General features: G+C 48.7%; 2 protein-coding genes across 8 annotated transcripts; one reads left to right on the top strand and one right to left on the bottom strand.

Moving 5' to 3' along the window:
• Positions 1-12,205: 12,205 nt before the first annotated feature.
• LOC122440284 (general transcription factor IIF subunit 1-like) lies at positions 12,206-14,867 on the bottom strand. The gene is given in 6 exon segments (XM_043466348.1): positions 12,206-12,707; positions 12,794-12,867; positions 12,963-13,144; positions 13,230-13,434; positions 13,437-13,564; positions 14,022-14,867. Coding segments are annotated over 6 exon segments (1,551 nt in total). The 5' UTR covers positions 14,522-14,867; the 3' UTR covers positions 12,206-12,245.
• An 11,019-nt stretch (positions 14,868-25,886) lies between these two features.
• RFX2 (regulatory factor X2) lies at positions 25,887-116,026 on the top strand. 7 transcript variants are annotated; one of them, XM_043466332.1, is made up of 18 exons: positions 25,892-26,018; positions 74,919-75,031; positions 77,540-77,629; positions 79,836-79,915; positions 81,305-81,566; positions 94,862-94,936; positions 99,812-99,993; positions 101,127-101,246; positions 103,368-103,483; positions 104,370-104,488; positions 104,778-104,887; positions 105,152-105,306; positions 106,260-106,357; positions 107,337-107,486; positions 108,282-108,490; positions 112,702-112,822; positions 113,891-113,933; positions 114,377-116,026. In XM_043466332.1, the coding sequence occupies exons 2-18, from the start codon at positions 74,927-74,929 to the stop codon at positions 114,472-114,474; spliced, it is 2,133 nt and encodes a 710-aa protein (XP_043322267.1). In that variant the 5' UTR covers positions 25,892-26,018; positions 74,919-74,926; the 3' UTR covers positions 114,475-116,026. The 7 variants fall into 7 exon arrangements, with proteins under 7 accessions (XP_043322271.1, XP_043322267.1, XP_043322266.1 ...); XM_043466331.1 differs by having other exon boundaries at positions 112,669-112,822; XM_043466334.1 differs by lacking the exon at positions 77,540-77,629 and having other exon boundaries at positions 112,669-112,822.
• Positions 116,027-122,425: the final 6,399 nt, after the last annotated feature.

The following is a 122,425-nucleotide window of genomic DNA, read 5'->3' as shown; positions in this document are numbered from 1 at the left end:
AGTCTGCCTCCGCCTCCTCTCGCAGTTGCATCCCACTGCCTAAAACAGCTCCTGGCCAGGCACGCAGCAAGTGTGTTCAGTCAGTAAAGACTTATTGCCCAACCCTCAACATTCATAGGAAAGACTTACGCTAAAGTTGAAGCTCTAGTACTTGGGCCACCTGACGTGAACAGCCAGCTCATTGAAAAGACCCTGACGCTGGGAAAGATTGAGGGCAGGAGGAGAAGAGGGCGACAGAGGATGAGATGGTTGGATGGCATCATTGACTCAATGGACATGAGTTTGAGCAAACTCCAGGAAATGGTGAAGGGGAGCCTGGCATGCTGTAGTCCTTGGGGTCACAAAGAATTAGATGTGACAAGCGACTGAACAACCACCACCCAAACACCCTGCTCTGTCAAGAGACAAGAACAGGAGTGTTCTACTGTCTCTGGAGCCTTCTGGGTGGTTCCCATCCATGTCTGAGCAGTGTCACCCTGCAGAGTACCGAGTCACCTGAAGCTGGAGAGCCAGTGTCCACCAGGAGCCATTCTGACTCACTTCTTCCAGCCCCTCAGCCAAAAATCATCTCCCAGGTCCCCTTGTTGCAACATGTGGCCATCTGGCTACATCCTGACCTGTGGAATGTGGATACAGGTAATGCGGGGGTCACTGTAGAGTCATGCCCCTAACGGAAAGGAGATTGGGACCCCCTTTCCCTAGTGGGAGGCTGAGATCTGAAGCAATCACCTTGGATAGGAAGGGAGCTGAACAGTGAGGAGGCAACGCAATAAGAGGGAAGGAGCCTGGGTCCCTAATGACTGTGCAGCCACCTTGCTAGTCCTGGACAGATAGAGTTTCGTGCACACACACACACACACACGCACCTTCACATGTACACACTCACATGTATACTCATCTGCGCTCACACACATGCACACATTCTCCCACAATCATACCCATTCACCCCCTCAAACACACCCTCCTACAGACCCACAATTGGGTCACACACTCAAGTCACATACACCCTCTTATAGATACACAATTATAGTCACACAGATGCACTCACGCACAAATTTCTATACAGACACATAATTATATACACATGTGCTCAGCACGGGTATACACAACAACCTCACATTCTTGTGCGTCCTCATTGGACGCAGGATTGCATACACATGTGCTCACACACATGCACTCACACACCTTCTCACAGATATTCTCACACACGTGCACACACAACTGTCTCACCACAGAAAGGTAAGTCATTCAGGAAAAGCCCATCCAGAAATACCTCAGCGGACGTCCACCCTGATCCCGTTCAGGGTTGATGGGCACACTGACAGCTTCCGGAAATGCTGCTGGAAGCAGACCTCTGCTCCTGGTGGCTTGGGATCTGCCTCCCCTGAATAGCCCCCCGCATCTAGGGTCACCCTCCCTTCCCAGGACCACCCACACTCACGTGGGGGCATCAAGCCGCCCGCCCATCACCCCATCTCAGGGCAATACTGAGAGGGGTCCCAGCCACCGAGCCTCCATGGGGGAAGGGCATCCTCTCTGCCTTGGAGACCGGGTTCTGACTCCTCCCCTCCCCCAGGGTCACCCCTGAGTGCTCCCCAAATAAACCTTCCACAAGCTCCATTCGTCTGCCCTGCTTCCCAGTGAGCTCCACACGTAGCAAGAGCAGTCAGCGCTCCCCCTAGAATCCCTGTATTGACCTCGTCTCACCTTTCTCCTACCTGCCCTAGATAAGCTCGAAACGGGGACCTTTCATCCCCCACCAGTCGTAGCCATCAGCAGTGACCACGCCCTCCGGGTGGTGGACGAACCCCTTCTCCGAGCAGAGGGACAGAGTCGATTCCAGGCGACTGCACACATTTTAATTGAGAAAAGTCTGACAGTAGAAAACAGGATTGCACGGAGGCAGCGGCTGCAGAAAGAAAAGCCCTGATTTGGCAAAATCTGTCCACCCCAACCCTGCTGACCCCGGAAGACTCCCCCCCCCCACCTCCAGAGCCAAGGGCAAAATGAAAGTCGCCTCAAAAAAGCTAAAAATAGAGCTACTATATGATCCAGCAATCCACTTTTGGTTATATATCTGAAGGAAATGAAAACACTGTCTTGAAGAGCTGTCTGTACTCCTGTGTCCACTGCAGCACTCTTTATAATAGCCAAGAAGACCTGGAGACAACCTGTGTCCAATGACAAGTGAATGGATAAAGAAGATATGGGGTGTGTGTGTATACATATGATATATATTAAGCTAGAATCAGGATTGCTGGGAGAAATATCAACAATGTCACATATGCAGATGATATCACTCTAATGGCAGAAAGTGAAGAGGAATTAAAGAGCCTCTTGATGAGGATGAAAGAGGAGAGTAAAAAAACTGACTTGAGACTCAACATTAAAAAACTTAAGATCATGACATCTGGTCTCATCATTTCACGGCAAACAGAAAGGGAAAAAGTGGAAACTGACAGATTTTATTTTCTTGGGCTCCAAAATCACTGGTCAGTGACTGCAGCCTTGAAATTAAAAGACGCTTGCTCCTTGGAAGGAAAGCTATGACAGACCTAGCATATTAAAAAGCAGAGACATCACTTTGCCAACAAAGGTCCATATAGTCAAAGCAGTGGTTTTTCCAGTAGTCATGTATGGATGTGAGAGTTGGACCATAAAGAAGGCTGACTGCTGAAGAATTGAGGCTTTTAAATTGTGGTGCTGGAGAAGGCTCTTGAGAGTCCCTTGGACAGCAAGGAGATCAAACCATTCAACCCTAAAGGAAATCAACCCTGAATATTCACTGGAAAGACTGATGCTGAAGCTGAAGCTCCAATGCTTTGGCCACTTAATGTGAAGAGCCAACTCATTGGAAAAGACTCTGATGCTAATAAAGATTGCAGGCAAAAGGGAAAGGGGTAGCAGAGGATGAGATGGTCAGATAGCATCATCGACTCAATGGACATGAATTTAAGCAAACTGAAGGAGATGGTGGAGGACAGAGGAGCCTGGCAAGCTATAGTTTGTGGGTCACAGAGAGTTGGACATGATGTAGCATCTGAACAACAAAATGATACATATTTATGTGTATATCAAGAATGCTATACTTCGCAATCATTAAAAAGAAGGAAATTCTGGCAATAGAGACTACATGGATGGATCTTACAGACATCATGCTTACTGAAATGTCAGACAGGAAGACAAATACTGTATGATCTCACTTATACATAGAATCAAAACAAAACACAGCAGATGGTTGGTTTTCAGAGGTGGGGAATGGGGAGACGGGTGAGGTGGTCAAAAGGCGCAAACTTCCAGTTATAAAATCTGTAAGGATGTAACACACAGCATGTGACTTCAGTTAATAGTATTCTATTACAGACTTGAAAGCTGCTTGGACTTACCTGGTTTTCTAGTGGTTGAGAATGCGCATTCACAATGCAGGGGACACGAGTTCAGTCCCTGGTCCGGGAAGATTCCACACACTGCAGGCAGCTAAGCCCGTGTGCCTCAACTACTGAAGCCCCAGCCCTCAAGCCTGTGCTTTATGACAAGAGAAGCCACTGCGATGAGAAGCCCGTGCACTGAAAGACCCAGCGCAGCCAATAAATAAATAAATATTTTTTTTAAAAAGCTGCTAAGAAAGTCGATCTTAAAAAGCCTCCTCACAAGAAAAAAAATTATAGCTATGTAAAGTGATGATTAACTAGACATTGTGGTGGCCATTTTGCAGTATATTCTGATATGGGATTGTTATGTTGTACACCTGAAACATATTATGTCAATCGCATGCGTGCTAAGTCACTTCAATTTGCGTCTGATTCTTTGCTAGCCTATGAACCTTAGCTTGCCAGGCTTCTCTGTCCATGGAATTCTCCAGGCAAGAATACTGGAGTGGGTTACCATGACAATTATACCTCAATAAAACAAAGTTCAAAAGAAGATGGCAAAGCAAAAAAACTCCACAAATTCAGGTAGAGGCTGGATTGGATACAAGGGGTGGTAGTTCGGAGATCCCTACTATATATGCCCCAGGGTGATTCTCATTTGTTTTTCCAGAGGAAAACTGTAACTTTCCTCCCAGCTCCCCTTCGTGGGAGTGCGCGTCTCTCGCACCCAGCCAGAGTGAATATAACACGGCATCTGGGGTGTCTATGGCATGCAGCACAGATGGAGTGCCCTGACATTTGTCTGCTGTGTTTTAAAGTCTTTACTTTTTTTTCTTTGGCTGGGCCAGGTGGCATGTGGGATCTTAGTTCCCCAACCAGGGATCAAACCTGGGCCCCTTGCGTTGGGAGCACAGAGTCTTAACCCGTGGACCAACAAGGAAGTCCTAAGTTTTTACTTTTCGATTAAGGTAATTCATACCCCTCGTTTTGTTGTTGTTTGAGTATCAGAAAGGTTTGTAACAAAGCAAAAAAAAATGCCCTGTTCCACCTCTGCCTCCTCAAATTCCACAGGTGTCCCTTCCCCAGGAGCCAACAATTATCAACACTTTGACTCTTTCCTTTGATATTAGCCTCAGATTTTTTAATTTAATTTTTCATTTCATATTGGAATATAGTTGATTTGCAGTAGTGTGTTAGTTTCAGGTGTCCAGCCACGTGATTCAGTTTTATATATATATATATATATATATATATATATAACCGTATGCTTGCAAGACCTGTAAGATTGTTCTCTATGTCTGTGACTATTTCTGTTTTGTAAATAAGTTCATTTGTGTAATTTTTTTAGATTCTACATATAAGCAATATTATATGATACTTCTCTTTCTCTGACTGACTTCACTTAGTATGACAATCTCTAGGCCCATCCATGTTGCTGCAAATGGCATCCTTTCTTTTTTTTTTTTCCTTTTTACAGCTGAATAATATTCCATCCTATATATGTACTATATCTTCTTTATCCATTCCTCTGTCAATGGACACTTAGGTTGCTTTTGTGTTCTGGTATTGTAAACAGTGCTGCTGTGAACTTTGGGGTGTATGTATCCTTCTAATCTCAGTTTTAGATTTTATGCTCTGACTTCCTGTTATGGCCTTGCTCTCTGATGATTTTCATCTGTATCATTACATGAATTACATGAATTAATATTTCACTATCTATCCTCATAACAGCATAAAAAAATACATCCTGATATGAACTGACCACTTCATAAATTGGAAATCTAGGAGAAAACCAGAATCCTCCATGATTTTAAGAACTTCAGGAATTTTATTACGTCTTTGTTTTTAATCTCAGGGTGGACTTCCCTGAGCATGAAAAGTGTATATTCTGAAACAGTCATTGTCTGGGAAAAAAGAAACACAGTCGCGTCCTCTCCAAAACACAGTTCAATTCAGTCGCTCAGTTGTGTCCGACTCTTTGTGACCCCATGGACTGCAGCACCCCCGGCTTCTCTGTTCATCACCAACTCCCGGAGCTTGCTCAAATTCATGTCCATCGAGTTGGTAATACCATCCAACCATCTCATCCTCTGTCGTCCCCTTCTCCTCCCACCTTCAGTCTTTCTCAGCATCAGGGTATTTTCCAATGCGTCAGTTCTTTGCATCAGGTGGCCAAAGTATTGGAGTTTCAGCTTCAGCATCAGTCCTTCCAATGAATATTCAGGACTGATTTCCTTTAGGATGGACTGGTTATATCTCCTTGCAGTCCAGGGAACTCTCAAGAGTCTTCTCAAACACCACAGTTCAAAAGTATCAATTCTTTGGTGCTCAGCTTTCTTTATAGCCCAACTCTCACATCCATACATGACTACTGGAAAAACCATAGCTTTGACTAGATGGACCTTTGTTGGCAAAGTAATGTCTCTGCTTTTTAATACGCTATCTAGGTTGATCATAGCATTTCTTCCAAGTAGCGAGCGTCTTTTAATTTCATGGCTGCAGTCACCATCTGCAGTGATTTTGGAGCCAAAAAAAAATAAAGTCTTTCACTGTTTCCCCGTTTATTTGCCATGAAGTGATGGGACTGGATGCCATGATCTTAGTTTTCTGAATGTCAAGTTTGAAGCCAACTTTTTCACTCTCCTCTTTCACTTTCATCAAGAGGCTCTTTAGTTCTTTGCTTTCTGCCATAAGTGTGGTGTCATCTGCATATCTGAGGTTATTGATATTTCTCTTGACAATCTTGATTCCATCTTGAACTTCATCTAGCCTGGTATTTCTCATGATGTACTCTGCATATAAGTTAAATAAGCAGGGTGAAAGTATACACCCTTGATGTACTCAGTTCCTGATTTGGAACCAGTCTGTTGTTCCAAGTCTAGTTCTAACTGTTTCTTCTTGACCTGCATACAAATTTCTCAGGAGGCAGTAAGGTGGGCCAAAACACAGAGGGAAGCCAAATCCATACATACGAATAGCTCCTTCCATAAACCCATTCGCGTAATTTATGCTATTCCATACTTTTTTTCCTATTCATGATTTCCTCCAGTTAATGATGAACACGGAAGAGTTGTATTGGTTGGGCGATATTCCCTGAATAATGTGGATAATTGGTGTCTTTCATGAAGATGTGAAGGAACTGCCAAGTCCCTTGCTCCCACCCGCATCAGACTGTCCTTCCAAAATCTTATGCAGACCTTGTATCAATATAATTTCCTCAAAGACACATATAAATTCACAAGTGGAGTTCTGATTCATCAACCCACATTACCTTTACAACTAGTACAATTGCGATCAAGCTAAGAATGTTTTTTTAAATTTTTATTTATTTATTTATGGCTGCACTGGGTCTGTTGCTTCGAGGTCTTTCCGCATTGCAGGAAGGGATGGTTACTCTCCAGTCACGATGCACAGGCTTCCTGTTGCGGTGGCTTCTATTGTTGAGCGCAAGCTCTAGGAAACACGAGCTTCAGTAGTTGCAGGCGTGGACTCAGTACTTGCAGCTCCCAGGCTCAGTAGTTGTGATGCACATACTTAGTTGCCCCGCAGCATGTGGGATCTCTCTGGACCAGGAATCCAACCCATGTCCCCAGCATTGACAGGTGGATGCTTAACCACTGGACCAAGGGAAGTGTAAGCTAAGAATATTTAGGTCTTAGGTTCATTTTCATAAAGTGGACAGTAAGAGTGCTTGACAGTTTGTGTCATTGAACTGTCTCTCTTCCGATTTTTTTTTTTCCTCTTCCGATTTTTTAAAAAAATTCTTTCGCTTTCATTCCTTTCCCCTTTCATTTTCCTCTAGTTCATCTTTTTTTCTTTTCGTCCCCCTTTTCTTTCCTTCTTCCATCCACTGGCAGTCACTGTGGAACATAGGTACAGCCATTCTATTGCCCTGCTTCCCGGTTGCCTGGAAGTGGTTAATGCAGTTGGCTGAAAACGCAGGGTTATTTTTAAAAAATGTTGTTTCATGTGTATTCAGCCTGCCCCTTCCAAGGCTGTTCGAGGTCACAACAGTTTGCCATGGAAATGACTTGGTGTCTTGGAGAAATGTGACAGACATCGGAGAAAGCCAGAGGAAAATGAAGATCTTTGTGGCACGCAGGTGCCTTGTACACAAAATTCACCAATCAGACACCCCGTCATTATGGAAATTGCCCTTTTATGCTACCTTTGAAAGGATCAGATGCTCACACTCAGGTCTGCGCCCAATCAGTGGCTCTCAAAACCATCCACCAGAGCTTCAACAGCCTTGAAAGTTCTAACAGTACTGGTTAATTAACAGTTATTAGCTAAATAAAAACAGTCAATTAGGAAGAATTCCATCTGGGAGGGGAGGAGAAAAGTTTTAACAACGACGTAGGCTAAATGCTCTCCAGGAGATGTGGAAAGCTCCCAGGAGGATGTATTTTCGTACCATTCTTGGATGCATCTAGTTTTTAGTGGTTTTGTGGTTTTACTGGCTAATTCTTTTCTTGTAAACATGTGGTTGACCTTTTTTTTTTTTGTTTCTTTTTCTTTTTGGTTCAATTTTTGTTTTATATTTGGGCAGAAAATATCCTTTCATTTTATTATGCCTCTGGGTTTTTTTTTTTTTTTTGCCTCTGGGGTTTTTTGACCAAAAAAGAAAATAGATTGGAAAAGTAATACTTGCGTTTTTGGTAAACACATACAAAGACAGACAGCCTCAATAGGGTGAAAGGATCTGCAGAGAAGAGCTAGTCTTCCCTTTTCCTGTTATGTGTATTTTTTCTTACTGTTCATTTGCTCAGTCATGTCCAACTCTTTGCGACCCCATGGACTGTAGCTCACCAGGCTTCCCTGTCCCTTACCATCTCCCAGAATTTGCTCAAACTCATGTCCACTGAGTCGATGATGCCATCCAACCATCTTACCCTGTCACCCCCTTCTCCTCCTGCCCTCAATATTTCCCAGGATTAGAGTCTTTTCCAAAGAGTCGGCTTTTCACATCAGGTGGCCCAAGTATTAGAGCTTCAGCTTCAGCATCAGTCCTTCCAGTGAGTATTCAGGGTTGGTTTCCTTTAGGATTGACTGGTTGGATCTCCTTGCAGTCCAAGGGACTCTGGAGAGTCTTCTCCAACACCACAGTTCAAAAGCATCCATTATTCGGCACTCAGCCTTCTTTATGGTCCAGCTCTCACATCTGTACATGACTACTGGAAAAACCATAGCTTTGACAGTTTTGACTACATGGACCTTTGTTGGCAAAGTGATATCTCTGCTTTTTAATATGCTGCCTAGGTTTGTCATAGCTTTTCTTCCAAGTAGCAAGCATCTTTTAATTTCATTTCATGTGTATTCTTAGTTTATATTGATTGTTTGTTTTTTTTTCAGGAATATTCTCTGCGTATACAAGCATGCTGCCCCAGAGCATGGACGAGATATAGAAAAGGTTGGAGGTCAAGCACATGGGTGTCAAAGCCAGACCTCCTGGGTTCAGATCCCAACTCTACAGTTTATTAGCTGGCTCTATGAGTTTGACTGAACGCTTCTGGACCCTACCCCCAGAGTGGTTGTCAGCTTCTAAAATGCACCCCCGAGAAGACAGCCCTCAACAATCCCCACTTCATCATATCTACTTCCTTATGTAATCATCTCCCCACAAGTATGGGCTGGACTTACTGACACCCTTCTTTCAATGACATCAGAGCTGATGAGGGACTTCCCTGGTGGTCCAGTGCCTAGGACTCCACGCTCCCAGTGCAGGGGGACCAGGTTCAAGCCCCGGTCAGGGAACTAGATTCCACATGCTGCAACTAAGATCAAAGATCCCACATCCACAATGAAGGTCAAAGATCCTCTGTGCTGCAGCTAAGACCTGCAGCAGCCAAATAAATTTTAAAAAAATTTAAGCTAAAAAAAAGAAGAATTGATGAGATGTTGTCACTGCTGAGCTTAAGTGACAAAAGACAGTGGCTTCTGTCTCAAGTGCATGGGGGTGGCCAACTGCCTGGTCCCTCATGTCACGTCGAAAGGACACACAAGCTGCTTGTTAAACAGTCCATGGGGTGAAGAACAGAAGTCTCCAGCCAGTAGCCCTCGAGGAGCTGAGACCTGCTAATGACTACATGAGTGAGCTTAGAGGCGCTGTCTGATGGGTGTAGTTTCAGTGTTTCAAAATGAATAAGTTCCAGAGATCTACTGAACAATGTGGTACCTGCAGTTAACAATTCTCTGTCATAAGCTTGAAATTTTGTCAGGAGGATATATCTCATATTAAGTGTTTTTACCACAAGTTTAGAAAGAAAAGGAAGAGAGAAAGGAAGGAAGAAGGAAAAGAAGAAGAAAGAAAGGAAGAACAAAGTGGGTGGGAGGAAGGAAAGAAAGAGGGGGGAGGGAAGCAAGGAAGGGAAAAAGAGAGTAAGACTCTTTCTCCACTCGAGTCTTCAGATAAGAGCAGCCAACAACTTGCCCACAACCTTCTGAGAGACTGTGAACTAGAACCACCCAGCGAAGCTGCATCCAGGTTCCTGACCTACAGTAACTATCTGAGATCATGAATGTTTGTCATTTTAGGCTGCTAAATATGGGGATGATTTGCTGTGCAGCAAGAGATAACTCATATGTAACATGTTGGACCAATAATACGAGTTATGGTGAAGAGGAATTGAGAATATATTGACAAATGGTAGGGAATTACCTGGCACATCATAAGCACTCAGTAAATGTTTATGTATTTACTTTAAAAGGTAATACGTGTGTAAGTTTATCCCCCTTTGAAACAAATATCCCCCTTTAAAAACACTGTCAACAGAGTTCAATGTTCTGTGTTTACGTTTTTGTCATTTAATGTGTAGATCACAGCCATTCTCCAACATCTGCCCATACTGCTGCATCTCATCCTTTTTCATGGCTGTATAATGGTCTACTGCTTAGCTGAATGCTACTTCAAGACTTGTCTTTGGAATCATTCAGTGCTGAGGTTTTAAACTCTGGTTCTAGGAGACCAAGTGTTCTCTGGTGCCCCCTGCCTTGAATTAAAATTGCTCCCCTTTCACCAGTCTAACCCCAGACCCAGACACCTAATCCTGCGTTTACGCCACACTTCACCAAGTCTTCCGTGAGAACAGATCTGCAGCTTCATTGTGGAATTGTTTGTGGCAAAGAAGTTCATTTCAGAGCCACCTCCTTGGAAATGCTGTACTGTGCCCACTCAGTTGTGTCTGACTTTACAACCCTACGGACCAAAGCCCCCAGGCTCCTCTGTTCATGGGATTCTCCAGGCAAGAATACTGCAGTGGGTTGCCATTTCCTCCTCTGAGGGATCTTCCTGACCCAAGGATTGAACCCATGTCTCTTGCATCTCCTGCATTAGCAGGCAAAATTTTTTACCACTGCACAACCTGGGAAGCCCTCCTTGGCAATATACCAGAACAGTTCTTTTTTCCCTTTCTTTTGATTTTACTTTTTTAATTGAAGTATTAATATAATTTATTTACAATTAGTGTGTTCAGCGGAACAGCAAAGTGATTCAGCTATACATTTGTGTATTTCCAGATTCTTTTCCCTTAGAGTAGGTTATTGTAAAATATTGTGTAGTTCTCTGTGCTATACAGTAGGTCCTTATTGGTCATCCATTTTAAATGTAGTAATGTATATATGATGGGCTTCCTTGGTGGCTTAATAGTAAAGAATCCGCCTGCAATGCAGAAGACACAGGAGATGCAGGTTTGATCTCTGGGTCGGGAAGATCCCCTGGAGGAGGTCATGGCAACCCACTCTAGCATTCTCGCCGGGGTAATCGCATGGACAGAGGAGCCCGATGAGCTGCAGTCCATGGGGTCGCAAAGAGTCAGACATGACTGAAGCAACTGAGCATGCATGTACACAGTGTGTGTATGTTAATAGCAGCCTGTTAATTTATCTCTCCCCTCACCAGGACAATTCCTAATAGTAAATTGCATTTCCCAAGGTGAGGGGTGTTAGTCGATATTATGAGGGGAAAATAGGTCACTTGGTTTAATAGGTTTGGAAAATACCAGTTAGATAGAATTAACCTTTTTACTAATGTTTCTGTTTGTTTTGTGTGGTTTTTTTGTTGTTTTCTTTTTTTTCTAATAATAATGAAAGCTCTTGTGCACATTCAGGATCCCTAGCACTTTCCAGAGCTCATCCCACTGAATCCTCATGACACTCTCACGACGTAGGTCTTCATTGGAAATCTTTCTCTACAAAAGAGCAAACTAGGGTTTACAGAGCTATGTGATTTGCCCTCGAGCATGCAGCTAATGTCCAGAACTTTGAATGGTTCCAAAGATTGGAATCATAACTAGGATGCAGTTGCAGGACTTCTCAGGGCCTTTAGTAAGCTGCTGGACCCTGGGCTCTTTTGACCACAGAGCCCGTTCTTCACAGCAGATATGTCTATAGCAAGACTCCTTCAGGACAGGGTAGCGGGCACTCAATATCAGCCCATCTGCACCCCAGCCTACACCTACAACAGCTAGAGTGACCAACCGTCCAATTTGTTCAGGGTCGAGGTGGTCCTTGCCATGTAGAACTTTCAGGTTTAAAAAGTTGTTTTTTAATTATTATTCAGATGTAATTCACATGTCATGAAATTCATCATAGTAAAATGGATAACTCACTGATTTCCAGCATATTCAAAATGTGGTGCAAGCATCCCCTTTGTTTAATTCAAGAACGTTTCTGCCTGCCACCATGAAACCCGCACGGGGGGTGGGGGAGTGGGGGGGGTCTCAAGAGGGAGGGGATATGTGTATACATATAGTTGATGCATGATGTTCAGCAGAAACTCACAACATTGTAAAACAATTATACTCCAATAATTAAAAAATTAAACTTATTTTATTTTATTTTTTTGTGGAAAACAGAGCCTGTTTATTGGGGGCAGCATCACTCCTTGAGGGAGAAATGCATCTTGTCGTTGATCATCTTGCCCTCAGGGTTCAGGCGCTTCAGGATCTGAGCCAGCACATTCACTGTCTGCTCGCTGCTCAGCCCCGTCTTCTTGGTCTGGAACTTTTTCCGCAGGTCCTTGGTGGTCATGGGCTTCCGAGTCAGGTAGCGGCGCACAGCGTTTTCGGTCACTTGAACGTCGATGCTGCTGGGGGTTGACTTCCCAGACTGGGGCTGAGGAGTGGATTTCCCGGACAAGCTCTGGGGCCCAGTGTCCAGTCGTAGCCGCTTGGCTGCTGGTGTTTCGCTGGGGCGCTTCCCCTGCTCCAGCTTGCTGGCAGCTGCCCGGAGGGTGGAAGAAGCACTGCCCGCCTCAGTGCTGGGCGTGCCTGGTCGGCTGTTACCCCGGGAACTGCCCCCTGATGGCTTCCGCTCCCTTTTGGGGGGCGTCTTCTTTTTCTGTGGAGATTGGGGCTGAGCACGCATGTCGGGAGAGGGCCCCCCCACCGTCCGCCCTGGCCGGCCCTGCCGTGGCGGGGCCTTACCGCCATGAAGAGTGCCGAGGAGGCTTCGCTGTCAATGTCACTCTCCTCCGAGCTGTCGGACTCCTCGCTGCTGTCTGCAAGGGGCCAGAGGAGGGGGCGTCAGGACTGGAGACCCCTGAGCCAGCCCTCGGCCCTGTCCCAGACCAGGGGCTCAGAGGGGCCAACCCACCTTTCCTCCGCTTCTTCTCCTGCGGCGTGGGCGCCTTCTTCTCCTCCTCCTCCTCCTTGTCCTCCTCGGGCGGCTTTTCCTCCTCGCTCTCTTCACTGCTCTCACTCTGCTCGTCCACGCCCTTGGGACCCTCCTCCTGCTGGGTGACCTTGGGCTTGCCCTCCAGCTCATCCTGGGAGCTGCTGTAAGACAGAGAGCGGGCAGAGGGTGAGTGAGCGCGTCCGCAGGCCGGCCCAGGGTCTCACACCCGCCTCCCGCCTGCCTCACCTGGAGCCGTCGGACATGTAGTCCACCTCCTGGCCCTCGAAGTCCCCGTCATCACTGTCCTCAAAGGCCTCATCATCTGAGCCCTTCTTCTTCTTTTTCCGGCCCCCCTTGCTGGGCGGTGCCTTCTTCTTGGCCTTGGGGGCTCTGCCACCCTCCTCGCCGCTGGCCTCGCTGTCATCGGACGACATCTCCAGGTCGTCCTCAGGTCGTGGATGCGCAGCTCGCTGGCCTTCTTGCGGCTGCGCTTCTCCTTCTCCTCATCCTCCTCGTCCTGGTCCTGGTCTTTCAGTCGCCGCTGCTGCATGATGCTGAAGTGGTTCAGGACCTTGTTTCTCCTGTGGGGCGGGGGGCAGTGTTACAGCAGGGGCTGGCAGCGGGCCTGGCTCGGGAGACCCCCTCTGGGAGTGGGCCTCATCCACTGGTGCCTCCCTGCACTTCCACCACGTGTGCCCCGGAGGAGAGCCACAGACACAACTTAGGTGATGAGAGGGACGACCTGACCCTACACGTGGGGACACAGGCACGTGGCAGAAAGACCCTGAGCTCACACAGGGAGAGCTGGCCCTCCTTTGGTTCCCTGTCTTCCCAGAGTCCCTCAGGAGAAGGTCTCATGTGATGCTGACGCCCTAGCACTGGATCCACCTCCCTGCTGTCTCCAGTCCATCTGCCCCCTGGACTGGGTGCTCCTGAGCGGTGGAGAGATCTGGCTTGCTCACCGCTGAGTCCCCAGCTCCCAGCCAGGCACAACGTCAGGGGTTGCAGCCCTTTTCCAGGCATGGCCCCGTCACTCACCTCTCCCACTCCTCCTCGGCCTCCTCGGCCGTGAGCGTGCGGTGCTTGGCCAGCGGCGTGAAGTTATACCAGTTGTGCACAGGGAAGGCCTCGAAAGCCCCATCAGGGCACTGGGTAAAGATGTAGTAGGAGGTGTTTTCTGTCACGCCGCCCTTCTTTATGCCCTTGAACCTGCGGCCCGATTTGCCGTTGACCCGCAGCAGCCAGGGCTGGTCCTCTGGCCGGAACTCCTTGAGGACGATGCCATACTTCTTCCTCCGCGCCTCCTCCCGGAGCTTGCTGTTGAACTCGCTGCCGGCGCCCGACTCAGGCATCTCCTCCTCTTGGTAAATCTTCTTGTTGCTCAGGTCTCGTTCCAGCCGGGCCTGATTCCAAGTAGAAAAGAGGTTGACTTTATCGGCTGCATTGAAAGCCATGATATTGTATTTTTTGGTGGTATTTTTGGGAACTCGGACGACATACTCAGTGACATTCTGGCTGCTGGGGCCGAGGGCCGCCATGGGCGATGGGCGATGGGCGATTGACCCGGGTCCGGCCAGAGCCTCTTTCTTTACGCCTCCCACGGGGTGCGCGTCCCTTGGTCCCGCGGAGGCTGCCCTCGAAGTGTCGGGTCTCTGGCCTCGATCGCGGATCCTAAGCCCGGGATACAATCGATCCTGGGAAAAGCTATCCCGAGGCCGAGCTGGGTCGGCGATCAGCTTGAGACCGCCTGTGCCAAGTCTGCGCCTGCGCAGCCGCCTAAACCGGAATCGAAATCCTCCTGCAGGCCTAGTCGAAGTAACCTACTCCGAACTGAAGGCAGCGCCTTCTCATATATAGTGCCTGCTAGATATATATATATGGCACGATAATCCCATCAAGCCGATAACCCCATCATGTGGATAACCCAATCGGGTGGTGTGGGGACGCCCCCAGTGACCAAACTTAATTTATTTTAAAGGCTACGCATGAATCCTAGAGGAACCCTTCCAGGTTCATTGTTCAGTTGCTAAGTTGTGTCTGAGTCTTTGAGACCCCATGGACTGCAGCATGCAATGCTTCCCTGTCCTTCACCATCTCCCGACGTTTGTTCAAACTCATGTCCATTGAGTCAGTGATGCCATCCAACCATTTCATCCTCTGTGGCCCCCTTCTCCTCTTGCCCTCAATCTTTCCCAGCAACGGGGTCTTTTCCAATGAGTTGGTTCTTCGCAACAGGTGACCGAAGTATTGGAGCTTCAGCTTCAGCATCAGTCCTTCCAGTGAATATTCAAAGTTGATTTCCTTTAGGATTGACTGGTTTAATCTCCCTTCTATATCTTTCCTGGATTAGAATCAGAGGCTTAAACGCCTTCATACATGCACAGAATTGCATTCTTTTTTTCACCTGCGTTTTCCTAATGGAAGCATTCTGTGAGGTTTCTGCCCATCTTGCCTCAAGAGATTTCAGGCAACAAAGGAATTGAAAGCAGGGTCTTGATGAGATATTTGCACATCCTTGCTCATTAGCAGGCCTGAGTCATAGGTGGAAGACACTCAAGTGTTTGTTGATGGATGAAAGGATAAAATGTTCCACACAATGGAACATTATTCAGCCTTTAAAAGGAAGGAGATTCTGACACACACTGCAGCATGGATAAACCTCAAGGACATGATGCTCAGTGAAATGAGCCAGTTACCAAACGAGATATACTGTCTGATTCCACTTATGCGAGGTCCCTGAGGGAGTCAGATCCACAGAGACAGGAAGTAGATGAAGGTTCTTAAAGTTATGGAGATGGGTGGTGGAGAATTGCATAAAAATATGAACTTCATTCTTACAAGTGGTTTATGTATATTTTTTCTCAAACTAAAAAAAGAAAAATTTGAGATAGATTGGGCAAGAAATTGTCACCTATAGGCCTGGTATTCCACCATCCATGTATTCAACAGTGATTTACTGAGGAACAGCTGTGTTCCAAGCCCAATTCTAGACCAAGGTTTCTCAACCTCGGCGCTGCTGCCTTTGGGACCAGATCATTCTCTGTGGTGCCACCCTGCGCATTGTAGGGGTGCAGCTTGCCCTGCTTCTACCCGCCAAATGCCGGTCGCGCTCCCTCCCCCAGTTGTGACATCGTAAATGTCTCCAGTGTCCCATGGGGGGCAGAATCATCCCAGATGAGGACCCCTGGGTTAGGGAGTTCCATGGACCTTCCCCCACAAGATAATCTGTGTTCTGTGACCATCTGACCTCTGGATGTCCTAGAATGCTGCACGCATTTCAGTACACAAACTGAATGGAGAGGGAGAGAGGAGGTAATTCACAGATGCTGGGAGTGGGTGGTGGGTGGCACCCAGGTTTACAGGGTTTAACCCATTGAGAGTTCATTCTGCTGCACGGTGCAGACCAGGATCAGACTCAGTCCTTTCCCCTCGTACTTAATGGCAGGTTTCTTAGTCGGGCCGTTGATGGCATCTGAGGCCAGATAAATTCTCTCTCGTGGGGGCCTTTCTGCGCACTGTTTGGGTTGTTGAGCCGCCTTCCTCCTCTCTTCTCTATATACTCGATGCCAACGGCACCCCCTAGCGGTGACCGCCAAAATGTCCCCGGACATTGCCAAAAGTCCCCTGTGGGGCAGTCACTGTTGATTAAAAAAAAATCTATGCTTTAAAAAAAATATATATATATATATGTTTATTTATTTATTTACTTATCGGGTCTTATCTGAAGCACGCAGGATCTTTCATATTTTGGGGGGTGTGCCGGATCTTCGTTGCTGTGCACGAGCTTCCTCTAGTTGGAGCGAGCGGGCGCCACTCTCTAGCTGTGGAGTGCAGGCTTCTCCTGTTGCAGAGCACGGGCTCTAGGCGTGCGGGCTTCAGTAGTTGTGGCGCACCCAGTCGGTTACTCCGGGTCATGTGTTAGTTCATCGACCAGGGATGGAACCTGGGCCCCCTGCATTGGGAGCTCGTAGTCTTAGCCACTGGACCGCCAGGAAAGAGCCCCCACCCCCACCCCACCCCCCAAAGCTCTGATTTAGAGGACAGGATTGAGAGTAGATAGAAGAGGTCCCTGATCTAAGGGAATTCATTTAGACTAGAGGACACAGGGAGAGGCAACACATGGACAAGCAAATCAAACAGGGCTGGAAACTGCAGTTTCAGCTGCAGCCCGAAGACACGAAGGTTCTGGAATTCTCCAGGGAGGCGCCAGCCCAACGGGCATGTTTTCAGAGGAAATAACTGAGAAAGAGGATCCCAACTCTACAGGCTGGTCACCAACCCAGAGGGTACAGAAGGGCAAGAGCAGACGCTGGAAGAGAACTTTTATTTATTTTTAATTTCTATTTTATATTGGAGATCCCCTGGAGGAGGAAATGGCAGCCCGCTCCAGTATTCTTGCCTGAAAATTTCCATAGACAGAGGAGCCTGGCGGGCCACAGCCCATAGGGTCGCAAAGAATCAGACACAACCGGGGGGCTGCGCACACACATACACAGAGGAGATTAACAATGTGATGACCGCTTCAGGGGTACAGCAAAGTGAGTCAGTGATACATACACATGCATCTATTCTTTTTCAAATTATTCTCCTATTTAGGTTATTACAGGATGTTGAGCAGAGTTCGCTGTGCTATACAGTAGGTGGCAGAGGATAAGATGGTTAGGTAGCATCACTGATTCAATGGACGTGAATTTGAGCAAACTCGGGGAGATAGTGGAGGGCAGAGAAGCAGTCCCTGGAGTTGCAAAGAGTTGGACAAGGCTTAGCAACGGAACAACAGCCACAACAATAAGTCCTTGTTGGCTATTATTTCAAACGCAGTAGTGTGTACTTGACATCTGAAACTCCCAATCTGTCCCTCTCCCGCTTCACCCTTGGTAAGCATAAGTTCATTCTCTAAGTCTGAGTCTCTTTTTGTTTTGTAAATGAATTCATTTTTATCATTATTTTTAGATTCCACATATAAGGGATATCATACAATATTTGACTTGATTCCCTTAGTTTGACTCTTTCCAGGTCCATTGATGTTGCTGCAAATGGCATTACTTAACTTTTTAAAAGGATGTCTTGGGCAAAAAATATCCAGGTGCCGAGGGCTGGGTGCGCAGAGGGCTCTGGTTACCCCTCTCTGGCATGGAGAATGGTGGTCAGTGGGCGTGCTTGAAGGGCATGTCTGGGCTCCAGGGAGAACCCCTGGGAGCAGGGAGTGGGTGATGCTGCTCTGCCAGGGAGGCGTGCTGGACCGGTGTCCGCTTCCTGGCAGAAGCTGCAGGGCAAGAGGTGGGCTGGTTATTTTGGCAGCTGAGCCAAGGCAACTTGCTGCTAAATCAGGATGGGCTAGCAAACAGCGGGTTTGTTTGGGAAGAGGTGTGCATTTCTCAGGAACTAGATGAGCTCAAAGAGCTGGCATGGGGGAACGTTAGATCTTGTCCCGGAGGCTTCCCTCCACGGAGTTTCAGCAGGCTATGGGGCCTGAATTCCTAGGGACCAGGGAAAGAGGAAGGGGAGGTCAGTGTTGCGAGTTTGGTGGGGTAAAGGGAAAGATAGGTGGTAGCCCACCCACCAAGATGGGGCAGGGTCGGTGGCTTGTATCCAGGGGAACTTGACGAGATCTCTTGTACCTGATTTATTGCTGTGCTGTTGCCATCTTGAAGTTCGTAGTAACTTTCGAACAAGCAGCCTTTTACAGGCTGACAGGGGCTGGTGGAGCTCAGTTATTTTATCTCCAGAGACTTTAGACTTCTCCCAGGAGCTAATAAGCCAACCAGTGCCATTTGTTGGTGAGACCTATTCTTTCCCTATTAATCTTGGCATGCTTGTCAAAAGATCAATTGATCATAAGTGTGCAAGTTTATTTCTGGACTCTCAGTACAGTTCCACTTATCTACATGTTTAGCTTTATGCCAATACCACAACTGTAGCTTTGTAGTAAGTTTTAAAATTTGGAAGTGTAAGTCTTCTGACTTTGTTCTTCTTTTTCAAGACTGTTTGGGTTATTCTGGGTTTCTTGCATTGCTTTATGAAATTTAGATGAGCTTCTAAATTTCTACAACAACAACAAAACCCAGCTGGATTTTGAGAGAGATTACATTCAGTGTGTAGATCAGTTTGGAGCATGGTACCATCTTAACATGAAATCTTCTGATCCATGAACATGGGATATCCTTTATGTGGTTCTTTAATTTCTTTCAATGCTGTTGTGTTTTTTGGATTTTGGTTTTTGTTTTGTTTTTAGTTATCATTGTATAAGTCTTGGCTTCTTTGGTTAAATTCATTCCTAAGTCTTTTGTTCTTTTTGGTGTTATTATAAATCAAATTCTTATGCAGGAGATGCGAATTCGATCCCTGGGTCAGAAAGATCCCCTGGAGGAGGGCACAGCAACCCACTCTAGTATTCTTGCTGGGAAATCCTATGGACGGAGGGGCCTGGCAGGCTACAGTCTGTAGGGTCACCAAGAGTCGGACAAACTGAAGCGACTGAGCATGCACACACAATGGGCTCCTGGGGATTTCTGCACACAAGATTGTGTCATCTGCAAAAAGGGATAGTTTTCTTGCTTTGTTTCCAATCTGGGTGCCTTTTATATTTTTTTTTTCTTGCCTAATTTACCCTGGCTATCTCATCCAGCACAATGTTGAATAGAAATGTTGAGAGAAGATATCCTTGTCTTGTTCCTGATGTTATGGGGAAAGCATTTGACTTTTCACCATTAAGTATTATTATCTGTGGCATTTTTTGCATGTCTTTTATCAGCTTGAGGGTCTCCTCTATTTCTAGTTTGTCATGAAAAAGTGTTGGATTTTGTGAAATGCTTTTTCTGAAGCTGTTGGGATGATCATATCATTTTTGTCCTTTATTCTACTAAAATGAATGGTGTTTTTTTTTTTTTTTTAATATTAGGCCAACCAAGCTTGCATTCTTGGGGCAGATTCCACTTGATCATGGTGTATAAATCTTTTTAATATGTTGCCAGATTTGGTTTGCCAGTAGTTTGTTGGGGATTTTTGCATCTGTGTTCATAAGAAATCTTGGTCATGAGTTTTCTTTTCTTGTGGTGTCTTTGTCTGGTTTTGGTATCAGGATAATACTGGCCTCAGAGAATGTTAGAATGGCCTCATGGAGTTTTCTCTCCTCTCATAGTTTTAAGAAAAGTCTGTGAAGGCTAAATGTTTAAATCTTTAGACATTTCGTAGAATTCATCAGTGGAGCCATTGGGCCTGGGTTTTTCTTTGTTTTTGTTTTTTTATTACTAATTCAATTTCTTTACTTGTTCAAGATTCGTTCAGTCTTCTGTTTCTTCTTGAATCAGTTTGGGTAATTTGCATCTTTCTAAGAATATCCCCCATTTCATCCAGGGTATCTATAATTTGTTGACATGCAATTTTTTCATTTTTGTATTTCTGTAATGTTGCTTGTAATGTCCCCTTTTTCATTCCTGATTTTAGTAATTTGAATCTTCTTTTTATCTTGATCAGTCTAGTTAAAGTTTTATCAACCTATTTGATCTTTTCCAAGAAGCTACTTGTGGTTTTAATAATTCTGTCTTGATTTTCTATTCTCAACTTCATTTACTCCCACTCTAATCTTTATTATTTCATTCTTTTGGCTAGCTTTAGTTTCAATTTACTCTTATTTTCCAGTTTCTTAGGGTGGATAGCTAGATTATTGACTGAGGTCCTTCTCTCTCTCTTTTTTTTCTTTAGCATAGATGATTACAGCTATCAATTTTCCTCTACTTTAACTGGATCTCATAAATTTTTGTATGTTGTGTTTCATTTTCAGTCATCTCAAAGTATTTTCTAAGTTCCCTTATGATTTCTTCTTTGAGATAGCAGAGTTTTGCAGCTATTAATTGGGGGAAGAAATACATAAACAGTGCTATAAATATGGCGCCATGTTGAGACAAGTTCAAATTCCCAAAACAAGAGTTATAGCAGAATGAACTGTACAGTGTGTCTCCAGAGCACTGCTGTCCCACTCTAAAACCTTTCCCCTAACCTCCTCACATCCATCAGAATGTTCTCCAAAATGTACACTGAATCCACTGACCCATCTCCACCTCTGCTACCAGGTTCCTAATCCAAGCCACCATGCTTTTAAGTCCAGGGGGACGGTAACAGACCCCCAGGTTCTGTGTCTGTCTTGTCTCCTACAGTCTATTCCCCATGCAGTGAGGTTTTAAAATCACAAACCACAAATTGGAGTAGAGTTAAGTGCCCTGCATACAAACGCAGTCCATTCCAAAAGCGCATTTGCAAGTCCAGTTGTTTCCTATATCCAACAAAGTTAGCCTAGGTACCCAGCTAACACAATTGGCTACATAGTACTGTGCTGTCATAGATTTATAACACGTTTCACACAAATACATAAAAACAAACACAAAAAGTAAAGAAAATATTTTAAATCTTATGGTACAGTACCTTGAAAAGTACAGTCGTACAGTTCAACAGGCATTGAGTGAACAGGCAAGAAGAGTTACTGACTGGAGGAGGTGGGAGATGGGAGAGCTGAAGGATCGTCGTCAATAGGAGATGGAGGGCAGGCTGCGATTTCACGCTTGCCTGATGTTGATGACACAGGTTTTGGTTCCTTGTTGGTTCCACGTTTGCATCTCTGAAAGTTCACAATTTGAATGTTTGTATGTAGAGAACTGACTGTACATCTGCCCCACCCCCACTTAAAACCCTCTGATGGCTTCCAAGTCTGACGAGGGCCATTTTCCATATTCAAAGGTCCGTATAGTCAAAGTTCTGATTTTCCAGTCATGTACTGATGTGAGAGTTGAACCATAAAGAAGGCTGAGCACCGAAGAACTGATATTTTCAAATTGTGGTGCTGGAGAAGACTCTTGAGAGTCCCTTGGACAAAGGAGATCAAACCAGCCAATTGTAAAGGAAATCAACCCTGAATATTCAGTGGAAGGACTAAAGCTGAAGCTCCAGTACTTTGGCTACCTGATGCAAAGAGCCGACTCATTGGAAAAGACCCTGATGCTGGGAAAGATGAAGGCAGGAGAATAAGGGACTGGCAGAGGATAAGATGGTTGGATGGCATCACTGACTTAATGGACATGAGTTTGAGCAAACTCTGGGAGATAGTGAAGCACAGGGAAGCCTGGTGTGCTACAGTCCATGGGGTGGCAAAGAGTAGGACACGACTTAGCAACTCAACAACAAAATGAAATCTTAAGTGAGGTGACCCCCTCCATCCCCTGACTCACCACTCCCACCCACTCGCACCCTCCCCATTTACCCTGCTCCAGCCACACCCAGGGACCTGCTTTTTGTTTCTTCCACCCAAGTTTCCATCCCAGGGATCTTGAATTCCTGAAATGTTCCTTTACTCTTCCTCATTATTCTGACCTGGGCCGAAATGTCACCCCCTCAGAGAGGCTGAGAGTGGCCAACTCTTTCCGCTTTGTCTGGGAATTCCCAAAATTTAGCACTGAAAGCCCCATGTTGTGGGAAACCCCGTAATCATACTATCCTGGTTTGGCCACACTTGAGAGGCCATCCCTGGCTGTTCCATCCAAAACAAGCCCCACCTACTCACCCTGCAAGCTACTACCCTATTGTTTTTTCTGTAAGTGTGGGACTTGTGTCCTTAGAACCTGCAGCCATGCCTGGCAAATAGTAAGCACTTAAGAAATATTTTTGATTAATCATTGAAGGACAGAAATTGATTCCTACAGTCTTAGGTTTAAAATTCCATCACATGGGCTTCCCTGGTGGTCCAGTGGTTAAGAATCTGCTTTGTAATGAAAGGGACACCAGTTTGATCTCTGGTCCGAGACAATCCCACATGCCTCAGAACAACTAAGCCGGTGCACCACAACTGCTGAGCCTGCGCTCTAGAGCCCACGAGCCACAACTACTGTGCTCACGTGCTGCAACTACTGAAGCCTGCGGACCTAGAGCCCATACTTCCCAACAAGAGAGGCCACCACAATGAGAAGCCTCTGCACTGCAAGTAGAGAAAGCCTGAATACAGCAATGAAGATGCAGCATAGCCAAAAAAAAAAAAAAATTCCATCATATGAAACACTGCAAAGAGCAACCCATTAGAACTTGGCGAAATCATCTTATCAAGTCCCCACCAGCATTTTCATTAAAACAAAGTAGAAAAAAAATCAGCATTAACTAAAGCATCATGTCATGAAAATGTTGTTTTCATGATATATGTGTTGGTGTGGACTTGGCCTCTGAGTAAAATATATTTCCTGCTATGCTTTGTGGTCAAAAATGTTTGAAAACTACTCATCTAGTGGTCAAGACTGTGGGATTGGGCATCAGACTGCTGGCGTTGGAAGCTCTTACAAGCTGCTTCATGCAAATTTACTCATTTTTCCCCCGGCCTGTGTTCTCTGATCTGTAAAATGAAGACAGTGCAGTCTCTCTCTCAGGATGAGATTGTGAGTTTTAACTGATGATTGTTTTGTTGATTAGTCATGTCTTACTCTTTTCGACCCCACGGACTGCAGCACCCTAGGCCTCCCTGTCTTTCACTGTCTCCCAAAGTTTGTTCAAATTCATGTCCATTGAGTCAGTGATGCAATGCAACCACCTCATCCTCTGCCACCCTCTTCTCCTTTTGCCTTCAATCTTTCCTAGCATTAGGGTCTTTTCCAATGAGTCGACTCTTCATATCAGATGGCCAAAGTAGTGGAGCTTCAGCTTCAGCTTCAGCATCAGTCCTGCCAATGAATATTCAGGGTTGATTTCCTTTAAGGTTCACTGGTTTGATCTCCTTGCAGTCCAACAGACTCTCAAGATTCTTCTCCAGCACCACAACTTGAAAGCATTGATTTTTCTTTGTGGTCAAACTGTCACATCCATACATGACTCCTGGAAAAACCATAGCTTTGACTGTAGACTTTTGTTGGCAAAATGATGTCTCTGCTTTTTAATACACTGTCTTAACTGAGTTAGTATATGAACAATGCTTAAGGGTACTTTCTGGCATATAAGGACAGTTTAGTCAGTATTGACTAATATGATTGTCCAATGAATGAATGAAATCTAACCTTCCCTTAAATTGCCCTGCCTGCCTTTTCTCAAAACAAGCTTTTTCTCCTAGAATTCCAGCCCCTTCTTCCAAATAACTATTTATGTTTACCTTTTTTTAGTGTCAATCACCCCCCCAAAAAAAAACCGAAACTCTACCAGGGTGTCTTGTTTGTCCCATTCAAAAGTTGAACCTCCTGGGACTTCCTAGCAGTCCAGTGGTTAAGTTTTCGCACTCCCAAGGCGGGTGGGGGGCATGGGTTCAATCTGTGGTTGCGGATCTAGTATCTCTTATGCCAAGCAGCGATGCCAAAAAAAATTGAACCTACTACCTGGGGGTAGGGAGAAGGGGGAAAGGTTGGCAAACATTTTCTGTGAAGTTATCAAATAGTAAATATTTTAGACTTTGCTTATGTCATCCCATCTTAGTGCAAATACTCAAGTGTCTGGTACCCAACTCTGTGGGACAACTTTCCGTGTCCTGAGGACAGGTTTCATGGAAGACAATTTTTTCCTCAGACTGGGAGGGGAGGGATGGTTTCCGGATGATTCAAGCGCACTACATTCATGGTGCACTTTATTTCTATTATTATTAGGCCAGCTCCACCTCAGATCATCAGGGGATAGATCCCCAAGGTTGGGGACCCCTCGCTTAAGCAAATAGGGAAGCTGTGTACTGATAAAACTTTATAGACACGGGGCTGGTGGAGTTTGCCCTACAGGTCTTAATCTGTTAACCCTTAAAGGAGTTGAAAATACTGGATTCAGTAAAATAAAATAGACTTTCATATAGTTTCCACGTGCTACCAAAGATCCTTTTAATTTTTTTTACCACTTCAGTTCAGTTCAGTCACTCAGTTGTGTCCGACTCTTTGCGACCCCATGAATCGCAGCACGCCAGGCCTCCCTGTCCATCACAAACTCCGGAGTTTACTCAAACTCATGCCCATCGAGTCGGTGATGCCATCCAGCCATCTCATCCTCTGTCGTCCCCTTCACCTCCTGCCCCCAATCCCTCCCAGCATCAGGGTCTTTTCCAATGAGTCAACTCTTCGCATGAGGTGGCCAAAGTATTGGGAGTTTCAGCTTCAGCATCAGTCCTTCCAATGAACACCCAGGACTGATCTCCTTCAGGATGGACTGGTTGAATCTCCTTGCAGTCCAAGGGACTCTCAACAGTCTTCTCCAACACCATTAGTTCAAAAGCATCAATTTTTCGGCGCTCAGCTTTCTTCACAGCCCAACTCTCACATCCATACATGACCACTGGAAAAACCATAGTCTTGACCAGACGGACCTTTGTTGGCAAAGTAATGTCTCTGCTTTTTAATATGCTATCTAGGTTGGTCATAACTTTCCTTCCAAGGAGTAAGCGTCTTTTAATTTCATGGCTGCAGTCATCATCTGCAGTGATTTTTACCACTTAAATGTATATTAAAATTCCCAGCTCGTGGGCCATGAATATAAGTCATCTGGCTTGCGGATCGGATTCTGCTGACAGACTGTACCAGGACGCCCGGCAGTAGGCGTCTGGGTCCCCAAAATTCGGCCTTCCGGGAGCTGCGCCACCAGCACCGCGCCCGCGCGCGCCTCCGGCTTTCCAACCCTCCTTCGGAGCGCGCGCCTCCCGCCAAGCCCCGCCCCTCTTCTCGGCGGTTGGTCGAGCTGCGCCCTCTTCATGCCCGCTGACAGGCACTGCACACAGCCAATGGTGAGCCTCAAAGTCTTGCGCCCCGCCCTCATTGCGCCCGTTGGAGGCGGCCGTGGGCGGGCCGTTGAGGGGGTGGGGCGCGGAGCCTGGTAACCGTTGCCGATAACAACGCCCCGCCCCGTCGCGGCAGGAGGGCAGGCGGCGCGAGGCAGGCAGGCGGGCGGGCGCCGGGAGCCGGAGGAGGAGCGGCCGCCGCCGCCACCGCCGCCGCCATAGAGACTGTAGCCGTGGAGACTGTTACTTACCAACGGGGACCAACACGCAGCAGCCGCCACCGCCGCCGCGGGAGCCGTTGCCCGAACTCCCGGCCCGAACTCCAGGTGACCGATGCGACCGCCCCGGGCTCTGCCCGGCCAGAGAGTGCGGGGGGCGGCGGGGATCCCGATCGGGGGTAGAGGGGCGGGCAGCGCAGTCCCTGCCGTTCACCCCAAACGTCCGAGATGGCGCGCCCGCGGGACCTCCCTCCTCACCCCCAATCCCGAAGTCGCAGCTGAGTTTGGGGTGCCTGGGGGGGTCCCCTTTTTCCTTTTAACCAAAGTCAGGGAGAGGTGAGGACCCATCGTCTCACTTTTTTCAAAACTTTCTGAGTTGGGGGCTCCAGGGGAGCTGTCTTTGACTGTCACCCTCAAACTCCCCGAGTTGGGGGCGCCCTGAGAACCCCTCTCAAACTTTTACCTTCAAACCCCCTGAATGTGGGACTCGTGGGGAACTCCTTCTCACTCTGACTCCCCAAATCTTTAAGCTGGGGAGGACCCTTGTCTCACTCTTTCCCTCAAACCCCGAATTGGGGGACGCCTCGGCAACGCCTGTCGAACTCTGACATTTAAACTCCTTGAACTGAAGGCGCCTGGGAGCTCTTCCTGTTAATTCCCCAAATTTTTGAAATTGGGGCGCCCGGAGTCACTTCTCTCACTCCTAAACTCAAATCGCTGAATTGAGAAGGTCTAAAGCATTCGTTCTCACCTCGTTTCGACCTCGCCTCCAAATTCTGAATTTGAGGGTTCTCTGTAACCCTATCCTCACTTTTAAAACCCGAAGTCGGTGCACTGGTCTAGAGGAAGGACCGCTCCCCTCTTCGCTTTTTGACCACAAACTCCCGAGAATCGGGCTTCCCGGAGACCCGTTTCTCACCTTTTCACCAGAAAGTTTCTCGGGTTTAGGGCTCCTCGGACACTTCTCGGCTCTCTCTCCTGGTAACCCCGCATTCCACAGTTTGGGGGATCCTGGATCCGCTGGTCCCTCCTCGCCCCTCAGGACACCCCTGTGCACAGCCGCAGCTCCCATGTTAGGACTGATCGAGAAGCAAGAAAAGTTTCACCGAAAGGATTGTTTTTTAAATAATTATTTTGTAAAGGGTTTGTGGCCCAAACTGCTCGGTGGCATTTTCTCCGGGGGTTGTTCGAGTGCTTGGGTGTGTGTGTGTGTCTGTGATAATCCATCCCCCACCCCGACCCCCCTCCCCCGAGTCTCTTCCCCAATCCCGACCTCCCAACCCCCGCCGCCAAATGCTCTTTGATTCTTTTTTCCTCCCCTCCGGGACATGCCAGCGGCGCTCCCTCCAGCTTCGTCCCCGTTGGTTTTTCTAGCTGCCGTGCTCGGAAAAGTTGGGTTTCCGATCCTAGTGGCTATTTACAGGGCCCCCGGGGCCCAACAGCCCCTGCCATTCTGGCGGCGGCGGCGGCGGCGGGGGTGGTTCATCGTCCTAATTTTAACCTCCTGGTTGCCCCGCAGGAATGAGGGAGAAGGGCAGCGTGCCGCACGCAAGTCCAGGGCTGCCTTTCCGCAGAGAGCTCATTCCTCGGCTTCTGGGTGTTTTAATTATGCGCCGCCCTCCGCCTCCCCGATCCCCCCCACCCCCACCCCGCAGTCCCCACCATACAGTTATTTTCTTACTCTGTGCCTCTGTGCATTTAACTGTCAGTGCAGGCTGTCATGAGATTCCCCCCCTCCCAATCAGCTTTATCTCTGCAGATCCAAAATATCAAACCTTATGCAAGGCTCTCCATGTCAACGAAGACTTATCCAACATTATAGTCCAATAATAATAGTAATAACAACAACAGAAAACATTAGCAATAACAATTTTCTTTGTTGCCCACAGGTATTGGCAACACATTTTTATCTTGTTGCTTCATAATCTGAAACATTTATTTATTTGCTTATATGAAGACCCTTACCCTCTGTGCTTGGGAGTACCAGGGGCTGGTTACCTGTTCTCTCTCCCACTCCAGTTTAAAGTCTTGGACTGACTCTAAAATAATCTTAGAAATGGCTACTCATCTACTCTGGCCAGAGAAAAAGTGCATATGGGACCCCCACCCCAGGAAAGGAATTTGATTTCCTTAATTACTGCTGCTAATTTTGCCAACAGGCTAAGTAGAGTATGGGAGGGGACTGGGTAGTCTTTTTTTTTTTTTTTAATTTTCATAATATATGATGGAAAAGATAACTGATTCCCAGATCCTGTGATATTGCAACTGATTTGGGTCAGGAAATGAGTTCAGAAACACTTTGCCCCTGTGATCCAAGCCATGACTTATTTAACCCTGAAGGTATGTTCCTTTCATCTCAGATAAACCTCTGAGATGCTGAGAAGGAGAGTTCAGGAGGAGAGGGACAGAGTTACTGGTGACACCCAGTAAGAGAACAATTCCTTTGAAATTCAGCTGATACGTGCTTTCTGAGGGCTGGATACATATCACCTTAATATTTTTCTTTTAACCATGTTGATCACTGAAGCACTGCCAGGATGGAGCTAGTCACCAGAAATAACACACGCCAGGGTCTTATCTGGCTCTCATTCTTTAGATCTAATTTGTAAATTCAGATTTGAATTAAAATTAATTAATATGAATTTATATTTGATGAATTGAACTTTCATTAATCATAGAATTGAGTCAACATTTTGAATGTACAGTTTTGGTAGTCGCATGTGGTGGTTTTGCTCATAAAATTCCAGGGCCAGGAGGAACCATATCTTATGGTACATTTGGCTCTTTTTAGTTAATGCAGGTTGTTCACTGATTTATTTATTTTTAAAATATTTATTTATTTTTCTGGCTGTGTCAGGTCTTGGTTGTGGCATGCGGGATCTTAGTTCCCTGACCAGGGATCGAACCCAGGTGCCCTGCATTGGGAGTGTGAAGTCTTAGCCACCAGACTGCCAGGGAAGTCCCAACCACTTATTTAATCCCAACCACTTATTTAAATGACGTGCTGCCCGCTACACACCTACATATTTGTAAAATGTAAATGTTTTTTCAAAGCATGGGATGTTCTCAGAGAAACTCTCCCTCATCAGATCCTCACTGAACCCAAGATGAGCCAAGGAATTCTTATCAGAAAAGGCAAACAAAGAGGGAGAATTTGAGAGGAAGACCCAGAATTAAGGGGATAAGGAGTGGGGGCAGAGGATGACGGGAAGGGCTGGGGAGAGCCCACCAAGTGGGTTGGCTGCTAGGGCTGGTAAAATTGGCGACCCTGAGAGGCAGTTTAAGGGCAAGGGCTTATAGTCCCCCAATCTGTTCCTCTGAAGACTCCCAGCTCCCTTAGTGAGTATCAGCCAGCTTCTCCCGGCTGCTCAGGCTAATACTTAGAAGTCATCCTCCAGCCCTCTGTGTGTGTGTGTGTGTCTCTGTCTTTCTATCTCTCTCTCCCTCAAGCCATCAGCAAAAGACCTAAAATCTGACCCCGCCTTGCTACCTCCACCATCAGCCCCTGGTCTAAGCCTCCAGCACCTCATGCCCAGATGCTTCCAGCCGTTCACCAAGGGTTGTAACATGTCCTGTTGTGTATTCCTCAGCTCAGAACCCACCCACGGCTCCAATCTCACTTGGAGCAAAAACAGAAGTCCATCCCCCAACTGGGGCCCCCAGCCCAGTCCCCCTTTAGACTAATCTCCAATCCCATGTGCCTGCCTTCAACGTCACTGGCCTTCCCAGAGTACCTCAAACCCTTTGCCTGGAAAGTTCTTGGTCCAGGCATCTGTGGACTTCCTCCCTCACAGCCTTCAAGCCTTTTCTCAAACTCACCTTCCTAGGCCATTGACTTGCAAGTGATGGTATCCTTGTCCCCTCCCTCCCGGACTTTCTCTCTCCTTCACATTTATCACTAACACCCCATATATTACATAGATTGATTTTATGATTGCTGTTCCCTCGTTAGAACGTCAGCTCCATGCCAAGATGCTCTGGGTGTTTTATGAACTTCTGTATCTCCCGGGCTGAGAATCATTCTGGCACTGAGTGGGCGCTTGATAAATATTTGTTAAGTGAATAAGTAAATGATCTCCCATGCACCTAATGGGAAAGCTGATGTGAAAATGAAGAGCTGCTCTGTAACTACTGTGTCTTGCCTTCTATGTGACTCAGTACAGCTCAGACTGGATGAATGAAGTTGGTGGGAAGAGGGAAGGAAAAGTATGAGTCCCAACCCTGGGTGCTGCACATGTGGGCTCTGGGCCTGGCAGAGAAGGGGGTTAGCATTTATTAGCTGAGTGACTTCAGGTAAGGTTTGGCATAGGTGAAAGAGGTAATCACTTACATATTTTTTAAAAATATTTTTGTAATGTAGACTGTTTTTAAAGTCTTTGTTGAATTTGTTACAAAATTGCTTCTGTTTTATGTTTTGGTCTTTTGACCCCGTGCAGCGTGTGGGATCTTAGCTCCCCAACCAGGAATCGAACCCACACCCCCTGTATTGCAAGGCAAAATCTCAACCACTGGTCCACCAGGGAAGTCCCCACTTTATGGTTTTGATATTAGAAATAATATAACTGTGTAGCCCAAGGCCTGGCACAGAATAGTGTATGACAGAGTAGCTATTATTATTGCTGTTGTTATTTTTATTATTAGAACAAAACAAAGAAGCAGTGTGGCCTGCCTGGGATGGATTTTTCAGTTTGGTTTCCTGACCACCAAGTGCTGAGGAGACATTCAGTAAATACATCTTGCTCTATTGAGTGGGTGAGCTTTACACGGTCTGTTTTAAGTTGGGAAATACCCTTCAATTGCGTAGAAATTCTCTGGTACAGATATGGCGTCTGCAAGCGTGAAGCTCTAGGCAAAACTAAATGTCACCAGAAAAGTAGCTCACATCTTGGTTGGGGTATCGGTTCATCTGAAATTACTCCCCAAACATCACACTTTTGGATGGGTTTTGCCAAGCAGCCAGCTCAGCCGGCAGAACCTCCAGATGAGAATGTTTAAAAACTGGTTTCCCCTCTCTGTTATCGCTGGCGCTTAGGTGCCAATCAGGTCGAAATCTGGAAATCAGCTGCTCAGTGGTAAGAACCGGCCTGGTGTTTGTGCCAGGACTTGAGTTGGGCCCTCAGGAGCAGACTGCCTGGCCTTACTCCTTGTTACGCCTTGCTTCTTTTTTTCCTGAAATGCATTCCTATTTTATGATACATAGGTTTTGTATGTTTCAAAGCAGGGTTTTGTGCCCTGGCAACCTCATTTTTAATTCTGGTCAATTCTATGACTTTCCAAGAAATATAGTTGACTTCCCAAGCCTATCGATGATATATATAGCAACTGGATTTCAGACCCTGTGAATTAGATTATACCTGCCACATGCCGTGTTTAAAAATGGAAAGAAAAAAAAAAAAAACCTTATAAAGCCATTAAAAGCCTAGAACTTACTTGTTATGGCCAAATATAGTGATGATTTGTCATTTACTGTGTAATGAAGCCCAAAATATGCTATATAATGTGAGCCTGTTTCTACTAAGATCTCTGCAGTTACTTTGAGTAACTGAGTGAGTGAGTGTGTGTGTGTGTGTGTGCATGTGCATGTATGTGTGTGTGTGTGTGTGTGTGTAAGAACTGGGCTATGGTATCCAGGGAAGCTCTTCAGGAGATGATGGTTGAGCTGAGACTGAACTATAAGAGGGAGCAGCCCTGTGCAGTTCACAGGGAGAGCCTTTGGGGGGGGGAGCAGCAGGTGCAAAGGTCCTGTGGCAGGGGGAACGTGAGGGCAGAGAAACGTGGCTGTGTGGCTAATGACTGGTGAGCAAAAGGAGGAGACACAGAGGGCTTCAGGGGCCATAGGGAGCAGTCTGGCTGCTATTCTAAGTATAAATTAGGTCTCAGGAGATTTAACCTCCTCCTGTAGCTGTCAGAGCCTTGGTGTCTAGTCGTTCACTGGAAGACCTCCTTTCTAGACCTCTGCCATTTCTTCATCTCTCATTCATTTGTTGCATTTGTTCATTGCTCTCTGAGTCAAACACTATCCTGTGAGGTTACAGAGACTAAGACCAACTAGGAGAGGGCAACAGCTTCAGAGCAAGGATGGGCTGGAGGTCTCTCCAGGGCCCAGCAGGTACACAGAGGAGGCAGTCACTCACTTGGAGGGGCCACAAAAGGTGTCCAGGAGAAGGTGGGCTGGAGTGGAGCTTTAATGTGCAGGCAGACAGGTGGGGAGAGCTGTGGCGCAACTGTGTTTTCTGGAAGCTGAACACAGGGAATGGGGGAGACCAGGCTGGAGAGGAAAGCAGGTGTCGGCAACCATGGCCTGTTTCTGGAAGTGAAGGCTCGCTGCGACACGGCCACACTCATCCACCTACGTAGTCTCTGGTTGCCCTTTAGAGGCCACGGCGGGTTGGACTATTTGCAATGGGCACAGAATGTGAAACTCAAAGCCTAACATATTTACTGTCTGGGCTTTTACGGGACAATTTGCCTACTTCTGACTGGATGAGTGGGACTTGTCTGATGCCAGGCCGAGAGGTTTACTGGGGAAGCTCTTTGCAATCCATTGGGATTTTGGCAGGTGGAGTGGAAGGTGTGGCCTCTGGAGGCTGGTGATGGAGAATTATGGCTGGTGTGGTCCAAGCCCGGGGTGACAGGGGCCTGGCCGACTATACCAGCCAGGGATGCTTGGGGAGACAGGGGTGCAGGGTTCTGGGGGCTCCGAGGGCCCAGTGACTTCTTGTGGGACAAAGAACTGGGAGAAGTCCAGTCTGACTTTGGGGATCAGACAGAACAGCCCACTTCAGTGAGTCAGGGGTCCCAGGAAATGCTAGTGGGGAGGAGGGTAAGGAGTTGAGGCATGGGCGTGGCTGGCTTGAGACTCATGGGGCCATTGGAAAGCAGGCAGTTTTCCACCAGGCTACTGGATTTTGGGGTCCAGAGATGGAGAGGGAGGCAGTCCAGGCTGGAGGTCAGGATCTGGGTGCTGTCAGCACGTCATTGGTCATTTCAGTCATGAAAACAGATGTGCTCACTCAGGGAGAAGCCAGAGAGTGAGAAGAGAAGGCCAGAGGCAGAACCATCCAAATTCCAGGAGCAGGAAACCAACCAAGAGTCAGAGGAAAGCAGTTTTTAAAAAATGATAGGAAAACACAATGACATAAAATTGATCATTTTAACCCATGTTATGTGCACAGCTCAGTGGCACTAGGCACATTCACATTGTTGGGCAACCATCCCCGCCACCCATCCCCAGAACTTTCTCATCTGCCAAACTGAAACTCCCCATGGAACACTGACTTCCCACCCCGTCCCCCAGCCCCAAGCCCCAGCATCTACTTCCTGTCTCTATGGCTTTGACTGCTTGAGAGACCTTCTATGGGTGGAATCAGACAGCATTTGTCCTTTTGTGTTGGTTTCTCTCTCAGAGTTTTATGTCCTCATGGTTCATCCAAGGTGTAGCAGGTGTCAGAGTCTCCTTCATCTTCAGGGCTGAATAATATTCCACTGTGTGGATGGACCACAATTTGTATATCCATTCGTCTGTCGATGGACACTTGGGCTGCTTCCACATTTGGCTCCTTGAATCATGCTGGACAGAGGAGGTTTGGCAGGCACAGGGGGAACCAGGCAAAGAGCTCTGAAGACAGAGGAGGAAGCAACTCAAGGTCTGAGCACCAGAGGGTGAGATTTGACAGAAACCAGAGAGATGATCCAACGGGGATAGCCCCCCAGCAAAAGGGGGAAGGATATGTCTCCAGAGAAGGACAAGAGGTTTGGCTCACGCGTGCCTGTCTCCTCGGCAAACTGTTGAAATCACACTAATGATATAGAAGCAGCCCATTCCTAAAGTCACAGCAACACTTAATTATGCTTGTATTTTTAAAATGTGAACTGTTTATCTTTTGGAGACAGCGCCATGTTTCCAGGATACATTTCTGTCCAAAGGGTGACCTGCAGGGTAAGGCCTGGGAAGCAATTTCCCCCCAAAATCAACAGCCCACAAAAATGTGTTCCAGCTCCACCCGTCTAGGAAGCACCCAAAGAAAACACCACGCGGAGGTTCCCCACCTCGCCTGTCCTTCTCAGAATACGCACAGATGGAGCCTGCTAGAGAAAAAATAAATTCGGAATTCCAGACCCACAGAAAAGAGCCTGAAGCATGTGCTTGGATTTTTAAAAGAATTATTCATCTTCTGGAAGAGTTCACCTTCCTGGGGACTTCTCTGTGTTTAGTGCTCTCTAGGGTCTCTACCTGTTCAGCCAGTACTATGGACCCCAAACATCAAACATCTGAGTCACTTATAGTCAAACACTTAAGTGTATTCACATATCATCATGTGGGGAGTTATAAGGGGGGAAGGTGATAGAGAAATTTTAAATTGCTAGCAGCCATTTGCCATTGACATTCTGACTAGAAGTTAAAACGTGAAGTGGGTATAATTCCAGAGCTCCTCAATTGTGTAAATCAAGGCATGGTGATAAGGCCGACTCTTAAAATGACAGGCAGGCATGAATAGGAGTTATTTCTGGAGACTTCCCTGGTAGTCCAGGGGCTAAGACTCTGAGCTCCCAATGAAGGGGTCCCAGGTTCCATCCCTGGTCAGGGAACTAGACCCCACAGGGCGCAGTAAGATCCCACCTGCATTCTGCAGCTAAGACCTGGGGCAGCCAAATAGAGTTTTTTGTTTTTTTTTTTTAAAGAAGAAGGTATTTCTGGAAGCCCTGTAAAAAACAAATTCATCGCTGGCCTTGGTCCATGCCTGACCGAGCCTTTATCACTGGAACTGGACCGTGCTCCTTGGGGAAACTGCAGGGACCGAAGGAGACTCACCAATGAGCGATTTTCTAGCTGAACAAACCGCAGGATGGCAAAGTAAGACGTGGAGACCCCGCCTAGATTCTGATTGGGAAGCTTCTCCCTCCCTCCAGCGTGTGGGGTCTGCAAGGCCTCGCTTCTCCGGGCCTTGTAGCTCTAATGACCACAGGAGCCCCACCTTCCTCTCCCCTCCTGTTCTGGAAGGAGGGTTTTTGTGGTCTTAGCTCTGCAGCAGTGAGCACACTCAGAATCACTCCCACATCCTGCACGTAGACTGCGTGCCTTGGGCTCCCAGGCCTCACCTACCTCCATCCCCTCGCAGTCCACCGCGCCGTGGCTCTCCTGGGCTCCGTCAGCAGGAGGGGTTGGGCACATTCTCTCTGCTTTCTGTAACCAAACAGATGGACTGGCCCCTCCCCGTCATTGTAACCACGTGGCACTTAGCTCGGTGTTCAAGGTTTGCCTCCATCCAATCCCGCTTCTCTTCATCACCTATCTTTCACGACTTCTCTGGATGGGCTTGCGATGCCTTAAAACAGGTCTTATACTTGGGTCTCCCCTGTCTCTGAAATGTCATTTCTGCTGATGAAAACTTACCTCTTCTCTGATGCGCTCTCGCCTGGGACCCTTGAGATGGTCATTGGTGAATTAAGTGGGAAAACAGAAGAGTAGGCCAGGTTTCTCCAACAGGTTTCTCACCATTGACTTTGGGGTCCGATTGTTCTTGGTGGGACAGTGGGGAGGCCATTCTGGGCCTCGTAGGATGTTGAAGAGCATTCCTGGCCTCCAGCTGACAAGAGCGCCCACCCCAGTCCCCAAATCCTGATGACAACTTTGTCCTCGGTACGTGGCAAATGCCTCCTGGGGGGTAGAACCAGTCCCTAGCTAGGTACCCCTGGATCGATCAGTCAGAAGTACCAGGGCATGTAGATTTCACATCCTGTGCTACATGAACGTGCCATCATGGCTTATGTGTCTCATTTCCTGTTCTCAGTTGTGAGCCCCCAGGGACAGGGACAGCTGTCCCTGCCACACTTCCCACACATCTTTGTACTTCACACGTGAGTGACTCAAACACTTGAGGCAGAGAGCTCTTCAGGCCTACATTGAGTAGCGAGCAAAAATCCTGAAATCCTTGCCTGCGATTTGGTAACCCTCAAAACTCCGTGTTTTTCAGTTTGGCAATTCCTCAGAAAGTTAAACATAGAGCTACCATATGGCTCGGCATTTCCATTCCAAGTGTGTACCCCAAACAATCTATGTCTACACCAAAACGTGTACACAATGTTCATAACAACATTACTCATTATGGCCAAATGTGAAAATGACCCAAACATCTGTTTGTAGAAGAATGGATACACAAATGGCATGTACCCACATACTTGAATGCTAGTTGCCAATTGAAGCAAATGAAATACTGATAATACTACAATATGAATGACTCTTGAAAACACTATGCTAATTGAAAGAGGCCAGACCCAAAAAAAGGTCACATATTATATGATTCCATTTATATGAACCATCCAGCATAGCAAATCCACAGAGACAAAAAGTCAGTTAGTGGTCACTGGAGGTTTTGAAGGTGGGGATGTGGAATGGGGAGTGATTTGTAATATATAAAAGGTTTCTTTGGGAGATGATAAAAATATTCAGGAATTAAATAATAGTGACGGTTTTACACATTTGAGAATCAGTAAACTTTATATTTAAAGAAATAACAACAACCTGTGTTTTAGATTCAGCTTAGATTGACATTCCAGCCCCTTCAGTATGTAGTTTTTTGTTTTGTTTTGTTTTGTTTTGTACCAAATCCCCAGAGAAATTTTAATCAAAGACCCCTGCTGCTAACTGACTCTCCTTTTGGCCCAGCCAAAATCGCAGGTCCCGTTCTTTTCCAGAAAGCAGGGCTCTTCCTGGAGACACGAAGGCTTACCACCCAACTGCTGCTGGGTCCTAAAGCCGGGAGCCACGTACACAGTTGCTGCTGTTGTTGTTTAGTCGCTCAGCCGTGTCCGACTCTTTTGCGACCTTGTGGACTGTAGCCCACCAGGCTCCTCTGTCCATGGGATTCTCCAGGCAAGAACACTGGAGTGGGGTGCCATTTCCTCCCCCAGGGGATCTTCCCAACAGGAAATGAACCCGTGTCTCCTGCATTGCAGGCAGATTCTTCACCGCTGAGCCACCACGGAAGCCCATGCCATACACCATGGAGGATGTTTAAATGCCTAATTTTACATCAAGCCTACTGCAATGGCTTGATTCATATTTGTTTGCTTTGGAGCTTTTCAAAGATTTCACTCCGATTTGAAAAAAAAAAAAAAAAGTCGATTTGAAACAAACATACTTACATCAGTTAGATTTATTTCCTCCACAAGACATGGCACTCAAAATTTGTGAAAGAACTCTTCTTTCTGCAGTGGGATAGGGCCATTCATCACTGTTTGGAACCAGATTTTATTTATGGCGGTTCTGGTCATTTTCGAAGGATGCCAAGTGCCAATAAAACTTCACTTATGGGCGCTGAAATGTAAATTTCACGTCATTTCCATATGCCACAAAATATTTTGACTCTGACCTTTTTTTAAATTTTTTGGACCATTAAATAATGTAAAGGGACTTTACTCATGGTCCAGTGGTTAAGATTCTGGGCTCCCATTGCAGGGGTGACACAGGTTCAATCCTTGGTTGGAAAACTAAGATCCCACATCTCTCGATGCAGCCAAAAAGTAAACAATAAATTTAAAAAAATTTTTTTAAGTAAAAATCATTCTTAGTTTGTGGACTGTACAAAACTAGGCAGCCAACTGGACTGGACTTGGCCTTGGGCGTGAGCCATGGTTTTCTGACCTCTGCCCTGTGATAAAGGATGGAGTCCAAGTGCATTCACAGCCTGTTTTCCCCAATAGCCCCCAGCCCACATCCTCTGCTCCAACCAGCCCAGTCTCTCTGCCCTTTTCCTGGTCCCCACCCCCAGGACACACACACTTGCCTGCACAAGGTTCCTGCTCTTGAGCTGCCCCACCCTCCCCATCTCCCCCACCCTCACCCCGCCACCCGCATGGGAAGGTCCCACTAGTCCCGCAGCGTCTAGTATGGGACAGTTCAGGTTCCCCACCCCAGGGTTTATCGTCCCAAGTTCTGCCTGGAGTCAGCACCTGTCACCTTTGGCTCCGATGGAGTTATTTGTGTGTTTCCTTTTCTCTCTTCCCTGGTGTCTCAGATGGTAAAGAATCTGCCTGCAATGCAAGAGACGTTCAGTCCCTGGGTCAGGAAGATCCCCTGGAGGAAGGAATGGAAACCCACTCTAGTATCTTTGCCCAGAGAATCCCGTGGACAGAGGAGCCTAGTGGGCTACAGTCTATGAGGTCCCAAAGAATCGGACACGACTGAGCTGCTAACACTTTTCTCTCTCACACAGTATAAGAGCCCTGAGGACAGAGACCAGGTATGTCTCTGTGGAGCAGCAAATAATTCGTTGAATTGACTCTAGTTCTTACTAGATCAAAATCTATTTTCTGAAATCATTTTGCTTATTACTTTCTAGTAACATAGGGAGGGCCTGGTGAGAGATTTGTGATTTCACAGTTGGGTGACTTACCCCAGGAGTCCCCTGGATCACGATTGTCCAACAGAGACATAATGTGAGCTGTGTGTAATTTAAAATTTTCTAGTAGCCATGGTCTCAAAAGTAAAACCAGGTGAAATTAATTTGAATAACATTTTTTATTTAACCCAGTATCTCCAAAATATTATTTTTTAAACCACAGCATCTATATGAAACCATTTTTATTGAGGTAGTTCACATCCTTATTGGGGGGCTAAGCCTCAGAAATCCAGTGTGTGATTTACACCCAGCATGCGTCTCAGTTCAGGTGGGCCACACTTCAAGACCTCAGTAGTAACGTGTGGCCAGCATGGACATATTGGACAGTGTGGGTAAAAGTGTCAAATGAGGTCAGGCACAACCTTTAGGTCATCCCTACTCCTTTTATTTATTGATTGGCTGAGCAAGCTTCTCTACTTTTGGTGCGAGGGCTTGGTTGCCCCACAGCAGGTGGGATCTTAGGTCTCTGACCAGGGATCGAATACACGTTCTCTGTGTTGAATCTTAACCAGAATCTTAACCGTTGGATCACCAGGGAAGTCCCCATCCCAACTCTTTTTAAAAGACAACCACTAAAAGCGATAATAATAATGATAAAAGGTGACCAGTCTTTGAGCTCTTGACCGTCTTCAGTCCGTCCTAGTCTCTCAGTTTGAGGTCACTCACAAGATCTGAGAAGCACAGGTTCCCCCACATCAAATGTCTAAAGTGATCACGGTTGAACTTTGTGAACAGGTGTCCATGCCTGGCTTCTGGGCAGTTGGATCCCAGAATTCCCGAGGGACAATCTGGGGACTTTGGGATCCTTGTGGGCAGTTCCTGGAAATCTGTTTACTTCCCCTTTTCCATTATGGAAGTCATATCTTTTCACTGTAGAAAAAATCCAATTCATATTAAAAAATAAAGAGGGGAAAGAGAGCCTCTGGCTTCCTCCTCTTCTCTCCTCCTGCCGTTCCCACCAATGATAAGTTCAGTGTGGTTGCTTTCCAATTTTGTATGCAGATAAAACATCCTCACTGATACTTTCTTATTCTTTCATCGAAATGTAACTGATAAAAATTCACCCCTATGTAAAGTGTACAATTTCATGGCTTTTAGTATCATCGCAGGATTATGCAGTCATCACTGATATTTCTAGAACATTCCATCACCCCAAAAAGAAACCCCATGACCCTCCCCCAGCCCCTGGCAAACATTAGTCCACTCTGACTCAGTGGATTTGCCTGTCCTGCACGTTTCACATCAATGGAATCTTTTGTGACTGGCTTCTCTTACTGTCACGTTTTCAAGGTCCATCCACGTTGTGGCGTGTGTCAGCACTCCATTCCTTTTTCATAGGCATATTATGCCCACTTCTTTGCACGTGCTCTTTTCATCTGATATTTAGCCTGGGTCTTTCTTTATCACACTGTGTGTCTGCTGCATCTTTTTATGTTGACTGCCTGAGATTCCTCTGTACAGATGTGTCCTGAGGCATTTACTTAGCTCCTTATTAGGGGCATTTCATTCGTCCTTTTTCACTTTCATCAGCAATGTTGCAGTGAATGTCCTCATCCAAATATATTTATGCATTTGATGAGATGTTTGCAGAGTCCCAGAAGGGGAATCGCTGGGTGGAAGGGAACTGCCTTTCTTTTGCATTAGCTTGTTCTCATGTTCTCACTTCAGTCTTGGAGCGGTGGTCACTTTCGACCTTGTCCTTGCCTGAAACTACGCCCTCTTCTCCCACCCCACCCCCAGCACCATCACACTCCTTCACAATCTGCCTGTCCTTTACCCTTAACTTCCGGTCTCGTTCATAGCATAGCAGGTTACAGACCTCTGGACAATCAGGTGAACTTGTGTGTCCCTGCCTGACCACCAGGAAAATGCACAGTGATCGCCCCTCTTTGATCTGCCCGGGATTTCAAATATTCTGGGGCTCCTCGCCCCCTCTCCCTGGACCAGCCCATTTCACAGCCCACATGCGGCTGACTCAACCCCGTCCATCACCACCAGCTGCACCGCTGGTGCCTCTGGGGGAGGCCCAGCCATTCTGCAGGTTTGTGCTGACACAAGTTCATGCTTGTTGCCTTGACTCTGAGCCGAGGCTTGCGTGGCAGCAGCACTTCCCCACTCCCATCCTTCCAATTCCCTGTTGCTACGTGGTTTCCAGCTGTTGCCTCGAATCCCCATCAAAGCATTTGCTCAGCTGCGGGGAAACCAGATGACCAGTCCCTTGGGGTCATCATCCTCCAGTGCTGGATGGGGGACCCGCTCCTGCTGGGGTGTCTCCTCCCAAGTGGGACCCCGTTTCTCATGCAGCCTCTAGATGCTGCTCTCCAACCTGTCTCTCCACGTCATTTGACTTCTCATAGAATATACACTGTGACTCTACACAAATGACATGAAACCAGGGTCCAGACCAAGTGGAATAAAGTTCTTCACCCCTAATCAAAGCTGTCCCCCCACTGTAAACGTAACAGATCATATGTTTCTTTTTAACATCCTTGAAGACTTCTGAGACACCTAATTTGATTTCCCTTTATTAGTGTTTCATGAATATGAAATCTTCTAGAAACTGCCTGCCCCTTTATCCTCCAGTGGTGAGGTTCACTTGGAAGGAGGGGCACAGGGCAGGAAGTGTTCATTTCTCTCAACTCCCAAACTAGGACATATTCTCCTTTCAGAGTCCTGACGGTGGGAAGCCCGCCCTAGCTATCCCCTCCTCCCTCCTTTCCCGAAATCGGTTATGTTTACGGGACACATCTGACCAAACATTGTGGCATTTTAAAAGCAGCCTTTCTTACACCTTCCCCCACGTCACTGAGGTTTTCGAACAGAAGGTCTCTTAGGAATAGTGTGTGAGAAGGATTTTTGTCCCTTAACCAAGTTTACTTCTGAAAATGGTGCAAAGAATTCCAACTGAGTTAGCGCTCAGGCCTAACTTCATCACGGTTGGGAGTGGTGCTGTATTTCACTTCTTTCCAGGTAAAGAACAAAGGGACAGGGACTTCTCTGGGAGTCCAGTGGTTAAGACTCCACACTGCCAATGCACAAGGTTCAATCCCTGGTCAGTGAACTAAGATCCTGCATTCTGTGGAGCAGCCAAAAAACTAAAAATAAAAAAGAATATGGGAACAAGTTCGTTTATAGTGCATCTTTTTTGCTACTTGTCTGGCATCTGCCCATACCTGCTGGGTCATTTTCTTTGAATTGAGATAAATTCACCATGTTAAGGTACAATGCAGTGATTTTTAGGATATTTACAGTGTTGTGTATCCTTCATCACTATCTAATTCTGGAAGTTTTTCATCGCCCCCAAAACAAACCCTGTGCCTGTTACGAGCCCCTCCGTGTTCCCCCTCCCCCAACCCCTGGTAACCGCTAATCTACCTCCTGTCTCAGTGGATTGGCCTGTTCTGGATGTTTCCTATAGTGGCATCCTATAATCAGAGGCCCTTTGCGACTGACTTCTTCCACTGAGCATCATGTGCCGAAGTTAATGGACATTGAAGCAAGTGTCAGTGCTTCCGTCCCTTTTATGGCCGAATTATATTCCATTGTATGCATGGACCACAATTTGTTTATCCGTTCATCCGGAGATGGACATTTGGGTTGTTTCTGCCTTGGGGTTATTCCAAGTGATGCTGCTGTGAATGTTTGTGGACAAGTTTTTGCGTAAACATCGATTTCCATCTCTCCTGGGTGACTACCTAGGAGTGGAGTTGCTGGGTCATATGGTGACCAACTTCTAAAGGAGCTGCCAAATGTTTTCCACAGCAGCCACGCCATTTTCCATCCCCGCCAGCTGCGTAGGAGGGCTCCAATTTCTCCTCGTCCTCGCCAACACGGTCTTCTTTTCCCTTGTTTTTATTATAGCCAACCTAGTAGGTGTGAAGCAGTATCTTGTGGTTTTTAATTTCATTTTCCAAATGAGTGGTGATGTTTGAGCAAAATTTTTTCATTGCCCATTTGTATACCTCCTTTGGAGAAATGTCACCTCACAAGTGTGAGCTTCTACAATTTTCTTGCATCCACAAATTCTTTTCCTTTGTGAGATGCCCAAAGACCCTGAATCATGAAGATGGGGGAGATGCGCATCAGAGCCATGTGGAGGGGGTGGGGGGGGAGTGGGGGTCAGAGGCCACAGGGCAAGAGCGCTGTCCTCTCTCTCCCTCGTGACCCAGCTCTTGCTCCAGTTTGTGCGCACGTCCTTTTCAGAGACGTCCTGACATCCTGCATCCTCCTGCTTGAGGAGGGAAACTGGACGGGGATGTAGGCGATCTCCCTCAGAGTGTCCGTGATCTCTGGATGCTCAGATTTCCAACACGCAATTTGTCATGACAGGGCCTGTTGGACACCTATCCATTTATCTGCCCTCAGTTGTTTTAGGCTCTCTCTTAGAGATAAGCATCATGATGATGATGATGATTTTACATTTTAAAGGGGTAGGAAAAAACAAAACGAACAGTAATTTAGAAACACATGAAATCCCATGAAATTGACATTTCAGGGGCCATAAGTAAAGTTTTATTGGTGCATGGCCAGGCTCATCCATGTACATATCAACTGTGGCAGCTTCCACCCTACATCAGAGGGGCTGAGTAGTCTCCAAAATGAGCATCTAACCCTAAAACATTCACTGTGGGGCCTTTTACGGGAAAAGTTGGCCAAGGGTTGGCCACCCAGTTCTTCTGGTTATATTTGACCCGCATTGGGTTCAGCATCATGCGTGTATGAACATGATGCTGGCTTGGAGGTGTGTGAACATTTAGACATGCCAGCACTGTTTAACATTATTTTTCACTTCCTTTAAGACAAAAGGGATAATATTTACTGGACTATCTTCTCCCGGTTGCTGTAATTAAAGCGTCTTGGTCTGGCCACACCCATGCCTGCAGGCCACGTCCCCTTTCTTCCTGTGTCTATGAGGCTGGGCCTTTCCCTGTCCCCAGCACCCTGGCCGTTCTCTCTGAGCAGCCTCCCCATCTTTCAGGCCCGGTGAGCCGGGCTGAGTTTAGACCAACACGTGGAGTGGGCAGGTCCTCTGCTGTCAGGAAGCTCCAGCTCTTCTTCCTTCGGATCTCCTGCTCACCAACACTCGGCCCTGGTGGCAGTCCTCCGTCAACAGGTCCCTCTCGGACGGTCACACTGCTCAGGAATTTGGTGCCCGAATCATGGCACCCAAGAGTGACTTCTGAAATGAATCACTGCTCATGTGGGAAATCCAGCATCTAGAACCATTATGTTCATGTTGGAACAGATGCGTAAGAAGTCAAAATGTGGGGACTTCCCTGGAGGTCCATCCATTGGTTGAGACTTCATCTTCCAGTGCAGAAGGTGGTGTTCGATGCCTGGTCGGAGATCTAAGATCCTGTCTGCCATTTGGGGCGGTCAAAAAAATGAAAGAAAGACAAGAAATAGACAAATATCTGAATAAACGTTTTTCCAAAGATGATATTTAAAGTGCTAGTAAGCACATGGAAAGATGCTTAATATTACTCATCATTAAGAAATATATGAATCAAAATAACAATGAGATACAACTTCACACCATTAGGATGACTAGTGCTGAAAAAAAAATAACAACAACAGAAAATAACAAGTATTGGCAACAGGGTATAGGAGTTGGAAACCTTGTGCATAACCAGCAAAATGAAAAATTGTGCAGCTGCTGTGGAAAACAGTATGGTGGGTCCTAAAAAAATTGAACATGGAAATTACCCTATGGTCCTGCAGTTCCTCCTTCGGATAAATACCTAGAGACTTGGACAAATACTTGTACACCTGTGTTCATGGCAACACTAGTCACAGTAGCCCAAAGATGGAAGTAACCCAAGAGGTCATTGAAAGATGAATGGATAAACAAAATATAGTCCATCTGTACTATGGACTATTATTCAGATCTAAAAGAGAAGGAGATTCTGACACCTGCTACAACATGGATGAGCCTGGAGGACGTGATGCTCAGGGAGAGAAGCAGACACGGAAGGACACACACTGTCTGATCCCACTCACAGGAGGTCCCTGGAGGAGTCAGATCCACAGAGACAGGAAGTAGATGGTGGGGCCAGGGGCTGGGAAAGGGGAGGGGAGTGAGTGTTTCATGGGGACAGAGTTTCAGTTTGGGAAGTTGAGAAAGTTCTGGAGATGGATGGTAGGAATGGTTTCACAACGGTGTGAACGTGCTGAATGCCACAGAGCTGTGCACTCAAAATATGGTTAAACTGGTAAATTGTGTTATGTATATTTACCACAATTTAAAAATAATAGTACATCTTTTACTCCACTTGCATTTTCCCATGTTGCGCTAGAGGAGGCATATTCTTTCATAGTTCAGATCTTGTTAAGTCCCACCTCTCCTGCCAAACCTTAGGATCACAGTTTTAGTAAGGGCCCTGAGAACTTATCTTGTAAGTGGTCATTTACTAGTTGAGTGATGTGTCATTAACTCACTTCACTTCCACACCCTCCTTGGGAAGTTTATACTTTTGGGTTGACGGTCCTTCCTAGATAGGAAAGCAGGGGCAGGAGGGGAGACTGAGGACCAGTCTGGGCGGGTGCCCTGCACTTGGGAACCTGGGTGCAAGAAGGAATATCACAAAGGAAAAAAAGTAGGATTGATGTGTTCAGAGTCATTTGAATGCCTGTATGATAGCAGGAATTTTTATGCCAGAGATTCCCTGGGAGCTCAGTCATAAAGAATCTGGTTGCCAAGCAGGAGATTTGAGTTTGATCCCTGAGTCTGAGAGATCCCCGGGAGAAGGAAATGGCAACCCATTCCAGTATTCTTTCCAGGGAAATCCCATGGATAGAGGAGCCTGGTGGGCTACAGCCTCTGAGATCACAAAAAAGTTGGACACAACTGAGTGACTAACACAAAATCATTTTTATGTGAATGTAAAGATGAGTAAAAATTTTTAAAAATTTTTTAATTAAACATTTAAAATTTTGTTACGTTGTTTAAGACATGAGTCTTAAATGAGCATCAGAAACAGTGCAGCATGCCACACGCAGGGGCCCAATCTGGCATGCCACCTGTTTTTCAACAGGTCCCACAAGCTGAGAATATTTTCTGTGTGTTCCAGTGGTTCAAAAAAGGAAATCAAAAGAATAATATTTTGTGACACGTGAAAATCATATGAAAAGCAAATTTCAATGTTCATAAATTAAGTTTTATTAGAAGAGAGTCAGGAGTAGGGTGAGGCCAGTAAGACAGTCACCTTGGACACAAAATGTAAGGAGAGACCAAAGAAAACTCAGCCATCAGCACAAATTGTATCCTTTTTAAAAATTTTTATTTATTTTTTAATTGAAGGATAATCGCTTTACAGAATTTTGCTGTTTTCTGTCAAACCTCAATATGAATCAGCCACAGGTACACATATATCCCCTCCCTTTTGAACCTCCCTCCCGTCTCCCTCCCCATCCCGCCCCTCTAGAGTAGTTAATACAGGGCCCCTGTTTGAGTTTCCTGAGCTACACAGCAAATTCCCCTTGGCTATCTATTTTACATATGGTAGTGGAAGTTTCCATGTTACTCTTTCCGTAGATCTCACAGAAATTTTATCTTGATGCAGTATTGGAAAAAAAGCAAAATCACGGAATTCCCTGGTAGTCCAGTGGCTAAGGACCCGCTTTGCAATGCTGGGGACACTGGTTCAATCCCTGGTTGGAGAACGAAGATCCCACAAGCCATGGAGCAACTAAGCCTGCGCACTGCCCGCTTCTGGAGGCCGTGCACCGCAGTGAAGATCCTTCGGCCATAACTAAGACCCAATGCAACCAAAGAAATACATATAAATACATATTTTAAAAAATTAAAATCAATGCCAGAAAAATCCATGATGAGCACTATATCAAAATCTCAAAGACAGGATCAGTATCTCCAGTTTTTCTCATCTGCCCCAGGTTTGTTCCTTGTGGAAGGTCCTGGGCAGTTTTCTAGAGATAGTTACTGAATGGAGGAGCCTCAACAGAGAATTTGGGGCCCATGAAAGCAAAACCACTTATGCTCTGGCCCTTTATAGAAAGTTTGCCAACACTTGATTGAAATCAATTTATTCTGTTGATCCCAAATAGCAGATAACTATTAATATAACAAAAATTCAGATTCAACACTTTGTCCATTGCCTCTGTCTTGGGTGCTCTTTTTTTAAAAAAATGAGTGTACACTCGTATTTCATTTTTGGATAATGGTATTTATAAGTCAATAGGGACATTTAATACTGAGCTTATCAGCAAGTCAATGCTTGTGGGCTGTGATAATCTACCTGCATGAAAATAATACAGGTCACCACTTTATTTTTTTTTTAATATTTATTTATTTGGCCATGTTGGGTCTTAGCTGCAGCATGCAAACTCTAGTTCCCTGACCAGAGATTGAACCCAGGCCCCCTGCATTGGGATCAAGGAGTCTTAGCCACTGGACCGCCAGGGAAGTCCCCATCATTTACTTTCATGTTGACTAAATACTTAATGAGTTAACCCTTCATTCACTGGGGTGACTGTACCTTGGCTTCTTTATAAGATGGTATTGTTCCTGTCCATCTTCCATGTCTAGGTCTTCAGAAGCTCGATTAGGAACTTATGAAGCATTAATGATCAGTAAAATTTGAAATAGTAAATGCCACACAAGCTTCGTCCTCCCTGATTCTCCTGCTTTCACTCTTTATCCTGATAGTCTGAAAAGAGGGCTCTTCTAAGAACATGAAAAGTTGAAAGTAAAAGTCTCTCAGTCATGTCTGGCTGAATTCTCCAGGCCAGAATACTGGAGCGGGTAGCCTTTCCCTTTTCCAGGGGATCTTCCAAACCCAGGTCTCCCGCATTGCAGGATTCTTTACCAGCTGAGCTACCAGGGAAGCCTCTAAGAACATAAGTGAGATGATAGTGTAGCCCCCGGGGCTTCCCTCAAAAGTTAGAATAAAATCCTGACTTTTGGCTGTGCCCGTGGAGTCTCTGCTGGCATCTCTAACCCCCCGGCCCTCCTCTACCAAAAGGCCTTTGCACCTGCGACTCCCGGTGCTGGGAGTGTTCACTCCCACCTCCCTCCGGGTCTGCCTACTTTCAGGTCAGTGCCACCCTCCATGGCACCCCTAACTGGCCTGTCAAGGCCCCCTCCTCCCCCAGGACCCCAGACTCTGTCCGCCCCCCACCAGATCTCTGGAATCACCTTGTGTTTCTGGTGCCCCAGGCTGGGCTGTCATCACCTGTGAACCCTCAGAGCCTACAGCAGTGCCTGCACTTAGCAAATCATGCTGTTCCTTTGGTTCATTCGTAGTGGACAGTTACACACACGCACTCCCAGATTCTTGGAACCACCACCCACCCAGAGGGCAGAGAGCGGTTCCAACACCCCAGTGGTCCTCTTGCGCTGCCCATCCACAGTCAGACCCTCAGCCACCCGCCCCCGCACCATCCCCTGGCCACCCTGCTTTGTCCCCGGCCTGCGGTTTCGCCTTCTCCACAAGGTCGTGTAAGTGCAGGTGCACGGCATGTACCTGTACCTTTTTTTTTTTCTTCAAAAATTGCCATTTTAACCACTTTTTTTTAAATTCATTTATTTATTTATTTTTTAAAATTTTTTATTAGTTGGAGGCTAATTACTTCACAACATTTCAGTGGGTTTTGTCATACATTTAAGAAATAATTTTATTTATTTTTGGCTGTACTAGGTCTTCATTGCTGTGTGGGCTTTTCTCTAGTTGTGGTGAAAGGGGGCTACTCTCTAGTTGGGGTGCACAGGCTTATTACGGTGGCTTCTCTGGTTGCAGAACACAGGCTCTAGGGTACTCAGGCTTAGTAGTTGCGGCTCCTGGGCTTTAGAGCACAGGCTCAATAGTTGTGATGCATGGACTTAGTTGCTCCGAGGCATGTGGGATCTTCCCAGATCAGGGATGGAACTGGTGTCCCCTGCGTTGGCAGGCAGACTGTTCACCAGAGTCACCGGGGAAGCCCGGCATGCAGCTTTTAAGACTGGCTTCCCAAAAAAAAAAAAAAAAAGACTGGCTTCCCTCACTCACTGTGATGGCGTCTGAGACTCAGCAGGCTGATGGGTGTTTCAGGAGTTTGTTCTTTTTACCACAGAGTTGTATTCCATCGTGTGAATGTACCACAGTTGCTTTATTCAGTACGGTTTCTTTTAATGTTCAGTGTCGAATTAATATCAATATTAAAGACGGTCATGAGAGTGGCGGCGTATTGTAGGCCAAGTAGGCTGAACAGTACTGGTAATCCCTGCTGAAACAGCATGCTGCTTTAGGTACAGCCTGCACATTTACAAGAACTGACTTGCCTTCAAAGGCTTACAAATGTATCACAATTTTTTAAATGATACGAAAGTGATACAAACGGGGCTTCCCTGATAGCTCAGCTGGTAAAGAATCCCCCTGCAATGCAGGAGACCTGGATTCGATCCCTGGGTTGGGAAGAGCTCCTGGAGAAAAGGAAGGTTACCCACTTCAGTATTCTGGCCTGGAGAATTCCAAGGGGTTACAAAGAGTCGGACACAACTGAGCGACTTTCACTTTCAAGTAATACAAATAACCCTACATAAAATTTTTTAAAAACCTATCAAAGGCCATCACCTGTAGAAGTCATTAATAAATGTAAGTTTCTCTCTCATCCTCCTGTCTCCCTCACCTCCTGTGACATAAGCATTGTTAATAGTATGTGTGTCCTTCTCGACCTTCTAAATAGATTTACCTATTTTATAGCATATATCTCTTATATGTGCTCAGTCGGGTCCAGCGCTTTTGCAACCCCATGGACTGTAGCCTGCGAGGCTCCTCTGTCCAGGGAATTTTCTAGGAAAGAACACTGGAGTGGGTTGCCATTTCCTCCTCCAGGGCATCTTCCCCACCCAGGGATCAAACCTGAGTCTCTTTCATCTCCTGCATTGACAGGTAGATTCTTTACCACTGCACTACCTGGGAAACCCTTATAACATATATATCTGCATTTTATATATATATATTTGGCTGCACCAGGTCTTATGTTGAGGCTTGTGGGATCTTTAGTAGTTGCAGTATGTGGAATCTTGTTCCCTGACCAGCAATGGAACCCGGGCCCCCTGCACTGGGAGCTCGGAGTCTTAGCCCCTGGACCACCAGGGAAGTCCTGATAGCTAAATTTTTTAAACATAGATTCTTTCTCAAATATTTGAAAATCTTCTGCCAAGGCACTGTAGATCTTGGAGATCTTTCTTGGAGAAATTCCCTCATTCTTTTCAATGACATCTTGGTATTACAGCAAGGATGTACCATAATTTATTGAATGATTTCCCTAAATGATGGACATTTAAGTTAGTTGCAGTGTTTTGTGACTTCAAATAATGCCACCCGGAATGTTGCCCATATGTCCTTTTTTTTTTTTAGCAACTTTATTGAGATAAATTTCACATACCATCACTTTGGCCCATTTAGAGTGTGCAGTTCAGTGGGTTTTTGTATATCCAGGGAATGGAGCCATCACCACTAACTCCAGAACGTTCCATCATGCCAAAAAGAAACCCCATGCCCATAACAGTCACTCCCTAACCCTCCTTCTCCCTAGCCCCTGACAACCACTCACCCACTCTGTTTCTATGGATTGCCTCTTCTGGACATTTCTCACCAACGTGATCACACACTATCCAGCCTTTCATGTCTGGCTTCTCCTGGTAAGCATCATGCTTTCGAGGTCCATCTATGCTGTAGTGAGTGTCAGTGCCTCTCACCTCTTCGTGGCTGAGTAATATTCCAGCCATGGATGGAACCCACTTTGTTGAATCAGCTGACAGACAACTGAGGCTGTGAGGGGCCATGCTGTTGTGCACATTGGTGAACAGTGTCTGTGTGTCTGTGTACCTTTCAGGACACGTGTACTTCTGTAGGGTAATTTCTGAGAGTTGGGGAAGAGACACCACTCTGCCTAGCTCTTCATTCTCTGATGGTGCAGGCTCACACATACCCTTGGTCTTGAGAGATGCTCGGAGGTCATTTTCTGCAGAGGCCAACCGTGCTCCCGGGTGAGAACCGCCCCTCCTCTCTACCACCCAGGCTGCCCGATTCTCCTTCGCTCCCGGCACACGCTTATGGGGATACTGCAGGAGCCTTGTTTCATTGCAAACCCTAGGAGCTTGTGGTAAGGAAGGCAAAGCACCAAGATCTCCTTATGGGGTATTAAACTCCCCCAAAAGGATGATGTACTGCTTTGAGGTGTCAGGCAAGCACAAGGTTCTGAGAAGGGAAAGGGGACCGTGATCCAGTGTCATCTTCATAACAGCAGTGTGGCAGGGTTCACTTAGAAGAAAAGCTGCCACATTTGGCACGATGCTGGGAGAGAAACAAATGCAAAGTCTTGGGCCAAAATGACGAACCCCACAAGTATGCCCTGGAATGAATTACAGCACAGAGCACGAGGCACTCCCTGAAGGGTTGATCTGGCTCATCTGTTTTGAAATCCCAAATAGCAAAGTGCATAACTGCTTTGGGGGTTGCAGGTATTTAAATAGGTGAAAACCAGCCACTGATCTTGGTTGCCTTCGAATGGAGTGAGTTAGACACTAATGAACACCTACTGAACATCTACTGGGCCCTCTTTGTAGGCTTCATTTTACTGAATGAAGCAACCAGCCGAGGCAGACAGAGTTTGCTTTCTCTGTTTACAGAGAAAGAAATGGAAACTCAGCAGCGTTTAAGTCACTGGCTGAAGGTCTTCGCCCAGCCAGCAAATGAAGGGTCCAGGATTCAGACCCGAGTAGCTGCTCTCAGCCATCGCATTGTATTCCGGGGGCGGCACACTTTGCTGGTGCTGTGTGTCGGGTGGAGGGGGCAGTTCACATGTCCAGGACAGTTTCTCCCTCGTCCACTATGGGTACAAGCAGGACTCCACCGGCTCCACCTATGACCCTAATGGACAGATGCTCTGTTTTACTCATTTAGCAGGAATTGTACCAAACTTACAAAGCAACTGTTTGCATTATAGTTGGATTGGGTGCTTAATTTAAAATAGCTATACTTTGTAACTTTTATAATGTGTAAGCCAGATAAACTGTTAATGCTTTAGAACTCTCTAGTCTGTACGAAAGATGGCAATTTCTGTGTTATCCCTGATAAAGACCCCGCCCGTGCCACATCTGTCCCCTTGGTCACATCGCACAGGGCTACCCCTCACCCATCTTCTATCTTCCTGAGTGTTGACCTTAACCGGGGCACTGCGCAGAGCCCCTGCCACCCGGGGAAGGCCTGTCTAGAGGTTGTCAGGTGGTCCCCAAGTGCTTGTCCATGGTCATTCACAGGTAAGGGTGAAGCACACTTGCTGTTTGCTAGAGAATCAGAAACCTGGTGGATTTCTCTCGGTGTCCCACAGCCTCAGGGATGCCCTCTGAATCAGCAGGACTGAGCAGTAGGCCAGGGAGATGCTGAGGTTCCCAAAGAGGAGCGTTCAGTCCAAATTACTGAGCTCAGCCATCCATAGTTAATCTAACCTTCAGCACCACATTTGTGTCTTTGAAAAGAGGATTTCACTTACACAGAGATGCAGTTGTGTCTTCGTGATTCCAGCCCACAGTAAGCATTAGAGGGCTTTTTTTTTTTTTTTTTTTCAGTTCAACCTTACTTTTTTCCTTATTCACATCATTTCTAATTCCACTTGAACAGAAATCTTTCAAATATTTATCTTTAAAAAAATATATGCCGAAATGGTGGTAAATGTTTTTCAAATGTCATAGTGGTCAAGCCACAGGGACTTCTAGAAACAAGAGGAGCTGGGACCAGTGTTGGGACATGCGAGGGTTCAAGAGGGAGTCTTTTTTCCCCAAGGCAGCATTTTGAGTGAGAGAAAAGAGGGAAGGAGGATGGGGAGGCTGGTCTGCCATTACTTAAGTTTCCTCATCTGTTTCTCTTTCCACCTTTCAAGCAGAGCTAGAACATTTTATTTCATTTCTTCCCCCGATTATCTTCCGCTCTGCTTTGGGAGCTGACTTAATATGGGGCTGGGAATGGAGACACCAGAAACAGAACCAGACAGAGCTGGGCATTTGTCGGGGCCCTGAGGGCTATTGCTGGTTTCACACTCCTGGTCCTTCCCCACCCTGCACCCGTGGAAACCGTTTGCTGAGAAAAACGAAGACTCATCTCAAATCTTGATGGATAGTAACAGGATTGTCCTTGAAAGCACTTTCAGGGTCTTCTGGTGCCTTTTTCAATTTTGAAACTAACATTCCTCTCCCCCAAACTGGATGAAAATGCCTTTCTAGAATGGAATTCATTTGAACCAGTCCTAATGAGATGGATGAAACTGGAGCCCATTATACAGAGTGAAGTAAGCCAGAAAGATAAAGAACATTACAGCATACTAACACATATATATGGAATTTAGAAAGATGGTAACGATAACCCTATATGCAAAACAGAAAAAGAGACACAGAAATACAGAACAGACTTTTGAACTCTGTGGGAGAAGGTGAGGGTGGGATGTTTCAAAAGAACAGCATGTATACTATCTATGGTGAAAAAGATCACCAGCCCAGGTGGGATGCATGAGACAAGTGCTCAGGCCTGGTGCACTGGGAAGACCCAGAGGAATCGGGTGGAGAGGGAGGTGGGAGGGGGGATCGGGATGGGGAATAAGTGTAAATCTATGGCTGATTCATATCAATGTATGACAAAACCCACTGAAATGTTGTGAAGTAATTAGCCTCCAACTAATAAAAAAATTAAAAAAAAAATAAAAAATAAAATGGGATCAGTTTGAGAGTATCTTCTTGGCATTAATTAGGCTTTTTGTTGTTTAGTTGCTAAGTCGTGTCCACTCTTTGCAACCCCACAGACTGTAGCCCCCCCAGGCTCCTCTGTCCATGGGATTTCCCAGGCAAGAATACTGGAGTGGGTTGCCATTTTCTTCTCAAGGGGATCTTCCCAACCCAGAGATTGAACCCACATCTCCTGCATTGCAGGCTGATTCTTTATTGTTGAGCCACCAGGAAAGCCCTTAATTAGTCTTACTAAGGCTAAAAACGTAAAATACTTCCATGATTTCTCTCCTTGGGTTTAATTAGAATAATGGATTTAACAACAATGACCACAAAACCTTGTTTTGCTCAATCTTGTCAAAGCACCCCGAGGTTTGATTCTGGGTTGAAACTTGCATGGGGCCATGAATAGAAGGTCCTTTTGTCCATGTAAGTTTGGATGGGGGTTTGTGATAGGGAGAGAGGAGCTGATGGATGAGATCGATATTCCTAATTTTGCCTTTGTCGCTTTATTTTCATTTCTTGAGAGATCCCTGGATGCTGTGGAAGGGATCTCAGACTAGATTTTTGGTCCTAGGCCAGTCGAGATAAAGCTGTAGCCCAGAGACCTGAGACTACTTCCAAGCCATGGAGGTCCTCCCCTCCCTAAGACAGGCGGGACTCTGGGAGCTGGCCCGCGTCCACACATTACCCAGAGCCACAGAGCTCCGCTCTTGAAATCCTCACAGCAAGATTCCTGGCCTCGCTCACTTATCTTACATTAAATTTCTCAGTAATCTCACATAGTTCAAGCATGACTTAGCAAGATATATGCTTTTATTTTTCTGTGCTACCCTAGAGCTTCTTCTTATTTAAGGTTGCGGGTTTGAATGTTGACCTGGCAAGAAAAATCGATGTCTAGAAATGAATTTCTGGTACTGCTTGGACATGGAAAGATCAGACATGTTGGTGGATTTCCAAAGAGGTGTCTAGCCACCATAAAGACCAATAAAAAGGGCAGATCATGTGTCAACATGGGGGACAGGACTTCTATTAGACTGTTGAGGGGGAGCCATGGGGTTAGGGGGCAGCTCTTGGCCTGACTTGGCCCATTCAAGCTGCTGTTTCAGAGAATATCACAGACTGGGTGGCTTATAAACAACAGAAATTCATTGCTCACAGTTCTGGAAGCTGGAAGTCTGAGCTCAGGGCGCCAGTGTGATCAATGAGGGCCCGCTCTGAGTCACAACCTTCTCACTGAGTCCTTACATGGCATAGAAGGGGTGAGCTGGATCACTGGGGTCTCCTTTATAAGGGCACTAATCCCATTCATGAGGGCTCCACCCTCACGACCTTAGCACCTCCCCCAGGCCCTGCCTCCTTCCAAAGTCACATGGAGCGGTGGGGTCAGAGAGGCAGTCTGAGGGCTCCTTCCCAGCTACAGTCAGCCCCCAAGCCTGGGGGCTGCTGGAGGCTCTGCTGTGAGTCTGGAGACCTGATGAGTGGTCGTATGTGATGCCCGGCTCCCCCCAAACCCAAGTAGACTCCTGAGGGCCCTGGAATCATAACGAATGGATCCCATGGCTGAGAATGGGATTGGAGACTGGGAGCTCCCAGGAGGGACTTTCAGGTTTGGGGTAACCCATCTATGGCTTGGTGACACCTGCATCTGGGCCAAGGCTCTGCCTTCCATCCTGAGCTGGTAGACAGACATCCATGCACCTACCTCTGGCCAGTCCCTCCTCTCTCCTGCAGGACTTCTGTTCCTGCCCCATCTGTACATGGACAAGCCGCCAGCAATTCTCACCTCCCCCTCCCAAGTCAGTTCCCTCTTGTTTGGTCCTGCTCATCACGACACACACCTGCTGTTGCTTCTTCCATTTACAGAAACCCTCTCTCAGCTGCCACATCATCCCTCTCCTCCTTTTTCCAGCAGAGATTCCTCACAAATCTTGTCTGTTCCTGAGTCTCTGGTTCCATAACTGTTGGTCTCTCCTGAGCCTGGCCCAATCCCTGTGGCTTTTGCCCACACCACTCCCCTGAAGCTGCTCTGTCAGAGTCACAGTGGCCTCTGCCTCACTGAGCCCAGTGGTCATTTTCCAGCCTCCTGTCCCCTTGGTGCTCAGGATACCACTTGCTCGTACTTCTATGTCCTCCTCTTTTCAGGCTCCTTTGCTGGAGTCCCTCTCTTTCAGGATCTCTAAGTGATGGAGAGCCTGGCCCTGGGTCTCTTCTCTGTTCTCCTTTGATGAGCTCAGCCAGTCTCGTGGCTTAAAATAGATCATCTATACACTGCTGGCTCCAGCCTATGTCATATATATACTCATGGCTCCAGCCCATGTCACCTATACATGATGATTCCAGCTTACTCTTGCCTTTCAAACCTTCACTTATATATCCACCTGAATATCTCAGTATTCCAACTCAGATGTCTGAGCCTCTCACCCCTCACACCTTTAAAAATGAAATCCTGGCTGTACCCCAGGCCTGCTTCTGTTTCAGTTTTCCTATTCTCATCCTTTTAATTGCAAAAAATCTTTAAGACACTCTTGACTTCTTTCTCCCACACTCTGCATCCAGTCTATAAGCAAATCCTGCTGACTCCACCCCCTGTATTTATACAGAGTCTGACTGGCACCCCTCTGATGATGTCATCCGGCCTGGGCCACATCGTTATCTCTCACCTGCATTACCACATTCACCTCTTAACTGCAGTCTCTGCCTCTACCCTTCTTCTTCTTCACCCACTCTCAATCCTGTAACCAGAGGAACCTGGTTAAAACACAAGTCAAATCAGGTCATTCCTGGGCTGAAACTCTTTGGTCGCCTGGATTTCACCCAAAGTGAAAACCAGAGCCCATGTAATGGTCTGTGTGGCTCTTTCCTGCTCATCTCCTGGTTCCCTCAGCACTAGTCACTGGGCAAGTATGATCCTACCTCAGGACCTTTGCACTGGCTGTTCCCTTCAAAGGAATGCTCTTCCCCAAAATACCTGAATGGCTCTGCCCCTCATGTTCCTCATCTCTGCAATGAGTCTTTTCAGGAAGGCATGTGACAGCCCTTTAAAAGCTGCAACCCCTCCTCCCCCAACCCCACAGCCCCAACTCTGCTCCATTTCCCCTTGGAATTGTCACCCCCTGACATAGTATATATTTATGTTGCTCATTTTGTTTACAGTCTCTCTCCCCTGTCCCCCCATTGCCTACTAGAATGTAAACTCCATGAAGGAAGGGAATTTGGTATGCTTTGATTCCTGGGCAATGTCTGCCCAGGCTGAGCAGTCGGTAAAAGGATTTTGGTTCAAAGCAATGAATAATGCAACTAGGATGCCCATGTCCATCCTCTTTCTGCAGAGGGAGTTTGGGGTCCTCACAGCTGCATGGCAGAGCTTCCCTCCAGATGAGGAGTCCAGGCAGACTGGGCAGTGTCCCCTGGCAACCCCAGAACTAGAGATCGGCCTGATGACCACTCCGCATCACCGCTTAGTCCTGAGTTAATGACTCAAAAGTTTGGCCTGGAATTCCTGGTCTCCCTGAAGCCCAGGTTCAGAGTCTTAACAACATGGGAATCCACCTTCCCTTCTTCTCAAGGACACGCATCCATCTATTCTAGGAGCGACTCCTGGATGCTGTCTTAAGACAAAGGTTCTGTGTACCCCTGATATGTCATGTCAGGGGCCAGGCACCAAGCAAGAGCTTTAATTATGCACCAGTCTCTTAGTGTCATGTGCTTTGATCATCTGAAATGTTGACCCTTGTGGCTGGAGCCAGTGCTCCCCATTCAGTCAATGTGTTCGAAGATCCTTGGCCGCGCTCCTCCTAAAATCAGACCATAGCTTAGAACCCCACGATCCCTTTGTAAGACTGGGGGCTGCCCTCTCCCTTTCCCTGGTCCAGAGCCCCCGGGGACCCAGGCACAGCCGGCACTGCTCCACCAAGCTGGACCTTCTGACTTTGAGTTCAGCTGGCTTTCTTTTCTCTGTGGGTCAAGATTGGCCAACACTAGGGACCTCCCTCTGGCCTCTCCCTATGTGTCCCTGAGCTTCCTGCCATCTGGGGGCCCCAGTGTGGCTAGCTTCCTCTTCCGGGAGACTTCCGTCTCGGAGCAGGAGGCTGGGGGGGAGCAGACACCAGGTTGCCAGATGCGGTCAGTTTCTCCCCGCACTGTCGCAGGATGTGTTTCTAACGCCAAGTCCACCGTTTCCTTTGCACTTATTTCTTACGCACTTGACGTCCTCAAAAGTCTTTTTAATTAGGTATCTACTTCTCTGTTCTTATGTGTTTTTCAAATAGCTGAATCTCCCGGTTGTTTCAGTTTGTGTAATCACTGCCCAGAAAACCTGGGTGCAGTTATGAGCTACCCCACCTTGTTGGCTTGGTGATAAATAAATTCTTTCCTCTTGGAGAAAAAGGCACTTTCTCCTCCCAGCACTAGGAAGGCTTGAAGAAGTCCCTCCTCTGATGCTTTCCACGGAGAAAGTTGGTCCTTCTTAGGTTTTGTTATTTCAGAACAAATATGGTAAACTGTTTTCCCCTTGGTTACTATAGAGAGGAGATTATTTGCCTTTCTCTTTGGGCTTCTGAAAATAATAGATTACATATTTGGGAGGGTTTTTTTTTAGATCTGGTTAATGTGAGATAGAGGGGATTGCTCTGGGATGACATTGTTTGGTTTGGGAAGTATTCTCGCAGTTGCCCAGCAACAGGCTCTTGGAGACGGGAGTGGACGGCGTCGCCCCTGGCAACCGTTGTTACTCAGCAAACAATGAGGGCCGGCAAACAGTGCCAGGACTGCGGCCTCCAGGTTTTAATTGAACATCTGCATATATTTTTCCCTGGTGAAGCTGTTTGAGTTTGATCTGCCACCACAGGTAGACGTGGGTCCACCGAGGGTCAACTTAGAAGAAAGTGTATTGTCACAGTGGTATCTCATCCATGTAAACCAGGAGGAGCTGTTGGGAGAAAAAAAAAAAAAAAACAAATGAACTTTCAGTCCCTTGAATATGTCCTAGACTTTTCTCAGCTGGAGACTTATTTCAGTCTTCAGTCAAATATTTTTTTTGATCTAATTTCTTATGTTTATAAAAATCTTTACCCATCTAGCCTACTTATCTTAGGTCTTTGATAAACTTCAACTCCTTGGTCATTTTTCAGCATAAAGTTTTTATTCCTGTTGCTCCAAAATATCAGAAAAGCCAGGCGTCGACCCCTGATAGCTCACTCGTAAAGACAGTCATGTGTCAGGGTGGCTGGTGATGGAAACTGAACCCTGAACCTTCTGGTTCTTCAATATTCCTCTTAAGAATTTGGAAATGCAGGTGACCCTCAGGGGAGTGTGTACATTATGCTTATGACATTGCTTATATGTGGAACCTAAAAAAAAAATGGTACAAGTGAACTCACTTACAAAACAAATAGTCACAGATGTGGAAAACACACTTATGGTTACCAGGGAGGAAGAGTGGGAGGGAAATTAGGAGATTGAGGTTAACATATACACACTACCGTATATAAAATAGATAACTGATTAAGACCTGCTGTATAGCACAGGGAACTCTACTGAGTGCTCTGTAATGACCCATATGGGAAAAGAATCTAAAAAGGAGTGGGTACATGTGTATGTGTAACTGACTCACTTTGTGGTACAACATCAACTAACACAACGCTGTAAATCAACTATACGCCAAAAAAATTTTTTTAGAAAAAAAGAAGCAGGATGTTCCCACCAGATCCTCACCCTGTTGAGGGGCACTTTGCAGCCACTTTGCACAGGGTGGCTTTTGATCAAAACAGTGTCACTCCCCAGCAGAGAGAGCGCTTGTTTACTGGGCTCGGTTGCTGAGGTAAACACTGCCCATGAACTTCATTCAAAGCCAGTGACACATTTCTTTCCCTCCTCCCTGCACCACCGCCCGCCCACCAACCGGGGCTATAAATTGAGAAATGTTAGCCAGGGCAGGTTTTTGGTGGTGACCTGATCCTGCCTTGTTCGTCCGAGTGTGGGCCGTCTGACGAAGGCCGCCGCCACCCCACAACTGCCACCCGTGTGGGAACGCAGCAGGCCGGGGTCAGTAGAGCAGCCCTTGCGGGGAGACTGGCCGAGTTGCACAGATTCGTGTTTCTTTGTGTTGTTGTTGTTGTGTTTCTCTTTGGTGGGCTGTTCGCTCTGTGGCTGAAGCCCCCAGATCATGCTCTCTGCACCTTCATATCAGCATTTCAGCTCAGGTCTTAGGACAATGTAACGTATCTGAACACATTTCCCTATGTTGTTTTGCAGCCAAAACTTATCACGGGATGTCATTTGTGTTCTAAAACAAATAAAGCAAGCTGTTAAAAAAAATCTTGTTAGATGTCATCCCTATTAGATATAATCAATATCTAATTAAGAGACTTCCCTCATGGTTCAGTGGCTAAGACTCCTCTCTTAATGCAGGGGGCCCGAGTTCGATCCCTAGTCAGGGAACTAGATCCCACATGCCGCAACTAAGACTCAGCATAGCCAAATAAATTTAAAAAGATACATACATATCCAATTAGGTCAAACGTTGCTGGAATCAAGATGAGTAAGTTCTGACTTACATGAAGATTACCCCAAAGATTAATTAGAACCCATAGTTCCTGCAGCAGGAGAATTATAGATTGTTACATACTGAGGAATTTTGAAATTCTTCCAAAAGAAATGCTGCTCTGCATTCCGGAAAATTGTTTCAGACCCGGTCCCAGTTGAGGAAGGTCATTTTTCAGGAGTTGTAGCCTGATCTGGGGGCTTCCCAGGTGGCACTAGTGGTAAAGAATCTGCCTGCAGGGCAGGAGACCCAGGTTAGATCCTTGGGTTGGGAAGATCCCCTGGAGAAGGGAATGGCAATCCACTCCAATATTCTTGCCTGGGAAATTCCCTGGAGAGAGGAGCCTGGCGGGCTACAAAGAGTTGGATACAACTGAGTACTGCACAGCCTGATTTTATTTTATTTTTTAAGATTTGTTTTTATGTGGATCATTTATTTAAAGTCTTTATTGAATTTGTTACAATATCACCTCTGTTGCTTACATTCTGGTTTTTGGCCCAGAAGCATGTGGGATCTTAGCTTCCCCACGTGGGATCTTAGCGTCCCCACAAGGGATCGACCCTGCTCCTCCTGCATTGGAAGGCCGAGTCTTAATCATTGGACCACCAAGGAAGTCCCTAATTTTAAATTTTTCTTTTAAATTTTTCATTTAATAAAATTCCCATGGACATTCTCCCCACCCCACCCCTACATAGCAGGCCTGGCAGCTTGGGCACCTCACATCTTTGGGTGAAGTAGCCCTTCCTCCCTTGGGGGATAGAGTTGTTGTGCTTGGAGTTTTTAAGGGCTCCTCCCCTGCTCTCATGTCAAGGAGATAGTCTCCATTTTTAGGTAGGCCATTTCTCTGCTTCTAAATCCCAGAGTGAGGTGATGACCGGCGGGGAGGTGGGGGTGACTTGGAAGGTCCTGGGTGTGCTGTCATGGGGGTAAAGCCAGCCAGCCTCTCCTTTGGGCCCGAATCTGTCACAGAGGTGCTGCTCACCACCCATGGTCGCTGGCTGTCTCTGGGATGCTGAGGGGGACAGGAATTGCCCCGGCGCCAGGCAGCCCTATCCTGGGCTGGGTTGTCACCGGCTCAGACCCAGAAGATGCTGGTCGAGGAAGCAGTGCCTGGCCTGGCCTTCATCATCCTCCCCCACAACCCCTCCTGCTCCCTCCTCTGTCTTGTGGGGGGCACTCAAGAAGGGGACAGGTTAACTCAGTGCCTTCCACACCTGCCCAAATACAAAAGCAGGACACCAGTAACACTGCGCCCTGGAACCCAGGGCCAGGACCCTGGCCAGTGGGAGGCAGAGCCGGTGGCCGGCTCAGCGGAGGCAGACAGGGCAGGCAGGCAGCCCCGAACAGCGGTGAGAGGGTCCCCGTGCACCCGCTCACTCCAAACCATGTCTGGGGGGTCATTCATCGTGGGCAACATGCTAGGGGCTGGGAGGGGTCCTCAAGGATGACTAAGACCCAGACTTTGTTTTCTAACATGCACAGCTGCATGATAGGAGGCAGAAGTGAGGCCCCCGGCACCCAGAAGGCTGTGTGGTGGGTGTGGAAACACCATGCTTAGCGAGGTTGTGGCCTCAGACCAGGGAGTCTCCTGGGGGATGACCCTGCCTTGAGGGGACACTGGGCGATGTCTGAGGACATCTGTGTTCATCACGACTGGGGGTGCTCCTGGCATCGAATGGGTGGGGACCAGGGAGGCTGCTCTACAGTGCCCAGGACTGTCCCCCATGGAGGATGTTGGGCCCCCAAAGTCACTAGTGCTGAGGCCGAGACACCCTCGCTTCAAGCAGCTCTTCTCAAACTTAAACGCGCAGACGAGGCTCCCGGGATTGTGTAGAAAATGAGGTTGTGATTTACGAACAGTTCCAGGAAACACGGGGCAGCTCCTCTCATCCCAGCTGGCTTCACCCCCCCACCCCCCACCCACGGGACCCTGGGGGGTGTCTCCACATTTATGGTTGTTGTGACTGGGGAGGTGTTCCTGGCCTCGAAGGGGGATGGGGCCTGGAGATGCTGCTCGGGACCCACAGGGCCCGGGACAGCCCCACTTCCAAGAGTGACCCAGCCCCATGGGCCAGAGTAAACACCTTGGAACTGGCCAGCAAGAGAGGGGTAGATACAGCAGGTTGGGATCCGGGCTGGATGGAGGAGGATGTGGGGGGTGGGTAGATGATGCAGTAGGGGCGGGGCCTAGATCTGGGATGGAGAGGTTGTGTCACCAAGTAGGGTGACAGAGGTACAGTTCAGAGCAGAACCCCAGGATGAGGAACTTCTCTGCAGAGAGAACTAACTGCAAGTGGGCAAACATGTACACATAAGAGTCCCCTCCTTTTACTATAAGGATCATTTGTTTCTCCCTCCTGAGCCCGGGGATCTAGTCAACCTTCAGTTTAGTAGAAACATCCAGAGTAAGAAAATGGCAAGTGTCTTATGAGTGTTTGCATCCAGTTTTCTCACGTTAGCTTGGGGGAGTATATGTGTGTGTACACGTGTATATGTGTCTGTGTACCCGATGTGTTTCTGTGTGTGCATGTGTGTATACACAGGTATGTCAATGTGTGTTGGTTCCTGTGTATGGGTATGCGTGTGTGTGCGTGTGTGTGTGTGCGCGTGTGTGCGTGTGTGTGCGTGCATGTGTGTTTTGGATGCATGTGTACCTGGGTGAGCAGATAACACTTCTCAGCAATCCCCCTCCTGGAACAGTTAAGTGGCTGATGTGCTGAATTCCCTGGAACCCAAGTCTCATGCACTTTAAGTGATTACTACTAGGGGATGGAATTAGAGTGATTTCCAGAAGCACATTTGCTGGGTGAGAATGTCAGGGCAGGCTGGTGTGGTTTTTTGTTTGTTTGTTTGTTCTTGGCCGTGCTAGATCTTAGCTGTGGCATGTGGGGTCTTAGTTGCAGCATGTGGGATCTAGTTCCCTGACCAGGAATCAAGCCTGGGCCCCCTGCATTGGGAGCACGGAGTCTTAGACCTTGGACCACCAGGGAAGTTCCAGGCTGATGGTTTTTTGATTCACGTTTTCCCCTGACTCTGTAACATTGTCAGTGGCAACTAAAATCAGATCACATCCCAGATGAGGTAACCATACCTAAGTCTGGACAATTTTTACATTCATAGTCAAATCATGTCTCTTTAAGAGGGAAGTGACAGACTGTTGCCCCATTACAATGTGGGGGAAGGTCGTGGTCCTTGGAGTTCAGAGGGGCGTGTCCCACTCGACTCCAACCCATGGGACTGGCTGAGCACCTGCCTGCCTCCCACCCTGGCATCGCGCTTAGAGGCCTCCGATGGCCAATTTCAAGGGCTGGGGCCTGATCCTGTCTCTGCTGGAGAAGGAGGGATGGCTTGGCTCGCGTCACGAAAACAGCGACAGAAGCCCAGTTCTGACCAAAAGGAAAAGGAATTTGAATTCTGAAGATACTTCATTCCAGAGTGACTCAGAGCCAGTTCTGATCCCTCAGAGTCCATGGCTGCAAAAGGAAAAACAAAAAAAACTGAGAATTGACTGAGGAATGCCAGGGCATCCAAAAGGTTTAGGCCAATGATGGGTCTCCCTTGATGTGAGTTGAAATTTTGATGCTTAGAAAGAGTGGGTAGATTTTAAAGGGTCCAGTTGTTTTCCACCCACCCTCATTCTGCACCCGTCATCTGGCAGAATTTCAACCATTTGGGACCTGGGTCACCACAGGGCCCGCTCTGTCATTGTCCCTATTCTCAACCTGTCTTTGAGTCTGTCGTTCTCAAGCGCCATTTGTCTCATGTCCCAGAGGCTGCACAGTCCCTGAGGACACTGCTGCTCCAGTGGGGCAACCCTGTCCCCCACCTCAGGGATGCTCAGTAATGTCTAGAGACTCAGGGTGGGGGAGGTACTCCTGGCATCTGGTGGGTGGGGGCCAGAGGTGCCAGCAGCACCCACAGTGCCTGGGCCAGCCCTCACAGAGAATGACCTGCTGATTGTCCACAGAGGGGGGCCTGCATCAGTGCCTACTGAGCAGAGGGGGCTGGGAGTGCCAAAGATAGAAAGGATGTGATTTCCACCCTCATGGATGATTATGTTGTTGTTCAGTCACTAAATATTGTCCGACTCTTTTCGACCCCGTGAACTGCAGCACACCAGGTTTCCCTGTCTTTCACTATCTTCCCGGCGTTTGCTCAAACTCATGTCCGTTGAGTCAGTGATGCCATCCAGCCATCTCATCCTCTTTCGCCTCCTTCTCCTTTTGCTCTCAGTCTTTCTCAGAATCAGGGTCTTTTCCAGTGAGTCAGCTCTTCTCATCAGGTGGCCAAAGTATTGGAGCTTTAGCTTCAGCATCAATCCTTCCAATGAATATTCAGAGTTGATTCCCCTTAGGATTGACTGGTTTGATCTCCTTGATGGAGTGTTACAGGATCCACTTTTCAGCAAAAAGGAGATGGGCGTTTTGTTCTGCAAGCATACGGGTCTCCCCTGGGTAACCAGCCCACAGCAGGGGCCACACACCAGCAGGACCACTTGAGAATGTAGACCCCACGTGGCTTGCTCCCCAGACCTGGCCTCAGACTGGAGGGGACCCATGAGCAGCAAAGTGACCTGATTCTTCTGGTCCCCGTAACAACTCTGCGAATGTCAACACAAGTGTCAAGTCAGACCCCGGGGTGCAAGACAACCCGTGCTCTTGAGAACATTCTGGACTTGTGGCTTCTCGTCCGTAGGGAAGGCATGAATTGCTTGCTTGGGGACCAATGGACCCAGGTGCCATCAAATGCCCTCAAGTACCAGCAGAGGCCACGTGTCTCTCCCCAAAGTAAGAGTAAAAGGTCTGCAAATCCCCAGTGAAGTGAAAGTTACTCAGTCATGTCTGACTCTTTGCGTCCCCATGGACTATACAGTCCATGGAATTCTCCAGGCCAGAATACTGAAGTGGGTAGCCTTTCCCTTCTCCAGGGGACCTTCCCAACCCAGGTATCAAACCCAGGTCTCCCACATTGTAGGTGGATTCTTTACCAGCTGAGCCACAAGGGAAGCCCCAGAATGGAAGTTAATTGGCCATTCAGAACAAAGGGAACCAAACCCCGGCGGGCTTGCTCTCCCCTAATTACCCAGAGATGACAAGCAGCTTGCTAAATGCCGAGAGACCCATGCAAGGCAGGTGATCCCGCCGCTTGGCTCGGGAAGGAGCAGGAATAGAAAGGCCATTGCTTCAGGTCGTGGTGAGTCAGCACCGGGCCAGGAACTGGGCCCAGAAATTGCCCTCAGCTTTTTCTACATTTCCTTTCCTGTCATTACTGGTTGCTAGGTAACCAGAGTATTTTTCTGTCAACAGAAGCCTCTTCCCTTTGTGCCCGGGCAGATTCATTCATCGAGGCCCTGATCCAGGGCTGCTGACGGTGGGTCTCTACTGGGTCCCCTCACAGATGCTCAGGAACCCTCGCCCCTGTTCCAACTGGTGGGTGTTTCTGGGCAGCGTCTCCAGCAGGTCAGACATGCATTCTAAATGCCAGGCCGGCCCAGGAGGGGAAAGCTGCACCCATGGCCCTGCGTGTTTCCACTTTCTCAAGCCTGCCCTTATCTTGGAGCACACGACAAAGGAACCATGCTCGGCTTATAAACAACACACTGGGCGTGTCTCTGAGCCACACAGAGCTCTGGGCCAACCTGGCCAGGCTGGGCCACAGGTCCTGTTCCAGGGAGCGGCCGAAGATGGAAAGCCGTCAGAGAAAGAAGGCTTGAGTCCTGTCCTGGGGAAGAACAGGAGAGAGGATGAGTGAGTGTGGTAGAACAAGCAGGAAGACGCAACGGAATGACTCCTAGTTCTGATCACAAGTTCAAGTTCAGAGCAGATGCTCAGCCGCCCAAGTTAATTGCAGTCACCCATGAGCCTGACCCAGGTGAGCAGGAAAATGGAAATACAGAAGACTTCACATTGTGTGTGATGTCTGCTGCCCTTGTCCTCGAGGCTGGCTACCTTCTCACAGCCCCCGGGGGTGTCAATCACCCTGATCTCGCCTCATACCTTCCAGAAGGACCCCTGAAACTTCTGGTCCCCTCTTTGCGGGCTGCTACCTCAGCACCAGTGCTGTGGAGAAAGGCAGGAGCCGGCACTCATTCTTTGTGGCTGAAAACTAATAGCAGGATGAGTTTTTCTGGTTTAACTTTCTGTTATGGAATTTTTAAGCATCAACAAAATCCACATGCAGGATCAGTTCAGTTCAGACGCTCAGTCGTGTCCGTGACCCCATGGACTGCAGCACACCAGGCTTCCCTGTCCATCACCAATTCCCAGAGCCTACTCAAACTCGTGTCCATTGTGTCAGTGATACCACCCAACCATCTCATCTTCTGTCGTCCCCTTCTCCTCCTGCCTTCAATCTTTCCCAGCATCAGGGTCTTTTCCAATGAGTCAGTTCTTCAAATCAGGTGGCCAAAGTATTGAAGTTTCAGCTTCAGCATCAGTCCTTCCAATGAATATTCAGGAAACTGATTTCCTTTAGGATTGACAGGTTGGATCTCCATACACAGATGATACCACCCTTATGGCAGAAAGCGAAGAAAAACTAAAGAGCTTCTTGATGAAAATGAAAAAGGAGAGTGAAAAAGTTGGTTTAAAGCTCAACATTCAGAAAACTAAGATCATGGCATCTGGTCCCATCACTTCATGGCAAATAGATGGAGAAACATGCAGGATAATGTACCCCAAGTAGCCACCACCAGTCTCGACAGTCATCAGCACGCTACATTTTGTGCCCCTGTGCAAACACCCCCTCCCCATCCTCCACTCGCTAGGAAAGCTTTTTATAGGTTAAGATTTACAGACAATAGGGACTTCCCTGGTGGTCCAGTAATTAAGACTTCACCTTCCAATTCAGGAAAGTGGGTTCAATCCCTGGTCAGGGAGCTACGATCCCACATCCCACATGCCTCGTGGCCAAAAAGACCAAAACATAAAACCCAAGCAATATTGTAACAAATCTAATAAAAACTTTAAAAACAGTCCACATAAAAAAAAATTACAGACAATAACTGTGGAAATCTTTAGCTGTCCAGTTTGGGCAGGTGGATTTTCCGTGTAATACACGCCCTGACACGTAGAGACACGTCCACCCAGCCCTCTCAAGTGCCCCTGTCCCTTCTCAGCCCCGGCGCCCGCGCTCCTCTGAGTCTTCCTTAACCTTGTGTTAAGTAGCCAGTCTGTATTATGAACATACTCTTTCGGATCCATCTTCTTTCACTCCATGTAATGATTTTGAGATTCACCCACGTGTTATCAGCAGTTCATACTTTTCTATCAGTGAGTTGCTTTCCCCATCAGCTTTTTGGCTGTGTTTGTGTGTGTTCAGTGGTTGCTTGAGGGATTATGCTCTGCATCATTAACTTACCACAATCTGCAGTTTCTGATTCATTCTTCTGATGGACATTTGGGTTTTTTCTCCCTTTTGGCTAGAAAACTGCTATGAATGTGCTAGTACGCGTTTTTTGAAGACATATGTTTCCATTTCTCTTGGATAAACATCCAGGAGAGGAATTCTGGCTTAAAGGGTAGGTTGAACTTACTAGAAAACTGCCAAACCTTTTCCCCAATGTGGTGGTATCATTTGACATCCCCACAAGTGTATGAGAGTTGCAGTTTCTGCATGTACTCACAACATTGGTTGTCAAATTTTTCTTTTAGCCCTTCTAGTCATTGAGTGTTTCGTGACATCTCATTGTAGTTTTGATTTGCATTTCCCTAGTGACTATCGATGTTAAATACTATTTCATATGCTTATGGGGCATCTGTATACCTTTGTGAAGTGCCTATCCAAGTCTTTTGCCCGTTAGATTGTCTTCTTATTATTGAGTTATAGGGAACTTTTATATATTGTGAATAAAAGCCCTTTGTCAGATACAATTTTTGCAAATATTTTCTCCTAGACTGGGACTTAACAATTTTGGCTCTTGATGAAATCTTTAATGAGCAGAAGTTTTAAATTTTTGTGAAATTTAATGTATCATGTTTTAACTTTTATGTAAAAGTCTGTGATCTAACTCAAAATCACTTTAGTGTGTGGTGTGAGGCAGGGGTCGAAGTGCGTTTGTTTTCTTCTTCCCATGTGTATATATCATTTGTTAAGAGACGTCCTTTCTCTGTTGAATTGCCTTGACACCTTTGTCAAAAATCAACTGAGAAGGAAGAGAGCTGTGGCACCATTAGAAAAGTCAATCGACAATGTAAGTATGGGTTATATTAGTTATATATTTCTAGATTTGATTTATTATTTTTATTATGATTTTTGTAAGTGTGCTCATGAGCGATAATGGTCTAAATACTTTTCTTATTTTTTTTTTTTATCAAATTTTGGTATCAGGACTTTGCTGACCTCATGAAATGAGTTGGGAAGTATTACTTTCTCTATTTTCCTGTGGAATTTGTGTATTAATTCCCTTTATGGTGTTGGATAGCATTCACACCAGACACTGTTTGTGCCTGGACTTTTCTTTGTAGGAAGATTTTCAATAATGTATTCAATTTCTTTGTATGACCATATATTTTCTTTTTTTTAAGAACTTATAGTTTATTTATTTTTAATTAATTTTTATTTTTTCTCTGTGCTGGGTCTTCACTGCTATGTGAGGGCTTTCTCTAGTTGAGGTGCATGAGCCTCTCATTGCTGTGGCTTCTCTTGTCATGGAGCACAGGCTCTATAGCGCACGGGCTTCAGTAATTGTGGAGCATGGGCTTCAGTTGTGTGGTACACAGGTTCAGTTGCCTTACAGCATGTGGGATCTTCCCGACAAGTGATCAAACTGGTTCTCCCCTGCATTGCAAGGCAGATTCTTAACCACAGGACCACCAGGGAAGCCCTGACTGCACATTTCCTATATCATCTTGTGTCAGTTTGGGTTTGTTGTGTTTTTCAAAAAAGTGTTTGTTTGATCTAATTTGTTAAATTTATTGGCCAAAGTTGTTCATCATAGTTCCCTTTTATCATTTTAATTTCTGTGAGATTTGTAGTGCTATATCTCATTCCATTCCTGGCATTGGCAATCTGTGTATTTTTTCCTTTTCTTTTCTCTTCCATTCTTGTCATGTCAATTTTTAAATAGAGGGTTGTCAGTCTTTTTATTCCTAGATTTTTAAAAGAGCAGTTTTAGGTTCACAGCAAAATTGAAAGGAAGGTACAGAAATTTTGTGTATACTGTCTGCTTTCACACCTGCATAGCCTCCCCCATTATCAACATCCCTCACCAGATGGTACATTTGTTGCAACTGATAGTATACGTATACTAACACTTCGTTGGGGCTCAGACGGCAGTGAATCTGCCTGCAATGCCAGAGACCCAGGTTTGATCCCTAGTTTGAAATGATCCTCTGGAGAAGAGAATGGCCACTCACTCCAGTATTCTTGCCTGGAGAATCCCATGGACAGAGGAGCCTGGCAGGCTACAGTCCAGAATCAGACACGGCTGAGCAACTAAAACTAACATATCATTATTAACCAAAGTCCACACTTTGTACTAGGGTTCCCTCTTGGTGTTGTACTTTCAGTGGGTTTGGACAAATGTATAGTACCCTACAGAGTATTTCTGGTGGTGGTGTTTAGTCACTCAGTCATGCCCGATTCTTTTGTGACCCCATGGACTGTAGCCCACTCAGACTCCTAGTCTGACTGGGGCCACTCAGACTGTAGCCCCCAGACTCCTCTGTCCGTGCGATTTCCCAGGCAAGAATACTGGAGTGGGTTTCCATTCCCTTCTCAAGGGGATCTTCCCAACCCAGGGATCGAACCTGTGTCTCCTGCACGGGCAGGCAGATTCTTTACTGCTGAGCCACAGAAGTATGTGGCCAAGGAAGCCACAGAGTATTTTCACTGCCCTGAAAACCCTCTCTCCTCCTATCCATTCCTCCTTCCACCAGCTCCTGGCAACCACTGATCTTTTACTGTCTCCATAGCTTTTCCTTTTCCACAATGTCATATCGCTGGAGTCACACAGTATGTATGCTTTATCGGCAACAGCAGGATTATCTTAGCTTGGTTGTAATTGATTTCTCTCTTTTTGTTTCTCTTGGGTATGAATCACAATTTCCTATTTTTTCTCATAGCTCATGGTCTTTATTGGGTCCTGGACACCATGAGTGATATGTTACAGAATCTCTGAATTCTGCCATGTCCCCCTGATGGCCTTTAACTTGGCTGGACTCAAACTGCCCTCCTGCCGTGAATAGCAGCTGAAATCTCCTCCTAGCATCTTCATCTTTGAACTGCTGGGTTTTCTCCAAGACCCCCAGGTCTCCTCCACATGTGTGGTGTTTAGCCAATTGACTAAAGGTTTTGGTGTACTCTGTAGTGAGATTTGGGGGTTCACCCTCTCTGTGGCTCTCTGTCTTCCAAGATTCCCCCCGACTTTGTGAACTCTCTCCTTTGACACTTCAAGATGCCCAGGCTGCTGCTTTCTGCCAAACAAGCATTCCTGGACAGGGGATTTACCCCCAGGTGAAAGTCAGAGTCCCCAGGCAGTCCAATCTGTGGCAGTGGTCTTCCAAGGGTGGGCTCCCTGGCAGGGTCCTCCTGCTCTGGTCACCCTCCAGTGTCTTAAATAGTTGCTTTAAAAAAATAATTTGCCCAGATTTTGTAGTTGTTTTCTGCAAAAGGTTTAATCCAGCCAATTTGCTGCTCCATTACTGAAAGCCAGTGTTTCTTTTGCATGCCTTTGAAAAACCATGTTTTAAAAAATGCTAAAGTTTGATGTGCTAAGAGCCCTTGATTAATGGACCCAAATAAAACATTTTTGCAGGAAACTGGATGAGCTTATGTGCAACCTACAACCTTGGTGATCTTAGGTGGGGAAGGAAGGGTATCACACTCTACAGATGGGCATGTTGTGTCTTCATATACGGGAGCAGCCAGACTGACCCACACGGCATCTGTCATTCTGTCTCTGATTCCAGTGTCAAAGGATGAATTGGGGAGGCAGAGAATTTGGTCTCAAAGAGTCATTATCCTTCCCAGGAGAGTCCTAGGTACCCCTGACATAACCAAGTGGTTTGTACTTTTTCTGAAACCTCTATGAACTTCTTTGTATTTCCCAACTGTACTGTCTCTTGAAATAATAATTCCATGTATCATTATCTGTTTCATAAAGTGCCATCATAGACTCTCACTATCTGAAATACCATCTATAAGTTTTTATCATTAAGTGTCAGATGTAATACTGAGGCATTACTGGTGTTCATTCATTTGCTAAATGTGTATCAGCTACCTGATACAATGTGCCTGGGACTAAAGCAGGACCTCAGCACCTCCTGGGGTGGACCACAGGGAGACAGACCCCTGTGTGGGTTTCCCAGGGATGCCATTCAAAGTACCACACACTGGGTGGCTGGAAACAACCAAAAAACAATCCTCTTGCAGTTCCAGAGACCAGAAAGTGTCGACAGGGCCATGATCGCTCTAGGAGAAGCTCCTTCCTGCCTCCTCCAACTCTGAGGCCTCGGCATCCTCGGTTTGTGGCTGCATTACCCCCGTCTCTGCCTCCCACGTCCCATGGCCTTCTTCCCTGTGTGTGCTTTCCTAAGAACACGATCACTGGATTTAGGGCCCACCCTCATCCCCTGTGATCTCTCCATCCTTTCCTTCTGTACATCTGCAGAGACGCTGTTTCCAAATAAGGTCACATCCTGAGACTCCAAGGGGACATGAATTTGGGGGGACACCCTTCAACCCACTACAGCCCCCCAAAGTGAGCTGTGCCCAATTGCCCATCCTGAGTTTTCATGGCTACCCCTGGCTTTTGGGGTTCTGGGATTCAATGAATCGGCCTTCATTGTGGCTTCATAAACTTCAGGATAGCTGGCACAGTGGTAAAGAATTCCCCTGCCAGTGCAGGAGATGTGGGTTCGATCCCTGGATCAGGAAGATCCCCTGGAGAAGGAAATGCCAACTCACTCCAGTATTCTTGCCTGGGAAATCCCATGGACAGAGGAGCCTGGCGGGCTATAGCTCATGGGGTGGTAAATAGTCGGACCTGACTGAGCATGCAGCATCATCATCAAGCTTCAGGAAGACCATGGTTGGCGTTTAAGACCAGTGTCTGATATTTCTGTTTGTCTTTAAATGTCAGAAACTTCACCGTTCTCCCAATTTGAGTCACCCTTTGGGGTCCCCCCAAGTCCTGTCATGTTGGTGAGATGGTGGCTTCAGGAATGAGGTGCTGGATGGAAGGCCTGTGGGCCTCAGGCTTCAAATCAAGACAGTGTAATTTTTCTATGTCTTCCAAAACCACACCACTTTATCAGACCCAAATTATGTGGACCAATACCCAACAACCATGGCCCATCGCCTGTTTTTATAAATAGTTTTATCAGAATCCTGCCAAGATCATTCATTCATGTGTCAGCCATGGTTGCTCCTGTGCTATGATGGCAAAGTCTAGTAGTTGTAACAGAGATCAGGCGGGCCCATAAGTCCAACCTGGGACCTAAGTCTGCCAGCTCTGGTCTGAATGGCATTTGCTGCTGTTGTCCAGTCAGTCAGGTTGAACTCTCTGCGACCCCGAGGACTGCAGCACACTAGGCTTCCCTGTTCTTCACCATCTCTTGGAGCTTGTTCAAACTCATGTCCATTGAGTCAGTGATGCCATCCAACCATCTCATCATCTGTCATCCTCTTCTCCTACCTTCAATCTTTCCTGGCATCAGGGTCTTTTCCCATGAGTCGGCTCTTTGCCAAATACTTTGGCTCAGGTGGCCAAAGTATTGGAGCTTCATCCTCAGCATCTATCCTTCCAATGAATATTCAGGATTGATTTTCTTTAGGATGGACTGGTTTGATCTCCTTGCTGTCCAACAGACTCTCAAGAGTCTCCAACACCACAGTTCAAAATCATCAGTTCTTTGACTCTCAGCTTTCTTTATGGTCCAACTCTCAAATCCATACATGACCACTGGAAAAACCATAGCTTTGACTATTTAGACCTTTGTCAGCAAAGTGATGTCTCTGCTTTTTAATACACCGTCTAGGTTTATCACAGCTTTTCTTCCAAGGAGCAAGCGTCTTTTAATTCCATAGCTGCAGTCACCATCTGCAGTGATCTTGGAGCCCAAGAAAATAAAGTCACTGTTTCCATTGTTTCCTCATCTATTTGCCGTGAAGTGATGGGACCAGGTGCCATGATCTTAGTTTTTTGAATGTTGAGTTTTAAGCCAACTTTTTCACTAAATGCCATACAGTGTGATAGACAGATACTGCATCCTTGTCAGGAGTGTGTTAGACTAACTCACATTCTGGAAGGTGCATTCTGGCCACAGTAAGCAGAGCATGGGCCCACCATCTATCCCAACTCACTCACAGCCTCTCCTTGTCTCCGTAAGACTTTAACTATGGACTGAGGAACTGGTCTCAGTGAAGTCAGCCTCCTCACTTTCTCACTAGTAGATTCATTTCATGGAGAGTTTGACTCACTTTCCTCCTAGTGCCACTGAAGTTACCCACTTCCTGGCTTCAGATGGGAACAGAATGGTACAGAGTGGGTAACTGACTGGCTTAAATGGTCAGAGAAAACCATGAATATAAGACCACAAGTTAGGCAAATTCCAATGGAATAATTCCAAAAGTGAGTTTCATCAGGAAGGAGAGAAAGTTGGAGACCCAGCAAATACAGATTGAAAATTCACAGCCTCCTCCTCCTCGCCCTCCTCTTCCTCTTCCCCCTCTGTCCCTCTCCCTCCCGTCTTCTCCTCTTCCTCCTCCAAAAGAGGCAAAGAGCATATGAGGCAGCAGTCATTGCATGGATCTGGGGACCTCTGGTGGTGAGAACTGAGTCAAGGTCACAGGAAATAGAAAAATGCCACAGGCACGGCCACAGTCCATCAAGTGGTTCCTGTGGTACCAAAGGCATGGGGGTGGGGCGCGCGGGAGGGACCTGGGATAGTCAATAAAGATGGAATTTAGCCAGCACTCTCAGATCCAAACACACACACACACACATGCACATCTTTCTGCTTCCCTTAGGCAAATTGTTTAAATCTATTATCAGTTTTTCTTTGAATTTTTTAAAAAGGCTTTAAAAAAATTATCTACTTGTTATTGGAGGTGGGACTCTTGGGGCTACAGAGAAACTCAGACAGTTTCTGGCAGTGTGTCTTGGGCACCGTGGTGTGTGCCATGCTGTCCAGGTCTCCCCGGGAGTTGGGAGCCCAGACCCTCCACTCATGGGGGGACATGCTCAACGCTGTGGCCAGGAGGGGACAGGGCAGAGATGAGACAGCTGTGTGCAGCCACAAAGCCATCTCCTCTGTCTGCAGTTGCTGATTGAACTGCTTCTTGCAGCTTTATGGTAGCTAGTGTTTATTAAAAAGTAACGAGAGGGATTTCCCTGGCAGTCCAATGATTGAGACTCCATGCTTCCACTGCAGGGTGCATGGGTTCAATCCCTGGTTGGGGAGTCAAGATCCCACATGCCCTGCTGCGTGGCCAAAAAAAAAATTTTTTTAATGTAGAGAGTTTGACTTTCAGCATTTTCCTGGAGTGAATCTCATCTGCCACTTTGTGCTGTGGTTACATGAATTTTTTGGTAGAGAACTTTTAAATGACCCATTTGAGAGATGTCTGCACCTGGATGCAGAGAAATATATCAATACTTTTACACTTTCTCATGGACAGAGGAACAGAAGGCACCTTTTCTTATTGCTGAAATGCCTGAGAATTTTTCTCCAGCCCAAAGGAAGGTGCCATTTCTTTCCTCTGCCATCACCTTTTTCTTGCTGGTGTTGAATCCGCCCCCAAAGAGACACTCGTATCTGGGGACATCTGTGGTGGTCATGACTTGGGGGATGGGTGCAGGGGTGCTATTCCATCCCTGACCTGGCCCAGGAGGTCCCACAGACCTCCTGCTCACTGGCCTGCTCGTTGACACCTGCTTGCTGGCCAAGGTGCCAAGAGGACACCCTGCCCTCAGAGGATGCACTTATAGTGGGGTGTGGTAGCTCCCCAGATGGCAAACATCCAACAAGAGCTTTTAATTTTCTCCATAAATGGCTTAAAAATTGCATGAACCCTTGAAAATAGTCGAGCTTGATGTGACTGGAAAGGGAAACGCCATTGTCCCACACCTGTCCTTCAGGAATTCCTGCTGGGCTATTTTTCAGGTTTCTATTGGGAAAAATACCTCCTGCCCCTCCCTTCTGTCTTCTTATGAAATAATTGCAAAGCCTCTTTCCCCCTGCCTCTTTCTTACCTAGTCTTGCCAGGATCCTTGCATTTGAACTTGGTCATTGCCACTCACTTACTTACCTTGTACATTGCCTCTACAGGCTTCATGATGGCAGCCCTGCCCCGCTCACTGTCTCTCTTCACCCTCCCCTCACTTTCTCTCCGCCTCTCTTTAGACCTGAGCATGCAGAACTCAGAGAGTGGATCGGATTCTCCGGCTTCCGTGGCTTTGTGTTCGTCGGCGGCTGCCCAGGCGTCTGTGGCCCAGCCAGTGACAGCCTCCCCACAGGTAACAGATCAGCCCGCCTGTTGCTTAGGCAGCCCCGGGAAAACCAGTGCAGCCAGGGGACACATCCACCACGGTTTCAAAAAGCATTTAAATCTGCAGAGCCTGGCATCTCTATTTTTCTGAATTGACTTCTCAGCTCCACGGCTGCTGCTGTTGAAATGCACCCTCATGTTCCTCCCTCTCCCCATGTTATCTGGCTTTTTCACCATTTGTTTTTAAAGGCCCCGCCAAGGAATCGGTGAAATGATCCAAACTCAGAGCCAAAGCCCTTCTCGGACTCTGATCGACTTCATTCTCATCTGCTAGCGGCAGTTTTCTTGTACCTTGGAAGTGAGCCTTCTGCGCAGAAATGAGAATTCTTAGGATTGGTTCATAATCAAATCTAGCATTAGAAGTGGCATATTCTTTCAAATTTGCAGAGAATTTTCACATCAAGTTTCTCCCAACTTCTAGATTTCCACAGTAGTTTGGAACACATCAGAAGGTAGACATAAACATAATTCCGCATGAAACTGAAGGTAATGGAGCAGACCAGAAATGGTAGACATGTGCAGAGGCCCACTATCCGTGATTTACAAATCTGAAAATTAGGAGTGGGACGGAGATAATTGGTACCAGCAAAAAAGAAAAATAAAACCCATAATTCAGCAAAAGCAAGTAGATAGACACCAACACCACTTATTCAGTTTGGAACACGTAGTCAGGCACGTGTGGCACTTACTTATTAGAAGTGTGGCCACCCCAGCATGGGTACCTAGAGGCCGTGATCACTTGCGGCTGTGGCCTCACTGTTTCCTTGCCTATCACACCTGATGCATGGGCCCTCCACCCCCTGTTCCCTGGGGTCCCTCTCACCAGCCCCAGTCTCAGGTGGCCCAGGTCTGGGTGGTGGCCGCCTTCACTCTGGCGAGTGCAGGCAGACTGGTCCCAGCATTCTGCCATGAGCTCCATGTCCATCCCAGGCTCCCGTCCCTGGACCCTGGAGATGGGTCCAGCCCCCAAGCCCAGCATCAGTGGCTGCATCCCCCACCCCTTGGGCACCGTCTCGCCTGCAGGCTTCCTGAAGAGTGAGCACCCAGTGCCTCCCCAGTAAGGGGCTTTCTTGCTCCGTCCATCCCATGATGCACGCTTCCTACTTCTTGCAGTCCCGCGCCGTCCAGCAGAACTTGCCCGCACAGTGTGAGTGTCCTGCCGCCAGCCCTACCAGGCTCCAAGCACCAGCAGTGTAGCCAGTGCTGCAGAGCAACTGAAGTTTGCAATTCATTTAAATCAAAGTAAATGTCAATGGCCACAGAGATACACAGCTATTATCTTCCATACTGGATGCCTCAGCTTTGGAGTGTGTGCCTGTAAATCCTCAAAATTCTTATTTCTCTATTTGAGGTGAAATTCACATGACACAAGATTTGCCATTTTAAGGTGAACAATTTAGCAGTGTTTAAGACATTCACAGTGTTTTGCAGCCTCCACCTCTGGCTAGTTCAAGGACATCTTCATCCTACCAAACAGAAACCCCCTCCCCATTAGCAGTGACCCTCCATCCCTCACCCCCAGCCCCTGGCAACCAGGAATCCACTCTGTCCCTGTGGATCAGCCTGTTCTGGACATTTCACGTAGATAGAATCACACGCTGTGTGTCCTGTGCCTGCTTCTCTCACTGAGCATCATGTTCTCGGGGTCCATTCACATTGTGTTGAGAGTTGGGCTTCTCCCCTTTTTCTAGCTGAGGGGTGCTCCCCTGTGTGGATGGACACTTCGGGTTTGTCCGTCCATCCTGTTGATCTCTGTCCCATCTGTGTTCTCTGTGTCTTTGGGGGTGAGTTCACGGAGGGCTAAGTGTGTTGAATTCTTAGTTCAGTGGTGTTCATGAGGCCAAACCCTGCAGAATTACTGCGCCTGGTGATGCATAGGATCCACGAGGCCAATCACAGAATCCGAGTCCACGCCAAAGCCCCAGGCTCACAGAAACAAATCCCTCCTATTCCTACCTCCCCTCGGGAGTGCATTTGATCCTTCCCGCTTTCCTAGCTTTGTCCGTCCAACCAGTTCTCCAGCAACGTGAGAGAGCCATTCTGGGAAGACGGCCCGGGGGCCCAGAGAGCAGCCATGGAGCCCAGGAAGGGGCTGGCCTGAGTCTGGGTTAAAGAACTTCCAATACTGAGATGCTGGGACTGCGACCTAGCAGTGACCGCTCTGGGCTTCCTTTCTTCCTGTGTGTTAAGCGGGGGCAGGTCGAGGGTGAACTGACAGGGTGGGGTGTGACCCAGCTTGTCCAGGGGGAGGTGGTGCGGACGGCACCCAGTTCTCAGCCCACATCACCCTGATGACTACAGATCCCCAGGAGACAAAGCTGCTGGGGGCATGTGTGTGCCCTCCTTCTTACCGCCACCCGCCCCCACCTATGTTTCCATTAAGCAGCAGCAGGCACAGTCATGCCGGCTGTGAGCGGTATTTGTTTTCAGGACTCACGTATGATGAGCCTAAATGTCCTCTCTCCTTCCCTTGTAGAGGGTGTTGGTCCAGGCAGCGGGCTCAGCTCCCAAAGGGGCCCAGATGCAGCCACTCTCCCTCCCCAGAGGCCAGCAGGTGCCACAGCAGGTAACCGCAGCGCAGGGGACATGGGACACGGTTGGCACGGCATGCCTGGGGGCCCCCATCCGAACGACAGTACTTGCTTTCCTGTTTCGTTGTTTCCTTTTGTGTGGCATGTTTGGCTCCTTACCAGGAAGCTCTCTTTGGAAGCATTAAAAAAAAAAAAAAATCTGTCACTCCAGATAGTTTGCTACAAGCCAAGAAAGCTGATGATCTTTATTCATTCAGATCTTCAGCCTTTGGGGCACAAGTGAGCCGCTAGGTAGAGCTGGGTGCAGCTGTAGACACACAGGCAGACAGCAGAGGTTTCTGAATAGAAGGAACATGGAGCCTCCAGCAGAGGTAGACCCACCCACAGGCAAGTGCTGGACCCTCAGACAGGCGCCTCTTGAGCAGTTAAATGACTAGAGAACAGAGCTTGAACGTGTGGGCTCAGCAGCCAGATCGCAGCCCAGATGATCAGCTCAGAGAGGCAGCGTGATCTGAGCAGCGGTTGGCAGACCTTTTTTGGAAAAGGCCTCACAGTGCTTTTTGTTTGTTTGGTTGGTTTTGCAGGCCAGATGGTCTCAAGCACAACCATGCAACAACCATGGATGGGATGGTGTGGCCATGTGCCAATAAAACTTTATTTGTAAGACTAGGCGGGCCAGATGTGACCCAAGGACCAGAGTTTGCCGACTCCTGCTCTATGTGAGATGCTGAATTCAAATTTGTTCAGGCTCCCATGCAACAGGACCTAGGAGCATAGTTTGGAGATGGCAAGACCCCAGAGGACACGCCTCTCCCTTCAAGGGGCTCTGCTCAGATTAGCAGGGTGTTTAGAGAGGTTTGCCTGATGCTGTGTGATGTGGGGTTTCCTGTAGGAGGAGCGAGGAGAAGACACTGGCAACCCACTCCAGTGCTCTTGCCTGGAAAATCCCATGGACGGAGGAGCCTGGTAGGCTGCAGTCCATGGGGTCGCTACGAGTCAGACACAACTGAGAGACTTCACTTTCATTTTTCACTTTCATGTATTGGAGAAGGAAATGGCAACCCACTCCAGTGTTCTTGCCTGGAGAATCCCAGGGACGGGGGAGCCTGGTGGGCTGTCATCTATGGGGTCACACAGAGTCGGACACGACTGAAGTGACTTAGCAGCAGCAGCAGCAGCAGGAGGAGGAGCGAAGGCTCTGGGGGCGCCCAGCAGGGACCCTGCGTCTCTGCCTCACCTCCTTGAGGGAGGGGTGTGACCATGGCTCCGTGATTCCAGAAGCTTCCCCTGTTCCATGGGGCTGGGCATGTGTCCACCATTTCTCTCTGGGCTGACCTCTGCATCTTACCCACCCCCTACAGGCGAGAGGGGTTATGTGTGTGCACATGTCCCTGGGTTGTGTCCTCAGAGGTGGGAGTCGACCCAGTCCTGCCGCTGCACAAAGGTCTACAGAGAGGCCATGATGAGACCTGACCCTGATTTCCTCATCCCCAGTGAGCTTGAATCAGGCATCCACTAAGCCTCCCTCCACAGCGGAGTCCTGAAGTTCCCCACACAGAGCTCTGGGCTCCATCAGAGCGCCTGTATCCTCCAGGGGTCATCAGCTGAGGCTGTGGACTGACAGAGGAGGGAGGGGTCTTCCCACCGCCCCCGCCCTCCACCCCCAGCCCCCCACCCCCACTCCAGGCCCAGCACTCCTACTGATTCTGCTCAGACCTTCAGTCTCTCCCCGGGGGGTTCCCAAGGCCCCTCCCCCAACCCAGCTGCTGGCACGGGGGTGATAGAGCACGTGAGCCACTGAACCCCTGCCCTGCCGGAGGATGGGAGTAATGGGGATTGGGATCACACTCCAAGGTCCCAGTTCTGTCCGTATCTCTGGTGTCAGCCGTCAGGCAGGACCGGCCCCTCTGCCCAGTGGCCAGTAGACCCCAGTCACCATCACCACCACCAACGCCCGGCCCTACTCTGCATCTCGGCCCCCAGATGCCAGCTGGGCTCCCCTCCGCCTGGAATAGGGGCCCCAACCTGCTGCGGTAATCCCTGTCTGGGCTAATGCGGAACATGTGGCCTCGACGTGACTGTCTCTCCTAGTTTTTAGAAGTGCCGGCCAGGGGTAGGACAAGTATAACGCACTGGGTAGGACAAGTATAACGCACTAAGTGTTCACAAAAGACGATAGGAGATATTTCCACCTGAATAATCTGGAAACCGCGTAACGCCAAGTGTCTGCTGTTGTTTCAGGTCCAGCCGGTGCAGCACGTGTACCCCCCCCAGGTGCAGTACGTGGAGGGCGGGGACGCCGTCTTCACCAACGGAGCCTTGTACGTGGGTGTCTTCTCCCCTCCCCAGGAAGGGGTTTGCAGGGAACCCACCTGGCCACCATGCCTACTGAGATCCCCTGGCAATGGGTTTGCCCACAATCTTCTCCCTTCACCTCCTGGTGGGGTGACCCAGCTATTACACCCCCATTAGGACATCACAGCCCAGTGGAGATATCAGAAATCATAGGCCTTTGTAGTTTTACTTCAAGGAAAGGCAGTTTAAAAAACAGAAACTCCAATCCACCCTTGAAGTCTGGAGAGCCCACCTTCGAAACCCAGAAACCATTTCCATCTCTGCTTTTTCATTCTGGCCTCTGTTAGCCTCTGGCTTATCTTGATGTTTAGAGAACTTGATCTTCTACTTGTCAAGGATGTCCAGGGCTCTCTGCTTTTGAACTCTGTGATGCTTGGGGCAGAGTGATGTGGTTCCCAGAAGCTCGCTGCTCGGCATGCACCCGTGTGCCTGCTTCTGACTCTGGTTTCACGACTCCCCCTTTGGGGTCCTGGGAGGGTGCGGGGGCCTGACTGTGGTTAGAGATGTGACTGCTGGGATCCTGAGTGTCCACAGCTCAGCGCTGACACAGAGGAGCATGGGTGAACCCTGGGGCCTCAGCAGGCTCTGGGCAGCACTCTGGTGGTAGCGTCCTGGTTTGACTGCACTGCAGTCAGAGATGATGTCCCCCAGGATAGGAGGGATCACCCTACCCGCCCCCCCAAAGGGGCCTTCCCTCAGTCACCCCTGAGGAAAAACCCCTACTGACGGCCTTTCACTGCAGCAGGCTGGACATCAATGGACATGGTTAATGATTTGATCCAGATGTTAAAGGAACATCAGACGAATTCTTGGAATCCTTTAGATATTCTTTTTATTAAGCAATTACATTAAAAAAAAAAAAAGACTGACTTTCTGGGTTGAAAGAACTAGATTCTCAGGAAGCTGCAAAATGAGCCCAGAGTCCCTTGTACCATTCACCCGGGCTCCCCGTCCCACTCCCTGCCGCCAGTGGTGACGGCATCTGTGACTGCAGGACACTGACATCGGGTGTATTCAGCTTCACAGCCCTTACACGCACTTGTGCCCCTGAGCCTCTGTGTGTGGGTGGCTGGGTGGGTGGGTGTGTCGGTGAGTGACTTTACATCATCTTATCCCCGGGGTAGCCCTCCCCGTTACCAGGGTCGGGTGCAGTCCCGCCCCATGCCCCCAGGGGGCCCCCGCGTGCAGTTCGCACCTGCGGTTTGTAAATGACCAGTTGTGTCAGCTGGGATTCCACGTGCTTTCTGAGACCCAGGCTGTGACCTTGGCTGTGTTGACAGTCCGTGGCTGACTTACCCACGCGCTCGGTGCCCTGGGCCCTGGCTTTGACACGACGCCTCTTCTCTCTCCACCAGGCGGACGGCCTACGCCTACAACCCCGAGCCTCAGATGTACGCCCCCAGCAGCGCCGCGTCCTACTTTGAGGCCCCAGGCGGCGCCCAGGTGACGGTGGCAGGCTCCTCCCCGCCCGCAGTCCCCTCCCACAGCATGGTGGGCATCACCATGGATGTCGGGGGCAGCCCCATCGTCTCCAGCGCGGGAGCCTACCTTATCCACGGGGGGATGGACGGCAGCAGGCACTCCCTGGCCCACACGTCCCGCTCGTCGCCGGCTACGGTATGTACGTCCCGGGCTCTGGAGGGGGCAGGTTAAGCCCCCAGCAGCAGCAGGATGGTGAGTAGAAGGCAGCTGAGACCACGGGCGTTGGGCCCCATCGGCCTCAGGCAGGTGCCCCCTCTGTGAACCTGGGGCTCTTCCTCGGTAAAGACTGAGAGTGGTAGCCAGGCAGCTACTGGGAGCGACGTTGCGTGCTGGTGGATGTTACTGGTGCTGGTGTTCCACCGTAATCAGGTCATCATTGTCAGCCTCTAGGAGGTGGAGATCAGCCCTTCCCTGCGGAACTGGGCTGAACCAACGCAGAGCTGTACGGGCACCCCTTGCCCCTGCCCCAAACCATGGCTCACCTGCTTTGGAAATGTATCTGCTTTGAAAACCCTATGTCCCATACTTACTCTTATTTTTCAAATTAGCACAGAATAGAGTGAACCCCTTGGGTGCACAGAGCGACAAGCTCTGATGCGCACAGACTCGGCTGCCTGTCCCTGCATCGGGATGCAGCACGGGACGTTGCCTCAGAACTCCCTGGGTATTTCTTGGTAGGAACACTGTCCTCTCACCCATGAGCCCTGCCACCCGTCAGTCTGTCCTCCAGCACCGCAGTTTTGCTTTGGTCGGGGGGGATCTTCCCCACCCACTGTGGCCCCTTATTTCCCCAGTGTGGATCCTGGCGATCCCGGCCAGTTGTCGTGTGAGTCACTGGCTCCTTCCTGTTCCTCCGTCGTCTTCCTTTACCCAAAAGCTCATTCATCCATTCACCAGCCGAGGGCTGCCTGGGCTGTTTCCAGTTTTTCATGATTTTGAATAAAACAGCTAGAAGTACTCACATGTGTAGACACACGTTTTGCTTTCTCTGGGGTTAATCAGCGCCCATGAGTGGGATTGCTTGCTCCTATGGTAAGTACCTGTTTAACGTTATCCGAAACCACCCATGTTTTTCTGGGCAGTGTTGAGTTCCTCCCCCAGCCCGGTGTGAGCGCCTCTCATCCACCTCGTCGCCAGCAGCTTTCATTCTCAGATGTCGTCAGCTTCTTTTATTTTAGCCATTTTCATCAGTGTGCGGTGACAGTGGTTGTAATTTGCATTTTCGTAATCACTAGTGATGGCAAGAACCTATTCATGGGCTTTGCATTTCATATATCTATTCTCTGGGGATGTGTCAGTTGAAGTTTATTGTTATTATTTTAACTGTGTTATCTATTTTCTTACTGTTAATTTTGAGAATTGTTTGTATATTCTGGATTCGAGTCCCCTGCCAGATTTGTGATTTGCAAATATTCTTTCCCAGTCTCTAAAGTGTTTTTTCATTCTCTTACAATTCTATATAAATTTTAGATCAGTTTATGTATATTTACAAAAAAATTCCTAGTGAGATTTTGATTAAATAGCCTTAAAGCTCTATATCATTTTGGAGATAATTGACATCTTTTAAGTATCTTTTGGTTTTGGAGCTATTGTAAGTGGTATTGATTTTTAATTTCTAACTCTTCATTGTTAATATATGAAAATATAGTTGATTTCTGGCTCTTGACTTTGCCTCCTGAGACTACCAAACTCACTTTTTTAGTTCTGAGAGTTTTCTGTGGTCTGCAAATAGGAACAGTTCTATTTCCCCCTTTCCAATCTGGATGACGTTTATTTCTTTTTCTTGCCTTACTGCACTGGCTAGAACATCCTGTGCGTGCTAATTCACTTCAGTCATGTCCCACTCTTTGCGACCCTATAGACTGTAGCCCACCAGGCTCCTCTGACCATTGGATTCTCCAGGCAAGAATACTAGAGTGGGCTGCCGTGCCCTCCTCCAGGGGATCTTCCCAACCCAGGTATCAAACCCATGTCTCTTATGTCTCCTGCATTGGCAGATGGGTTCTTTACCACTATCGCCACCTGGGAAGCCCAGGACGTCCTGTACGATGTTGCATATGAGTAGTGAGAGTGGATATCCCTTAGGGAAAAGCTTCGGTCTTTCATCTCTAAGTGATGTTACCTGGAGGGTTTTCACAATGCCCTTTTTCAGTTTGAGGAAGTTTCCTTCTATTCCCAGTTTTCTGAGAGTCTTTATCATAATTGGATGTTGAGTTTTGTCAAATGCTTTCTTTTCATCGATACGATCGTGTGCTTTTTCTTCTTTAGACTATTGATATAATGGGTCAACTAAAAAATACCTTCCTGTTTTTGTGGAGGCCTAATCTTCAATAGAAGGGGATGCTCTAGCCTCATCCCTGTTCTCTTGATCCTGATGTGTTTCAGGGTCACCCTGATATCAGAGGCCCCCCAAGTCTCGCTGGCCTCTCCTTTCTATGTCCAGAGTGTGGGTGCTGTCTGCCCCGCCATCCCTGGGGCACCCCCAGCCTGTGCCTCCCCACCTGCTCCCTGCAGGGCCCTCAGCACACACACCCTCAGAGGACTGGCTGGCAGACCTGAGCGTGGAGCTGCTGTCCAGTCGGGAGTGTTCCTCACAGACATGACGCCTCCGCATCAGCAAACTGCATCGACTCATACTAGTGAATAAACTAGGGTCACGGGTCACAGTCCAACTGCGGTCGTCAGTCATGATGTTCTCTGTGGTCCATACCACCTCACCACAAACAAAGGCAGCTCAGACCCTGGGCTGCCCTGTCACTGTGGTCTGATATCTGGGTTTCAAGTTTTTTCATTGATTGAAAATCCATATACAGTCTGTATTTTGACACCCTACCCTGCTCTTCCAGGACAGATTTTATTTTCTTGAGTTCCAAAATCACTGTGGACAGTGACTGTAGCCATGAAATTAAAAGATTCTTGCTCCTTGGAAAGAAAACTGTGACAAACCTAGATAGTGTATTAAAAAGCATTATTCTGCCAACAAAGATCTGTCTAGTCAAAACTATGGTTTTCCCAGTAGTCATGTATGGATGTGAAAGTTGGACCATAAAGAAAGCTGAACACTGAAGAATTAATGCTTTTGAATTGTGGTGCTAGAGAAGACTCTTGAGAGTCCCTTGCTGCAAGGAGATCAAACAAGTCAATCCTAAAGGAAATCAACCCTGAATATTCATTGGAAGAACTGATGCTGAAGCTGAAGCTCCAAACCTTTGGTGACGTGATGCAAAGAGCCAACTCATTGGAAAAGACCCTGATGCTGGGAAAGATTGAGGGCAGGAGGAGAAAGGGGCAACAGAGGATGAAATGGTTGGATGACATCATCAACTCAATGGACATGAGTTCAAGAAAACTCAGATAGTGAAGGACAGAGAAGCCTGGTGTGCTGCAGTCCATGGGGTCACAAAGAGTTGGAAACAACTTAGCAACTGAACAACAATAGGTAGAATCTAAAATATGATACAAATGAATTTATTTACAAAACAGATTCACAGACACAGAAAACAAAGTTATGGTTACCAAAGGGGAAAGTGGGTGGGGGAGGGATAAATTGGGAGTTTGGGATTAGCAGATATAAACTACTATACATAAAATAGATAAACAGTAATGTCCTACTGTACAGCTCAGGGAACTATTTTCAGTATCCTTTGATAAACCCAAGTGAAAAAGAGTATGAGAAAGAATATATATATTTTAGTTGCAGTATTTGGGGCCTTGGGATGACAGATTCAAGTTCTGCAGTGTGCAGGCTACAGCAGACATCTCTGAGATATGCCACTTGAAATCCTAGGAGTTTCTTGTCTGAGTCATCGGAGACTCAGCTCCTGCTTTCAGGACCCCAGCAAACATCCTTGCTTTGACCACCTGCACTCGCGGGTATAGAGGAGCTACATCTCACATCCTCTGTCCAGCTCGCCGAGAAGACCGTCACGTGATCACTCCAAAAAGATGTGTCTGTGAGGGACTAGCTTCCGTCTACGCTCAGTAAGACTGATGGAGAGCCCGTCCATGCCTCCTCTGGCCTGGCTTCCCACGCGGGCCCCTCCATTCTCATGGCACCCTTCCTGGTGGCCCACGGGGCTGGTGCACCATCCACGTGGCCTCACAGCTCACAATGGATCATCAGCCGCAAAACGGCTCTTCTCTGTAGCCTGTGTTTTCAGGGAAGATCAGGATATCTTGATGGCGAGCTCACATGCCTACTGGGCTTTTGCTAGAGGCTACCTTGCCCCCTGGACAGACCTTTGTCCAAATACCACAGGAAACATTTTGCCAGCAAAAGCACATCTATTTTTCTCTAAAATACTCATCATCAGACTTCCCTGGCAGTCCAGCGGTTAAGACTTAGTGCTTTCACTGCAAGTGAAGTGGGTTTGACCCCTGGTCAAGGAACTAAGATCGTGCAATCAACCAAAACAATAAATAAATGAATAAATAAATAATTCATCATCACTTTTTATCTGTTTAAGAGACATTTTAAAAGAATTTTAGGTTTATAGAAAAATCGAGCCTCAGATCAGTTCCTTTCAGTCATTCAGTCGTGTCCGACTCTTTGCGACCCCACGGACTGCAGGCAACCCAGGCTTCCCTGTCCATCACCAACTCCTGGACCATACTCAAACTCATGTCCATTGCGTCGGTGATGCCATCCAACTATCTCATCCTCTGTCATTCCCTTCTCCTCCTGCCTTCAATCTTTCCCAGTATCAGGGTCTTTTCCAATGAATCGATTCTTCACATCAGGTGGCCAAAGTATTGGAGTTTCAGCTTCAGCATCAGTCCTTCCAATGAATATTCAGGACTGATTTCCTTTAGGATGGACTGGTTGGATCTCCTTGCTGTCCAACGGACTCTCAAGAGTCTTCTCCAAAAAAGGCATCAATTCTTTGGCATTCAGCTTTCTTTATAGTCCAACTCTCACATCCATACATAACTACTGGAAAAACTATAGCTTTGACTAGATGGACCTTTGTTGGCAAAGTAACATCTCTCTGCTTTTTAATATGCTGTCTAGCTTGGTCATAACTTTCCTTCCAGGAGCAAGCATCTTTTAATTTCAGGGCTGCAGTCACCATCTGCAGTGATTTTAGAGCCCCCCAATAATAATGTCTCTCACTGTTTCCATTGTTTCCCTATCTGTTTGCCATGAAGTGATGGGACCAAATGTCATGATCTTAGTTTTCTTAATGTTGAGTTTTAAGCCAACTTTTTCATTCTCTTCTTTCACTTTCATCAAGAGGCTTTTTAGTTCTTCGCTTTCTGCCATAAGAGTAGTGTCATCTGCATATCAGAGGTCATTGATATTTCCCTTGGCAATCTTGATTCCAGCTTGTGCTTCATCCAGCCCTGCATTTCTTTTCTTTTTTTTTTTTATTTTTTTTTTCAGCCCTTCATTTCTTATCATGTACTCTGCATATAAGTTAAATAGGCAGGGTGACAATATACAGCCTTGATGTACTCCTTTCCCAATTTGGAACCAGTCTGTTGTTCCATGTCCGGTTCTAACTGTTGCTTCTTGACCTGCATACAGATTTCTCAGGAGGCAGGTCAGATGGTCTGGTATTCCCATCTCTTTCAGAATTTTTCACGGTTTGTTGTGATCCATACAGTCAAAGGCTTTGGCATAGTCAATAAAGCAAAAGTAGACGTTTTTCTGGAACCCTCTTGCTTTTTCGATCATCCAGCAGATGTTGGCAATTTGGTCTTTGGTTCCTGTACCTTTTCTAAATTCAGCTTGAACATCTGGAAGTTCAGGGTTCACGTACTGTTTAAGCCTGGCTTGGAGAATTTTGAACATTACTTTGTTAGCAAAATGGTTGTCTGAGGAGGCCTTACAAATAGCTGTGAAAAGAAGAGAAGCTAAAGGCAAAGGAGAAAAGGAAAGATATACCCATTTGAATGCAGAATTCCAAAGAATAGCAAGGAGAGATAAGAAAGACTTCCTCAGCGAGCAATGCTAAGAAACAGAGGAAAGTAATAGAATGGGAAAGACTAGAGATCTCTTCAAGAAAACTAGAGATACCAAGGGAACATTTCATGCAAAGATGAGTGTAATAAAGGACAGAAATGGTATGAACCTAACAGAAGCAGAGATATTAAGAAGAGGTGGCAAGAATACACAGAAGAACTATACAAAAAAGATCTTCATGACCCAGATAACCACAATGGTGTGATCACTCACCTAGAGCCAGACATCCTGGAATGACAAATCAAGTGGGTCTTAGGAAGCATCACTACAAACAAAGCTAGTGGAGGTGATGGAATTCTAATTGAGCTATTTCAAATCCTAAAAGATGATGCTGTGAAAGTGCTGCACTCAATATGCCAGCAAATCTGGAAAACTCAGCAGTGGCCACAGGACTGGAAAAGGTCAGTTTTCATTCCAATCCCAAAGAAAGGCAATGCCAAAGAATGTTTAAATTACCACACAATTGCGCTCATCTCACACACTAGCAAAGCAATGCTCAAAATTGAACCTAAACCAGAGAATTTCCATGATCCCCCACCCCATACCCACACAGAGCTCTCCTTATTCTTAACATCTTACCTAAGTTTGGTGCATTTGTTACAGTCACTAAACCAATAGTGACACCTTATTGCTATTAACTAAAGCTCTGGTTGACATTAGGGCTCCCTCTTTGTGTTGTACGTTCCATGGGTTTTGACAAACTTCTAATGATGTCATCACTTTTGAATTTGGTTTTTGCACATTTCTTTGCAAAGGGGGAAGCAGTGTCCCTTTGAAAGATCTATCTGAAATTTTTGTCTCTGTTCTGCTTTAAGTGACAGAATTAAAGAATGCTACTGGAAAGCACTCTGGCACTTATTCTAAAAAGTCTCAGTTAATTTTCCAGAGAAGTCATCATCCTATTTAGCGTGACACAAACCCAAGGGATACATGTGGTCATCATTCAATAAAAACTTCCTTCTAATTTCCTTCATCTTTTCTTTATGGTCTTGTTTACTTTCATGGCTCTGTATGCAAATACCCACAGTGTGTGACTCCTGATTGACTTCTGGTCCACAGATGGGACTTCTGATTGGTTAATAGGGTTGAGTGGGGATTGGTTTCCAGGTCTTGGGGAGGTCATTGGGTCAATGAGGTCAATGACCATTTGGGGAGGCTGGCTGAAGGACCTATAGGAAAGCTTTGTGCTCTTTTTGCAACTTTTTTTTTTTTTTTTGCAACTTTTTTGTAAGTCTGGATTTATTTCCAAACTAAAAATTTTTTTTAAATGTTTAATTGATGAATTAAGAAGTAGAACTACAATATTTTAAGTTCTGAGAACTACAAAAAGAGTGAAACATGTTTGTTAGCCTTTAAAAATGACTACTTGGACTTCCCTGGGGGTCCAGTGGCTGAGACTCTGCACTCCCAACGCGGGGGGTCTGGGTTCCATCCCTGGTCGGGGAACTGAGATCCCACATGCCGCAAGGCACGGCCAGATCCAGCCTTGAGATACAAGTTTGCTTCGATATTGGTCATTGCTGGCCCTTTGCAGGGGTGATCTTGGTCTGTCGGGTCATTTTAATGAGATTACTGTGTTATGGATGGAATGACCATTTGGACGGACACTAATGAACTCAGAGAAGTAACTTTCACCCTCCCTTAGAAGACATGAATCTAGTCCTTATGTCAGGCAAAATCTTGCCAGGATTATACAAGAAAGAAAAGGAATTTTTAAAATTCCTTAAAAATTTTTAAATACTAGACCAATTTCAATATACATGTGCGTGCATGCTCAGTTGCTCAGTCATGTCTGACTCTTTGCCACCCCATGAATTGTAGCTGTCCAGGCTCTTCTGTCCGTGGGATTCTCCAGGCAAGAATACTGGAGTGGCTTGCCATTTCCTTCTCCAGGGGGTCTTCCTGGCCTGGGGGTCAAGCCTGCGTCTCCTGCACTGGCAGGTGGACTCTTTACCACTGAGCCACCTGGGATACTTGAGAGCTATTAAAACTTATCTGCACTCTGCTATCACATTTAATTCTTGAGACACTGTATCTTTGATCATAAGTCCTTAAGCCTTGTCTCCCCACCTTTCTCCAGAGCCCCTAAAGCATGATATGTGTGTACCCTTTTTCACAGGCATTCTGCTAATAATTCATGCAGTGGAAGTCAGTGAAATTAAATTGCCAAGGAAAAGGAATAAGGGCTGCATTGCGTGCAATCAAAAATAAAGATGGAGGACTTCCCTGGTGGTCCAGTGATTTACACTTTGCCTTCCAATGTGGGGGGTGCAGGTTCAATCCCTGGTTGGGGAGCTAAGATTCCACATGCCTTTCGGCCAAGAAAACAACATAAAACAGAAGCAATATTGTAGCAAATACAATAAAAACTTTAAAAAAACAAAAAGGTCCACATCAAAAAAAAAAATCTTAAAAGAAATAAAGATATAACTCCTGGTAAGTCAAGAAATATGTATGTGTGTGTGTATATATATATATATATATATATATATATATATATGTATGTATGTATAACATGTATACATATGTTATATATGTATATTATATACATATACATAATATTATATACATATACATAATATACATATAATATATATGTATATAATATATATAATATATATATGTATAACATGCATCCATGTTATATATAATACCAAGATGTAAAGGAATCCTCAAAAAGTTGAGAAAACAGAAATGATTTTAGGGATGCCTGGCCCTGGGGTGGGAATGGGGCACCTCTACATCCATCCTTGGCTCTTCCTTACATGTTGGACATGTGCAGCTACCACTTTAATAAAAAAATCTTTTCAGTAATAAGAAACTCCAGTGGAGTATAAAATTAGTTTCCACTTTAAACACTAACTTTTCCAGCCCCTGAGAGGACTGAGCAAGCCTTTTGTACTTGTGCAGTTAGAATCCCTGGGTCAGGTTTGTAAGCAAGCCTCCCCTCCGACTCAACACCCAACTCCCACCCCCCATCCCCCCATCCCTCCCACCCCAACCCCTGCCCCGACTGACTTCAAGTTCCAGTGTGAGAGGCTCCTTTTCCAAGGATGCTGGCTGACTGGGCGCTGCTCGGGGCTGGGAGGCGGCGCCGCAGCGCCCTCTGCTGGATGCACTGCGCTGTGCCTTCCGTCCTAACTTCAGGGCACCAACCTCTCCGTCGGAACTTGGGGAACTAGGGATGTTTTCCTGAACTTCATCACCTTCAGAAGCGTCCCCGATGCCTTAATTTTAAAATGCAGTGAACACCTTGGGAGGTTCCACTTTGAATCAAGTTAATTTAATGTATAATATCAGTGGGCTTGTTCAGACCCTGTTTACTAGCTAGGGGGTTTTGAGGATGGCCTTACACAGCAAATGTTCATTTGTATTCTTTTCCACAATACTCAGAACTCCACGCCTTTTAGCAGTCAGTCTTACATATGTCTGGCACCCTCTCAGGAGCTCCATGAGATCAAAATTGTTTTCATGGGCTTCCCTGATGGCCCAGTGGTTAAGAATCCACCTGCCAATACAGGGGACAGATTCGATCCCTGATCTGGGAAGATCCCACATGCTGTGGGGCAACTAAGCCTGTGTGCCACAACTGCTTACTGAGCCTGTACTCTAGAGCCCACAAGTAGAATCTGCTGAAGCCTGTGCACCTTAGAGCCTGTGCTCTGCAATAAGAAAAGCTACTGCAGTGAGAAGCCCTTGAACCACAACTGGAGAGTAGCTCTGGAGGCTCATTCGGTAAAGAATCTGCCTTCAGTGCGGGAGACCTGGGTTCAGTCCCCAGGTTGGGAAGATCTCCTGGAGTAGCACATGGCAACCCACTCCAGCATTCTTGCCTGGAGAATCCCCATGGACAGAGGAGCCTGGCGAGCTGCAGTCTATGAACACATGAAATGCTATTTTTCCTTGAAAGGATGACAGACAAATTATGATTATTCAGACTTGGAGATCTGGCCCACATTTTCTCAAAAATGAAAGGCTGTGAGCCTGACACATCCAGGGAAACAACTGACAGATTTTATTGCCAATATGTTCTACAAAAAAAAAAAAAGAAAAAATAGAACTTTGGAAAACTGGTATCTTGCTGAAATGGCTGGATGTTTTCGATATTGTATGATGAAATATGTCAGTATTTGGAAGATCTGCAAACTTGGTGAACCAATATTTTCCAGGTGACCGGTGCACAGTGTTACAAAACCAGGCATGTGAGTAAAAAGATTCATTCAAATCATAAGTGAGACTAAAGTTTTTTTTAATTATATAGTTTTTATTGAGGTGAATTTCACAGAACATAAAAATGCACCATTTTAATTATGTAAAAGGGTACAAACCAGTGGTATTTGGTACATGTTCACAATGTTGTGTAACCATTACCCTACCGAGTTCCAGAACATTCTCATCACCCTGTACCAGTTAGTAGTCACCCTCCCCCGCCACCCCATTCCTTCCTCCTCCAGCCCCCGGCAACTAAACTAATCTGCTTTCTGTCTCCATGGATTCACCTGTTCTGGACAAATGGAACCCCTCACACATGAACCCCTCACATGTGGCCTTTTATGTCTGGCTTGTCTCACTGAGCATCATATTTTCAAGGCTCATTCACACTGTAACATGTGTCAGTGCTTCACTCCTTTGGGGGCATGAATAATATTATATTGTATGTGTGGACCATATCTTGTTTATCCATTCATCGGTGACTGACATTTGCATTTCTCTGCTTTCTTGTCATTATGAATAATGCTACTATGGACAAGTTTTTGTTAGAACACCTGTTTTCAATTATCTTGGGTCTAATGGCATTGTTGGGTCATGTGGCTTAACCGAATTTATATTTAACAAATGTTTACCACAGTGGCTGAACCATTTTGCATTTCCACCAGCAATGGACAAGGGTTCCCAATTCCTCCCCATCCTTGCCAACACTTGTCATTAATATTTTTCTTTTTTCTTTTACTAACCATCCTCATGGGTATAAAGTGGTACCTCATTGTGGTTTAGTTTGTATTTCCCTAATGACTAATGATGTTGAGCATCTTTTTATGTGCTTATTAGAGACATATCTATTCTAGACTTTTGCCCATTTTCTAATCAGGTCATTCTGTCATTTTGTTTTTGAGTTGTGAGAGTTCTTTATAATATTCTGGATATAGGCCCTGATTAGATATATGATTTGCAAAGATGTTCTCCCATTCCGTGGGTTGTCTTTTCACTGTCTTAATAGTGTTCTTCAATGTACAAAAGCTTTTAATTTTAATGAAATCCAATTTATCTTTTTAAAAGTTTTTACCTTTTTTTTTAAATTTTACTTTTGGTGTCATGTCTAAAATTCCCAAATCCAAGGTCATGGAAATAACCTTATTTTACCTGATCACTACAGGTTTTGTTCTCTAAGGGTTTTGTTCTTTTAGCTCTTACATGTAGTTCTTTGATCCATTTTGAATTGATTTTGGTATATGCTGTGAGGTGAGGGTCCCACTTCATTCTTTTGCATGAGGCTATCTATTTATCCCACCATCATTTGTTGAAAAGTGTCTTCTTTCTCCATTGACTGAACACCCTTGTTGAAAATCAATTGATCCTGGATGTATGGGTTTATCTCTGGACTCTCAATTCCATCCCATTGTTCTCTATGTCTATTCTATTCTGGTACTGCACTACTTTGGTTACTGACTTTGTAATCAATTTTGAAATGAGGACTTGTGAGTCTTCCAACTTGGTACTTCTTTTTCAAGATTGTTTTGATACTTGGGGTCCCCTGCAATGCCATATGAATTTTAAGATCTACTTATCCATTTGAGAAGGCACTTGGAAGCTGTGTAGGGAATTTTGATAGAGATTGCATTCTGCCTATAGATCAGTTAGGAGAGTATTACCCTCTTATGGGCTTCCCTTGGCTCAGAGGTTAAAGCGTCTGCCCGCAATGCGGGAGACCTGGGTTCGATCCCTGGGTCGGGAAGATACCCTGGAGAAGGAAATGGCAACCCACTCCAGTATTCTTGCCTGGAGAATCCCATGGACAGAGGAGCCTGGTGGGCTACAGTCCACGGGGTCGCAAAGAGTCAGACACGACTGAGGGACTTCACTTTCACCCTCTTAATAGTAAGTCTTCCAGTCCATGAACATAGGATGTCTTTGTTTGTTCCGATCATCTTTAAGTTCTTGAAATGTTTCATAGCTTTTTCAGTGTACAATTATTTCACCTCCTTGATGAAACATATTCCTAGGTATTTTATTCTCTTTGATACTATTTCAAGTAGTTTGTTTTCTTCATTTCATTTTGCTATCATTCATTGTTTAAAATAACTGATTTTTGTATGTGCATCTGGTATCTTGCAACTCTGGTGCTGATGTTTTTTTGTGTGGATCCTTCAGAATTTTCCATATTTAAGATCATGCTATCTGTAAACGGAGGCAGTTTTGCGTCTTCTGCTTCCATGTGGATGCCTTTTATTTCCTATTTATTTCCTATTTCCTTTTATTCTATGACCCTGGCTAGAACTTCCAGTGCAATGTCAAATAGCAGTGGTGAGAATGGACATTCTCAGCCATGGTCAAAAGAGGTGGTGGGTGAAGCAGAATCCCCTTGTTCCTGAACACGGCTCCAGGAACTGGTCCATCTGTACTTTCTGAATGCGCTGGGCCTGCTTTTTACAGAAGCACCTCTGTGGTCTTTGCCTCCCCTGGGTGCTGAAGGGTCATTTCTTCCAACAGAGCTCACGTTTGCATTTTCCATGAAAGAGCTGGGCTCAGATATGGTGGTTGCCACACATGACCTTTGCACAGACCTGCCGTGGCCCCTCAGCCCTCACCACTGAGAGGCCTGAGGTTCTATCTCAGAAGCCCTCTCCCAGAAAGGGCCCCCTTGTAAGCTGCACATGACTCCCCGCCACTCGGTCCCATCTCTGTGGCCCCAGGAACCTGTGCCCCCTGATGGCAGGGCTGGGGTTGTAGCCTCATGGTGTTCTCCCACCCTGGGCGTTGCAACATGACAGGCTGACCTGGAAATCAGTGCCACAAACTGTCCCCACCATCAGTGGTCCTCTGGTTCTCCCAGCGCACATGACGGGTGTGGGGAGCAGCAGGCGGTTATTACGCTGACTTCGCTTAAACTTGAACTTACGCAGCCACTAAGTCTTCTTGTGCATGCTCACATGCAGACTCGTTGAAACTTGGCTGCCCATGTGGACCGGCCCGTGTAGACAGGAGGACCCCCTGCTGCTGGTGTCCGACGGGCTCTGGGCGCCTCCGCATGTGATGAAGTAACTCTCGGGCTGAGGCTTCACTACCCCTCACAATCCATCCCTCACCTAACCACCCCCTGCCTATGTCCAGCCTGGCTTCTATTCCATAGGCACGCGGATCTTTGTTTGGATATTAATACAAACAAATCTTGGCTGATGCTAACTATCTGATTTCCTTTTTTTTTTTTTTTTCCATTTTGTTTTGTTTCTGCGCACATTTTCTTTAGCTTGAAATGGCGATTGAAAACCTCCAAAAAAGCGAAGGGATCACCTCTCACAAAAGCGGTTTACTCAACAGCCATGTAAGTGTGCGTCGACCTGCTGGTCTGCTCTGCTCTGCCTGTCACCTTCATAGGCATTTTAAAATCAAACAGGGCATTCCCTGGTGGCCATGACCACAGGTTCAATCCCTGATCCCAGAACTGAGACCTGGCAAACTGTGCAGTGAGGCCAAAAAAAGAAAAAAGAAAACAATGAGTTGACACCTTTAAAGTGCCAAAAGGGGAAGGGGGAAGCCAACCTAGAATTCAGCAAAAATATCCTTCTAATTCGAAAGGAAATCAAGATAGACTCTTCCTTTGTGAGAGGAGAATAACGACGCCTCCCTCCTGGTGGGACAGGGATTAAACTGCTTAGTGCACCTAACATCCTGCCCACCAGGCCTGGCAGAGGATAGCACTGTAAATAAATTCACACTCAAACAAGCCACCACCAAAAAATGACACCGGATTTTATGGGGGCTGCCGTAAAAGTTCTTGGCTAATTCTGTGATTAGCTCTTTGGGAAAAAAAAAAAAAATGGTAATTTGAAGGACTTCCCTGGTGGTCCAGTGGCTAAGACTCCAGGCTCCCAAGGTGTCATAGGTTTGATCCCTGGTCAGGGAAATAGATCTGACACAGTGTGGCAAAAAAAAAAAAAAGTAATTTGAGAAAGGGCAAATCAACTAAATCCTACTGATTTTAGCCGCATAAGACCCTTCTCTGATGGGCACACTGTGATCACAGGTTCCAGGTCAGGATGGTGAAAATGGCCTTGCCTCCCACTGGCTTTTCGGGGCAGGATGGGGGCAGGAGGGGCTGACAGCACAGAGGCTCAGCTTCCAGGGACAGTTGAGGAGGGAAAGCGTCCATCTCCCCCACACTCCCCCCTGTTCCCGTTACCTAAACTCTCTGAATTCAACTTTAACATAACTGGAAATTGGTTCGGCATTTTGAAGGAGGGACAGGTGGCAGCAATCAAAACGTGCTTTTGGCATGTTTTCTCAGGCACTTGGCTTGGGATTGGACGTTCCTTGGAGAATTAAAACATCAAAGAGAAGAAATCCCCATTGGTCAAACCCGACCCCGAACATGACCCCACCAAGACTTTTATACCGGCTGAAGTTCAAAGTGAACTAACTGTTCCGGCCGGGGGTTGTTGGGGGGGCAGAAGCCCCACCCACTAGGGAAAGATCCAGAAACTTCTGGGTTTGTGGAGGGGCAGGGCACAGGCGTGGCCAGCAGCTGCAGCCTCCAGTCTGAACCTCAGAGGATAAGCAGTCTTAGACTCCAAGCTGAGCGAGTAGAAAGTCGGCAAGGCACATTCTCTGCTCTGGGACCAGGGCTCTTCAGCTCTGGAGCGGACAGCGCAGCAGCCGCACCGCCTGGGAGGCGCAGCACGAGGAAGGCCGGGTGGGCGTGGCCGCGGGCGGAGGGCGTGGCCGCGGGAAATCGACAAAGTACGCGAAACGCCGGCGCCGCTGCAGCCGCAGGGCTGTCTCTGACTTTCTGACGGTTCTTCTCTGGGAGGTGGGCTTGCCTTGGCTGCTTCCCCCAAACTAGCATCCATTCCTGAGTTTAAACTCCGAGCAGGAAGAACCTCTCTGTGTCCGTTTTCTCCCTGCTGGCTTGTTGAGTCGTTTTCTTCCATCGGGAGCTTGAGAAGTAGGATCTGGGGCTTGGCGGCTCAAAGAGGAGAGGAATAAGGTCTCTGGAAAGAGTGACCCTCGCGCTCGCACTGGTGGAAAACCGCCAGGAGCTTGTCTGGGCCGGGAGAACGAGGAGAGAGCTGGGGTGTGGCCTGGCGACTGGCGGCTGGGTGTCCTGCAGAAAGAGCCCTTCGTGGTCCTCGCCAGCCATGCTCACTGGAGACAGTTGAAATGGGCGCCACCGACCGCAGTCCCCATGCCCAGGCAGACGAGCGAGCCTGGTGCGGGGCAGCGAGATGCCCGGACCCCAGGAAGGCTGGCCTGTGCTTTCCAGACCCATTCCGACGTCAGGGTTACCTGAGCTCCCCAGACTGCCCTGGGGGCTCGGACAAGGGGGTGTGTGGGTTGAAGGGACCTTCTAGCCTGGTGTGGGAGCCCCCGAGAGAGAAAGTGGGCCCCAAGGCATCTCTGAAACGGGGAGGGGCGGTAATTTGATGGCAGGAAACGAACAGCTGTTTTGGAGGAAGGAGGCGCTGGGGATGGAGACACCCTCGCCAGCCCGGGTGTCTGCAGCCTCGGTGCAGTCACGCTGGCCAGGCACACACCACCCCCCAGGGCTGGTCCCCTGTGCTGTCCCCCGATCTGTCTGGAGAAGTCCCCCACTCCTGCTGACTCAGCGGCCCCTGTCGTGGGTCCCTGCAGAAGTGACCTTGGCCTACTGCATAATCTACTATTCCTCCCCTGGAAGAAGGACCTGCTTTTAGGTGAATCATTCAGATTATATGACTGTTTTTTTAATCAAGAAACACATATCTTAAAAAATGATTTAGCTTTTAGTAGTGGTATCGTGACAGAGCCATGCCCTGCAGCCTGGGGTGGGCCTGGGCTGGAACTGGCAGCTCTGGGGGCTGGTCCTCTGCTCAGAAGCTGCTCCAGATCATGCGGCAAATGCCTCCAACGGTGGTCGAGGTTGGACTGCTGTGTTTTGGAGTCTCTGAAACCCCCTCGCCGCTCCCCTCAGCTGCATCCTCAAGTGTCCAAGGTGCCTGCCTGCCTAGAAGAGCAGCATCACGCAGGTGTCCAGGGCTGGGCCCCAACCCCCACCCCAAGCCCACAACTCCCTCACCTCCCGCCATCTTGCCGGCTCACCTAGGACAGCGAGGTCCTGCTGGGGGCTCTACCTTGCCTTCCCTCCTCCTGCTGCAGCCACACCCAATGCTCCAGGACTGTACCTTCAGAGCCACCCGGAATCGGACTACTCCTCCCACCCCTCCCACCACGGCCACAGACTGTCACCCTACCCCCAGCCCCCAAATCTCCCAGACATTGTAGCAGCTGCCTGCTAGCTAGCCCTTGCTCAGCTTCCAGGCCCTTCTCATGGCAGCTGCCAGAGTGGTCCTGCTAAAAACCTGAGTCAGGCCCTGCCCTTCCTGTGCGCACAGACCTCCAGGGCTCCCACCTCCTTGGAGTGAAAACCCGAGGCCTCCCCGTGGCCCAGAAGGCCCTGCCTGACCTGCCACATCCCCTCCCTGCCCTCCCTTTCTCTCTCCCCCTTACCCACTCTGCTTCAGCCACATGGGCCTCCCCACTGTTCCTCCAACACACCAGGCACAGTCCTGCCCCAGGGCCTTTGCATGTGCTGTACCGTCTGCCTGGGACACCTTCCCTCAACTCACTCCCTCAGCTCCTCCCCCTGTCCCATCCCTGGAGCTCCCAGCTCCCTCTCCTGGATTTTCCCCATAACAGCACCAGCTCTCATTCTGGGCATTTTACTTATTTTTTGTGGGTTGATCCCCCAACGAGAATGGGCGCTTCTGGAGGACAGGGGGCTTTTGTCTATTTTGTTCACAGTTGTATCCCCAGCACCCAGGGCAGGTGGGTGGATAAATGCGTGGGCTCAGTCACTTCAGTTGTGTCTGACTCTTTGTGACCCCATGAACTGTAGCTAGCCCGCCAGGCTCCTCTGTCCATGGAATTTTCCAGGCAAGAACACTGAAATGGGTTGCCATTTCCTATTCCTGAGGATCCTCCCAGTCCGGGGATCTAGCTGGCAAATCTTGCATCTTCTGCATTGACAGGCAGATTTTCTACCACTAGTGCCACCTTGAAAGCCTGGGTGGATAGAAGGTCAGATTCAAAGCTGAATTATATGAACAGAGTGAGGGTGGCTCAGGAGCCACAGTCAGGAGTGTTTGCTCCCAAGAGTGGAAAAAATACCCTGAAGGACAGAGGGGCTGGGTGGGTGGGCAAGTCTGGTCATCGAGCCCCCGCCCCCTGTTTACAGGTTAGAAGCACAAGTGTCCAAGGATCCTGCGCCACCAGGGAGCCCAGAGCCCCGGGGCTGTTGGGTTCTGTGGCTTTCCTCATTGAAAAAGGGATTTGACCATATCATCAAGAAGAGTGCAATCCGGACAGATCACAAATGTGGCTAAAAACATACTTTTTCCTGGAAAAGATTCTCTTTGTTTTATTTGCTACTGACATAGAAATTGTGCAAATATCGGCAGAGAAAATGGCAGCAGAATCACCCAGAACCAAAAGGTGATCCTCTCACCCTCTCCTTGTGCTTGCGTGAAGGTGCTGGGACCCTAGTGGTGGGTTTGCTGTGGGTGAGGCAGAGCTGTGTAGGGGTGAAACTGGGCCTCCTGGTCGTGTAGTGTCACTGACGAGTGATGCTCAGCGGGTGGCGATGACGCCAGGTTGCAGCATCCGGCAGTGAGCCTGCATAGACCCCGCGGTGCTTGCTCAGGCTGCAGGTGAGGCTCTGCCTTCACGGAGCCTCTAGGCCGTCCCCCAACCTGAGCACAAAACTTGGCCATTTGTCTTCATCTCTCTCTCTCTCTCTGGGTCATGAGTACAGGGACATTGGTGATGTTCCCTTACCCTGGGCGCCATGCTGATGGACCGTCGAGCGCTCCTTCATCCGTCTTTCTCTTGGCATCAGATGATCTCTGTCCCCATGGGTTTAGGAAATGTTTGGTGTGCGGGACTTGGGGGGCTTTCAGTGATGAAGAAGACAGATCCTAAGGTTCTCCATCACGTTCAGGTTTCTATAAATTAAGTCAGGGAACCTGAAAGTCTGGCTAGAAATGGAGGGGATAAACAAATGAGTAAACAGAAGCTACTGATTGATGAGTGTGCCCCAGGTCTCTTGACCCTGAGTTGGTGACGGTAGCCGTGAGTCCCCGGTCATGTTTGAGGTGGGCCAGCGTGTGACGTGTGACGGTCCCGGTGGATGTGTGTCAGCATCGGGCATGTCTTCTCCATCCAGCTGCAGTGGCTCCTGGACAATTACGAGACCGCGGAGGGCGTGAGTCTCCCCCGAAGTTCACTCTACAACCACTACCTGCGGCACTGTCAGGAGCACAAGCTGGACCCAGTGAACGCCGCCTCCTTTGGGAAGCTAATCCGCTCCGTGTTCATGGGCCTGCGGACGCGGCGGCTGGGCACCAGGTGGGTCCCTGGGGGAGGCTGGCAGCCCCTGACCTGCCTGCCTGCCCACCCCCTTCCCTTATCCAGACACCCAGCTTTCAGAGAATGCGAGGCACCCTCCTCTCCACACCTCCCGATGTCCATGGCTCCAGGTGCACCTGGACTTGGTCTAAATGGGCAGCAGCCAGGCCACCCCCAGTGGGGAGGGCCAGTGGTCACTCACCTCCTGGGGACAGGACACAGGCTTCCCCCCAGCTCTCTCTCTTCATTGGAAATTTTTCATGGTAACCAACTTTTTAAACAGCAGCCTCCAGGTTGTCTAGCAGAGTGGGATTCACCGTGTCTTGATGCTTTTTGCTGAGCCTGGACTGGCCCACTGAGGGCTGCCCTTGGGTGACAGCAGCCAGGGACCGTCACGGGCAGGAAACTTACCCCACAAGAGAAATCGGGTCCTCCTGCTAGAAAAAGACAGCCACGCTATGCTCAAAGCAGGGGCTTGGCCTATGTGTGAGGCCACCCTGCGTGGCCCTGGCCTGCGGCCTGCGGCCTGCCAGGTTGGGTGAAGGAACATGTATGTGGGTGTCAGGGTTCACCTGCACCCTCTGTGAAACTGGCATCCTGGAGAGTTCTCTGCCACCCTGGGATCCTTGACAGAGGAGATTCTTACAAGCCATGAATGGGTGGCGGGAGGGGCAGTTGGGCCCTGGTTTCAGGGACATGACCACCCCTGCCCCGGGCCTTTCTGGAAGGCCTCCCGGGGCCTCCACCTTCCCAGGGTCCTGGATGCTGCCTCAAGACTGGGGCTCTGTCCCCCTGCTCCCCACCTCTCAGCACTGGAAGCAGGGTGTTTGCAAGGCCGTGTGTCTGTTCTTCCCTCCCAGGAGTTCCTTCTGACCTGTCTCCTTAAATTGTTTAAAACCCTTCAATCATCATTTCCCCTATAGTAAACTAAGGTAGAATCTCCCAGAGAGCAAAGGCTTTACAGAATTTCCTGAACCTCTCTGACCGCGGACCAGTCTGTGAACACTCCCCACACGGTCCGTGGAACACAGGCCCCGAGAGCCCTCCCCGAGAGGGAGGAGGCCGGGGCAGAGCCCTAGTCTCACGGTTCAGGACATGTACGAAGAGAGCTGACCCAGATGTTCGGTTCCCAGGGGCAACTCCAAGTACCATTACTACGGGATCCGCCTGAAGCCAGACTCGCCCCTGAACCGGCTGCAGGAGGACACGCAGTACATGGCCATGCGGCAGCAGCCGGTGCATCAGAAGCCCAGGTGGGTGAGCTGTCCCAGGCCGGCCTGAGGACCAGCCAGCCTGCCTGCGAGTTTTCACTAGGGGGAATGGAGGGAGGGGGTTTCTGGGGCATTGACCACATCCAGGAGGTGGGTGAAGGTCAGCCTTTCACTTCCACTTGGCTTGGAGTGAGGCCAGCAGGACACCTCTGATGCTGGGCCTTTGTACGGCTGGTGAACCCACACAGATCTAGCTTTGCCACCCCAGGTCCATAGCTGTCATTAGGGTTCACTCTGTGTGTACGTTCTATGAGTTTGGACAGAGCTGTAATGACACGTATCCACTACCATAGGATCACACAGAATAGTTTCACTGCCCGAAAGGCTCGCCTCGCTCCTCCTGCTGGTCACCCCTCCCCGTCAGCCTCCAGCAACAACTGCTCTTTGTTTTACTTGCTCCTTTGTTTTTGCCTTTTGCATAGTGCATAGAGTTAGAATCACAATCTTGCATTTTTCCTCCCTGTCTACAAAGAAAGAAAGAACATTGAACACAGCCCCAGAAGCAGGAAAAAGAGGCTTGTACACTGAAGTGGCTGCTTCTTCCTGACCTCTGGGTCTGATGGCTGGAAAGGCCTGGTCATTTTCTGGAATGTTCCCTGTGCATCACACACCTACTCGCCTCTTAAAGCAGGAATCAGCACAGTTTTTCTGTAAAGGGCCAGAGAGTACATACCCACAGCTTTGCAGGCAGACACTGTCTATGAAGTGTCTTCAGCTCTGCCTGTGTAGCACGACACTCATTACAGACCAGGTGTGAAGGAACGGGTGTGGCCAGGTGGGGATCAAACTATATTTTCAAAATAGGTGGCAGAAATGGCCCTCTCACCGCCCTAGGTGGAGATACCTGGTTCAGAGCCCCCTGGAATGTCACCTCCCTGGCCCCTTCCAGTCACCCCTCTGCCCCGCTGTGTCCCAAGCCCCTTTCCAGAATCTACTCAGCTCCAGGGCAGGGGCGCACCCCACTCACCTCCACTTGGCACTATCGTGCCTTCGTTGAGCTGCATGGCTGACACCCCATTTTAGCTGCTTAAGGGGTCCAGGTGACTCCCAACCACATGGCCAATTACAGGAATTGGAGGTCACAGGGGGGAGTCCGGAATGTTCTCTGGAACCAGCAGTCCCTCCTGTTCCTGGCTTTCCCCAGACAAGGGGTGCAGCTTCCGTTATGGGGTTCAGGCCCCTGAGAGCACCTGGAGAATTTAGATGCATGTTTCACAGTGACAGGCTTGTGCCATTGGCACGGGGAGCCCATCCCCCAGTCAGGAGGTCCACGCACATCTGAGCCACGTCCTCCCACCTCCCAGCGAGCCTGGCCCCATGTTCCACAAGGAAAGGAACTCCTACCTCAAGCTGGATCCCCTTGCCCATCTGGGCTCCAGACAGTTACCCCGGGAAGCCCTTCTCTGTTAGTTTCTCAGTTTGCTGCCTAGACAGGCTGTCCACTGCTTTCTGGCTGAGGGCAAAACAAAGTCTCAGAATTTGCTTTGAGATCATATAATAGACATTTGGGGGACCCTATGTAAAGAAGTTCACTTGTCTTCTAAGAGAGAACTATTAGAATATATACACATAAAAGCAACCCAGGGGTCCATCAACAGATGATGGCTGAACAAATGTGGTCCAATCACATGGTGGAGTAGTATGCAGCCCTAAAAAGGGAGGGGATTCTGAGCCCTGATACAGCATTGATGAACCCCGAGGATGTGATGCTCAGGAAGAGAAGCCAGACACAGAAGGACAAACACTGTCTTTTCCACCCGCAGGAGGTCCCTAGAGTCAGATCCACAGAGACAAGCGGTAGATGGGGCCAGGGGCTGGGGGAGGCGATGGGGAGTGAGTGTTTAAAGTAGACAGAGTTTCAGTCTGAGGAGATGAGAAACTTCTGGAGGTGGATGGTGGGGATGGTTGCCCGACAGTGTGAATGAACTTAATGCCACTGAGTTGTGCACGTGAAAGTGGTTCCAGTGCTAAATTTTGTGTTTTCTATTTGACCACAAGTTTTAAAAAATCACACACCCTCCCAAACCAAATCCTGTCCAGCCCTCCAGCCCCTTCTGGGGAGTGCCGCTGGGGCCTCACGGTGGCTCGTGTGTTCCCTGCCAGGTACCGGCCAGCCCAGAAGACGGACAGCCTTGGGGAGAGCGGCTCGCATGGCAGCCTGCACAGCACGCCCGAGCAGGCCATGGCTGCCCAGAGCCAGCACCACCAGCAGTACATCGGTGAGCCACCCCCACCCCGGCCCAGGGCCTGCTGGGAAGGCTCCAGGGCCTCTCAGCACCTCGGGGGTGGGTTTCAGCACCAGCAGCATCTAAAGGGCTATTTCAGACAGTTTTCTTTCCTACCACCTTTTCAAGTTCTAGTAGACCTTCTTTGTGGGATTCCTGAGGTTTTTGAATTATCAGCATGTGCCTCCCATATTAATGGATATTAATCCCCCGAAAATGGAGTAAAGTGACCATCAGAAAAAAATAAGTAAATAAAATGAAATGCCCATTGGAAAGAAGACTAGATGTACTTTGAGTCTAACCCCTCTGAGCCTGGCCCCTCCCGGGGGCCCCAACACAGGGCAGCCTGGCCTTCTTCCCTGGGATGGTGCTTCCCCAGCCCAAACCGTCACTGCTCCGGAGCAACAAGAAAGCATCTTTACTCAGCCCACTTCCCAGGGCAGCTGGGGGAGGTGCACACACATCTGAAGACACGGGGGACTCTGTGCACTTCAGTATATATTTGAGCCCCACCAAACCCCCCCCGAGTTAGGGCCTCCTGGAGAGGCTCTCACCCCATCCCACCGGCCGCCCCCTTGCTGGTGGAAATGGAGAGCCTGCTGTGTGCTAGGCCCTCTCCCCTCCTTTGTGTGTGTGTGTGTGTGTGTGTGTGTGGTATGCATGTGTCCTTAACATCACCAGGAGCTGACGAAGTCATCCCCACCCTGAATCTGAGAAAACCGAAGATTAAAGGTTGTGTGGCGGAGAGGGGAGCCAGGACTCCACCCTTGGGGCTGCGGTGGGGCCATTAGCGCATCCCACCAGTATCCCCAGCCTGCCGGCTTGCCAGCGGCTCCTGCACGCCGTCCTCGGCCCTGCTGACCCCACCTTCCTCCCCCAGATGTGTCCCATGTCTTCCCCGAGTTCCCGGCTCCCGACCTGGGCAGCGTCCTGCTGCAGGAGAGCATCACGCTGCATGACGTCAAGGCCCTCCAGCTGGCCTACCGGCGGCACTGCGAGGTGACTGCCCCAAGCCCGGCCCCGGGGCTCCAGTGGGTGCTTCGCTCAGCTGCATGGGGCCAGCGCCAGAGTATCCCTGGGTGTCTCTGGTGGGCGACAGGGAGCAGACAGCACCAGCCTCCCTCCCTGTGGCCGAGGAGTAGATGGACTCTCCCTTTGTTCACCCCATCCCTTCTCATGGTCTCTCTGGGTTTGGAAAGACCCCACTGCAGCCCGGCTGCTTGCCCCTATGTTCTGACGACAGACACCTGCGCACGTGGGTGTGTTTAACCAGCGCGTTTACTCCTAGGCCACTTTAGACGTCGTCATGAACCTCCAGTTCCACTACATTGAGAAGCTGTGGCTCTCCTTCTGGAATTCTAAATCCTCTAGCGATGGTCCCACCTCTCTACCCGCCAGGTACTGCCTGCCCCTTGGCCCCCAGACGTGGCTTTCTTCACCAGCCCGGGTTTACCCTGCAGACCGCCCCCAGACACACGCTCTAGCTTTTCAAGAACTGGCGCTCAGACACCCTCGTGTGCGTGTGGTCTCAGGGTGACGACGGGACAGGGAGCTGGCCTGCACAGGGCAGTCCTGCAGCCTCACCCGGCTCATCTATCCCAGGAGAGCCGCCCCTGAGCCGACGGCTGACCCGTGTCCCCTGGTGTCCCCCATCCCCTGCAGTGACGAGGAGCCAGAAGGCGCCGTCCTCCCCAAGGACAAGCTGGTGTCTCTGTGCAAGTGCGACCCTGTCCTCCGGTGGATGAGGACCTGCGACCACATCCTGTACCAGGCGCTGGTGGAGATCCTCATCCCGGACGTGCTGCGGCCCGTGCCTAGTGAGCGCCCTGCCCCGACTAGCGCACCCAGTGAATGCTCCGCCCCACCCCGGCCCCGCACCCCCCCGCGCCCCCACTCATCTGGTCCCATTGCTACCCTGGGGACCTCCCAGGGCCTCTGTCCCCACTGGCCCCCATGGCCTTCGGAGGCGGTGACACGCCCACCACTAGGAGGCGCCCGCCTGCTGGCTCCCTAGGGTGGGGTCCCCACCCCGTGAGAGTGAGGGGGCCGGGCTCTGAGCCTCACTTTCCCAAGGCCTCTCTGTAAACACCCATGCCTGTTAGCGCTGGGGAACCTCCGTCTTTTTGATAAGCTGGCCTGTGCTTTTTATGCCAGTAAAAGGAAAATAGCAAAACCATTGCACTTGTCCTTTGGCCTTGCCTTCCTGGAAACTGTTCAGTGCAGTGTTCATTCAGAGTCTCTGTGTTAAGGTTTGAAATTGGGGTATCTTTCTTTTTATAACACTTGGAGGGTTTTTTTGGTTTTTCAAAAAAATGTGTTTCATTTATTGCAAGCTGTCCTAAATTTGGAAGTCGGTAGAATACATTTACACACATTTGTGTGTATCAGGGGCTCTCCCCCTCAGCACTGTGGAGTGTGGAGCAGCGTCCCCTCCCCACTGGCTGCCAGAAGCCCTCTGGTCGTGGTAGCCACAGATGTACCCAGACGTGGTCTTATGTCATCTAGGGCAGGGTCGCCGGGGTGAGAACCGCCAGTGTAGATGGGTAGATGAGCAAAGATGAACGATGCAGGGCCAGCACAGTGTCAGTGTCTGCTTGGTGTTCCCACTCAGTGTCTCCCTCATAAGAGCCCTAAATTCTCAATCTCTTCTCGTCTGTGTTACTTGTTCTCGGTGGGGGTGATTTCCATGATTTCCATCTCTTGCACTTGAGCTGATCCTGACGGGTGAGGCTGCCTTTCTCACAATTAACACCATGGCTTGTGTCCCCAGGTACCCTGACACAAGCCATCCGCAACTTTGCCAAGAGCTTGGAAGGCTGGTTGACCAATGCCATGAGCGACTTCCCACAGCAGGTCATCCAGACCAAGGTAATGGTCAGGGTCTGGGCCTCCAGACCACACTGGCCACCCCCGGGGCAATTTGTGCTGTGAAGGGAGGGGACTCCGCTCTGTCCCGGGGGAACTTGAGGGCCCCTGGGCTCCAGAGAAAGCAGGCTGGTCCCAAGTGTCCTGAAGATAGGGGGTCCTTCCTGAAGGGCCAGGGATGCCTCTGTTGGAGGCCGGTGCTGGGAGTTGCTGGCCTGACAGAAGGTGTCTTTGCTGAGAGACTTTTGGACTGAATTGGAACAAATTGAATATTTCTCTGCTCATTGTAGGAGGGGGATTCAATCTCTTTGTGGTCGCCCTTTTTGCTATAGTCTTGACCACAGATGAGATTGTAAAATGTGGAGATGAGGCCTCCTTATGGAGAAGAGGTGATCATATTCCTATCTCAAGCATTCCTACAGCCTCACACAGGTGGGGCTAGATCTGGGCAATCCGGTCTGCCCATCCCACCCTCAACCTGGAATTGATCCCTGAGGCCAGTGAGTCTCAAACTTCAGGATGCACATGAATTGCCTGGGAAGCTGTTGAAAATTGCAGATTTGAGTAATTCCCTGGAGTCCAGTGGTTAGGACTTTGCAGTCTCATTGCTGAGGACCCAGTTTCAGTCCCTGGTAGGGGAACTAAGATCCTACAAGCCACGTGGTGTGGCAAAAAAATAATAATTAAAATGTTTTTAAAATAAAATTGAAGATTTCCATGCCACACCCCCAGAGTGGCTGGTCCAGTGGCGCCCTGGAATCAGTATTTTTACCATCCGCCCCAGAGAGCTGCTGTCCTGAATTCTGCCTCGCCCGTGCTCGGCATCCACGCTAGATGCCACTCGATGTGTGTCCCTCATGATCTTCAGTTTTGGGGCCTTCGGGCCTGTCCAGAGGGTGGGTCCCTGCCAGAACCACCCTTGCCCGCCCCTCCCCCTGCGCCCTCCCGGGGCAGACAGGGCTCACCCCGGGCCTCCCCCCAGGTCGGCGTGGTGAGCGCCTTCGCGCAGACCCTGCGGAGGTACACGTCGCTCAACCACCTGGCGCAGGCGGCCCGGGCAGTGCTGCAGAACACCTCCCAGATCAACCAGATGCTCAGCGACCTCAACCGCGTGGACTTCGCCAATGTGCAGGTGACTCCTCCCGCACGCAGGCGACTTCTCCCAGGCGCCTCCCCAACAGGGGCGGGCATGGGAACCCACTGGCCGAGCTCCCACCCGCTAGAAAAATGCAGAGACCCACCAATCTTAGCCCACAGCAAACTGGGCACCTCACCGGGGCCCACATTTGTGTTGCATGGGAACGGTTGGGGTTGAAGCCCTCCACAGCCAGTCTGGGACCCCTAGGTTCTACTCTGTGATCATTCCCCTGGCCTCCAGGCGCTGGGACCAAGACCTTAATCTGTTTTCTTTAAGTTTGCCTTCCCCATGCCATGTTCATGGCTCTGTTCTGGTCTTAGAAAAGTACAGGCCGCCGTCAGATGGGTCCTGCTGCCATATCTATGTCTAGTTCAGGCCCTGAGCTGATCCATGGAATGAACACACATACCCACAGAGGAGCGGCCACTTAGAAATAACCCAACGGGGACTTCCCTAGTGGTCCTATGGTTAGGACTCTGAGCTTCCAGTGAGAGAGGCACAGGTTCCATCCCTGGTCTGGGAGTTAAGATTCCACATGCTGCTCCAGGCAGCCCCCCCACAAAAAAAACAGAAGGCAATGATGAGGTACAGACTGGGCTTCGATGCAAGAAACCTGGATGTAGGCCCTCAAAGCCTGGCAGGTCCCCTCCTAATGCCCTTCCGTCTCCACCCCATGGAGCGGGTGTCGTGCTGGAAAAGGCTGAGGCAGTGGGCATCTGTGCTCACGTGCATCCAGCCGTGGGCCATGCTCAGGACGTGTCGCTGACCCAGCACCACCCACGCCCACAGGAGCAGGCCTCGTGGGTGTGCCAGTGTGAGGAGGGTGTGGTACAGCGGCTGGAGCAGGACTTCAAGCTGACCCTGCAGCAGCAGAGCTCCCTGGACCAGTGGGCCAGCTGGCTAGACAATGTGGTCACCCAGGTCCTGAAGCAGCATGCGGGCAGCCCCAGCTTCCCCAAGGCCGCCCGGCAGTTCTTGCTGAAATGGTCCTTTTACAGGTGAGTGTGCACGTCATCTCTCAGAGAGCTGGGGAGGTGGAGGGGGCCGAGGCCCACAGACGAAGGCCAGCCTTTGGGACTCATTCCTGGGGGCTCCCAGGGGCAGCCCTCCTGGGACCTCAAACTGGGTTACAGACGTTTCTTTTTTTTTAATTAACTTTTTTCGTTTAATTCACCATTACTTTTTAAATTAATTCACATTTATTTATTTGTCTGTGCTGGGTCTTAGTTGTGGGGTGTGGGCTCCAACTCCTTGACCAGGGATTGAACCCAGGCCCCCTGCATTGGGAGCACCAAGTCGTAGCCACTGGACCACCAGGGAAGGCCCAGGTTACAAAGGCTCCTGCAGACAGAAGCCTCCACTTCGGGCCTCCCTGCTGGGAAGAACACAGCACAAGCCTTTATTTCTGCCGCTAGAGTGTCCCCACAGGGTGAGGTAAAGGAACGGTCTAGAGAGAACGGGAGGCGCAGATGGTGGTGGGTGAGAACCAGATAGAGAATCGTAGTGAGAGGGGCCAGTGAGGACGGTGACCAACAAAATAGGATGTGACATGAGTCTCTATCCCCTCACTGCCAAGTGCAGGCAAGAGGCAGAGACAGGTGTCAACTCCCCACAGAGTAGTCCTGGGTCAGGGTTAGGTGGACCTATTTATTTATTTATGGCCATGCCACAGCTTGTAGGATCTTAGTTCCCCAACCAAGGATCAAACCCAGCCCCTTGCAGTGGAAAGGCAGAGTCTTCACCACTGGACCACTAGGGAAGTCCCTATGTAGACCTGTTTTAAAATGATGTATGTAACTGTATTACAGGCTTCCCAGATGGCTCGGTGGTAGAGAATCCACCTGCAATGCAGGAGATGAGGGTTCGATCCCTAGGTTGGGAAGATCCTCTGGAGGGGGGCATGGCAACCCACTCCAGTATTCTTGCCTGGAAAATCCTATGGATAGAGGAGTGTGGCAGGCTATAGTCTATGGGGTTGCAAGAGTTGGGCATGACTGAGCAACTACATACAACAAAACTGTATTAGGATTAATTAGGCATGTGTGTGCGTGAATGTAAGGAGATTCATTTCTAGGAATGGGCTGGCGTGATCGCAGGGCCAAGATATCCCACTTATGTGGGAGCAGACACCACCGTCCTCAGGTGGGACTCCTTCCTCCTCAGGGAAACTTCACTTTTGCTCCCAAGGCCCCTCAGCTGACCAGGTGAGGCCCAGCCCTGGTGTGGAGGCTGAGCTTCTCCACCTCTAGTCGAGAGATGCTGGACAGGATCCACGGCGACTCCGACTCACACTGAACTGAATCACTGCCCATCACTGACACAGAAAACTAACCGCCACAGAAAGTAAATGTGAGAGAGAAAACAGAGGGAGGAAGAAAGAAGAATGTGAGAAAGAGAACCCATGAAAGAAAAAAGAGAAAGAAAAAAGACATGGAAGGATCAATTCATGCAGTTTACTATCCAGTTGATAGGAATTTTTTTTTAAAGAGAGAAATTGGAGGGAAAGAGAATAATAAAAACATAATCAAGAAAACATCTCAGGAACTTCCCTGGTGGTCCAGTGGTTAAAGCACTTGCAAGGCAGGGGATGCAGGTTCGATCCCTGGTTGAGGAACTAAGATCCCACATGCTTCAGAGCAACTAAGGCCATGCCAGAAGTACTGAGCCCATGAACCACAATGAAGACCCTGTGAAGCCAAAATTTAAAGAAAGAAAAGAAGACATCTCAGAACTAAGGGCTCAAGTTTCCAAGAGCTGCTGGGTTCCCCGCCCAGTGAAGGAGCCCGAGCCTCCCTGTGACGTTCAGACACTGAGAAGAGCCGATCATGACGGTTTTCAGAGAAAAGACAGCAGATCATATGTAGGCCAGGAGCCAGAGCAGTGTCCAGCCCAGGGCGCCGGGGGACAGTGTCGTCAGGATACCCAGGGAAAACTATTCCTACCCTGCAGTTCTCACCTGAGCAGACAGAAGCAGGAAACTCAGGCTGAGGAGGACCAGCCCAAAGGGGCCCTGAAGGGCATTCCGGTCCCAGGCAGTGATAAACACAGGGAAATGGATCGCTTTGTCACAGTTGAGCACAGGAAGACCACCAGCTGTTCTAGGCACTGGACAGCCCGTCAGCCCACCACAGCTGAGGGTTCAGACCCCTGTCCTCCTGGCAGTCCACCAGGCCCGCTCGTCTGCAAACTCAGCAGAGCTGAGCAGAGGGGACAGAAGGCCATTTACTATCCGACTCTCATCAGTATTCTGACCCCTCAGGTGGCTATGCTGGCCCGTCACTCCCAGCCCCCAGCTCCGTCCTCATGTGCTGCCATCCTCAGGTCCTTCGCACTGCCCTCCCCTGCCCGGAACGTGCTTTCCCCAGGGAGCCGTGTGGCCCGATTGTCCTCAGAGAAGCCTGCAGGCCTCTCGTGTGGAGTAGCACACCCCTCCTCAGCCTCCGTCCCCTGCACTCGATTTTCTTCCACTGCCTGTCACCTTGTCCTTTGTGTGATTGTCTGTTGCCTGTCTCCTCGATGATCAGGAGTGTCCCCTCAAGAGCCAGGATGTTTACTCTTGTTCACTCCTGCATCCTCAGCATCTGAATGTTGAATGAACAAATGAATGAACCAGAAAGGGACTGTGAGCCTGATTGGCAGTGTGGCTCAGTTACACAGCCTTTGCATTCGTGAAAGTTCTTCAAGTGACCTTTGCTTCCTACAGTGCTCATTTGGGACCTCCCTGGTGGTCCAGAGCTTAACAATCTGCCTGCCAATGCAGGGGACACTTGTTTGATCCCTGGTCTGGGAAGATTCCACATGCCTCGGAGCAACCAAGCCTGTGTGCCACAACTACTGAAGGCCCCGTGCCTAGAGCCCATGGTCTGCAGCATGAGAGGCCACCGCACACCACAAGCAGAGAGCAATCCCTGCTTGCTGCCAACTGGAGAAAGCCCATGAGGAGCAACAAAGACCTAGCACAGCCAAAAGTAATAATAAATTTTTAAAAAATCACGTGCTCCTCTGGACGCAGGCACTCACCACCTGGTGCCTCATAGGGCATCTTGAAGCCACAGCCAGCTGGAGCCAGCTCTCCATTTCCACTGCTGAACCCACCTGCCTTCAGAGTGTGTCTGTCTACACACTGGCCCCAGAAGATGCAAAAAGAATTAAGTAAAACTGATTTGTTGTCAGTTGTCTTTACTGACTCGGAAGTAACAACAGTTTCAACCTGTTAAAAGATAAACTGAGGCTTGTTGGCTTTTCAAAAGAGTCTCTGAGCAAACATCACTTTGAACTGAGCAGCGCCAAAGCCAAGATGGTGAGGAGCCTCCTCAGCCGGGAGCAAGGGGAGAGGTGTCCACACAGAAGGAAATGATCTGGGGCTGCGGCTGGCACACACTGACTGGTCTGATTGGGTTGTGGATGCTTGGACTCCAGGGTGACGCCCTTGGAACCCAGGGTAATGCCCCTTGAGTTCCATTACTGTCACGGGTGGTATTCACCTTGTGGGTCCCCTCCTGTCTCGTCCCTTCCTGCTTCTTTTCTCGTTCTTATAGCAATTAGACATCACCAAGGGTAGGTGGGCTCTGAGATGGCGCATCTGGGTGTTGGGGGCCACATGGCCGATGTGTGTGTAGGCCAGAGTGTGTGGTTGGGCACCACATTAAAAAAATCCCTTTAGCCTTCACTATAAAGAATGAGATAGAAGAGCTCTTTGAGCAACAAAGTTTTCCAGGCAGATGGTACACAGCACATCAAAACAGACATGACTAATAAAACTTTATTTATGGACACTGAAATGTGATTTCAGATACTTCTCACATGTCGTGAAATAGAATTCTTTTATTTATGTATTTATTTTGAAGTATAGTTAATTTGCATTACTGTACAAATTAGAATTTTTTTGACACTTTTTCCCCCAACCATTCAAAACTGTGAAAACTGTTCTTGGTATGCGGGCCATTCCAGACCAGTGACAGGCTGGATCCAGTCTGGATCGGCACAGTTTGCCAGCCCCTGCTTTGGGATGAAAGCAGCGAAGCCACCGTGAACTTGAGCCTTGTTTTTAGACGCGGACACGGGCACGGCAGGGGAGGTGGGTGGTCCAGGCGGCTGGCTGGCGCCCTGTGGGCCGGCTTGGGGCTGGAGGGGAGCCTGGTGTCCCGGAGGTGCCAGCCCGTGTCTGCCGCTCCAGCTCCATGGTGATCCGAGACCTGACCCTGCGCAGCGCCGCCAGCTTCGGCTCCTTCCACCTCATCCGGCTGCTCTACGACGAGTACATGTTCTACCTGGTGGAGCACCGGGTCGCCGAGGCCACTGGGGAGACGCCCATTGCTGTGATGGGAGAGGTGAGCGCTCCCCCGACCCCGGGACAGGAGGGCAGGCCTCGGGGTCCAAGAGGACGCACTCGAGGGGCTCGGGTGTGGGGGATCAGCGGGTGGGAGAGAGCTCGCCTGCGCCAGTCGGGTGACACAGGCAGGTCCTGGCTCCTCTGTCACCTTATGAGACCCCGGGCAGGATGTCCTGCCTGCAGGTGGCAGAATACACAGAACGTAACAGTTACCTCTTTAATCATCTCACAGTAAACAATCAAATGGCATTTAGTACATTCACAACATTGTGAAACCCCCACCTACCTTGTTCTAGAACATTCCACCACCCCAAAAGAAAACCCCATTCCCACTGGCAGTCCCCCATGTGCCCCTTCCTCCAGTCCCTGGCAGCCCCTCGCTGTCTCTGTGGATCTGCCTGTTCAGGAGCTTTCCCAGCCGTGGAGTCACACCCTGCGTCCCCCTGTGTCTGCCGCTCTTCCCGAGCCTCGTTTGCTCAGGCTCTGTCCCTGTGGAGTGTCAGGGCTTCTCTCCTTACGGCAGAGGACTCTCTGCCCGGCTCTTCACCACTTTGCTGAGCCATCACCTGTTGCTGGAGGGGCTGTTTTCAGCTTCTGCTGGTGGGGGTCATGCGGCTGTGAGCATTTCTGTACACGTTTTGTTTGAACATCTGCTTGAATTTTTTGGTGTATGTACCTGGGAGTGTATTTCTGGGTCATGATGGGTTTGTTTTGCAGAAGAAACAAGGTGATTTTAGTGCACTAAAATCTTAAAATCTTACAGAGATTTTAGTGCATGATAAGCGGTGAGAAACAGCGGCCGTTCCTTCCCTGAGCACTCAGAGGTCACAGCCTCTGTGCCCTTGCTGGCCTGGGCAGTCGGCACCCCCTCTGCCCTCCAGCCACTCCCAGGCAGGGCCCAGAGAGTGTCAGAGGGGACAGCCCAGGCCCCCGCAGCTTCAGGGCCGTTTCTCAGGGCATAAGCCCCCTCAACTTACAAAGCCAGAACCGGCTTCCACTGGAGACACGGCTCACCTTCCCCGGGTTGGCTCTGCGGAGCCCCTGACTCTGAGCCTCTTTCTTGCAGTTCAACGACCTGGCCTCCCTGTCGCTGACACTGCTGGACAAAGGTGGGTGTCTGGGCGTTCCCGCCCATCCTGGGCACAATTGGGTGGGGGGGGTGGCCCCTAAGGCGGCCCTGGGCAGCAGTCCGCAGGCAGAAGCCCCACCCCCTCCGCTCCTCCTAGATGACTGTCCTGCTCCCCTGGCCGTCCACTCCAGGCCCGGAGGAGCAGGGCCACGGACGGGACTGGGGCAGCTAAGGGGCTCCTCCCTCCACGTCTGGAGAGGGAGTGGGCAGGTGGGGCAGTGAGCACCCCCGGGGCCCATTCCCTGCCCCACGGGGATGGGAGGCCCAGCGCCCAAGGGGGACCCTACCAGGCACATGACCCAGGCGCGTGGGCGATGGTCGAGGGTGGTCACGAGGAGGAAGACCCCCAGTCAGCCCAGACCCGAGCCAAGGCAGGGCCCTCACCTGGCCTGTTCGTGCCCCCTACCCCATCCAATCCCACAGATGACATCAGCGAGGCCCACTCGGAGAGCCGAGGACGGGGCGAGCCCCTGGTGAAGCGGGAGCGCAGCGACCCCAACCACCCCCTGCAGGGCGTCTAGCTGGCCCCCCAGCTCCAGGCCCGAGCTCTGCCACAATAGTGCCTCTTAGACAAGTGACCTTTACTCCGAGTCCAGGGGCCCTGGGCCAGGGTGCCCGTAAAGGACACCCTCCTCTTCCTCAAGACGGAAACTGCTGTGACCCTGGAGGAATTGTGCGCCGGGTGCCCAGGGCCTGAGCTGCACTCTGGGCACCCAGCCCACCCTCTCCTCCTCCTGAATCTCCTCCCCCTTCCGCACACACCCAGCTCAGAGCTGGAAGGGGCCGGGCCATGTTGGCCAGTCGCTGCCTCCCCTCCCAGCTGGGAACTCCAGTGGCCCTGGGGAGGAAGGGGGTGTCCCGCAGCCCGCCTCATGCCCTGCGGAGCGCAGGGGCCGTCTTGATCCTTGCCTCGTGGCTGCCCAGCTGGTCCCTGAGAGCCTGGTCTCTAGATGCCAAAGGGTTCAGAAGCAGCTGCCAAATGATCCCTGGACGGGGCTCAGCCCACAGCCCCACATGGCTCAAGAACCAGTCACCAAAACAGACTCCCTGGTGCCAAGACCCAGTGGGACCTTTCCGTCAAACCCAGAAGCTTGATCCACAACTGCAAGGATTGGGATTCTGCCCAGGTTCACAGCCAACATCAAGCTCAACAGTGAAGTCTGGAATGAGTTTGTTCCAAGGAGTTCAGGAGATCAGTGTCCCCTCGGCGCCTTCAGAGGGCAGCCTGTCCAGCCAAGCCTGTGCATGAACAGCTGTGTCTTAAGCCCCGCTTCACAGAACCTTTCAGATTGCCTGCCTTTGAAGAAGCGATCCCTGAGTGCTGTGACTCCGGCAGGTCCCATCTTGAACTGCTCAGAGTCCAAATTCTTCTCTGGGGACAAGCGAACCCCAAGACCCGGCCCAGCCCCGAACTCTACACACTCCGTGTCTGTGTTCCTCATCATTTAACCCGTTGCACCAACGGGCCTGGGCCAGAGGGCTGCCCCCGCGGCAGCTGCAGAGAAGACGACCAGCCTCTGGTCTGGGAAGGCCTGGCTTCGTGTCTCTTTTTGAAAATATGTTCATACCGATAGTTTTGTGCTCGAATTGTTATTAGAACGTTCCTTATGGATGTGTATATGACAGTATATCCGGTCCCGAATGTTGTTCTCTCATGCGTGCAGAAGGTACTAATAGAAACTCACGTGGCCTTGAAAACCCTACTTCTCGACAAGCAGCGCTGTGCATCCATGTCCTCGAGTGCACTCGGCGGGGAGCTGAGAGGAAAGATGAGAAATCTCATTCTAAGAAACCAGCGGCCTGTCGTGGTGATCACCAAGTGCATCTTCTCTCAAGACTGCAGACTCAGATGAACTCAGACAAAAAGAATGTCTTTAAAGATACATCTGCTTTCCTGGGAGACGGTCAAGTTCATGGTTCCTAGATGGTGACGCCTGCCTCTTCCTCCACGTTTCTGCCTTACGCCCTGTCTAGTCCTTTGCCGGATTCCATGAGAAGGAATATAAACGACATAAAGACATCAGACTTTCGAGCCCATCCTCGTTTTTTGTTGCAATAAACACACTGAATGTACCCACTGAGGGTCACGGTCCACACTCCCCCCCTGCCCCGCCCCCCAGTGGCCCTGGAAGATACAGCACCCCTTCCCGCAGGCCCCTAGTCCTGGGACGGCGGGGCGGCCCAGGTCGAGCCTGGGAAGGGGGAAGAAGGAAATGGCGCTTTCCTCCGGCTCCCTGGGGAATGTTCCAGAAGGGGCAGTTTCCCCAGGCCGAGAGGACAACAAAGCAGCTCAGCCCAGGATAGGCAACACGGTGTGTCCAGACTAGAGTCATTCAGAGGTGCAGAATAAACCCAGGGTCCAGCCGCTGATGCAGCCCATTGGGTGTTTACCGGGTGTATCTGGTAAAGTGCGGGGGGGGGGGCGTGGGGTGGACCTCAGAAGCCCCTAAGAATCAATGCTTGAGCCTCTTCCAGAATCACCAGGCCCCAGCCCCAGAGAGCCCGGCTTGTGGCATTAAGGTGGGGGCTGGGCATTCATAACTGTTGCCACCACCCTCTCTGCAGGGCGTGGGGGTGGGCATGGGGGGACCCAACACAGGGGGTTGTGGGACTTTGGAGAAACCCTGCAGAGAAGAACAATGCGCTCAGGAACCGGGAAGGACCCAGGGGCAGGAGGATGTTCTAGAAACCTGGACGCAGTTCTCAGTTGCCCGTAAAAGCTGCTTCTAGGGGGGAAGGCAGGTGCCCCACACGCCGCCGGAGTTGCTCAGCCTCAGCCCCAGCCCAGGCCCCTTTGTCCCAAGTGGTGGCCCGGGCGACTCCAGGCGACATGAAAACTATCCCGAGCTGGGAACCCCAGGGCCTGCGCTTGGCTTAATGCCTCTGCGGTCACCATCTTGAAATTCCTAAGAATTTTCCACCAAAGTGCCAGTGCTTTCATTTCACACTGGGCCACGCAAATGCTGTGGCCAGTCCTGGGGAGGAGCTCCCAGGACCCCAGCACACAGCCTGCCCCTCAGCCAGTGGCCAGGCCCCAACCCCGTGCAATGCCCTGCCAGGCTCTGAAAACCCAGCGGAGCCCAGAAGCGTCCCCACCCTCTTGTGGTTCAGGATTTCAGCCCATGGCCCCTGAGCAGCATCAGCCCTTGCACAGAGCAGGAGCCACACCTCCAACCTTCCCCTCAGAGATCCCAGCCGGGGCCAGGCAGTAGGGTCCCTGGTAGGAGAGGGCACCTTAGGGCCTGGGTGGCTGGTGAGGCTCATGAGCACAGGTGATGCCCACACGATTCCTGCCCCAGGAGGCAGAGAAGAGAGAGAAGGAGGGGAGCCCACCGCAGGCTCCTGGGTCATTAAGTCCCTTGATGGCCCACTGGGTGGTGCACACGAGGGACCCAGTCCTACCAAGAGCCTCCGGGAGGTCCTGACCAATCACAGTGGCTTCTCTATAGATGCCCTGGTCCATTCTTTTTGACAATCTTCCAAGGTAGGCATTAACCACCCCCATCATCCACTGTCATACCCATGGGAAAATTGAAAGTTACTGGCTGGAAAGCAAGCAGGATGGCTGGAGCCCCAGCAGCCATACTGGACCTCGAGGTGGACGTCATGCAATAAGTGTGGCAAAGCAATGAGACAGAAGGAGCCTGGGTTCCCAGTGACCCCTCCGGTCAGAGTTCAGTAAACCACCATTTGGGAGGGTTGCAGGGGGACCCACTGATGTTCCTGCTTCTAAGAACTCTCTGGTGGCAAGAACTCTGACGCAGAGCATGGGGTGCGCCTGCATGTGACACACACGAGTGCTGAGTGCTAAGAGAGTCTCCCTGGCTGGGAGTGGCTCCCCCGCACCAGTTTTCCTCCCACTTCCCTGGCTGGCCCTCTGTCCCCACTCCCTATACCTGGGTCCCGCTCCTTCCACACCCTCTGTGACCTCGTCCACAAGCTGCTGACTTGCTCAGCCTCTGACAATCCAGACCTGCCCAAATCCCCATCCCACTGCCCGAGAGCCCCCGTTTTAATTTTTATTGGAACATCACCGACTCGATGGACATGAGTTTGGGCAAGCTCCGGGAGTTGGTGATGGACAGGGAAGCCTGGCGTGCTGCAGTCCACGGGGTCGCAGAGTCGGACACGACTGAGCGGCTGAGCTGATGGTTGCTTTACTATGTGGCATTCCTTTCCACTGTACAGTAAAGTGAATCAGCTACACATAGATCCTTTTTTTATTTCCTTCCCATTTAGGTCACCACAGAGCATTAACTAGAGTTCCCTGTGCTATACAGTAGATCCTCAGCAGTTATCTATTTTATACAGAGTATCAGTAGCGTAGAGTGTCAATCCCAGTCTCCAAATTCACACAACCCCAAGAGCCCGTTTTAGACATGGCACACCCCTAATGCTGCGAGTGCAATCAGAGCAGTCTGCGCCTACTTCATCTGGTTCCAAGAAGATGCCCGACCTCAACTAGTACAGAGCCTTTGAGTCTCCACAGATTTATTCATTTAGGAGCTCAACTACTTTCTACCTGGAACCCAGTTTTTATTTCATCCCAGTCCTCTGCCGCCCCCCTGTGGTCAGTTTGTGACACCGCCTCTTCCTTTACACTGGGGAAACCAGCCAACTCTGATTTTGCCTACAGGGGAGGCTGTTTTGTTTACACTGAATTGCAATCATGCCTGGAAAGACCAGAGCTAGCTGTCTCTCTCTCACATCCCAGCTCTCCTCCTCTTTCTCAAATATTTCCTGTTTATTTATCTCCCTACAAGATATTCAGTAACTGTTAATACAAAGAGAAAAACAGTAACCTGACCAACACCAAGTGATCTGAGTTGTCATCAGTAATGATACAAATCGCCATCAGGTGCCCTCCGAATAGGTTATTCTGTGTTATTCCCACCCAGAAATCATCACCCGAATTTAATTAGGAGGAAACATCCAACACCCAAAATGAAGGCGTATTCTACAAAACAGCTGGGAGTATTCCTGACTAGGGGCTTCGCTGGTGACTCAGTGGTAAAGAATCTGCCTGCAATGCACGCAGCACAGGTTCGATCCCTGGCCCGGGGAGATCCCTGGAGACGGAAATGTCAACCCACTTCAGTATTCTTGCCTGGGAGATCCCGTCGACAGAGGAGCCTGGTGGGCTACAGTCCCTGGGGTCCCAAAAGAGTCAAACACGACTTAACAACTAAACAATAACAATTCCTCACTAAGGTCATGATGAAGGAAAAATAAGACAGGGGAATTAATCCAGACTAAAGGAAACCCAAGGAGAAATGACATCTAAATGCAACAAGGGGGACTTCCCTAGCAGTCCAGTGGTTAAGACACTGCATTTCCATTGCAGGGGGCACAGGTTCCATCCCCTGGTCTGGGAACTAAGATCCCACATGCCGTGCAAAGCCAAAAGACAGAAAATGAAAACTAAACAAGGAATCCTGGACTGGATCCTGGGATAGGAACAAGACACTGGCAGTCAGCAGATGAGGCCTGAATAGGTTTGTAATCACTAGTGTACTGATCATGTATTGATCAGTGTGAATGTCCTGGTTGTGATCATTGTGCTGTTTAAATACTTGGGGAAGCTGGATGAAGGCCACATGGAATTTCTCAGTAGTTTTTTCAACTTCTCTGTAAGTTTGAATCTTTTTGTTTTTTCTTTTTTTTTTTTCGAGTTAGGTTAAGCCTAAATTTATTTTTAATTGAAGGTTAAATCCTTTTAATTACAGGGACTTCCCTGGTGGTCTCGTGATTAGGACTCCAGGTTCAATCCCTAGTCAGGGAACTAAGATCTTGCATGATGCACAGAGTGACCTTAAAAAAAAAAAAAAAAAACCTATTAAATTACAAATAGAGTAAGATCAGTGCATGCGTGCTCAGTCATGTCTGACTCTTTGCAACCTCATGCACTGTAGCCTGCCAGGCTCCTCTGTCCATGGGATTATCCAAGCAAGAATACTGGAGTGGTTGCCATTTCCAACTCCCCCAGGGATCGAACTTGAGTCTCCTGCAACTCCTGCAAGGGCAGGCAGATTGTTTACCACTGAGCCACTTGGGAAGCTTTAAGATCAGTATTTCCTCCTAGATCCATACCACATTTAGTTGCTACAAAACACGGGAGTGAAGGAAGCCGATGCACCCAGACTGGATCAGGAGTCCCCCTCTTGGCCTCTGCACTGGCCACACCTTGCTGGCAAGAACCTGACCCAGTGGACTACAGTGGGAGAACAGGTGCTGAGCAGAAGAGGCCAGGAACTCTAGCTGATTAACCTCTGGGTCCTCACCCTCCACGTGGGGCTGGGCAGAGCAGCTACTTCCCACGCCGGCTCCCTGCCCACAGTGGGTAGATGAGAACTGAACTACAGGTGTGAAGGCCCTTTTCCTGGGGTCTAATTACAGAAGCCATTTTCCAACTTGGCTGTAGAGAAGGAAGTTCTGGTCCTCAGGGCTCAGCCCAGACTCGGGGTCGGGGGAGACCCTCGGCCTTCCCTCCAGGTGAGCCGGGGAGGAAGCAGGCAGCAGAGAGGCTGGTCAGCAGCTTAAGGGAAACCACTGGGGTCCCTCCATTTCCCACTTCCGACCCTTGTCTTGGAGAAAAATCACAAACCCTTCCAAGAACTCCATGGCCTCCCAGGCCCTGTGGGGCTCCTTGCTCACTCAGCCTCAGCCAAACTGAGCTCCTCACTCTTCATCAAACTGGTTTCTGCCTCAGGACCTTTGCACTCACTGCTGTCTAGAGTGCTTCTCCTGCAGGTCTTCCACTAGAATGTCACCTCCTCAGATCCCCAGAGGGGACTCCTGTGAACAATCTTTTTTTTTTTTTTTTAATATTTGTTTTTGGCAGTGTCGGATCTTAGTTGCCCTGCAGCACATGCGATCTTAGTTCCCCAACCAGGGATCAAACCCACGACCCCTGCACTGGAAGGTGGATTCTCAACCACTGGATCACCAGGGAAGTCCCGGAACAGCCAACCTAAAGTACCCCGTCTGTCACTTGATGCTTTATTATTTTTTCTGTAGCACTGGGTCACTATCTCAAATTATTTCACTTCCCTGTCTATTCAGTCTCCCTACAGAAGAATGCGAAGCTTCATGACGGCAGGGTCTGTCTTGTTCCTGGGCCCCCAAGTGTAGAACGGTATCTGAGACATAGTAGTTGCAGTGAATATATGCTGCTGTGTAACAAGAATTCCTAAACTTAGTGGTTTGGTTTGTAACAGAAGTTACCTTTCATGGAGGTGAGGAATGGAAAGCGCCAGGCTGGGCAGGTCTCTCTCAGGGCTTTGCCTTTTGGTCTCTTTTTAATGTGTTTGGCTACGTCAGGTCTTAGATGCAGCATGTGGGATCTAGTTCCCTGACCAGGGATTGAACCCAGGCCCCCTGCATTGGGAGCACAGAGTCTTGGCCACTGGATGACCAGGAAGTCCCTGCCTTTGGGTCTCATTTTCAGCACCTTTATAGCATAGGAGCCTCAGGGCAGGCGGACTGCTTACAGGACAGCTAAAGGCTTCTAGAACAACAGTGCCAGCAACGCAGGCAGAAGTTGTATCCTAAGCCTTGTGAGTCACATGGTATCACTTCCACTTCTATAAATGGACCAGGAACCAGCCTGCCCCCATTCATGGAACATGGAGCCCTCATGTTTTTTTAAATTGAAGAATAGTTGATTTACAATGTTGTTAACTTCTGCTATACAATAGTGATTCAGTTGTACATCTACATATTCTTTTCCATTATGGTTTACCATGGGATATGGAATATAGTTGTGTTGTACAGGAGGACCTTGTTTATCCGTTCTGTGTATAATAGTCTGCATCTGTGAACTCCAAATTCCCAGTCCATCCCTCCCCCACCTCCATCCCCCTTGGCAACCACAAGCCTGTTCTGTCTGTTGCTGTTTTGTGAGATAAGTTCCTTTGTGACGTATTTTAGATTCCACATGTAAGTGGTATCAGGTGGCATTTGAGACCTGACCTTTTGATGGGAAGAAGGTCAGAGAATTTGGGGCCATGCTTTAAAACCATCAGAGGAGGCAATCAACAAATATTTATTGCATAAATAAATGTTGACTGAGTGAATGGGTTACAGGAGACCAGATAAAGAAAGCAGAGGAAGGTCTAAGGGACGTGACAAAGGCAGCCATGGCCACTGGGATGAAAACTGTGAAATCGAGGGAAATTTAGTTGGCTCGTCGGGCTGATGGGGCTTCCCCGGTAGCTCAGTAAAGACGCTACCTGCCAATGAAGGAGACATGGGTTCAGTCCCTGGGTCAGGGAGATCCCCTGGAGGAGGACATGGCAACCCACTCCAGTATTCTTGTCTGGTGAATTCCATGGACTGAGGAGCCTGGCAGGCTGCAGTCTATGGGGTCGCAAAGAGTCAGACAACTGAGCGTGCAGAACATCAGGGTGATGGGTTTAACGTCGCTTGAGAAACCACAACTGGATTATATTTAGCCAGTGATGACATGTTGCT

Source organism: Cervus canadensis, chromosome 4 (genome assembly GCF_019320065.1).
Source record: "Cervus canadensis isolate Bull #8, Minnesota chromosome 4, ASM1932006v1, whole genome shotgun sequence".
Classification (NCBI taxonomy): domain Eukaryota; kingdom Metazoa; phylum Chordata; class Mammalia; order Artiodactyla; family Cervidae; genus Cervus; species Cervus canadensis.
The sequence above is the reverse complement of the archived record's forward strand: the minus strand, read 5'-3'. Positions and strand labels throughout refer to the sequence as shown.

Bases quoted from the DNA above. Each gene is read 5' to 3' on its own strand.
- RFX2 (XM_043466330.1), top strand. From the start codon at position 74,927: ATGCAGAACTCAGAGAGTGGATCGGATTCTCCGGCTTCCGTGGCTTTG. The intron at 103,484-104,369 runs GTGAGCCACCCC...TTCCTCCCCCAG, and splicing joins GCACCACCAGCAGTACATCG to ATGTGTCCCATGTCTTCCCC. The intron at 107,487-108,281 runs GTGACTCCTCCC...CCACGCCCACAG, and splicing joins TGGACTTCGCCAATGTGCAG to GAGCAGGCCTCGTGGGTGTG.